General features: G+C 31.1%; 2 protein-coding genes across 2 annotated transcripts; both read left to right on the top strand.

The window, feature by feature from the left end:
* The first annotated feature begins 46,622 nt into the window (after window positions 1-46,622).
* Window positions 46,623-48,980, top strand: LOC135109476 (uncharacterized). Its single transcript, XM_064020855.1, has 2 exons — window positions 46,623-46,853; window positions 47,058-48,980. Exons 1-2 carry the CDS (start codon window positions 46,623-46,625, stop codon window positions 48,978-48,980), a joined length of 2,154 nt encoding a protein of 717 aa, XP_063876925.1.
* Window positions 48,981-49,013: 33 nt separating this feature from the next.
* On the top strand, window positions 49,014-122,829 carry LOC135109475 (uncharacterized). The gene is given in 3 exon segments (XM_064020854.1): window positions 49,014-49,702; window positions 49,704-50,092; window positions 122,384-122,829. Coding segments are annotated over 3 exon segments (1,524 nt in total).
* Window positions 122,830-144,179: the final 21,350 nt, after the last annotated feature.

Genomic DNA, 144,179 nt, shown 5'->3' with positions numbered 1-144,179 from the left:
TTTCTGGTAATATCATTTTTTTTTCCCACATAAAGCTAGTTTTGCATGGAATTTGGGGTTTTGGTAACTAAGAATGTGAAAAGCAACTCAAAACACAGGCATTTAATAAGGTTGTTCTATTTCTTAATTAAAAGTGTTATTCATGAGTTCCAGCATTTTGGTATGTAAGAAACTTTTCTTCTACACACATTTGGTAAGGTTTTTCTGTTTCAAAATTAAAAGTGATATTCATGAGTTTCAGCTTTTTGGTTTGTAAGAAACTTCTTTATGTACACGAGTTTTTGAGCTTTTTACCTTGTGGTTCTTGTCAAACTATAAAACACTCATACACGTTTCTCGTAATGTCCTTTTCTTCGCCAATATGAAGTGCTTTCCATCCATTTTTGCATTTTTTGTAGGTAACAAGCTCAAAAACACATAAAAATATATCTTTTTGGTAATGTTATTCTACTTTTTCATATTGGTTAGTTTACATCCGTTTTAGCGTTTTTCTACGTAAATCACTGAAAAGACACGTTTTCAGTAATATTATTGAAATTGCTGAAAAACGATTAAAAGACAGGTTTCTGGTAAAGTCGTGTAATTTCCCCATATAGGTGGATTTGCATACACTCCAGAAAAAAGCTAAAATTATTTTTTTATATACTGTTTTTTTTTTTTTTTTTACAAAATTTCCATTAATTTTGCCAGAATTTTACCATCTCGGTACCTATGAAGATGAATAACATAATTTTTTTTTTCTCTCTATAAAGAGTGTTATTTGTGGGTTTTAGCTTTTTGGTACTTAAGTAACTTAAAAACACTCATAATACACGATTTTCGTAATGTCCTTTTGTTATACATACATAAGGTTCTTTACATGTATTTAAGCGTTTTTATAGGTTACATGATCAAAAACACTCAAAATACATGTTTTTGGTAATGTTATTCTGTTTCTCCATAAAGGGTGTTTTGCATGCGTTTTAGCGATTTGGCATGTAAGGATTTAAAAACACTTAAAGGCAAGTTCTTCGTAAAAATTGGTTTTATTCCCATATAATGTGATTGTTCTGCTTTTTAGTACTTTGGTGCATATCACGCTCAAAAACACTAAAAAGACACTTTTTTGGAAATATTTTTTTTTCCCACATGAAGGTAGTTTTGCATGTAATTTGGCATTTTCGTAACTATGTATGTGAAAAACACAACTTTTTTCGTAATGTTCTTTTTTCCACATAAATTCCCTGAATTTTGGCAGAATTTTGGCATCTCGGTACCTATGAAGATGAATAAAAAAAATATAAAAAATCCCATTTTCTTATTTTTTTATTTATTATTTATTTATTTTTCTAAAGAGTGTTATTTGTGGGTTTTAGCTTTTTGGTACTGAAGGAGCTTAAAACTCACTCATAATACACATTTCTCGTAATGTTCTTTCGTTTCCCAAACATAAGGTTCTTTGCATGTATTTAAGCGTTTTTATAGATAACATGATCAAAAACACTCAAAATACATATATTTGGTAATGTAATTCTGTTTCTCCATGAAATGTATTTTGCATGCGTTTTAGCGTTTTGGTACGTAAGGAGCTCAAAAACACTTAAAGGCAAGTTTTTTGGTAAAATTTGGTTTTATTCTCATGTAATGTGATTGCCCTGGCTTTTAATGGTTTATTGCGTCCAAAAACACTGAAAAGACATGCAAAGCGTCCCATATGAGGAAATTAAAAACCTTACCAGAAATCTGTCTTTTGAGTGTTTTTCAGCATGTTAGGAACCAAAACGATAAATAATAAGGAACTCACTCTATGTGGGAATCTAAAAGAAAATTAGTAAAAACGTGTCTTTTTCAGTGTTTTACGTAGAAACACGTTAAAACTGATACAAACCAACTAATATCAAGAAGCAGAAAAACATTACCAAAAATGTATATTTTGAGTGTTTTTGAGCTTGTTACCTACAAAAAAACGGGAAAATGGATACAAAGCACTCTATATTGGGAAACAAAGGGACATTGCGAGAAAAGTGTATAATAAATGTTTTATAGTTAAAAAAAAACCACAAGGCAAAAAACGCAAAAAACTAGTGTATATGCTGAAACTCATGAATAACACTCTTAATTGAGAAACAGAGCAACTTTACTAAATGCGTGTCAAAAACACTAAAAAGCAAGTTCTTCGTAAAAGTTGGTTTTATTCCCACGTAATGTGATTGCCCTGCTTTTTAGTGTTTTATTGCCTAACACGCTTAAAAACACTCAAAGACACTTTCCTGGTAATGTCATTTTTTTCCCACATAAAGCTAGTTTCGCATGGAATTTGGGGTTTTGGTAACTAAGAATGTAAAAAAACACTTAAAATACACGCATTTAGTAAGGTTGTTCTGTTTCTTGATTACGAGTGTTATTCATGAGTTTCAGTATTTTGGTATTTTAGAAACTTCTCCATATAGTCGAGTTTTTGCGTTTTTTGCCTTGTGATTCTGGTGAAACTAGAAAACACTCATTATACATGTTTCTCGTTATGTCCTTTTTTTTTCCTTATATATATGCTTTGCATATATTTTCGCGTTTTTTTATGTAACAAGCTCAAGAAAACACAAAATATATTTTTTGGTAATGTTATTCTATTTCTTCATATTGGTTGGTTTGCATCCGTTTTAGCGTTTTTCTACGTAAAAGACACGTTTCCAGTAATTTTGTTTTGGATTTCCATATAGAGTGACTTTCATATTATTTATCGTTTTGGTGCCTAACATGCTTTTTGGTGCCTTTTGCCTCCCAATATAGAGTGCTTTCCATCTATTTTCGCGTTTTTTGTAGGTAACAATTTCAAAAACACTCAAAATATACATTTTTGGTAATGTTATTTTATTCCTTCATATTGGTTGGTTTGCATCCGTTTTAGCGTTTTTCTACGTAAAACACCGAAAAGACACGTTTTTAGTAATATTGTTTTGGATTCCCATATAGATTGACTTCCATGTTATTTATCGTGTTGGTTCCTAAGATGCTGTAAAACACTCATAAGACCGTTTTCTGGCAAAAACGTTTAATTTCCCCATATAGGTGGCTTTGCATGCATTTTAGGGGTTTGGTACATAATAGTCCGAAAAGAAAGCTAAATTTAACTTTTTTGATAATATTCTTATTTCACATAATTTCCTGAATTTTGCCCGAATTTTGGTATCTCGGTACCAGTGAAGATGAATAAGAAAGAAAAAAAATATCGTATTTTTTTTTTATTTATTTATTATTTTTCAATAAAGAGTGTTATTTGTGGCTTTTAGCTTTTTGGTAATTAATGAAGTTAAAAACACTCATAATACACGTTTCTCGTAATCTCCTTTCGTTTCCCAAAAATTGTGTTCTTTGCATGTATTTAAACGTTTTCATTGGTAACATAATCAAATACACTCAAAATATATGTTTTTGGTAAAATTATTCTGTTTCACCATAAAGAGTGTTTTGCAGGCGTTTTAATGTTTTGGTATATAAGGAGCTCAAAAACACTTAAAGGCAAGTTCTTGGTAAAAATTCGTTTTCCTGCAATGTAATGTGATTGCCCTCCTTTTTAGTGCTTTATTGCCTATCACGCTCAAAAACACTTAAAAGACATTTTTCTGGTAAAGTCTTTTTTTTTTCCCACAAATCTATTTTCCCATACAATTTGGGGTTTTGGTAACTTAGAATGTGAAAAGCACTCAAAATACACGCATTTATTAAGGTTGATCTGTTTCTCAATTAGGAGTGTTATACATGAGTTTTAGCATTTTTGTATCTAGGAAACCTCTCCATACACACGAGATTTTGCGTTTTTTGCCTTGTGGTTTTTTTGAACTATAAAACAATCATTATTCACTTTTCTTGCAATGTCCTTTTGTTTACCAATATAGAGTGCTTTGCATCAATTTTCGCGTTTTTTTTGTAGGTAATAAGCTCAAAAACACTCAAAATATACTTTTTTTCGTAACATTTTTCTATTCCTTGATATTGGTTGCTTTCCATCCTTTTTAGCGTTTTTCTACGTAAAACACTGAGAAGACACGTTTTCAGTAACTTTGGATTCCCATATATATATATGGATTCCCATATAGAGGTGAGTTCCTTATTATTTATCGTTTTGGTGCTTAACATGCTAAAAAAAACACTCAAAACACAGATTTCTGGTAAGGTCGTTAAATTTCTTCATATAGGAGGCTTTGCATGCGCTTTAGGGTTTGGTACATAACAGTTTGAAAAAAAAAGAAGCTGAAATTAACTTTTTTGATAATATTCTTTTATCATACGATTGCCCTGAATTTTCCCAGAATTTCGGCATCTCGGTACTATGAAGATAAATAACAAAAAAAAATAAAAAATTCCTATTTTTATGTTTTTTTTATTTTTTTATTTTCTAAATAAAGAAAGTTACTTGTGGGTTTTAGCTTTTTGGTACTGAAGGAACTTAAAAAACACTCATAATACACTTTTCTCGTAAAGCCCTTTTGTTTCCCAAACATAATGTTCTTTGCATGTATTTAAACGTTTTTATAGATATGATGATAAAACGCTCAAAATATATGTTTTTGGTAATGTTATTCTGTTTCTCCATAAAGTTTGTTTTGCATGCGTTTTAGCGGTTTGTTATATAAAGAGCTCAAAAACACTTAAAGGCAAGTTTTTTGGTATAAATTGGTGTTATTCCAATGTAATATGATTGCCGTGCTTTTTTGTGCTTTATTGCCTATCACGCTCAAAAACACTTAAAAGACACTTTTCTGCTAATGTCATTTTTTTCCTCACATAAAGGTGGTTTCGCATGCAATTTGGAGTTTTGATAACTAAGAATGTGAAAAGCTCCGAAAATACACGCATTTAGTAAGGTTGTTCTGTTTCTCAATTAAGAGTTTTATTCATGAGTTTCAGCATTTTGGTATCTAGGAACATTCTCCATATACACGAGTTTTTGTGTTTTTAGCCTTTTTGTTCGTTTGAACTATAAAAAAACTCATTATACACTTTTCTTGCAAAGTTCTTTTCTTTTCTTATATAGAGTGCTTTGCATCAATTTTCCCGTTTTTTATAGGTAACATGCTCAAAAGCACTCAAAATATACCTTTTTGGTAATGTTTTTCTATTTCTTGATATTGGTTGGTTTGCATCCGTTTCAGCGTTTTTCTACGTAAAACACTGAAAAGACAAGTTTTCAGGAATTTTGTTTTGGATTCTCATATAGAGTGAGTTCCTTATTATTTATCGTTTTGGTGCCTAACATGTTGAAAAACACTCAAAAAACAGATTTCTGGTAAGGTCGTTTATTTTCCTCATATAGGAGTCCTTGGATGCACTTTAGGGTTTGGTATATAACAGTCCGAAAAAAAAGCTAAAATTAACTTTTTTGATAATTTTCTTTTACCATATAATAGCCCTGAAATTTCCCAGAATTTTGGAATCTCAGTATCTATGAAGATAACAAAAAAAAAAAAAAATCCTATTTTTTTATTTTCTTACTTTTTTTTTTAAATAAAGAGTGTTATTTATGGGTTTTAACTTTTTGGTACTTAAGGAACTTAAAAACACTAATAATACACATTTCTCGTAATGTCATTTCGTTTGGCAAACATAAGGTTCTTTATATATATTTAAGCATTTTTATAGATAATATGATCTAAACCCTTAAAATATATGTTTTTGGTAATTTTATTCTGTTTCTCCATAAAAGGTGTTTTGCATGCGTTTTAACGTTTTGGTATGTAATGAGCTCAAAAACACTTAAAGGCAAGTTCTTAGTAAAAGTTGTTTTTATTCCCATGTAATATTATTACCCTGCTTTTTAGTGTTTTATTGCCTAACACGCTCAAAAACACTCAAAAAACACTTTTCTTGTAATATTATTATTTTTTTCTTACATAAAGCTAGTTTTGCATGAAATTTGTGGTTATGGTAACTAAGAATGTGAAAAAAAAAAACTCAAAACACAGGCATAGTGTAAGGTTGTTCTATTTCTTAATTAAAAATATTATTCATGAGTTCCAGCATTTTGGTATGTAAGAAACTTTTCTAATACACACATTTGGTAAGGTATTTCTGTTTCAAAATTAAAATTGTTATTCATGAGTTTCAGCTTTTTGGTATGTAAGAAACTTCTTTATTTTACACGAGTTTTTGAGTTTTTATCCTTCTGGTTCTTGTCAAACTATAAAACACTCATACACGTTTCTCGTAATGTCCTTTTCTTTGCCAATATAAAGTGGTTTCCATCCATTTTTGCATTTTTTGTAGGTAACAAGCTCAAAAACACATCAAAATATATCTTTTTGGTAATGTTATTCTATATCTTCATATTGGTTGGTCGCATCTCGATACCTAAAAGGATGAGTAACAAAAAAAAAAAATCCCAATTTTTTAATTTTTTTTTTGTTTATTATTTTTTTTCTAAATAAAGAGTGTTATTTGTGGGTTTTAGCTTTTAGGTATTGAAGGAACTTAAAAAACACTCATAATACACGTTTCTCGTAATGTTTTTTCTTTACCCAAACATAAGGTTCTTTGCATGTATTTAAGTGTTTTTATAGATAATATGATCAAAAACACTCAAAATACATGTAGTTGGTAATATTATTCTGTTTCTCCATAAAATGTATTTTGCAGGCGTTTTAGCGTTTTGGTATGTAAGGAGCTCAAAAACACTTAAAGGCAAGTTCTTGGTAAAATTTGGTTTTATTCCCATGTAATGTGATTGCCCTTCCTTTTAGTGGTTTATTGCGTAACACGCTCAAAAACACTCAAAAGACATGCAAGGCCTCGCATATGAGGAAATAAGAGACCTTACCAGAAATCTGTCTTTTGAGTGTTTTTCAGCATGTTAGGTAAAAAAACGATAAATAATAAGGAACTCTCTCTATGTGGAAATCCAAAAGAAAATTACTGAAAACTTGTCTTCTCAGTGTTTTACGTAAAAAAACGCTAAAACTGATGCAAACCAACCAATATCAAGAAGCAGAAAAACATTACCAAAAATATATATTTTGAGTGTTTTTGAGCTTGTTACATACAAAAAAAAAAAACACAAAATTGATACAAAACACTCTATATTGGGAAACAAAGGGACATTGCGAGAAAAGTGTATAATGAATGTTTTATAGTTAAAAAAAACCACAAGCCAAAAAACGCAAAAACTCGTGTATATGGAAAAGCATCCTAGATACTAAAATGCTGAAACTCATGAATAACACTCTTAATTGAGAAACAGAACAACCTTACTAAATGCGTGTCAAAAACACTAAAAGGCAAGTTTTTCGTAAAAGTTGGTTTTATTCCCATGTAATGTAATTGCCCTGCTTTTTAGTGCTTTATTGCCTAACATGCTCAAAAACACTCAAAGACACTTTTCTGGTAATGTCGTTTTTTTCCCACATAAAGTTAGTTTCGCATGGAATTTGGGGTTTTGGTAACTAAGAATGTAAAAAAAAACACTCAGAATACACGCATTTAGTAAGGTTGTTCTGTTTGTTGATTAAGAGTGTTATTCATGAGTTTCAGCATTTTGGTATCTTAGAAACTTCTCCACACAGACGAGTTTTTGCGTTGTTTGCCTTGTGATTCTGGTGAAACTATAAAACACTCATTATGCACGTTTTTCGTTATGTCCATTTTTCTTTCCTATTATACATTGCTTTGCATCCATTTTTGCGTTTTTTTTTATGTAACAAGCTCAAAAACACACAAAATATACTTTCCTGGTAATATTATTCTATTTTTTCATATTCGTTGGTTTGCATCCGTTTTAGCGTTTTTCTACGAGGAAATTAAACGACTTTACAAGAAAACTGTCTTTTGAGTGTTTTTCAGCATGTTAAGCACCAAAACGATAAATAATATGGAAGTCACTCTATATGGGAATCCAAAACAAAATTACTGAAAACGTGTCTTTTCAGTGTTTTACGTAAAAAACGTTAAAACTGATGGAAACAGACCAATATGAAGAAATAGAATAACATTACCAAAAAGATATATTTTAAGTATTTTTGAGCTTGTAACCGACAAAAAAAAAAAAAAACGCGAAAATAGATGCAAAGTACTCTATATTGGGAAACAAAAAGACATTACGAAAAACGTGTATAATGAGTATTTTATAGTTTCACAAGAACCACAAAGCAAAAACCGCAAAAACTAGTGTATATGAAGAAGTTTCTTAGATACCAAAATGCTGAAACTCCTGAATAACACTTTTAATTAAGAAACAGAATAACTTTACTAAATGCGTGTATTTTAAGTGTTTTTCACATTCTTAGTTACTAGAACACCAAATTGCATGCGAAACAAGCTTTATGTGGGAAAACAAATGATATAACCAGAAAAGTGTCTTTTGAGGGTTTTTGAGAGAGTTAGGCAATAAAGCACTAAAAAGGAGGGTAATCACATTACAACGGAATAAAACAAACTTTTACCAAGAACTTGCCTTTCAGTGTTTTTTTAACTCCTTATATACCAAAACGCTAAAACACATGCAAAACACCCTTTATGGAGAAACAGATTAACATTACCAAAAACATATATTTTGAGTGTTTTTGATCATGTTACTTCTAAAAACACAAATACATGCTAAGAACCCTATGTCTGGTAAACGAAAGGACATTATGAAAAACGTGTATTATTCGTGTTTTTAAGTTCCATAAATACCAAAAAGCTAAAACCTCTTCATAAAGAAAAAAATAAAGAAATAATAAAAAAATAGGATTTTTTTTTTTGTTATTCTTCTTCATAGGTACTGAGATGCCAAAATTCTGGCAAAATTCAGGGAAATTATGTGTAAAAAGAACATTATCAAAAATGTTAATTTTAGCTTTTTTTTCGGACTGTTATGTACCAAACCATGAAGTGCATGCAAACCCAATTATATGGAGAAATCAGACGACTTTACGAGAAACATATGTTTCTAGGGTTTTTGAGCATGTTAGTCACCAAAACAATAAATAATATTGAAGTCATTCTATGTGGTAATCCAAAACAAAATTACTTTAAACGTGTCTTTCTCGTGTTTTACGTAGAAAAACACTAAAACGGATGCAAGCCAACAAATATAAAGAAATAGAATAAGATTACCAAAAAGGTATATTTTGAGTGTTTTTTTAGCTTTTTTACTTACAAAAACAAAAAAAAAACGCGAAAATGGATGGAAAGCTCTTTCTATTGGTTAACAAAAGGACATTATGAGAAACGTGTATAATGAGTGTTTTATAGATTCTCAAGAATCACAAGACAAAAAACGCAAAAACTCGTATATATGGAGAAGTTTCTTAGATACCAAAATGGTGAAACTCCTGAATAACACTATCAATTGAGAAACAAAACAACCTTACCAAATTCGTGTATTTTGAGTGTTTTTCACATTCTTAGTTAGTTAGCATGATAGGCAATAAAGCACTAAAAAGCAGGGCAATCACATTACATGGGAATAAAATTAACTTTTACCAATTGTTTTTTCTAAGTGTTTTTGAGCTCCTTATATACCAAAACGCTAAAACGCATGTAAAACATCCTTTATTTAGAAACGGAATAACATTACCAAAAACATGTATTTTGAGTGTTTTTGATCATGTTACCTATAAAAACGCTTCAATACATGCAAAGAATCTTATGTTTGGGAAACGAAAGGACATTTCGAGAAACGTGTATTTTGAGTGTTTTTAAGTTCTTTAAGTACCAAAAAAGCTTAAACCCATAAATAACACTCTTTATAGAGGAAAAATAAATAAATAAATAAATAGAAAAATAGGATTTTTTTTTTTCATCTTCATAGGTACCGAGATGCTAAAATTCTGCCAAAAATTCAGGGAAATTGTGTGAAAAAAGAACATTATGAAAAAAGTTAATTTTAGCTTTTTTTTCGGACTGTTATGTACGAAACCCTAAAGTGCATGCAAAGCCACCTATATGGGGAAATTAAACAACCTTACCAGAAACCTGTCTTTTGTGATTTTTTTTTTTCAGCATGTTAGGCACCAAAACGATAAATAATATGGAAGTCACTAAATGTGGGAATCCATCACAAAATTAGTAAAAAAGTATCTTTTCAGTGTTTTACGTAGATAAACGCAAAATCGGATGCAAACCAACGAATATGGAGAAATAGAATAACATTACCAAAAAGGTATATTTTGAGTGTTTTTGAGCTTTTTACCTTCAAAAAACGCGAAAATGGATGGAAAGCACTCTATATTGGGATACACAAGGACATTACGAGAAACGTGTATAATGAGTGTTTTATAGTTTCACAACAGCCACAAGGCAAAAATCGCAAAACTCGGTGTATATGGAGAAGTTTCTTAGATACCAAAATGCTGACACTCAGAAATAATACTCTTAATTAAGAATACAGAACAACCTTACCAAATGCATGTATTTTGAGTGCTTTTCACATTCTTAGTTACCAAAACCAAAAATTGCATACAAAACTAGCTTTATGTGGGAAAAAATGACATTCCCAAGAAAGTGTTTTTTGAGTGTTTTTGAGCGTGATAGGCACTAAAGCTCTAAAAAGAAGGGCAATCACATTACATGGGAATAAAACCAACTTTTACGAAGAACCTTCCTTTACGTGTTTTTGAACTTCTTACATACCAAAACACTAAAACGCTTGCAAAACACCCTTTATGGAGAAACAGTATAACATTACCAGAAACATGTATTGTGAGTGTTTTTGATCATGTTACCTATAAAAATGCCTAAATACATGCAAAGAACCCTATGTTTGGAAAATGAAAGGATATTACGAAAATCGTGTATTATGAGTGTTTTTAAGTTCCTTAAGTACCAAAAAGCTAAAACCCACAAATAACTTTTTATTGAGAAAAAAAAATTGTTATTCATCTTCATAGGTACCGAGATGCCAAAATTCTGCCAAAATTCATGGAAATTTTGTAAAAAAAAATCATTATAAAAAATTAATTTTAGCTTTTTTCCGGAGTTATGTACAAACTCTGAAGTGCATGCGAATCCACCTATATGGGGAAATTACACGACTTTACCAGAAACCTGTGTTTTGAGTGTTTTTTCAGCAATCTGAACAATATTACTTAAAACGTGTCTTTTCAGTGATTTACATAGAAAAACGCTAAATCGGATGCAAACCAACCATTATGAAGAAATAGAATAACATTAACAAAAAGATATATTTTGTTGTGTTTTTGAGCTTGTTACCTACAAAAAATGCAAAAATGGATGGAAAGCCCTTTATATTGGCAAAGAAGAGGACATTACAAGAAACGTGTATGAGTGTTTTATATTTTGACAAGAACCACAAGGTAAAATACTCTAAAACTCGTGTACATAAAGAAGTTTCTTACATACCAAAAAGCTGAAACTCATCAATAACACTTTTAATTTTGAAACCGAGATACCTTACCAAATGTGTGTATTAGAAAAGTTTCTTACATACCAAAATGCTGAAACTCATGAATAACACTTTTAATTAGGAAATAGAACAAACTTACTAAACCCTGTGTTTTGAGTTTTTTTCACATTCTTAGTTACCAAAACCCCAAATTACATGCAAAACTAGCTTTATGTGGGAAAAAAAATGATATTACCAGAAAAGTGTATTTTGAGTGTTTTTGAGCGTGTTAGGCAATAAAGCACTAAAAAGCAGGGGAATCACATTACATGGGAATAATAACAACTTTTACCAAGAACTTGCCTTTAAGTGTTTTTGAGCTAATTACATACGAAAACGCTTAAACGCATGCAAAACACCTTTTATGGAGAAAAAGAATAAAATTACCAAAAACATATATTTTGAGTGTTTTTGATCATGTTATCTATAAAAACGCTTAAATACATGCAAAAAACCTTATGTTTAAGAAACGAAAGGACATTACGAGAAATGTGTATTATAAGTGTTTTTAAGTTCCTTAAGTACCAAAAAGCTAAAACCCACAAATAACACTCTTTATTTAGAAAAAAAAAAGTAATAAAATAAAAAAATAGGATTTTTTTTTTTTCTTATTCATCTTCATAGGTACCAAGATGCCAAAATTCTGGGAAAATTCAGGACTATTATATGTTAAAACAAAAATTATCAAAAAAGTAAATTTTAGCTTTTTTTCGGACTGTTATGTACCAAACTCTAAAGTGTATCCAAAGACTCCTATATGAGGAAATTAAACGAGCTTACCGGAAATCTGTTTTTTGAGTGTTTTTCAGCATGTTAAGCACCAAAACGATAAATAATAAGGAACTCACTCTATATGAGAATCCAAAACAAAAATACTGAAAAAGTGTTTTTTCTTTCTTTTACGTAGAAAAACGCTAAAACGGATGCAAACCTACCAATATTAAGAAATAAAAAAACAGAAATAAAAAAAACAAAAAGGTATATTTTGAGTGTTTTTGAGCTTGTTACCTACAAAAAACGCGAAAATTGATGCAAAGCACTCTATATTAAAAAACAAAAGGACTTTGGAAGAAAAGTGTATAATGAGTTTTTTATAGTTCAAAAGAACCAAAAGGCTAAAAACACAAAAACTCGTGTATATGAAGAAGGTTCCTAGATACCAAAATGCTGAAACTCATGAATAACACTCTTTATTGAGAAATAGAACAACCTTACTAAATGCGTGTATTTTGATTGCTTTTCACATTCTTAGTTACCAAAACCCCAAATTGCATCCAAAACCACCTTTATGTGAGAAAAAAAATGACATTACCAGAAAAGTGTCTTTTAAGTGTATTTGAGCCTAATAGGCAATAAAGCACTAAAAAGTACGGCAATCATATTACATTGGAATAACACCAATTTTTACGAAAAACTTGCGTTTAAGTGTTTTTGATGTCCTTATACACAAAACCGCTAAAACACATACAAAAACAAACTTTATGGAGAAACAGAACAACATTACCAAAAACATGTATTTTGAGTGTTTTTGATATTGTTATCTATAAAAACGCTTAATTACATGCAAAGAACATTATGTTTGGGAAACAAAAGGATATTACGAGAAACGTGTATTATGAGTGTTTTTTTTTTAATTCCTTAAGTACCAAAAAGCTAAAGCCCAGCAATAACAGTCTTTAATTAGAAAATAAAAAATAAAAATATAAAAAAAAAATTAGGATTTTTTTTTTTTGTTATTCATATTCATAGGTACTGAGATGCCAAAATTCTGGGAAAATTCAGGGCAATCATATGATAAAAGAGTATTATCAAAAAAGTTAATTTCCGGTTTTTTTTTTATTGGACTGTTATGTACCAAACCTTAAAGTGCATGCAAAGACTCCTATATGAGGAAATTAAACTACCTTACTAGAAATATGTGTTTTGTGTGTTTTTAGCATGTTAGGCACCAAAACGATAAATAATAAAGAACTCACTCTATATGAGAATCCAAAAAAAAGCTACTGAAAACGTGTCTTCTCAGTGTTTTACGTAGAAAAACTCTAAAACGGATGCAAAGCAACCAATATCAAGAAATAGAAAAACGTTACTAAAAAGGTATATTTTAAGTGTTTATGAGCATGTTACCTACAAAAAACGCGAAAATTGATGCAAAGCACTCTATATTGGGAAAGAAAAGGACATTGCAAGAAAAGTGTATAATGAGTGTTTTATAGTTCATAAGAACCGCGAGGCAAAAAACGCAAAATATCGTGTATATGGAGAGGTTTCCTAGATACAAAAATGCTAAAACTCATGTATAACACTCCTAATTGAGAAACAGAACAGCCCTAATAAATGCGTTTATTTTGATTGCTTTTCACATTCATATCAAAACCCAAAATTGCATGCGAAAATAGATTTATGGGGAAAAAAAAGACTTTACCAGAAAAGTGTCTTTTGAGTGTTTTTGAGCGTGATAGAAAATAAAGCAATAAAAAGGAGGGCAATCACATTACGTTGGAGGAAAACGAATTTTTACCAAGAATTTGCATTTATGTGTTTTTGATCTCCTTATATACCAAAACAGTAAAACGCATGCAAAACACTCTTTATGGTGAAACAGAATAACATTACCAAAAACATGTATTTTGAGTGTTTTTGATCATGTTACCAATAAAAACGCTTAAATAAATGCAAAGAACACTATTTTTGGGAAACGAAAGGAGATTACGAAAAACGAGTATTATGAGTGTTTTTAAGTTCATTAATTACCAAAAAGCTAAAAGCCACAAATAACACTCTTTATTGAGAAACAATAAATAAATAAAAAAATAAATAAATACAATATTTTTTTTCTTTCTTATTTATCTTCACAGGTACCGAAATGCCAAAATTCGGTCAAATTTTAGGAAATTATGTGAAATAAGAATATTATCAAAAAAGTTAAATTTAGCTTTTTTTTTTTTCGAACTGTTATGTACCAAACCCCTAAAGTGCATGCAAAGCCACATATATGGGGAAATTAAACGTCTTTGCCAAAAAAACGGTCTTATGAGTGTTTTTCAGCATGTTAGGAACCAACACGATAAATAACATGGAAGTCAATCTATATGGGAATCCAAAACAAAATTACTAAAAACGTGTCTTTTCGGTGTTTTACGTAGAAAAAAAGCAAAAAACGGATGCAAACCAACCAATATGAAGAAATGAAATAACATTACCAAAAAGGTATATTTTGGGCATTTTTGAAATTGTTACCTACAAAAAACACGAAAATAGATGGAAAGCACTCTATATTGGGAAGCAAAAGGACATTACGAGGAACGTGTATAATGAGTGTTTTATAGTTTCACAAGAACTACAAGGCAAAAAACGCAAAAACTTGTGTATATAGAGAAGTTTCTTACATTCCAAAATGCTGAAACTCTGGAACAACACTCTTAATTGAGAAACAGAACCATCTTACTTAATGCGTGTATTTTTTAGTGCTTTTCACATCCTTAGTTACCAAAACCCCAAATTACATGCGAAACCAGCTTTATGTGGGAAAAAATATGACATTACCAGAAAAATCTTTTGAGTATTTTTGAGCGTGTTAGGCAATAAAGCACTAAAAAGCAGGGCAATCACATTACATTGGAATAAAACCAATTTTTTAACAAGAACTTGCCTTTAAGTGTATTTGAGCTCGTTATATACCAAAACACTAAAATGCATGCAAAATTCACTTTATGGTGAAACAGAATAACATTACAAAAAACATGTATTTTGAGTGTTATTGATCATGTTACCAATAAAAACGCGTAAATACATACAAAGAACCCCATTTTTGGGAAATGAAAGGACATGACGAGAAACGTGTATTATGAGTGCTTTTAAATTCATTAAGTACGAAAAAGCTAAAACCCACAAATTACACTCTTTATTGAGAAAAAAAAAATACAATATTTTTTTTTCATTCTTATTCATCTTCACAGGTAACCAGGTGCCAAAATTGGGGAAAATTTCAGGAAATTATATGAAATAAGGACATTATCAAAAAAGTTAAATTTAGCTTTTTTTTCGGACTGTTATGTACCAAACCCCTAAAGTGCATGCAAAGCCACCTATATGGGGAAATTAAAAGTCTTTGCCAGAAAACTGTCTTATGAGTGTTTTTCAGCATGTTAGGAACCAACACGATAAAACCCAAGGAAGTCAATATATATGAGAATCCAAAACAAAATTCCTGAAAATGTGTCTTTTCGGTGTTTTACGTCGAAAACGCTAAAATGGATGCAAAACTACCAAAATGAAGAAATAGATTAACATTACCAAAATGGTATATTTTTTTTGTGTTTTTGAAATTGTTACCTACAAAAAACGCGAAAATGGATGGAAAGCACTCTATATTGGGAAGCAAAAGGCACCAACAAGCAAGTTAGGCACCAAAACGATAAATAATATGAAAGTCACTCTATATGGAAATCCAAAACAAAATTACTGGAAGCGTGTCTTTTAAAAGATTTACGTAGAAAAACGCTAAAACAGATGCAAACCAACTAATATAAATAAATAGAATAACATTACCAAAAAAGTATATTTTGTTTGTTTTTGAGCTTGTTACATAAAAAAAAACGCGAAAATGTATGCAAAGCACTCTATATAAGGAAAAAAAAGGACATAACGAGAAGCGAATATAATAAGTGTTTTATAGTTTAACCAGAATCACAAGGCAAAAAACGCAAAAACTCGACTGTATGGAGAAGTTTCTAAGATACCAAAATTCTGAAACTCATGAATAACACTCTTAATCAAGAAACAGAACAACCTCACTAAATGCGTATATTTTGAATGTTTTTTTACATTCTGTTACAAAAACCCCAAATTCCATGCAAAACTAGCTTTATGTGGGGAAAATATGACATTACCAGAAAAGTGTTTTTGAGTGTTTTTGAGCGTTTTAGGCAATAAAGCACTAAAAAGCAGGGCAATCATATTACATGGGAATAAAACCAACTTTTACAAGGAACTTGCCTTTTTTTTTTTTTGACACGCATTTAGTAAGGTTGTTCTGTTTCTCAATTAAGAGTGTTATTCACGAGTTTCTGCATTTTGTTATCTAGAAAACTTCTCCATATACACGAGTTTTTGCGTTTTTTGCCTTCTGTTTTTTTTTTTGAACTATAAAACATTCATTATACACTTTTCTTGCAATGTCTTTTTGATTCCCAATATAGAGTGCTTTGTATCAATTTTTGCATTTTTTTTTTTTGTAGGTAACAAGCTCAAAAACACTCAAAATATACATTTTTGGTAATGTTTTTCTGCTTCTTGATATTGGTTGGTTTGCATCAGTTTTAGCGTTTTTCTACGTAAAACACTGAGAAGACAGAATTTCAGCAATTTTCTTTTGGATTCCCACATAGAGTGAGTTCTTTATTATTTATCGTTTTGGTGCCTAACATGCTGAAAAACACTCAAAAGTCAGATTTCTGGTAAGGTCTTTAATTTCCTCATATGCGAGGCCTTGCATGTCTTTTGAGTGTTTTTAAACGTGTTACGCAATGAAGCACTAAAAGGAAGGGCAATCACATTACATAAGAATAAAACCAAATTTTACCAAGAACTTGCCTTTAAGTGTTTTTGAGCTCCTTACATACCAAAACTCTAAAATGCATGCAAAATACATTTTATGGAGAAACAGAATAATATTACCAAATACATATATTTTGAGTGTTTTTGATCATGATATCTATAAAAACGCTTAAACACATGCAAAGAACTTTATGTTTGGGAAACGAAAGGACATTACGAGAAACGTGTATTATGAGTGTTTTTTAAGTTCTTTCAGTACCTAAAAGCTAAAACCCACAAATAACACTCTTTATTTAGAAAAAAAAAATTAACAAAAAATTTTAAAAAATTGGATTTTTTATTTATTTATTTATTTATTTTTGTTATTTATCCTTATAGGTACCGAGATGCCAAAATTCTGCCAAATTTCAGGGAATTTATATGGAAAAAAGAACATTACCAAAAGAGTTATTTATAGCTTTTTTTTCGGATTCTTACGTACCAAACCCTAAAGTGCATGCAAAGCCACCTATATAGGGAAGTTAAACGACTTTACCAGAAACCTGTCTTTTCAGTGTTTTTCAGCATGTTAGGCACTAAAACGATAAATAATATGGAAGTCAGTCAATATGTGAATCCAAAAGAAAATTACTGAAAACGTGTCTTTTCAGTGTTTTACGTAGAAAAACGCTAAAGCGGATGCAAACCAACCTTTATGAAGAAATAGAATAACATTACCAAAAACATATATATTTTTAGTATTTTTGAGCTTGTTACCTACAAAAAAATACAAAAATGGATGTAAAGCACTCTATATTAGGAAACAAAACGACATTACGAGAAATGTGTATAATGAGTGTTTTATAGTTTTAAAAGAACCAAAAGGCAATAAACGCAAAAACTCGTGTATATAGAGAAATTTCTTACATAACAAAATGATGAAATGCATGAATAACACTTTTAATTGATAAACAGGACTACCTTACCAAATTGTGTATTTTGAGTGTTTTTCACATTCTTAGTTAAGAAAATGCCAAATTACATGCGAAACTACCTTCATGTGAGGAAAAAAAAATGACATTACCAAAAAAGTGTCTTTTTAGTGTTTTTTGAGCGTGATATGCAACAAAGCACTAAAAAGCAGAACAATCACATTACATGGGAATAAAACCAACTTTTACGAAGAATTTGCCTTTAAGTGTTTTTAACTCCTTACATACAGTATTGCTAAAACGCATGCAAAACACCCTTTATGGAGAAACAGAATAACATTACCAAAAACATGTATTTTGTGTGTTTTTGATCATGTAACCTATAAAAACGCTTAAATACATGTAAAGAACCCTATGTTTGTAAAACAAAAGGACATTACGAAAATCGTGTATTATGAGTGTTTTTAAGTTCCTTAAGTACCAAAAAGCTAAAACCCACAGATAACATTCTTTATATAGAGAAAAAAAAGTTTTTTTGTTATTCATCTTCATAGCTACCGAGATGCCAAAATTCTGGCAAAATTCATGGAAATATAAAAAAAATCATTATAAAATTAATTTTATCTTTTTTTCATGAGTTATGTACAAACACTGAAGTTTGTTACGAAAATGCAAAATTACATGCGAAACTGCCTTGATGTGGGGAAAAAAAATTACATTACCAAAAAAGTGTCTTTTTAGTGTTTTTGAGCGTGATATGCAACAAAGCACTAAAAAGCAGAACAATCACATTACATGGGAATAAAACCAACTTTTACGAAGAATTTGCCTTTAAGTGTTTTTTAACTCTTTTTAACATGTAAAGAACCCTATGTTTGTAAAACAAAAGGACATTACGAAAATCGTGTATTATGAGTGTTTTTAAGTTCCTTAAGTACCAAAAAAGCTTAAACCCTTAGATAACATTCTTTATATAGAGAAAAAAACTTTTTCTTGTTTTTTGTTATTCATCTTCATAGGTACCGAGATGCCAGAATTCTGGCAAAATCATGGAAATTTTATAAAAAAAAAATCTTTATAAAATTTTTTTTTTTTTATCTTTTTTCCGGAGTTATGGACTAACCTTGAAGTGCATGCAAATCAACCTATATGGGGAAATTACACCACTTTACCATAAACCTGTCTTTTGAGTGTTTTTCAGCAATTTCAAAAATATTACTAAAACGTGTCTTTTCAGTGATTTACGTAAAAAAACGCTAAAACGGATGTAAACCAACCAATATGAAGAAATAGAATAACATTACCAAAAAAATATATTTTGATGTGTTTTTGAGCTTGTTACCTACAAAAAATGCAAAAATGGATGGAAAGCACTTTATATTGGCAAAGAAAAGGACATTACGAGAAACGTGTATGAGTGCTTTATAGTTTGACAAGAACCACAAGGTAAAAAACTCAAAAACTCGTGTACATAAAGAAGTTTCTTACATACCAAAAAGCTGAAACTCATGAATAACACTTTTAATTTTGAAACAGAAATACGTTATGAAATGTGTGTATTAGAAAAGTTTCTTACATACCAAAATGCTGAAACTCATGAATAACACTTTTAATTAAGAAATAGACTAAACGTCTGTGTTTTGAGTTTTTTTTTACATTCTTAGTTACCAAAACCCCAAATTCCATGCAAAACTAGCTTTATGTGGGAAAACAAATAATATTACCAGAAAAGTGTCTTTTGAGTGTTTTTGAGCGTGTTAGGCAATAAAGCACTAAAATTCAGGGCAATCACATTTCATGGGAACAAAAACAACTTTTACCAAGATCTTGCCTTTAAGTTTTTTTGAGCTCATTACACACCAAAACGCTAAAACGCATGCAAAATACTTTTTATTGAGAGACAGAATGAAATTACCAAAAACATATTTTGAGTGTTTTTGATCATGTTATCAATAAAAACGCTTAAATACATGTAAAGAACCTTATGTTTGCAAAACGAAAGGACACTACAAGAAATGTGTATTATAGGTGCTTTTAAGTTCCTTAAGTACCAAAAAGCTAAAACCCACAAATAACACTTTTTATATAGAAATAAAAGTAAGAAAATAAAAAAAAAATAGGATTTTTTTTTTTTGTTATTCATGTTTATAGGTACCGAGATGCCAAAATTCTGGGAAAAGTCAGGGCTATTATATGATAAAAGAAAATTATCAAAAACGTTAATTTTAGTTTTTTTTTCGGACTGTTATATACCAAACCCTAAAGTGCATCCAAAGAGGAAATTAAACGACCTTAACAGAAATCTGTTTTCTGAGTGTTTTTTCAGCACAAAAAACGATAAATAGCACCGAAACGATAAATAATAAGGAACTCACTCTATATTTGAATCCAAAACAAAATTGCTGAAAACGTGTTTTTTCTGTGTTTTACGTAGAAAAACGCTAAAACGGATGAAAACCAACCAATATCAAGAAATAGAAAAACATTACTAAAAAGGTATATTTTGAATGTTTTTGAGCTTGTTACCTACAAAAAACGCGAAAATTGATGGAAAGCACTCTATATTAGAAAACAAAAGGACTTTGCAAGAAAAGTGTATAATGAGTTTTTTTTATAGTTCAAAAGAACCAAAAGCCAAAAAACACAAAATCTCGTGTATATGGAGAAAGTTCCTAGATACAAAAATACTGAAACTCTCTTAATTCAGAAACAGAACAACCTTACTAAATGCGTGTATTTTGAGTGCTTTTCACATTTTTAGTTACTAAAACCCCAAATTCCATGCGAAACAACCTTTATGTGAGAAAAAAATGACATTACCAGAAAAGTGTCTTTTAAGTGTTTTTGAGCGTGATAGGCAATAAAGCACTAAAAAGCAGGGTAATCATATTACATTGGAATAACACCAATTTATACCAAAAACTTGCCTTTAAGTGTTTTTGAGCTCCTTATATACCAAACCGCTAAGACGCATGCAAAACAAACTTTATGGAGAAACAGAATAACATTACGAAAAATATGTATTTTGAGTGTTTTTGATCATGTTATCTATAAAAACGCTTAAATACATGCAAAGAACCTTATGTTTGGGAAACGAAAGGACATTACGAGAAATATGTATTATGAGTGTTTTTAGTTCCTTAAGTACCGAAAAGCTAAAACCCACAAATAACACTCTTTATTTACAAAAAATAAATAAAAAAAAAACAAAAAAATAGGATTTTTTTTTTTGTTATTCATCATCATAGGTACCGAGATGATAATAAAAGAAAATTATAAAAAAATTTTTTTTTTTGCTTTTTTTTCGGACTGTTATATACCAAACCCTAAAGTGCATCCAAAGCCTCTTATATGAGGAAATTAAACGACCTTACCAGAAATCTGTCTATTGAGTGTTTTTCAGCATGTTAGGCACCAAAATGATAAATAATATGGAACTCACTTTATATGAGAATCCAAAACAAAATCACTGAAAACGTGATTTCCAGTGTTTTACGTAGAAAAACGTTAAAATGGATGCAAACCAACCAATATCAAGAAATAGAAAAAAAAAAAAACTAAAAAGGTATATTTTGAGTGTTTTTGAGCTTGTTACCTACAAAAAAAACGCTAAAATTGATACAAAGGACTCTATTTTGGGAAAGAAAGGGACATTGCGAGAAAAGTGTATAATGAGTGTATTATAGTTCAAAAGAACAACAAGGCAAAAAACACAAAAAACTCGTGTATATGGAGAAGTTTCCTAGATACCAAAATGCTGAAACTCATGTATAACACTCTTAATTGAGAAACAGAACAACTTTACTAAATGCGTGTATTTTGAGTGTTTTTCACATTCTTAGTTACCAAAATCACAAATTGCATGCGAAACCAGCTTTATGTGGGAAAAAAAAATGACATTACCAGAAAAGTGTCTTTTGAGTGTTTTTGAGCGTGATAGGCAATAAAGCACAAAAAAGCATGGGAATCACTTTACATGGCTATAAAATCATTTTTTTTACCAAGAACTTGCCTTTAAGTGTTTTGAGCTCCTTATATACCAAAACGCTAAAACGCCTGCAAAACACACTTTATGGAGAAAGAGAATAGCATTACCAAAAACATATATTTTGAGTGTTTTTGATCATGTTACCAATAAAAACGTTTAAATACATGCAAAGAACCCTATTTATGGGAAACGAAAGGACATTACGAGAAACGTGTATTATGAGTGTTTTTAAGATCACTATTTACCAAAAAGCTAGAAGCCACAAATAACACTCTTTATTGAGAAAAAATAAATAAATAAATACAATATTTTTTTCTTTATTTTTTCATCTTCACAGGTACCTAGATGCCAAAATTTGGGCAAAATTCAGGAAATTATGAGTCAATTATCAAAAAAGTTAATTTTAGCTTTTTTTTTTCGTACTGTTATGTACTAAACCCTAAAGTGCATGCAAAACCACTTATATGGGGAAATCAAACGTCTTTGCCAGAAAACTGTCTTATGAGTGTTTTTCAGCTTCTTAGGCACCATAACGGGAAATAATATACAAGTCACTCTATATGGGAATGTAAAACAAAATTACTGAAAACGTGTCTTTTCGGTGTTTTACGTAGAAAAACGCTAAAACGGATGCAAACCAACCAATAACAAGAAATAAAATAACATTACAAAAAAAGGTACATTTTGAGTGTTTTTGAGCTTGTTACCTACAAAAAACGCGAAAATGGATGCAAAGCACTCGCTATTGGGAAACAAAAGGACATTACAAGAAACGTGTGTAGTGAGTGTCTTATTACTTTTGAGCAAAAGAACTTGTGGTTCACAAGAACCACAACGCAAAAAAGGCAAAAACTCGTGTATATAAAGAATTTTCTTAGATACCAAAATGCTGAAACTCATGAATAACAATATTAATTGAGAAACAGAACAACCTTACCATATGCGTGTATTTTGAGTGTTTTTCACATTCTTAGTTAGCAAAACTCGAAATAGCACGCGAAACTATGTTGGAAAAAAAGTGACATTACCAGAAGTGTCTTTTGAGTGTTTTTGAGCGTGTTAGGCAATAAATCACAAAAAAAAAAAAAAAAAACAGGGCAATCACATTACATGGGAATAAAACCAACTTTTACCAAGAACTTGCCTTGAAGTGTTTTTGATCTCCTTAGAAACCAAAACGCTAAAACGCATGCAAAAAACTCCTTTATGGAGAAGGAGAATAACATTACTAAAAACATGTGTTTTAAGTGTTTTGATCATGTTACCTATAAAAACGCTTAAATACATGCAAAGAACCCTATGTTTGGGGAACGAAAGGACATTCCGAGAAACGTGCATTAGGACCATTTTTAAGTTCCTTAAGTACGTTAAAACCTTAAAACGTTAAAACCCACAAATAACACTCTTTAGAGCTTTAGTGCCTATCACGCTCAAAAACACTCAAAAAACACTTTCTTGGTAATGTCATTTTTTTCCCACATAAAGCTAGTTTTGTATGCAATTTTTGGTTTTGGTAACTAAGAATGTGAAAAGCACTCAAAATACATGCATTTGGTAACGTTGTTCTGTATTCTTAATTAAAAGTGTTATTTCTGAGTGTCAGCATTTTGGTATCTAAGAAACTTCTCCATATACACCGAGTTTTGCGATTTTTGCCTTGTGGCTGTTGTGAATCTATAAAACACTCATTATACACGTTTCTCGTAATGTCCTTTTGTATCCCAATATAGAGCGCTTTCCATACATTTTCGCGTTTTTTGAAGGTAAGAAGCTCAAAAACACTCAAAATATACCTTTTTGGTAATGTTATTGTATTTCTCCATATTCATTGGTTTCCATCCGATTTAGCGTTTATCTACGTAAAACACTGAAAAGATACTTTTTCAGTAATTTTGTGATGGATTCCCACATTTAGTGACTTCCATATTATTTATCGTTTTGGTGCCTAACATGCTGAAAAAAAAATCACAAAAGACAGGTTTCTGGTAAGGTCGTTTAATTTCCCCATATAGGTGGCTTTGCATGCACTTTAGGGTTTGGTACATAACAGTCCGAAAAAAAAGCTAAAATTAACTCTTTTCATAATGTTCTTTTTTCACACAATTTCCCTGAATTTTTGGCAGAATTTTAGCATCTCGGTACCTATGAAGATCAATAAAAAAAAATCCTATTTTTCTATTTATTTAATTTTTTTTCTCTATAAAGAGTGTTATTTAGGGGTTTTAGCTTTTTGGTACTTAAAGAACTTAAAAACACTCATAATACACGTTTCTCGAAATCTCCTTTCGTTTCCCAAACATAAGATTCTTTGCATGTATTTAAGCGTTTTTATAGGTAACATGATCAAAAACACTCAAAATACATGTTTTTGGTAATGTTATTCCGTTTCTAAATAAAGGATGTTTTACATGCGTTTTAGCGTTTTGGTATATAAGGAGCTCAAAAACACTTAGAAAAAACACTTGGTAAAAGTTGATTTTATTCCCATGTAATGTGATTGTCCTGCTTTTTAGTGCTTTATTGCCTATTATGCTAAAAAAAAAAAAAAAAAAACACTTAAAAGACACTTTTCTGGTAATGTCATTTTTTTCCCACATAAAGCTACTTTCACATAAAATTTTGGGTTTTGGTAACTAAGAATGTGAAAAACACTCAAAATACACGAATTTGGTAAGGTTGTTTTGTTTCTCAATTGATAGTGTTATTCAGGAGTTTCACCATTTTGGTATCTAAGAAACTTCTCCATATATACGAGTTTATGCGTTTTTTGTCTTGTGATTCTTGAGAATCTATAAAACACTCATTATACACGTTTCTCATAATGTCCTTTTGTTAACCAATAGAGAGAGCTTTCCATCCATTTTCGCGTTTTTTTTTTTTTTTTGTAAGTAAAAAAGCTAAAAAAAACACTCAAAATATACCTTTTTGGTAATCTTATTCTATTTCTTTATATTGGTTAGCTTGCATCCGTTTTAGCGTTTTTCTACGTAAAACACGAAAAAGACACGTTTAAAGTAATTTTGTTTTGGATTACCACATAGAATGACTTCAATATTATTTATTGTTTTGGTGACTAACATGCTGAAAAACACTAGAAACACATGTTTCTCGTAAAGTCGTCTGATTTCTCCATATAATTGGGTTTGCATGCACTTCATGGTTTGGTACATAACAGTCCGAAAAAAAAGCTAAAATTAACATTTTTGATAATGTTCTTTTTACACATAATTTCCCTGAATTTTGCCAGAATTTTGGCATCTCAGTACCTATGAAGAAGAATAACAAAAAAAAAATCCTATTTTTTTATTATTTCTTTATTTTTTTCTTTATAAAGAGGTTTTAGCTTTTTGGTACTTATGGAACTTAAAAACACGAATAATACACGTTTTTCATAATGTCCTTTCGTTTACCAGACATAGGGTTCTTAGCATGTATTTAAGTGTTTTTAGAAGTAACATGATCAAAAACACTCAAAATATATGTTTTTGGTAATGTTAATCTGTTTCTCCATAAAGGGTGTTTTGCATGTGTTTTAGCGTTTTGGTATATAAGGAGTTAAAAAACACTGAAAGGCAAGTTCTTGGTAAAAGTTGGTTTTATTCCGTTGTAATGTGATTGCCCTCCTTTTTAGTGCTTTATTGCCTAACTCTCTCAAAAACCCTCAAAAGACACTTTTCTGGTTATATAATTTTTTTTCCCACATAAAGCTTTTTTCGCATGCAATTTGGTGTTCTAGTAACTAAGAATGTGAAAAACACTCAAAATACACGCATTTAGTAAAGTTATTCTGTTTCTTAATTAAAAGCGTTATTCAGGAGTTTCAGCATTTTGGTATCTAAGAAACTTCTTCATATACACTAGTTTTTGCGTTTTTTGCTTTGTGGTTCTTGTGAAACTATAAAATACTCATTATACACGTTTTTCGTAATGTCTTTTTGTTTCCCAATATAGAGTGCTTTGCATCTATTTTCGCGGTTTTTTTTTTTTTGTCGGTTACAAGCTCAAAAATACTTAAAATATATCTTTTTGGTAATGTTATTCTATTTCTTCATATTGGTCTGTTTGCATCAATTTTAACGTTTTTTACGTAAAACACTGAAAAGACACGTTTTCAGTAATTTTGTTTTGGATTCCCATATAGAGTGACTTCCATATTATTTATCGTTTTGGTGCTTAACATGCTGAAAAACACTCAAAAGACAGTTTTCTTGTAAAGTCGTTTAATTTTATTCGTAGAAAAACGCTAAAACGGATGCAAACCAATGAATATGAAAAAGATAGAATAATATTACCAGAAAAGTATATTTTGTGTGTTTTTGAGCTTGTTACATAAAAAAAACGCAGAAATGGATGCAAAGCAATGTATATTAGGAAAAAAAAATGGACATAACAAAAACGTGCATAATGAGTGTTTTATAGTTTCACCAGAATCACAAGGCAAACAACGCAAAAACTCGTCTGTGTGGAGAAGTTTCTAAGATACCAAAATGCTGAAACTCATGAATAACACTCTTAATCAACAAACAGAACAACCTTACTAAATGCGTGTATTTTGAGTGTTTTTTTTTACATTCTTAGTTACCAAAACCCCAAATTCCATGCGAAACTAACTTTATGTGGGAAAAAAATGACATTACCAGAAAAGTGTCTTTGAGTGTTTGTGAGCATGTTAGGCAATAAAGCACTAAAAAGCAGGGCAATCACATTACATGGGAATAAAACCAACTTTTACGAAAAACTTGCCTTTTAGTGTTTTTGACACGCATTTAGTAAGGTTGTTCTGTTTCTCAATTAAGAGTGTTATTCATGAGTTTCAGCATTTTAGTATCTAGGAAGGTTTTCCATATACACGAGTTTTTGCGTTTTTTGGCTTGTGGTTTTTTTAACTATAAAACATTCATTATACACTTTTCTCGCAATGTCCCTTTGTTTCCCAATATAGAGTGTTTTGTATCATTTTTGTGTTATTTTTGTATGTAACAAACAACACTCAAAAACACTCAAAATATATATTTTTTGGTAATGTTTTTCTGCTTCTTGATATTGGTTGGTTTGCATCAGTTTTAGCGTTTTTCTACGTAAAACACTGAGAAGACAAGTTTTCAGTAATTTTCTTTTGGATTCCCACATAGAGAAAGTTCCTTATTATTTATCGTTTTGGTGCCTAACATGCTGAAAAACACTCAAAAGACAGATTTCTGGTAAGGTCTCTTATTTCCTCATATGCGAGGCCTTGCATGTCTTTTGAGTGTTTTTGAGCGTGTTATGCAATAAAGCACTAATAGGAAGGGCAATCACATTACATGGGAATAAAACCAAATTTCACCAAGAACATGCCTTCAAGTGTTTTTGAGCTCCTTACATACCAAAACGCTAAAACGCCTGCAAAATACGTTTTATGGAGAAACAGAATAATATTACCAAATACATGTATTTTTAGTATTTTTGATCATATTATCTATAAAAACACTTAAATACATGCAAAAAACCTTATGTTTGGGAAACGAAAGGACATTACGAGAAACGTGTATTATGAGTGTTTTTTAAGTTCCTTCAATACCTAAAAGCTAAAACCCACAAATAACACTCTTTATTTAGAAAAAAAATAATAAACAAAAAAAATAAAAAAAATGGGATTTTTTTTTTGTTACTCATCCTTATAGGTACCGAGATGCGAAAATTCTGCCAAATTACCAAGATTCATGGTATTTATGTGAAAAGAAGAACATTACCAAAAAAGTTAATTACAGCTTTTTTTTCGGATTGTTAAGTACCAAACCCTAAAGTGCATGCAAAGACACTTATATAGGGAACTTAAACGACTTTTTTCAGAAACCTGTCTTTTCAGTGTTTTTCAGCATGTTAGGCACCAACACGATAAATAATATGGAAGTCAGTCAATATGTGAATCCAAAACAAAATTACTGAAAACGTGTCTTTTCAGTGCTTTACGTAGAAAAACACTAAAGCGGATGCAAGCCAACCTATATGAAGAAATGGAATAACATTACTAAAAAGATATATTTTGAGTGTTTTTGAGCTTCTTACCTACAAAAAATGCAAAAATGGATGTAAAGCACTCTATATTAGGAAACAATAGGACTTTACGAGAAACGTGTATAATGAGTGTTTTATAGTTTTAAAACAACTACAAGGCAACAAACACAAAAACTCGTGTATATAGAGAAATTTCTTACATACCAAAATGATGAAATGCATGAATAACACTTTTAATCAATAAAGAGAACTACCTTACCATATTGTGTATTTTGAGTGTGAATTCTTAGTTCCGAAAATATCAAATTACATGCGAAACTACCTTCATGTGGGAAAAAAATGACATTTCCAAAAAACTGTATTTTTTAGTGTTTTTGAGCGTGATATGCAACAATGCCCTAAAAAGCAGAACAATCACATTACATGGGAATAAAACCAACTTGCCTTTAAGTGTTTTTTAACTCCTTACATACAAAATCTCTAAAACGTATGGAAAACACCCTTTATGGAGAAACAGAATAACATTACCAAAAACATGTATTTTGAGTGTTTTTGATCATGTAACCTATAAAAACGCTTAAATACATGTAAAGGACCCTATGTTTGTATAACAAAAGGACATTACGAAAATCGTGTATTATGAGTGTTTTTAAGTTACTTAAGTACCAAAAAGCTAAAACCCACAAATAACACTCTTTATAGATAGATTTTTTTTTTTGTTATTCATCTTCATAGTTACCGAAATGCCAAAATTCTGGCAAAATTCATGGAAATTTTGTAAATAAAAACAAAAAATTTTTTTTAGCTTTTTTCCGGAGTTATGTGGAAACCCTCAAGTGTATGCAAATCCACCAATATGGGGAAATTACAGGACTTTATCAGAAACCTGTCTTTTGAGTGTTTTTCAGCAATATCAACAATATTACTTAAAACGTGTCTTTTCAGTGATTTACGTAGAAAACCGCTAAAACGGATGTAAACCAACCAATATGAAGAAATAGAATAACATTACCAAAAAGATATATTTTGATGTGTTTTTGAGCTTGTTACCTACAAAAAATGAAAAAAATAGATGGAAAGCACTTTATATTGGCAAATAAAAGGGCATTACGAGAAACGTGTATGAGTGTTTTATAGTTTGACAAAAACCACAAGGTAAAAAGCTCAAAAACTCGTGTACATGAAGAAGTTTCTTACATACCAAAAAGCTGAAACTCATGAATAACACTTTTAATTTTGAAACAGAAATACCTTACCAAATGTGTGTAGAAGAAAAGTTTCTTACATACCAAAATGCTGGAACTCATGAATAACACTTTTAATTAAGAAATAGAACAACCTTATTAAATGCCTGTGTTTTGAGTTTTTTTCACATTCTTATTTACCAAAACCCCAAATTCCATGCAAAACTAGCTTTATGTGGGAAAAAAAATGATATTACCAGAAAAGTGTCTTTTGAGTGTTTTTGAGCGTGTTAGGCAATACAGCACTAAAAAGCAGGGGAATCACATTACATGGGAATAAAAACAACTTTTACCAAGAACTTGCCTTTAAGTGTTTTAGAGCTCATTACATACCAAAACGCTAAAACGCATGCAAAACACCTTTTATGTAGAAACAGAATAAAATTACCAAAAACATATATTTTGAGGGTTTTTTTTATCATGTTATCTATAAAAACGCTTAAATACATACAAAGAACCTTATGTTTGCGAAACGAAAGGACATTACGAGAAATGTGTATTATAAGTGTTTTTAAGTTCCTTAAGTACCAAAAAGTTAAAACCTACAAATAACACTTTATTTAGAAACAAAGTAAGAAAATAAAAAAATAGGATTTTTTTTTTGTTATTCATATACATAGGTACCGAGATGCCAAAATTCTGGAAAAACTCAGGGCTATTATATGATAAAAGAAAATTATTAAAAAAGTTATTTTTTTCTTTTTTTTGGGGCTGTTATATACCAAACCATAAAGTGCATCCAAAGACTCCTATATGAAGAAATTAAACGACCTTACCAGAAATCTGTTTTTTGAGTGTTTTTCAGCATATTAGGCACCAAAACGATAAATAATAAGGAACTCACTCTATATGAGAATCAAAAACAAAATTGCTCAAAACGTGTCTTTTCAGTGTTTTACGTAGAAAAACGCTAAAACGGATTGAAACCAACCAGTATCAAGAAATAGAAAAACATTACCAAAAAGGTATATTTTGAGTGTTTTTGAGCTTGTTACCTACAAAAAAACCGGGAAAATTGATGGAAAGCACTCTAAATTAGAAAACAAAAGGACTTTGCAAGAAAAGTGTATAATGAGTTTTTTTATTGTTCAAACAAATCAAAAGGCAAAAAACACAGAAACTCGTGGATATGGAGTAGGTTCCTAGATACCAAAATGCTGAAACTCATGAATAACACTCTTTATTGAGAAACAGAACAACCTTACTAAATGCGTGTATTTTGAGTGCTTTTCACATTCTTAGTTACCAAAAATCCCAAATTGCATGCAAAACCATCTTTATGTGAGAAAAAAATGACATTACGAGAAAAGTGTCTTTTAAGTGTTTTTGAGCGTGAGAGGAAATAAAGCACTAAAAAGCAGAGCAATCATATTACATTGGAATAACACCAATTTATACCAAAAACTTGCCTTTCAGTGTTTTTGAGCTCCTTATATAACAAACCGCTAAAACGCATGCAAAACAAACTTTATGGAGAAACAGAATAACATTACCAAAAACATGTATTTTGAGTGTTTTTGATCATGTTATCTATAAAAATGCTTAAATACCTGCAAAGAACATTATGTTTGGGAAACAAAAGGATATTACGAGAAACGTATATTATGGGTGTTTTTTTTTTAAGTTACTTAAGTACCAAAAAGTTAAAACCCACAAATAATACTCTTTATTTAGAAAAAAAAAAAAATGTTTTTTCCTTATTCATCTTCATAGTACCGAGATGACAAAATTTTGGGAAAATTCAGGGCAATCATATGATAATAGAATATTAATAAAAAAATTAATTTCAGCTTTTTTTTTCGGACTGTTATGTACCAAACCCTAAAGTGCATGCAAAGCCTCCTATATGAGGAAATTAAACGACCTGATGAGAAATCTGTGTTTTGAGTGTTTTTTTTTTCAGCATTTTACGCACCAAAACGATAAATAATGAGGAACTCACTGTATATAGGAATCCAAAACAAAGTGACTGAAAACGTGTCTTCTCAGTGTTTTACTTAGAAAAACGCTGAAACGGATGCAAAGCAAGCAATATCAAGAAATAGAAAAACGTTACTAAAAAGATATATTTTGAGTGTTTTTGAGCTTGTTACCTATAAAAAAACTCGAAAATTGATGCAAAGCACTCTATATTGGGAAACAAAAGGACATTGCAAGAAAAGTGTATAATGAGTGTTTTATAGTTCAAAAGAACGACAAGGTAAAAAACGCAAAATCTCGTGTATATGGAGAGGTTTCTTAGATACATAAATGCTAAACTCATGTATAACACTCCTAATTGAGAAACAGAACAACCTTAATAAATGCGTGTATTTTGAGTGCTTTTCACATTCTTAGTTACCAAAACCCGAAATTCAATGCGAAAATAGATTTGTGGGAAAAAAAAATGACTACCAGAAAAGTGTCTTTTGAGTATTTTGACCGTGATAGGCAATAAAGCACTAAAAAGGAGGGCAATCACATTACATTGGAGGAAAACAAATTTTTACCAAGAACTTGCCTTTAAGTGTTTTTGAGCTCCTTATATACCAAAACACTAAAAGGCATGCAAAACACTCTTTATGGTGAAAAAGAATAATATTACCAAAAACATGTATTTTGAGTGTTTTTGATCATGTTACCAATAAAAACGCTTAAATACATGCAAAGAACACTATTTTTTGGGGAAACAAAAGGAGATTACGAGAAATGTGTATTATGAGTGTTTTTAAGTTTATTAATTATCAAAAAGCTAAAATCCACAAATAATCTTTATTGAGAAACAATAAATAAAAAAAAAAAAAATTTTTTTCTTTCATATTCATCTTCACAGGTACCGAGATGCAAAAATTCGGGCAAAATTCAGGAAATTATGTGAAATAAGAACATTATAAAAAAAGTTAAATTTAGCTTTTTTTTCGGACTGTTATGTACCAAACCCCTAAAGTGCATGCAAAGCCACCTATATGGGGAAATTAAACGTCTTTGCCAGAAAACGGTCTTATGAGTGTTTTTCAGCATCTTAGGAACCAACACGATAAATAACATGGAAGTCAATCTATATGGGAATCCGAAACAAAATTACTGAAAACGTGTCTTTTCGGTGTTTTACGTAGAAAACGCTAAAAAGAATGCAAACCAACCAAAATGAAGAAATATAGAATAACATTACCAAAAAAGGTATATTTTGAGTGTTTTTGAAATTGTTACCTACAAAAAACGCGAAAATAGATGGAAAGCACTCTATATAGGGAAGCAAAAGGCACCAAAAAGCATGTTAGGTACCAAAACGATAAATAGTATGAAAGTCACTCTATATGAAAATCCAAAACAAAATTACTGGAAACATGTCTTTTAAAAAAAAATTACGTAAAAAACGCTAAAACGCATGCAAACTAACCAATATGAAGAAATAGAATAACATTACCAAAAAACTATATTTTGTGTGTTCTTGAGCTTGTTATATAAAAAAAGAAACGCGAATATGGATGCAAAGCACTCTATATAAGGAAAAGAAAGGACATAACGAGAAACGTGTATAATGAGTGTTTTATTGTCTCACTAGAATCACAAGGCAAAAAACGCAAAAACTCGACTGTATGGAGAAGTTTCTACAATACCAAAATAATGAAACTCATGAATAACACTCTTAATCAAGAAACCTTACTAAATGCGTGAATTTTGAGTGTTTTTTTACATTGTTAGTTATCAAAACCACAAATTCCATGCGAAACTAGCTTTATGTGGGAAAAAAATGACATTACCAGAAAAGTGTCTTTGAATGTTTTTGAGCGTGTTAGGCAATAAAGCACTAAAAAGCAGGGCAATCACAATATATGGGAATAAAACCAACTTTTACGAAGAACTTGCCTTTTAGTGTTTTTGACACGCATTTAGTAAGGTTGCTCTGTTTCTCAATTAAGAGTGTTATTCATGAGTTTCAGCATATACACGAGTTTTTGCTTTTTTTGCCTTGTGGTTTTTTTGAACTATAAAACATTCATTATACACTTTTCTCGCAACCCCTCCCTCGAATATAGAGTGCTTTGTATCAATTTTTTGAGCTTTTTTTTGTAGGTAACAAGCTCAAAAAAACTCAAAATATACATTTTTGGTAATGTTTTTCTGCTTCTTGATATTGGTTGGTTTGCATCAGTTTTAGCGTTTTTCTACGTAAAACACTGAGAAGACACATTTTCAGTAGTTTTCTTTTGGATTCCCACATAAAGTGAGTTCCATTTTTATTTATCGTTTTGGTGCCTAATATGCAGAAAAACACTCAAAAGACAGATTTCTGGTAAGGTCTTTAATTTCTTCATATGGGACACTTTGCATGTTTTTTTCAGTGATTTTGAGCGTGTAACGCAATAAAGCACTAAAAGTCAGGGCAATCTCATTACATGGGAATAAAACCAAATTTTACCAAGAACTTGCCTTTAAGTGTTTTTGAGCTCCTTACGTACCAAAACGCTAAAACGCATGCAAAATACATTTTATGGAGAAACAGAATTACATTACCAAATACATGTATTTTGAGTGTTTTTGATCATCTTATCTATAAAAACGCTTAAATACATGCAAATAACCTTATGTTTGGGAAACGAAAGAACATTACGAGAAACGTGTATTATGGGTGATTTTTAAGTTCCTTCAGTACCAAAAAGCTAAAACCCACAAATAACACTCTTTAGAAAAAAAATATATTATGCATAAAAAATAATAAAATGGGATTTTTTTTTTTTTTTTGTTATTCATCTTCATAGGTACCGAGATGCCAAAATTCTGCCAAAATTCAGGGAATTTATGTGGAAAAAAGAACATTATCATATAATTTAATTATAGCTTTTTTTCCGGATTGTTATGTACCAAACCCTAAACAGCATGCAAAGCCTCCTATATAGGGAAGTTAAACGACTTTACCAGAAACCTGTCTTTTCATTGTTTTTCAGCATGTTAGGCACCAAAACGATAAATCATTTAGAAGTCAGTCAATATATGAATCCAAAAGAAAATGACTGAAAACGTGTCTTTTCAGTGTTTTACGTAGAAAAACGCAAAAGCAGATACAAACCATCCTATATGAAGAAATAGAATAACATTACCAAAAAGATATATTTTGTGTGTTTTTGAGCTTGTTACCTACAAAAAAATGCAAAAAATGGATGTAAAGCACTCTATATTAGGAAACAAAAGGACATTACGAGAAAAGTGTATAATGAGTGTTTTATAGTTTTAAAACAACCACAAGGCAATAAACGCAAAAACTCGTGTATATAGGGAAATTTTTTACATACCAAAATGAATAAATGCATGAATAACACTTTTAATAGATAAACAGAATTACCTTACCAAATTGTGTATTTTCAGTGTTTTCCCATCGTTAGTTACGAAAATGCCAAATTACATGCGAAACTAGCTTCATGTGGGAAAAAAAAAATGATATTACTAGAAAAGTGTCTTTTGAGTGTTTTTCAGCGTGATATGGAACAAAGCACTAAAAATAAGAACGATCATATTACATGGGAATAAAACCAACTTTTACGAAGAATTTTTAACCCCTTATATACCAAACCGATAAAACGCATGGAAAACAAACTTTATGGAGAAACAGAATAACATATACCAAAAACATGTATTTTTAATGTTTTTGATCATGTTATCTTTAAAAACGCTTAAGTAATGTCCTTTTGGAAACAAAAGGACATTACGAGAAGCGTGTATTATGAGTGTTTTTTTTTAAGTTCCTTAAGTACCAAAAAGCTAAAACACACAAATAACACTGTTTATTTAAAAAATAAAAAAAATAAATAAATAAATAAATAAATAAAATAAATAGTTTTTTTTTGTCATTCATCTTCAAAGGTGCCAAATGCCAAAATTCCAGAAATGGAATGCCAGAGATGCCAAAATTCTGGGATAATTCCGGGCAATTATGTGATAAAAGAATATTATCAAAAAAGTTAATTTCAGCTTTTTTTTTTCGGACTGTTATATACCAAACCCTAAAGTGCATGCAAAATTAAACGACCTTACCAGAGATCTGTGTTTTTAGTATTTTTTAGCATGTTAGGCACAAAAACGATAAATAATAAGGAACTCACTCTATATGGGAATCCAAAACAAAGTTACTGAAAACGTGTCTTCTCAGTGTTTTACGTAGAAACACGTTAAAACGGATGGAAACCAACCAATATCAAGAAATAGAAAAACGTTACCAAAAAGGTATATTTTGAGTGTTTTTGAGCTTTTTACCTACAAAAAACGCGAAAATTGATGCAAAACACTCTATATTGGGAAAGAAAAGGACATTGCAAGAAAAGTGTATAATAAGTGTTTTATAGTTCAAAAAAACCACAAGGCAAAAAACGCAAAACTCGTGTATATGGAGAAGCTTCCTAAATACTAAAATGCTGAAACTCATGAATAACACTCTTAATTAAGAAACAGAACAACTTTACTAAATGCATGTCAAAAACACTAAAAGGCAAGTTCTTCGTAAAAGTTGGTTTTATTCCCATGTAATGTGATTGCCCTGCTTTTTAGTGCTTTATTGCCTAACACGCTCAAAAACACTCAAAGACACTTTTCTGGTAATGTCATTTTTTCCCACATAAAGTTAGTTTCGCATGGAATTTGGGGTTTTGCTAACTAAGAATGTAAAAAAAAATAGTCAAAATACACGCATTTAGTAAGGTTGTTCTGTTTCTTGATTAAGAGTGTTCCAGCATTTTGGTATCTTAGAAACTTCTCTACACAGACGAATTTTTGCGTTGTTTGCCTTGTGATTCAGGTGAAATTATAAAACACTCATTATACACGTTTCTCGTTATGTCCTTTTTTTTTCCTAATATACAGTGCTTTGCACCCATTTTTGCGTTTTTTTTATGTAACAAGCTCAAAAACACACAAAATATACTTTTCTGGTAATATTATTCTATTTTTTTCATATTGGTTGGTTTCCATCCGTTTTAGCGTTTTTCTACGTAAATCTTTTAAAAGACACGTTTTCAAAAATTATGTTTTGGATTTCCATATAGAGTGACTTTAATATTATCTATCGTTTTGGTGCGACAAAACACTCAAAATGCGTAAAAACACTCAAAAGACAGGTTTCTTGTAAAGACGTTAAATTTTCCCAAATAGGTAGCTTTGCATACACTTTATGGTTTGGTACATAACCAAAAAAAAAAGGTAAAATTAACTTTTTCGATAATGTTCTTTTTTCGACATAATTTCCCTGAATTTTGGCAGAATTTTGGCATCTTGGTACCTATTAACATGAATAACAAAAAAATAAAAATGCTATTTTTGTATTTTTTTAATTTTTTTTCTCTATAAAAAGTGTTATTTGTAGGTTTTAACGTTTTGGTACTTAAGCAACTTACGAGTAAAAACATTCATAATACACATTTCTCGTAATGTCCTTTCGTTTCCCAAATATAGGGATCTTTGCATGTATTTAAGCGTTTTTATAGGTAACATGATAAAAAACACTCAAAAACACTTGTTTTTCGTAATGTTATTCTGCTTCTCCATAAAGGAGTGTTTTGCATGCGTTTTAGCGATTTGCTATGTAAGGAGCTGAAAAACACTTCAAAGCAAGTTATTTGTAAAAGTTGGTTTTATTCCAATGTAATATGATTGCCCTGCTTTTTAGTGCTTTATTTCCTAACACGCTCAAAAACACTCAAAAGACACTTTTGGTAATGTCATTTTTTTCCCTCATAAAGCTAGTTTCGCATGCTATTTGAGGTTTTGATAAGAATGTGAAAAAACACTCAAAATACACGCATTTGGTAATGTTGTTCTGGTTCTGAATTAAGATTGTTATTCATAAGTTTCAGCATTTTGGTGTCTAGGAAACTTCTTTATATACACGATTTTATGCGCTTTTTGCCTTGTGGTTCTTGTGAACCACAAGTTCTTTTGCTCGAATATAAAAAGCCACTCATTATAGATGTTTCTCGTAATGTCCTTTTCTTTCCCAATAGGGAGTGCTTTGCATTCATTTTCGCGTTTTTTCTAGGTAACAAGCTCAAAAACACTCAAAATATACCTTTTTGGTAATGTTATTTTATTTCTTCATATTGGTTGGTTTGCATCCGTTTTAACGTTTTTCTACGTAAAACACCGAAAAAACACGTTTTCAGTAATTTTGTTTTCGATTCCCAAAGAATATTGCCAGAATTTTTGCATCTTAGTACCTATGAAGATGAATAACAAAAAAAAAGATATATTTTATTTATTTTTTTTTCTTTATAAAGAGCTTTATTTGTGGGTTTTAGCTTTTTTAGTACTTAAGGAACTTAAAAACACTCATAATACACGTTTGTCGCAATGTCCTTTCGATTCCCAAACATAGGGTTCTTTGCATATATTTAAGCGTTTTTATAAATAGCATGATCAAAAACACTCAAAATACATGTTTTCGGTAATGTTACTCTGTTTCTCCATAAAAGGGTGTTTTTGCATGCGTTTTAGCGTTTTGATATGTAAGGAGTTAAAAAAAAAAAAACCTTAAAGGCAAGTTCGTAAAAGTTGGTTTTATTCCCATGTAATATGATTGTTCTGCTTTTTAGTGCTTTGTTGCATATCACGCTCAAAAACACTCAAAAGACACTTTTTTGGTAATATCTATTTTTTTGCGTTTTTTGCCTTGTGGTTCGTATGAAACTATAAAACACTCATTGTACACGTTTCTCGTAATGTTCTTTTGTTTCCCAATATTGAGTACTTTCCATCCATTTTCGCATTTTTTCTAGGTAACAAGTTGAAAAACACTCAAAATATATCTTTTTGGTAAAGTTATTCTATTTCTTCATTTTGGTTGGTTTGCATCCGTTTTAGCGTTTTTCTTCGTAAATCACTGAAAAGACACGTTTTTAGTAATATTGTTGAAATTGCTGAAAAACACTCAAAAGACAGATTTCTGGTAAAGTCGTGTAATTTCCCCATATAGGTGGTTTTGTATGCACTTCTGGGTTTGGTACATAATTCCGGAAAAAAGCTATTTTTTTTATATGTCCTTTCATTTCACAGACATAGGGTTCTTTGCATGTATTTAAGCGTTTTTATAGGTAACATGATCAAAAACACTCAAAATACATGGTTTTGGTAATGTTATTCTGTTTCTCCATAAAGGGTGTTTTGCATGCGTTTTAGCGTTTTGGTATGTAAGGAGTTAAAAACATTTAAAGACAATTTCTTCATAAAAGTTAGTTTTATTCCTATGTAATGTGATTATTCTGCTTTTTAGTGCTTTTTTGCATATCACGCTCAAAAACACTCAAAAGACACTTTTCTGATAATGTCATTTTTTTCCCACTTAAAGTTAGTTTCGCATGTAATTTGTGATTTTCGTAACTAAGAATGTGAAAAAACACTCAAAATACATACATTTGGTAAGGTAGTTCTGTTTCTCAGTTAAAAGTGTTATTCAAGAGCTTTAGCATTTTGGTATGTAAGAAACTTCTCAATATACACGAGTTTTTGCGTTTTTTGTCTTCTGGTTCTTGTGAAACTATAAAACAATCATTATACACTTTTCTCTAAATGTCCTTTTGCTTCCCAATATAGAGTGCTTTTACATTCATTTTCGCGTTTTTTTGTAGGTAAAAAGCATTATAAACGTTTCTCGTAATGTCCTTTTCTTTCCCAATATAGAGAGATTTGCATCCATTTTCGCTCAAAACAAAAAATACCTTTTTGGTAATTTTATTTTATTTCATGATATTGGTTGATTTGGTTTCTTTTTAGCGTTTTTCTACGTAAAACACTGAAAAGAAACGTTTTCAGTAATTTTGTTTTGGATTCCCATACAGAGTGATTTCCATATTATTTATTGTTTTGGTGCCTAACATACTGAAAAACAGGCAAAAGACATGTTTCAGGTAAAGTCGTTTAATTTCCCCATATAGGTGGCTCTACATGCACTTTAGGGATTGGTACATAACGGTCTAAAAAAAAAGCTAAAATTATCTTTTATGATATTCTTTTTTCACATAATTTCCCTGAGTTTTGCCAGAATTTTGGCATCTCGATACCTATGAAGATCAATAACAAAAAAAAAAGAATGCTATTTTTTCATTTATTTATTTTTTCTCTATAAAGAGTATTATTTGTGGGTTTAAGCTTTTTGGTACTTAAGGAACGTAAAAACACTCATAATACTCGTTTCTCGTAATGTCCTTTTGTTTCCTAAAGATAAGGTTCTTTATATGTATTTAAGCGTTTTTATAGGTAACATGATCAAAAACACTCAAAATATACCTTTTTGGTAATGTTATTCTATTTCTTCATATTGGTTGGTTTCCATCCGTGTTGAGCGTTTTTCTACGTAAACACAGAAAAGACACGTTTTCAGTATTTTTTGGATTCCCATATAGAGTGACTTCCATGTTATTTATCGTTTTGATGCCTAACATGCTGAAAAACACTCAAAAGACAGGTTTCTTGTAAAGTCGTTTAATTTCCCTATATAGGTGGCTTTGCATACACTTTAGGGTTTGGTATATAACAGTCCGAAAAAAAGCTAAAATTAACCTCTTTCATAATATTCTTTTTTCACGTAATTTTCCTGAATTTTGCCAGAATTTTGGCATCTCGTTGCCTATGAAGATCAATAAAAAAAAATGTTATTTTTTAATTCATTTTAATTTATTATTTTTTTTCTGTATACAGAGTGTTATTTGTGGGTTTTAGCTTTTTGGTACTTAAGGAACTTATAAACACTCATAATACACATTCCTCGTAATGTCCTTTTATTCCCAAACATAGGGTTCTTTGCATGTATTTAAGCGTTTTTATTGGTAACAAGCTCAAAAACACTCAAAATACATGTTTTTGATAATGTTATTCTGTTTTTCCATACAGGTTGTTTTGCATTGGTTTTAGCGTTTTAGTATGTAAGTTGGTTATATTCCCATATAATGTGATTGCCCTGCTTTTTAATGCTTTATTGCCTAACACGCTGGAAAACACTAAAAAGACACTTTTCTAGTAATTTCATTTTTTTTTTTCCACAGTTTCGCATGTAATTTGGGGTTGGACCACTAAGAATGTGAAAAAAAAAACTCAAAATACACTCATTTCCTAAAATTGTTCTGTTTCTCAATTAAGAGTGTTATTCATGAGTTTCAGCATTTTGGTATCTAAGAAACTTCTCCATATATACGAGTTTTGCGTTTTTTGCCTTATGGTTCTTGAAAACTATTAATACATTCATTATACAATTTTCTTGTAATATCCTATTGTTTCCTAATATAGACTGCTTTGCATTCATTTTTGCGTTTTTTGTAGGTAACAAGCTCAAAAACACTCAACTTTTTTGTAATGTTATTCTATTTCTTCATATTGGTTGGTTTGCATCCGTTTTAGCGTTCTACGCTAAAACTGAAAAGACACGTTTTCAGTAATATTGTTGAAATTGCTGAAAACACCCAAAGACACGTTTCTTGTAAAGTCGTGTAATTTCCCCATATAGGTGGCTTTGCATGCACTTCCGGGTTTCGTACATAACCCCGGAAAAAGCTAAAATCATTTTTTTATGTTTTTTTCACATAATTTCCCTGAATTTTCTCAGAATTTTGGCATCTTGTTACCTATGAAGATGAATAACAAAAAAAATCTATTTTTTTATTATTTTTTTTCTCTATAAAGAGTTATTTGTGGGTTTTAGATTTTTGGTACTTAAGGAACTTAAAAATACTCATAATACACGATTTTCGTAATGTCCTTTCGTTTCACAAACATAGGGTTCTTTGCATGTATTTAAGCGATTTTATAGGTAACATGATCAAAAACAATCAAAATACATGTTTTTGGTAATGTTATTCTGTTTCTTCATAAAGGTTGTTTTGCATGCGTTTAGCGTTTTGGTATGTAAGGAGTTAAAAAACACTTAAAGGCAAGTTCTTCGTAAAATTTGGTTTTATTCCAATGTAATGTGATTGTTCTGCTTTTTAGTGTTTTGTTGCATATAACGCTCAAAAACACTCAAAAGACACTTTTCTGGTAATGTCATTTTTTTCCCCCATAAAAGTAGTTTTGCATGTAATTTGTGATTTTCGTAACTAAGAATGTGAAAAACACTCAAAATACACACATTTGGTAAGATAGTTCTGTTTTTTAATTAAAAGTGTTATTCATGAGTTTTAGCGTTTTGGTATGTAAGAAACTTCTCTATATACACGAGTTCTTGCGTTTTTTGGATTGTGGTTCTTGTGAAACTATATAACACTCATTATACACGTTTCTCGTAATGTCCTTTTGCTTCCCAATATAGAGTGCTTTCCATCCATTTGCGCGTTTTTTGTAGGTAAAAAACTAAAAAAAAATTTTGGTAATGTTATTCTATTTCTTCATATTTGTTGGTTTGCATCCATTTTAGCGTTTTTCTACGTAAAACACTGAAAAGACACGTTTTCAGTAATTTTGTTTTGGATTCACATATCGACTGACTTCCATATTATTTATCGTTTTGGTGCCTAACATGCTGGAAAACACTGAAAAGACAGGTTTCTGGTAAGGTCGTTTAACTTCCTTATATAGGTGGCATGGACTATAATTAACTTTTTTGATAATGTTCTTTTTTCCACATAAATTCCCTGAATTTTGGCAGAATTTTGGCATCTTGGTACCTATGAAAATCAATATAAAAAAAGTTTTTTTTCTATTTATTTTTTTTTTCTCTATAAAGAGTGTTATTTATGGGTAAGGTTGTTCTGTTTCTGAATTAAGAGTATTATTCATGAGTTTCATCATTTTGGTATCTAGGAAACTTTTCCATATACACGTGTTTTTGCGTTTTTTGCCTTGTTGTTCTTTTGAACTATAATACACTCACTTTTCTCGCAATGTCCCTCTGTTTCTCAATATAGAGTGCTTTGTATCAACTTTAGCATTTTTTTGTAGGTAACAAGCTCAAAAACACTTAAAATATACCTTTTTGGTAATGTTTTTTTTTCTATTTCTTGATATTGGTTGGTTTGCATCCATTTTAGCGTTTTTCTACGTAAAACACTGGGAAGACACGTTTTCAGTAATTTTGTTTTGGATTCCCATATAAAGTGAGTTCCTTATTTATTTATCTTTTTGGTGCCTAACATTCTGAAAAACACTCAAAAGACAGGTTTCTTTTAAGGTCGTTTAATTTCCTCATATAGGAGGCTTTGCATGCACTTTAGAGTTTGGTATATACCAGTCCGAAAAAAAAAAACTAAAATTAACTTTTTTGATAATTTTCTTTTATCATATAATAGCCCGGAATTTCCCCAGAATTTTGGCATCTCGGTATCTATGAAGATGATTAACAAAAAAAAAAAAATAAATAAATCCTATTTTTTTTTTTTTTTATTTAGTTTTTCTAAATAAAGAGAATTATTTGTGGGTTTTAGCTTTTTAATACTTAAGGAACTTAAAAACACTCATAATACATATTTCTCGTAATGTCCTTTCGTTTCCCAAACATAAGGTTCTTTGCATGTATTTAAATACATGTTTTTGGTAATGTTATTCTTTTTGTCCATAAAAGGTGTTTTGCATGCATTTTAGCGTTTTGGTATGTAATGAGCTCAAAAACACCTAAAAGCAAGTTTTTGGTAAAAGATGGTTTTATTCCCATGTAATGTGATTGCCCTACTTTTTAGTGGTTTACTGCCTAACACTCTCAAAAACACTCGAAAGACATTTTCTGGTAATATGATTTTTTTCCCACATGGAATTTGGGATTTTGGTAACTAAAAATGTGAAAAACACTCTAAATACAGGCATTTAGTAAGGTTGTTCTGTTTTTTAATTAAAAGTGTTATTCATGAGCTTCAGTATTTTGGTATGTAAGAAACTTCTGTAATACACACATTTGGTAAGGTAGTTCTGTTTCTCAATTAAAAGTGTTATTCATGAGTTTCAGCATTTTGGTATGTAAGAAACTTCTTTATGTACACGAGTTTTTGAGTTTTTTGCCTTGTGGTTCTTGTGAAACTATAAAACACTCATTATACACATTTCTTGTAATGCCTTTTTCTTTCCTAATATAGAGTGCGTTTCATCCATTTTCGAAATTTTTTGTTGGTAACAAGCTCAAAAACACATAGAAATATATCTTTTTGGTAATGTTATTCTATTTCTTCATATTGGTTGGTTTGCATCCGTTTTAGCGTTTTTCTACATAAATCACTGAAAAGACACGTTTTCAGTAATATTGTTGAAATTGCTGAAAAAAACACTCAAAAGACAGGTTTCTGGTAAATTCGAGTAATTTCTCCATATAGGTGGCTTTGCATGCACTTCAAGGTTTGGAACATAACTCCGGAAAAAAGTAAGATTATTTTTTTCATAATGATTTTTTTTTACAAAATTTCCCTGCATTTTTCCAGAATTTGGTATCTCGGTACCTATGAAGATGAATAATAATTTGTTTTTTCTCTATAAAGTATTATTTGTGAGTTTTAGCTTTTTGGTACTTAAGGAACTTAAAAACACTCATAATACATGATTTTCGTAATGTCCTTTTCTTATACAAACATGGGGTTCTTTACATGTATTTAAGCGTTTTTATAGGTAACATGATCAAAAACACTCAAAATACATATTTTTGGTAATGTTATTCTGTTTCTCCATAAAGGGTGTTTTTACATGCGTTTTAGCGTTTTGGTATGTAAGGGGTTAAAAAACACTTAAAGGCAAGTTCTTCGTAAAAGTTGGTTTTATTCCCAAGTAATTGTTCTGCTTTTTAGTGCTTTGTTGCATCACTCTCAAAAACACTCAAAAGACATTTTTCTGGTAATGTCATTTTTTTTCCTACATAAAGCTAGTTTCACATGTAATTTGGCAATTTTGTAACTATGAATGTGAAAAACACTCAAAATACACAATTTGGTAGGGTAGTTCTGTTTCTCGATTAAAAGTGTTTTTCATGCATTTCATAATTTTTGTATGTAAGAAACTTCTCTATATACACAAGTTTTTGCGTTTATTGCCTTGTGGTTCTTGTTAAACTATAAAACACTAATTATACACGTTTCTCGTAATGTTCTTTTGTTTCCTAATATAGAGTGTTTTCCATCCATTTTTGCATTTTTTGTAGGTAACAAGCATAAAAACACTCAAAATATATCTTTTTGGTAATGTTATTCTATTTCTTCACATTGGTTGGTTTGCATCTGTTTTAGCTTTTTTCTTCGTAAATCTCTGAAAAGACTCGTTTTCAGTAATTTTATTGAAATTAATTCTGGTACGGGTTTCTGGTAAAATTGTGTAATTTTCCTATATAGGTGGCTTTGCATACACCTTAGGGTTTGGTACATAACTCCGGAAAAAAGCAAAAATTATTATTTTTTTTTGATAATTTTTTTTCTTTACCTAATTTCCCTGAATTATGCCAGAATTTTGGCATCTCGGTACCTATGAAGATGAATAAAAAAAAAAAAAATTTGTATGCATTTATTTATTTTTTCTCTATAAAAAGTGTTATTTGTGTGTTTTAGCTTTTTGGTACTTAAGGAACCTAAAAACTCTCATAATACACAATTTTCAAAATATCCTTTCGTTCACAAACATAGGGTTATTTTGTTTTTCCATAAAGGGTGTTTTGCATGCGTTTTAGCGTTTTGTTATATAAGGAGTTAAAAACACTTAAAGGCATATTTTTGGTAAAAGTTGGTTTTATTCCCACGTAATGTGATTGTTCTGCTTTTTAGTGCTTTGTTGTATATCACGCTCTAAAACACTCACAAGACACTTTTCTGGTAATGTCATTTTTTTCCCACATAAAACTAATTTCACTTGTAATTTCGGATTTTCGTAACTAAGAATGTGAAAAACACTCAAAATACTCACATTTGGTAAGATAGTTCTGTTTCTCAATTAAAAGTCTTATTCATGAGTTTCAGCATTTTGGAATGTAAGAAACTTCTTTATATACACGAGTTTTTGCGTTTTTTTGCCTTGTGGTTCTTGTGAAACTATAAAACACTCATTATACACGTTTCTCGTAATGTCCTTTTGCTTCTCAATATAGAGTGCTTTCCATCCATTTTCGCGTTTTTTGTAGGTAACAATTTCAAAAACACTCAAAATATACCTTTTTGGTAATGTTATTCTATTTCTTCATTTTGGGTGGTTTGTATCCGTTTTAGCGTTATTGTACGTAAAACTCCGAAAAGACACGTTTTCAGTAATTGTGTGTTGGATTCCCATATAGACTGACTTCCTTGGGTTCTATCGTGTTGGTTCCTAACATGCTGAAAAACACTCATAAGACAGTTTTTTTTTGCATAGAGGTTTAATTTTTCCATATAGGTGGCTTTGCATGCACTTTAGGGGTTTGGTACATAACATTCCGAAAAAAAAGCTAAATCTAACTTTTTTTATAATGTTCTTATTTCATATAATTTCCTGAACTTTGACCGAATTTTGGCACCTCGTTACCTGTGAATATGAATAAGAATGAAAAAAAAATATCGTATTTTTTTTATTTCTTTATTTATTTTTTCTCAATAAAGAGTGTAATTTGTGGCTTTTAGCTTTTTCGTACTTAATGAACTTAAAAACACTCATAATACACTTTTCTCGTAATGTCCTTTCGTTTCCCAATAATAGGGTTGTTTGCATGTATTTTGCATGTGTATTTTGCATGCGTTTTAGTGTTTTGGTATATAAGGAGCTCAAAAACACTTATAAGCAAGTTCTTATTAAAAAATTGGTTTTATTCCAATGTAATGTCATTGCCCTGCTTTTTAGTGCTTTATTACCTAACACGCTCAAAAACACTCAACAGACATTTTTCTGGTAATGTTATGTTTTTCCCACATAAAGCTGGTTTCGCATGGAATTTGGGATTTTGGTAACTAAGTATGTGAAAAGCACTCAAAATACACACTTTTAGTAAGATTGTTCTGTTTCTGAATTAAGAGTGTTGTTCACGAGTTTCAGCATTTTGGTATCTAGGAAACTTCTTCATATACACTAGTTTTTGCATTTTTTGCCTTGTGGTTCTTTTGAACTATTAAACACTCATTATACACTTTTCTTGCAATGTCCTTTTCTTTCCCATTATAGAGTTCTTTGCATGAATTTTCGTGTTTTTTTTTATAGGTAACAAGCTCAAAAACACTCAAAATATACCTTTTTGGTAATGTTTTTCTATTTTTTTTATATTGGTTTGTTTGCATCCGTTTTAGCGTTTTTCTACGTAAAACACTGAGAAGACACGTTTTCAGTAATTTTTTTTTGAATTCCCATATAGAGTGTGTGGTAATTATTGTACATTGGCAACACTGATTGGCGTTACTGTTTTCACATTTGGTAGCACTGTGTATCGTCAGTCACAATGGTACCACAGGCCAGTGTAGACCCAGCTGTTTCCTTCTGTTAATGTGTGAGTTTGTGTGTGTTGTTTTGTCCTGTTATGTACTGTGTTCGTGTTGTGTTGCATGATTGTTTATATTGAGTTAATGTGTTGTGTAATTGTCGGTAGTTATTTTTGTCTGTATCTGTTACAGATATGAGAGCCTGGTATTTTGTTGAATAAAGCTTGGAGTTGCCACCAAGCGTTTCAGTCTCATTACAATTTATTCAACAAAATTCCCGTCATGGCTAAGTTGCTTAAGCCATGCCGACTGGACACGGATCCCAGCTCTCCCACGGCGGCCAAGGAGTGGAAACACTGGCACCGCACGTTTCAAAACTTCATTGAGGAGAGTGGAGAGGCCGCAACTAACAAGCTGAGGGCTCTAGTGAACTGTGTATCCCCGAGTGTGTATGAACTCATCGAAGACTGTGTTTCATATGAAAGTGCCGTTGCAAAACTGGAGAGTGTTTACGTCAAGTTACCAAACGAAATTTTTGCAAGGCATGTTTTGGCAACCCGATGACAGCAGTCGGGCGAATCCCTTGATTAATTTTTGAGGGAGCTACATAAACTAAGCAAGGACTGTAACTTCAAAGCAGTCACAGCTGAACAATATCGGGAGGAGCTGGTACGTGATGCGTTTATTAACGGTATTGCCTCTGCATTTATTCGTCAGCGCCTGCTAGAAAATAAGTCCTTGAATCTTGAGGCGGCATACAGTCAAGCCCGTACATTGGACCTTGCCCAGCGGAATGCTGATGCATACACGTCTTCCTTGCCTGTTCCTCATGCTGCTGCTTTAGTTCCAGGACAGCAGGAACTGCCCAGTGATGACCAACAACAGCAGTCAACGAAAGAAGGGGGAGAAAGAAGACCACCTGTGGACTTGACTGTCGCTGCTGCACACGTATCTAAGAAGAAATGCTATTTTTGTGGTAATGCATTCCACATTACAGGTAGGGCTAGTTGTCCTGCACGTTCTGTTACATGCAACAACTGTGGTAAAGCGGGTCATTTTGCCAAAGTCTGCAGATCCAAGGCTAAGGCTTATGATAGTACTACCGCCACACTGTATAATTCCACTCTGCTCACACTTGCTGCCACTTTTCCAAAGAATCTTTCACATGCAGCTATAGACATCACTGTCAATGGTCATTCATTGAAGGCACTAATCGACTCATGCAGTTCGGATAGCTTCATAAGTGAGAAAGTGGCACATAAATTAAAGCTGACAGAAGTTCCGGCAAGCAAGGAGATTTCAATGGCGTCAGCATCTTTAAATACTAGCTCCCCAGGGTATGTTACAGTAGACTTGGGTCATGTTGATCAAAATTACTCATGTGTTCAGCTAGGAGTCTTAAAGGATTTATGTTGTGATGTGATCTTGGGTCATGATTTTCAAAAACAACACAAGAGTGTAACTTTTCAGTATGGGGGAAATAAGCCAAGTTTAAGGGTAACTAGTAACTGTGCATTGGCAACAGCTGATATCGAGGAGCCTTCACTGTTTCCGAACTTGCCTCAACAATGTAAACCAATTGCAGTTAAATCCAGACACTATTGTAAAGATGACCAGTTATTTATAAATTACCAGATATCACGCTTGCTGTCTGAAGGCGTCATTGAGCCAAGCATATCCCCATGGAGAGCACAGGTCGTAGTTGTGAAAGATCCACTTGACAGGCACAAAAAGAGACTTTGTATTGATTATTCTCAAACCATCAACCAATACACAGAACTAGATGCATATCCTCTCCCGAGGATAGAGGACATGGTACATAATCTTGCAAAATACAAGGTGTTTTCTACGTTTGACTTGAAGAGTGCATACCACCAAATCAGCATTAAAGAGAGTGAGAGGAAGTATACTGCTTTTGAGGGTGCAGGAAAACTGTATCAGTTTTGTAGGGTTCCATTTGGTGTCACTAATGGAGTAGCTGTATTTCAGAGAGCTATGGATAAATTAGTTGAAGATGAGGATCTTAAAGATACTTTCCCATATCTCGATAATATTACTGTAGCTGGATCAACTCAGGATGAGCATGATGAAAATGTTAAGAAGTTCTTGGAGGTTGTTCGAAAACGGAAGCTCACCCTCAATGAATCTAAATCAGTTATGTCTGTGCCTATAATCAATGTTCTCGGGTATTGTGTTGGTGATAATGTCATAAAGCCTGATCCTGACAGATTACGTCCCCTTCAAGAATTACCACCTCCTACCAATATGAGGTCTTTGCGAAGAGTTCAAGGGTTGTTTGCATATTATGCTAAATGGATCCCTGGCTTCTCTGATAAAATCCAACCTTTGATAAACACGAAAACTTTTCCGCTGAGTGAATCAGCACTAACTGCCTTTAACTCCTTGAAAAAGCAGCTTATAGATGCTTCTCTAAGATCTGTGGATGAGAGCCTACCTTTTGTTGTGGAGTGTGATGCTTCGGAGGTCGCTATCTCAGCAGTCTTAAACCAGGGTGGCCGGCCAGTAGCTTTTATGTCAAGAACGCTTCAGGATAGTGAGCTGCATTATCCTGCTGTAGAAAAGGAGGCTACAGCTATTATTGAAGCAGTTCGCAAGTGGAGTCATTTCTTAGCTAGATGACATTTTACTCTGATTACTGATCAGCGCTCTGTGATGTTCATGTTAGACAACAGAAAGCGAACCAAGATAAAGAATAACAAGATACAAGAGTGGAGGCTGGAGCTGGCATCATTCAGTTATACAATACAATATCGTCCTGGGAAACAGAATGTTGCGCCAGATACCTTGACTCGTGCATACTGTTGTTCTGTTTCTTCAATGTCGAATCTCACTGACATCCATGAGAATCTTTGCCACCCTGGGGTAACTCGGCTTTTGCATTTTGTGCGGTCTAAGAACCTTCCCTTCTCAACAGATGATGTGAAAAAGGTGTGTGCTACTTGTAAGGTCTGTGCACAGCAAAAACCACAATTCCATTGTTCAGCACAAGGGGTCCTCATTAAAGCCACACAGCCGATGGAACGCCTTAGCATTGACTTCAAAGGACCTTTGCCTTCCACCACAAACAATAAGTACATACTTACAGTTGTTGACGAATACTCACGTTTTCCTTTTGCACTTCCTTGTCCAAATATGCATTCAAAAACAGTAATCAAATGTCTTGAGTCTATCTTCAGTCTTTGTGGAATGCCAAGTTTTATTCATTCAGATCAAGGTCCTTCTTTTATTTCTCAAGAACTGAAGCTGTACCTTTCTCAGAAAGGGGTAGCAACAAGCAAAACAACACCTTATCACCCAATGGGTAATGGCCAGGTTGAGAGGTACAACGGAATTATTTGGAAAGCTTGCATCTCATGGTTTGAGGAATCAACACTGGGAGATGGTGCTTCCTGAGGTTTTGCATTCAATAAGATCACTCTTATGTACTGCAACTAATGAGACCCCACATGAGCGTTTCTTCAGGTTTCAACGACGTTCTAGTTTTGGAAATGGATTACCATCATGGCTTTTGACCCCTGGACAAGTGTTATTGCGACGGCATGTTAGGTCTAGCAAACACGAACCATTAACTGATCAGGTAGAACTTGTTGATGTGAACCCAATGTATGCAAGTGTCGAATATCCAGATGGCCGCGAGTCAACCGTGTCTATCCGTGACTTAGCTCCAACTCCTGAGAGTCCGACGACTCCTGTGCACCAGGATGAAGCACAAGGAAATATAGAGACCCCAGGTTCACCCAAAACCCAAGGTGTACAACCCCATAATAATCATGATTCCCATTCACCCACTGGGCCCATTGAGTTAAGGAGGTCGACTCGTGTGTCGAAGCCCCCCGATCGTTACGGATGGAATTAAACCTGATATGTTCGGATATCTACCTGGAACATCATTTTGTTAATGTTGAATTTTTCTAGGAGGGGAGAATGTGGTAATAATTGTACATTGGCAACACTGATTGGCGTTACTGTTTTCACGTTTGGTAGCACTGTGTATCGTCAGTCACAATGGTACCACAGGCCAGTGTAGACCCAGCTGTTTCCTTCTGTTAATGTGTGAGTTTGTGTGTGTATTTATGTTGTTTTGTCCTGTTATGTACTGTGTTCGTGCTGTGTTGCATGATTGTTTATATTGAGTTAATGTGTTGTGTAATTGTCGGTAGTTATTTTTGTCTGTATCTGTTACAGATATGAGAGCCTGGTATTTTGTTGAATAAAGCTTGGAGTTGCCACCAAGCGTTTCAGTCTCCTTACAGAGTGAGTTCCTTATTATTTATTGTTTTGGTGCCTAACATGCTGAAGAACACTCAAAAGAGAGATTTCTGATCAGGTCGTTTAATTTCCTCATATAGGAGGCTTTGCATGCACTTTAGTGTTTGGTACATAAGTCCCCCCCAAAAAAGCTAAAATTAACTTTTTTGATAATATTTTTTTTTATCATATAATTGCGCTGAATTTTTACCAGAATTTTGGCATCTCGGTACCTATAAACATAAATAAAAAAAAAATCCTATTTTTTTTATTTTTTATTTATTTATTTATTTTTTTCTCAATGAAGAGTGTTATTTATGGGATTTACCTTTTTGGTACTTAAGGAACTTAAAAACACTCATAATACGCATTTCTTGTAATGTCCTTTCGTTTCCCAAACAAAAGGTTCTTTGCATGTATTTAAGCGTTTTTATAGATAACATGATCAAAAACACTCAAAATACTAGGTTTTGGTAATGTTATTCTGTTTCTCCATAAAGTTTGTTTTGAATGCGTTTTAGCAGTTTTGTGTATAAGGAGCTCAAAAACACTTATGGCAAGTTCTTGGTAAAAAATGATTTTATTCCAATGTAATGTGATTGCCCTGCTTTTGAGTGGTTTATTACCTATCACGCTGAAAAACACTCAAAAGACACTTTTCTGGTAATTTTTTTTTTTCCCACAAAGCTATTTTCGCATATAATTTGGGGTTTTTGGTAACTAAGAATGTGAAAAGCACTTAAAATCCACGCATTTAGTAAGGTTGTTCTGTTTCTCAATTAAGAGTGTTATTCATAAGTTTCAGCATTTTGGTATCTAGGAAATCTCTCCATATACACGAGTTTTTGCGTTGTTTGCTTTGTGGTTCTTTTGAACTATAAAACACTCATTATACACTTTTCTTGCAATGTCCTCTTGTTTCCCAATATAGAGTGCTTTGCATCAATTTTCGCGTTTTTGTAGGTAAAAAGATCAAAAACACTCAAAATATACCTTTTTGGAAACGTTTTTCTATTTCTTGATATTGGTTGGTTTGCATCCGTTTTAACGTTTTTCTACGTAAAACACTGAGAAGACCACGTTTTCTGTAACTTTGTTTTGGATTCCCATATAGAGTGAGTTCCTTATTATTTATCGTCTCGGTGCCTAACATGCTAAAAAACACACAAAACACAGATTTCTGGTAAGATCGTTTAATTTCCTCATAATGAAGGCTTTGCATGCACTTTAGGGTTTGGTACATAAGTCCGAACAAAAAAAGCTGAAATTAAATTTTTTGATAATATTCTTTTATCACATAATTGCCCTGAATTTTCCCAGAATTTTGGCATCTCGGTACCTATGAAAATGAATAAGAAAAAAAAAAATCATATTTATTTTATTTTTCTATTATTTATGTTTTAAATAAAGAGTGTTATTTGTGGGTTTTAGCTTTTTGGTACTAAAGGAACTTAAAAAAACACTCATAATACATGTTTCTCGTAATGTCCTTTCGTTTCCCAAATATAAGGTTCTTTGCATGTATTTAAGCGTTTTTATAAATAACATGATCAAAAACACTGAAAATACATGTATTTGGTAATGTTTTTCTGTTTCTCCATAAAATGTATTTTGCATGCATTTTTAGCGTTTTGGTATATAAGGAGCTCAAAAACACTTAAAGGCATGTTCTTGGTAAAATTTGGTGTTATTCCCATGTAATGTGATTGCCCTGGCTTTTAGTGCTTTATTTTCATAACACGCTCAAAAAACACTAAAAAAAACATGCAAAGCCTCCCATGTGAGGAAATTAAAGACCTTACCAGAAATCTGTCTTTTGAGTGTTTTTCAGCTTGTTAGGCACCAAAAAGATAAATAATAAGGAACTCACTCTATGTGGGAATCCAAAAAAAATACTGAAAATGTGTCTTCTCAGTGTTTTACGTAGAAAAACACTAAAATTAATGCAAACCAACCAATATCAAGAAGCAGAAAAACATTACCAAAAATGTATATTTTGAGTGTTTTTGAGCTTGTTACCTACAAAAAAAAAAACGCAAAAAATTTATACAAAGCACTCTATATTGGGAAACAAAGGGACATTGCGAGAAAAGTGTATAATGAATGTTTTATAGTTCAAAAAACACAACACAAAAAACGCAAAAACTCGTGTATATGGAGAAGTTTCCTAGATACCAAAATGCTGAAACTCATGAATAACACTCTTAATTGAGAAACAGAACAACCTTACTAAATGCGTGTCAAAAACACTAAAAGGCAAGTTCTTCGTAAAAGTTGGTTTTATTACCATGTAATGTGATTGCTCTGCTTTTTAGTGCTTTATTGCCTAACAGTCTCAAAAACACTCAGACACTTTTCTGGTAATGTCATTTTCCCATATAAAGCTAGTTTCGCATGGAATTTGGGATTCTGGTAACTAAGAATGTAAAAAAACACTCAAAATACACGCATTCAGTAAGGTTGCTCTGTTTCTTGATTAAGAAAGTTATTCATGAGTTTCAGCATTTTGGTATCTTGGAAACTTCTCCACACATACGATTTTTTGCGTTTTTTTTGCCTTGTGATTCTGGTGAAACTATAAAACACTCATTATACACGTTTTTCGTTATGTCCTTTTTTATCCTAATATACAGTGCTTTCCATACATTTTTGTGTTTTTTTTTTTTATGTAACAAGATCAAAAACACACAAAATATACTTTTCTGGTAATATTATTCTATTTTTTCATATTGGTTGGTTTGCATCCGTTTTAGCGTGTTTCTACGTAAATCTTTTAAAAGACACGTTTTCCATAGAGAGTGACTTTCATATTATCTATCGTTTTGGTACCTAACATGCGAAAAAACACTCAAAAGACAGGTTTCTTGTAAAGTCGTTAAATTTTCCCAAATAGGTGGCTTTGCATACACTTTATGGTTTGGTACATAACTCCGAAAAAAGGTAAAATTATCTTTTTCGATAATGTTCTTTTTTCCACATAATTTCCCTGAATTTTGGCAGAATTTTGGCATCTTGGTACCTATGAACATCAATAACAAAAAAATAAAAATGCTATTTTTTTTTCTCTATAAAGAGTGTTATTTGTAGGTTTTAACGTTTTGGTACTTAAGGAACTTAAAAACATTCATAATACACATTTCTCGTAATGTCCTTTCCTTTCCCAAATATAGGGATCTTTGCATGTATTTAAGTGTTTTTATAGGAAACATGATCAAAAACACTCAAAAACACTTGTTTTAAGGTAATGTTATTCTGCTTCTCCATAAAGGAGTGTTTTGCATGCGTTTTAGCGATTTGTTATGTAAGGAGCTGAAAAACACTTCAAGGCAAGTTCTTGGTAAAAGTTGGTTTTATTCCAATGTAATATGATTGCCCTGCTTTTTAGTGTTTTATTGCCTAACACGTTCAAAAACACTCAAAAGACACTTCTGGTAATATCAGGTTTTTTTTTCACACATAAAACTAGTTTTGCATGCTATTTGGGGTTTTCCTAACTAAGAATGTGAAAAAACACTCAAAATACACGCATTTGGTAATGTTGTTCTGTTTCTCAATTAAGATTGTTATTCATGAGTTTTAGCGTTTTGGTATATAAGAAACTTCTCTATATACACGAGTTTCTGCGTTTTTTGTCTTGTGGTTCTTGTGAAACTATAAAACAATCATTATACACGTTTCTCTAAATGTCCTTTTGCTTCCCAATATAGAGTGCTTTCCAAATATTTGCGCGTTTTTTGTAGGTAAAAAGCTCAAAAACACTTTTTGGTAATGTTATTCTATTTCTTCATATTTGTTGGTTTGCATCCGTTTTAGCGTTTTTCTACGTAAAACACTGAAAAGACACGTCTTCAGTAATTTTGTTTTGGATTCACATATTGACTGACTTCCATATTATTTATCGTTTTGGTGCCTAACATGCTGAAAAACATTGAAAAGACAGGTTTCTGGTAAAGTCGTTTAACTTCCTTATATAGGTGGCATGCACTTTAGAGTTTGGTACATAAAAATCCGAAAAAAGAGCTATAATTAACTTTTTTTGATAATGTTCTTTTTTCCAGATAAATTCCCTGAATTTTGGCAGAATATTGGCATCTTGGTACCAATGAAAATCAATATAAAAAAAAGCTATTTTTTTTATTTTTTTTCTCTATAAAGAGTGTTATTTGTGGGCTTTAACGTTTTGGTACTTAAGGAAGTTAAAAACGGTCCTAATACACGTTTCTCGTAATGTCCTTTCGTTTCCCAAACATAGGGTTCTTTGCATGTATTTAAGCGTTTTTGTAGGTAACATGATCAAAAACACTTAAAACACATGTTTTTAGTAATGTTATTCTGCATCTCCATAAAGGAGTTTTTTGCATGCGTTTTAGCGTTTTGGTTTGTAAGGAGGTCAAAAACACTTCAAGGCAAGTTCTTGGTAAAAGTTGGTTTTATTCCCATGTAATGTGATTGCCCTGTTTTTTTTTTTTTTTGTGATTTATTGTCTAACACGCTCAAAAACACTCAAAAGACACTTCTAGTAATGTCATTTTTTTTCCAACATAGTTTCGCGTGCTCTTTCGGGTTTTTCTAACTATGAATGTGAAAAACACTAAAAATACACGCATTTGGTAAGGTTGTTCTGTTTCTCAATTAATATTGTTATTCAAGAGTTTAAGCATTTTGGTATCCAAGAAACTTCTTTATATACACGAGTGTTTGCGTTTTTTGCCTTGTGGTTCTTGTGAACCACAAGTTCTTTTGCTCAAAAATAATAAAACACTCATTATACACGTTTCTCGTAATGTCCTTTTGTTTCCCAATAGAGAGTGCTTTGCATCCATTTTTGCGTTTTTTGTATGTAACAAGGTCAAAAACACTCAAAATGTACCTTTTTGGTAATGTTATTTTATTTCTTCCTATTGGTTGGTTTGCATCCGTTTTAGCGTTTTTCTACGTAAAACACCGAAAAGACACGTTTTCAGTAATTTGTATTAGATTCCCATATAGAGTGACTTGCATGTTATTTACCGTTAAGGTGCCTAACAAGTTGAAAAACACTCATAACACAGTTTTCTGGCAAAGACGTTTAATTTCCCCATACAGGTGGCTTTGCATGCACTTTAGGGTTTGGCACATAACAGTACGAAAAAAAAAAAGCTAAATTTAAATTTTTTGATAATGTTCTTATTTCACATAATTTCCTGAATTTTCCCCAAAATTTTTTATTTATTTATTTTTTTTCAATAAAGAGTGTTATTTGTGTTTTTTAGCTTTTTGATAAATAATGATCTTAAAAACACTCGTAATACACGTTTCTCGCAATGTCCTTTAATTTCCTGAAAATAGGGTTCTTTGCATGTATTTAAGCGTAACATGATCAAAAACACTCAAAATATATGTTTTTGGTAATGCTATTCTCTTTCTCCATAAAGTGTGTTTTGCATGCGTGTTAGCGTTTTGGTATATAAGGAGCTCAAAACACTTAAAGGCAAGTTCTTGGTAAAAATTGATTTTATTGCCATGTAAAGTGATTCCCATGCTTTCTTGTGCTTTATTGCCTATCAAGCTCAAAAACACTCAAAAGACACTTTTCTGATAATGTCATTTTTTTCCCACATAAAGCTAATTTCGCATGCAATTTGGGATTTTGGTAACTAAGAATGTGAAAAGCACTCAAAATACACGCATTTAGTAAAGTTGTTCTGTTTCTCAATTAAGAGTGTTATTCAGGAGTTTCAGCATTTTGGTATCTAGGAAACTTCTCCATATACACAAGTTTTTGCGTTTTTTGCCCTGTGGTTCTTTTAAACTATAAAACATTCATTATACACTTTTCTCGCAATGTCCCTTTGTTTTCCAATATAGAGTGCTTTGTATCAATTTTCGCGTTTTTTTTTTTTTAGGTAACAACCTCGAAAACACTCAAAATATACCTTTTTGGTAATGTTTTTCTACTTCTTGATATTTGTTGGTTTCCATCCGTTTTAGCTTTTTTCTACGTAAAACACTGAGAAGACACGTTTCCAGTAATTTTGTTTTGGTTTGCCATATAGAGTGAGTTCCATATTATTTATCGTTTTGGTGCCTAACATGCTGAAAAACACTCAAAACACAGATTTCTGGTAAGGTCGTTTAATTTCCTCATATGGGAGGCTTTGAGTACACTTTAGTGTTTGGTACATAACAGTCCGAAAAAAAGCTAATGTCATTTTTTCTCACATAAAGCTGGTTTCGCATGCAATTTGAGCTTTTGGTAACTAAGAATGTGAAAAGCTCTCAAAATACACGCATTTAGTAAGGTTGTTCTGTTTCTCAATTAGGAAGGTTATTCATGAGTTTAAGCATTTTGGTATCTAAGAAACCTCCATATCCGCAAGTTTTTGCGTTTTTTGCCTTTTGGTTCTTTTGAACTATAAAACACTCATTATATACTTTTCTTGCAATGTCCATTTATTTCCTAATATAGAGTGCTTTGCATCAATTTTTTGCGTTTTTTGTAGGTAATAAGCTCAAAAACACTCAAAATATACCTTTTTGGTAATTTTTTTTTTATTTTTTTATATTGGTTAGTTTGCATCCGTTTTAGCGTTTTTCTACGTAAAACACTGAGAAGACACGTTTTCAGTAGTTTTTTTCTTATATAAAAGTGATTCCCATATAAAGTGAGTTATTTATTTATCGTTTTGGTGCCTAAAATTCTGAAAAACACTCAAAAGACAGATTTATTTTAAGGTCGTTTAATTTCCATGCATGCACTTTAGGGTTTGGTACATAACAGTTCGGAAAAAAAAAAGCTGAAATTAACTTTTTTGATAATATTCTTTTATCACATAATTGCCCTAAATTTTCCCAGAATTTTGGCATCTCTGTACCTATGAATATGAATTACAAAAAAAAAAAAAAAAAAATCCTATTTATTTGATTTATTTTTATTTTTTTTTAATTTTCCGAATAAAGAGTGTTTTTTGTGGGTTTTAGCTTTTTGGTACTTAAGGAACTTAAAAAAACACTCATAATACACGTTTCGTGTAATGTCCTTTTGCTTCCCAAACATAATGTTCTTTGCATGTACTTTAGCGTTTTTATAGATAACATGATCAAAAAACACTGAAAATACATGTTTTTGGTAATGTTATTCTGTTTCTCCATAAAGTTTGTTTTGCATGCGTTTTAGCGGTTTGCTATATAAGGGGTTAAAAAACACTTAAAGGCAAATTCTTCGTAAAAATTGGTTTTATTCCCATGTAATGTGATCATCCTGCTTTTTAGTGTTTTGCATATCACGCTGAAAACCACTCAAAAGACACTTTTCTGGTAATGTCATTTTTTTTCCCAAATGATGGTAGTTTCGCATGTAATTTGGCATTTTCGTAACTAAGAATGTGAAAAACACTCAAAATACTCAATTTGGTAAGGTAGTTCTGTTAATCGATTAAAAGTGTTATTCATGTATTTATTCATTTTGGTATGTAAAAAATTTCTCTATATACACGAGTTTTTGCGTTTATTGCCTTGTGATTCTTTTAAAACTATAAAACACTCATTATAGACGTTTCTCGTAATGTCCTTTTGTTTCCTAATATAGAGTACTTTACATCGATTTTTTGCATTTTTTGTAGGTAACAAGCTCAAAAACATTCAAAATATATCTTTTTGGTTATGTTATTCTATTTCTTCATATAGGATGGTTTGTATCCGCTTTAGCGTTTTTCTACGTAAAACACTGAAAAGACACGTTTTCAGTAATTTTCTTTTGGATTCACATATTGACTGACTTCCATATTATTTATCGTTTTGGTGCCTAACATGCTGAAAAACACTGAAAAGACAGGTTTCTGGTAAAGTCCTTTAACTTCCTTATATAGGTGGCTTTGCATGCATTTTAGGGTTTAGTACATAACAATCCGAAAAAAAAGCTATAATTAACTTCTATGATAATATTCTTTTTTCCACATAAATTCCGTGAATTTTGGCAGAATTTTAGCATCTCGGTACCTATGAAGATGAATAACCCAAAAAAAAATTCCCATTTTTTTATTTATTTATTTTTCTAAAGAGTGTTATTTCTGGGTTTTAGCTTTTTCGTACTGAAGGAAATTAAAAATCACTCATAATACACGTTTCTCGTAATGTTCTTTCGTTTCCAAAAAAATAAGGTTCTTTACATGTATTTAAGTGTTTTTATACATAACATGATCAAAAACACTCAAAATACATGTATTTTGTAATGTTATTCTGTTTCTCCATAAAATGTATTTTGCATACGTTTTAGCGTTTTAGTACGTAAGGAGCTCAAAAACACTTAGAAGTAAGTTTTTGGTAAAATTTGGTTTTATTCCCATGTAATGTAATTGCCCTGGCATTTAGGGCTTTATTGCGTAACACGCTCACAAACACTTAAAAGACATGCAAAGCCTCCCATATGAGGAAATTAAAGACCTAACAAGAAATATGTCTTTTGAGTGTTTTTCAGCATATTAGGCACCAAAACGATAAATAATAAGAACTCACTCTATGTGGGAATCCAAAAGAAAATTAGTGAAAACGTGTCTTCTCAGTGTTTTACGTAGAAAAACGCTAAAACTGATACAAACCAACCAATATCAAGAAGCAGAATAACATTACCAAAAATGTATATTTTGAGTATTTTTGTGCTTGTTTCCTACAAAAAAAAAAACGCGAAAATTGATACAAAGCACTCTATATTGGGAAACAAAGGGACATTGCGAGAAAAATGTATAATGAATGTTTTATAGTTCAAAAACATCACAAGGCAAAAAACGCAAAAACTCGTGTACTCGTATATGCTGAAACTCTTGAATTGAGAAACAGAGCAACCTTACTAAATGCGTGTCAAAAACACTAAAAGGCAAGTTCTTCGTAAAAGTTGGTTTTATTCCCATGTAATGTGATTGCCCTGCTTTTTAGTGCTTTATTGCCTAACACGCTCAAAAACACTCAAAAACACTTTTCTGATAATGTCATTTTTTTCCTACATAAAGATAGTTTCGCATGGAATTTGGGGTTTTGGTAACTAAGAATGTAAAATAACACTCAAAATACACGCATTTAGTAAGGTTGTTCTGTTTCTTGATTAAGAGTGTTATTCATGAGTTTCAGTATTTTGGTATCTTAGAAACTTCTCCATATAGTCGAGTTTTTGCGTTTTTTGCCTTGTGATTCTGGTGGAACTATAAAACACTCATTATACACGTTTCTCGTTATGTCCATTTTTTTTTTTTACTTATATAGAGTGCTTTGCATATATTTTCGCATTTTTTTTATGTAACAAGCTCAAGAACACACAAAATATATGTTTTGGTAATGTTATTCTATTTCTTCATATTGGTTGGTTTGCATCTGTTTTAGCGTTTTTCTACGTAAATCTTTTAAAAGACACGTTTCCAGTAATATTGCTTTGGATTTCCATATAGAGTGACTTTTTATATTATTTATCGTTTTGGTGCCTAAAATGCTTTTTGGTGCCTTTCGCCTCTCAATATAGAGTGCTTTCCATCCATTTTCGCGTTTTTTGTAGGTAACAATATGAAAAACACTCAAAATATACCTTTTTGGTAATGTTATTCTATTTCTTCATTTTGGTTGGTTTGCATCCGTTTTAGCGTTTTCTACGTAAAACACCGAAAAGACGCGTTTTCAGTAATTTATTTTTGGATTCCCATATAGATTGACTTCCTTGTGTTTTATTGTGTTCGTTCCTAACATGCTGAAAAACCCTCATAAGTCAGTTTTCTGGCAAAGACGTTCAATTTCCCCATATAGGTGGCTTTGCATGCAATTTAGGGGTTTGGTACATAACAGTCCGAAAAAAAAGCTAAATGTAAGTTTTTTGATAATGTTCTTATTTTATATAATTTCCTGAACTTTGCCCGAATTTTGGCACCTCCTTACCTGTGAAGATAAATAAGAATGAAAAAAAAAATCGTATTTATTTATTTATTTTTTATTTTTTTCTCAATAAAGAGTGTAATTTGTGGCTTTTAGATTTTTCGTACTTAATGAACTTAAAAACACTCACAATACACGTTTCAGTAATGTCCTTTCGTTTCTCAAAAATAGGGTTCTTTGCATGTATTTAAGCGTTTTTATTGGTAACATGATCAAAAACACTCAAAATACATGTTTTTGGTAATGTTATTCTGTTTCACCCTAAAGTGTATTTTGCATGCATTTTAGTGTTTTCGTATATAAGGAGCTCAAATACACTTAAAGGCAAGTTCTTGTTAAAAATTGGTTTTATTTCAATGTAATGTGACTCCCCTGCTTTTTAGTTCTTTATTGCCTAACACGCTCAAAAACACTCAAAAGATATTTTCTGGTAATGTTATTTTTTTCCCACATAAAGCTGGTTTCGCATGCAATTTGGGGTTTTGGTAAGTAAGGATGTGAAAAGCACTCAAAATACACGCATTTAGTAAGATTGTTCTGTTTCTCAATTAAAAAGTGTTGTTCCAGAGTTTCAGCATTTTGGAATGTAAGAAACCTCTATATACACGAGTTTTTGCGTTTTTTGCCTTGTAGTTCTTGTGAAACTATAAAACATTCATTATACACGTTTCTCGTAATGTCCTTTTCCTTCCCAATATAGAGAGCTTTCCATCTATTTTCGCGTTTTTTGTAGGTAACAATTTCAAAAACACTCAAAATATACCATTTTGGTAATAATATTCTTTTTCTTCATATTGGTTGGTTTGCATCCGTTTTAGCATTTTTCTACGTAAAACACCGAAAAAACACGTTTTTAGTAATATTGTTTTGGATTCCCATATAGATTGACTTCCATGTTATTTATCGTGTTGGTTCATAAGATGCTGAAAAACTCTCATAAGACCATTTTCTGGCAAAGACGTTTAATTTCCCCATATAGGTGGCTTTGCATGCACTTTAGGGGATTGGTACATAATAGTCCGAAAAAAAAAAATCTAAACTTAACTTTTTTGATAATGTTCTTATTTCACATAATTTCCTGAATTTTGCCCGAATTTTGGCATCTCGGTACCTGTGAAGATGAATAAGAAAAAAAAATATCGTATTTTTTTATTTATTTATTGTTTCTCAATAAAGAGTGTTATTTGTGGCTTTTAGCTTTTTGGTTATTAATAAACTTAAAAAACACTCATAATACACGTTTCTCGTAATCTCCTTTCGTTTCCAAAAAATAGAGTTCTTTGCATGTATTTTAGCGTTTTCATTGGTAACATGATCAAAAACACTCAAAATATATGTTTTTGGTAATATTATTCTGTTTCACCATAAAGAGTGTTTTGCATGCGTTTTGCATGCGTTTTGTTTTGGTATATAAGGAGCTCAAAAAACACTTAAAGGCAAGTTCTTGGTAAAAATTCGTTTTCCTCCAATGTAATGTGATTGCCTTCCTTTTTAGTGCTTTATTGCCTATCACGCTCAAAAAGACACTTTTCTGGTAAAGCCATTTTTTTTTTCCCACAAATCTATTTTCGCATGCAATTTGGGGTTTTGGTAACTAAGAATGTGAAAAGCACTCAAAATACACGCATTTATTAAGGTTGTTCTGTTTCTAAATTAAGAATGTTATACATGAGTTTCAGCATTTTTGTATCTATGAAACCTCTCCATATACACGAGATTTTGCGTTTTTTGCCTTGTGTTTCTTTTGAAATATAAAACACTCATTATACACTTTTCTTGCAATGTCCTTTTTGTTTTTCAATATAGAGTGCTTTGCATCAATTTGCTTGTTTTTTGTAGGAAATAAGCTCAAAAACACTCAAAATATACCTCTTTAGTAACGTTTTTCTATTTCTTTATATTTGTTGCCTTGCATCCGTTTTAGCGTTTTTCTACGTAAAACACTGAGAAAACACGTTTTCAGTAACTTTGTTTTGGATCCCCATATAGAGGTGAGTTCCTTATTATTTATCGTTTTGGTGCTTTAAACATGCTAAAAAACACTCAAAACACAGATTTCTGGTAAGGTCGTTAAATTTCTTCATATACGAGGCTTTGCATGCACTTTAGGGTTTGGTACATAACAGTTCGAAAAAAAAAAGCTGAAATTAACTTTTTTTTATCATATTCTTTTTATCATACGATTGCCCTGAATTTTCCCAGAATTTTGACATCTCGGTACTATGAAGATGAATAAAAAAAAAAAATCCAATTTTTTATATATTTTTTTTTATTTTTTTTATTTTCTAAATAAAGAGTGTTATTTGTGGGTTTTAGCTTTTTGGTACTTAAAGAACTTAAAAAAAACACTCATAATACACGTTTCTCGTAATATCCTTTTTTTCCCAAACATAATGTTCTTTGCATGTATTTAAGCGTTTTTATAGATAACATGATCAAAAAACGCTCAAAACATATTTTTTTGGTAATGTTATTCTGTTTCTTCATAAAGTTTGTTTTCCATGCGTTTTAGCGGTTTGTTATATAAGGAGCTCAAAAACACTTACAGGCAAGTTTTTGGTATAAATTGCTGTTATTCTAATGTAATTTCATTGCCGTGCTTTTTAGTGCTTTGTTGCCTATCACGCTCAAAAACACTTAAAAGACACTTTTCTGGTAATGTCATTTTTTTCTCACATAAAGGTGGTTTCGCATGTAATTTGGGGTTTTGATAACTAAGAATGTGAAAAGCACGCAAAATACACGCATTTAGTAAGGTTGTTCTGTTTCTCAGTTAAGAGTGTTATTCATGAGTTTCAGCATTTTGGTATCTAGGAACATTCTCCATATACACGAGTTTTTGTGTTTTTTGCCTTTTGGTTCATTTGAACTATAAAAAACTCATTATACACTTTTCTTGCAAAGTCGTTTTGTTTTCTTATGTACAGTGCTTTGCATCAAGTTTCCCGTTTTTTTTGTAGGTAACAAGCACAAAAACACTCAAAATATACTTTTTTTGGTAATGTTTTTCTATTTTTTAATATTGGTTGGTTTGCATCCGTTTCAGCGTTTTTCTACGTAAAACACTGAAAAGACACGTTTTCAGCAATTTTGTTTTGGATTCTCATATAGGGTGAGTTCCTTATTATTTATCGTTTTGGTGCCTAACATGCTGAAAAACACAAAAAAACAGATTTCTGTTAAGGTCGTTTAATTTCCTCATATAGGAGTCTTTGGATGCACTTTAGGGTTTGGTATATAACAATCCGAAAAAAAAGCTAAAATTAACTTTTTTGATAATTTTCTTTTATCATATAATAGCCCTGAATTTTCCCAGAATTTTGGAATCTCGGTACCTATGAAGATGAATAACAAAAAAAAAAAAATCCTATTTTTTTATTTTCTTACTTATTTTTCTAAATAAAGAGTGTTATTTGTGGGTTTTATCTTTTTAGTCCTTAAGGAACTTAAAAACACTTATAATACATATTTTTCGTAATGTCCTTTCGTTTCGCAAACATAAGGTTCTTTATATGTATTTAAGCGTTTTTATAGATAACATGATCAAAACCCAAAAAATATATGTTTTTGGTAATTTTATTCTGTTTCTCCATAAAAGGTGTTTTGCATGCGTTTTAGCGTTTTGGTATGTAATGAGGTCAAAAACACTTGAAGGCAAGTTCTTGGTAAAAGTTTTTTTTATTCCCATATAATGTTATTACCCTGCTTTGTAGTGTTTTATTGCCTAACACGCTAAAAAGTCTCAAAAGACACTTTTCTGGTAATATCATTTATTTCCCACATAAAGCTAGCTTTGCATGGAATTTGGGAATTTCGTAACTAAGAATGTGAAAAAAACTCAAAACACAGGCATTAATAAGGTTTTTCTATTTCTTAATTAAAAGTGTTATTCATGAGTTTCAGCATTTTGGTAGGTAAGAAACTTTTCTAATACACACATTTGGTAAGGTATTTCTGTTTCAAAATTAAAAGTGTTATTCATGAGTTTCATCTTTTTGGTATGTAAGAAACTTCTTTATGTACACGAGTTTTTTAGTTTTTTACCTTGTGGTTCTTGTCAAACTATAAAACACTCATACACGTTTCTCGTAATGTCCTTTTCTTTGCCAATATAAAGTGCTTTCCATCCATTTTTTTCTTTTTTTGTAGGTAACAAGCTCAAAAACACATCAAAATATGTCTTTTTGGTAATGTTATTCTATTTCTTCTTATTGGTTGGTTTACATCCGTTTTAGCGTTTTTTTTAAGTAAATCACTGAAAAGACACGTTTTCAGTAATATTGTTGAAATTGCTGAAAAACACTCAAAAGACAGGTTTCTGGTAAAGTTGTGTAATTTCCCCATATAGGTGGATTTGCATGTACTTCAGGGTTTGTACATAACACCGGAAAAAGGCTATTATTTTTTTTTTTTTAGATTTTTTTTACAAAATTTCCATGAATTTTGCCAGAATTTTGGCATCTCGGTACCTATGAAGATGAATAACAAAAAAAAAGTTTTTTTTCTCTCTATAAAGAGTGTTATTTGTGGGTTTTAGCTTTTTGGTACTTAAGGAACTTAAAAACACTCATAATACACGGTTTTCGTAATGTCCTTTTGTTATACAAACATAGGGTTCTTTACATGTATTTAAGCGTTTTTATAGGTTACATGATAAACAAAACAAAATACATGTTTTTGGTAATGTTATTCTGTTTCTCCATAAAGTGTGTTTTGCATGCGTTTTAGCGATTTGGTATGTAAGGAGTTAAAAAACGCTTAAAGGCAAGTTCTTCGTAAAAGTTGGTTTTATTCCCATGTAATGTGATTGTTCTGCGCTTTAGTGCTTTGTTGCATATGACGCTCAAAAACAGTAAAAAGACACTTTTTTGGTAATGTCATTTTTTTTTCCACATAAAGGTAGTTTCGCATGTAATTTGGGATTTTCGTAACTAAAAATGTGAAAAACACTCAAAATACACACATTTGGTAAGGTAGTTCTGTTTCTCAATTAAAAGTGTTATTCATGCATTTTAGCATTTTGGTATGTAAGAAACTTCTCTATATACACGAATTTTTGCGTTTTTTGCCTTGTGGTTCGTGTGAAACTATAAAACACTCATTATACACGTTTTTCGTAATGTTCTTTTGTTTCCCAATATAGAGTGCTTTCCATCCATTTTCGCATTTTTTGTAGGTAACAAGCTGAAAAACACTCAAAATATATCTTTTTGGTAATGTTATTGTATTTCTTCATATTGGTTGGTTTGCATCCGTTTTAGCGTTTTTCTTCGTAAATCACTGAAAAGACACGTTTTCAGTAATATTGTTGAAATTGCTAGAAAAAACACTCAAAAGACAGATTTCTGGTAAAGTCGTGTAATTTCCCCATATAGGTGGCTTTGCATGCACTTCTTGGTTTGGTACATAATTCCGGAAAAAAGCTAAATTTTTTTTTTTATAATGTGTTTTTTACATAATTTCCCTGAATTTTGGGTTTTAGTTTTTGGTACTTAAGGAACTTAAAAACAATCATAATACACGATTTTCGTAATGTCCTTTTATTTCACAGACATAGGGTTCTTTGCATGTATTTAAGCGTTTTTTTAGGTAACATGATCAAAAACACTCAAAATAATGTAACAAAATAATATATAAATGTAATTTGGGATTTTCGTAACTAAGAATGTGAAAAACACTCAAAATTCACACATTTGGTAAGGTAGTTCTGTTTCTCAATTAAAAGTGTTATTCATGAGTTTTAGCATTTTGGTATGTAAGAAACTTCTCTATATACACGAGTTTTTGCGTTTTTTGTCTTGTGGTTCTTGTGAAACTATAAAACAATCATTATACACGTTTCTCTAAATGTCCTTTTTTCTTCCCAATATAGAGTGCTTTTACATCCATTTTCGCGTTTTTTTGTAGGTAAAAAGCCCCAAAACACGTTTTGGTAATGTTATTCTATTTCTTCATATTCGTTGCTTTGCATCCGTTTTAGCGTTTTTTCTACGTAAAACGCTAAAAAGACACGTTTTCAGTAATTTTGTTTCGGATTCACATATTGACTGAGTTCCATATTATTTATCGGTTTGGTGCCTAACATACTGAAAAACACTGAAAAGATAGGTTTCTGGTAAAGTCGTTTAATTTCCTCATATAGGTGGCTTTGCATGCACTTTAAGGTTTGGTAAATAACGATCCGAAAAAAAAGCTATAATTAACTTTTTTGATAATGTTCTTTTTTCCACATAAATTCCCTGAATTTTGGCAGAATTTTTTATTTTTTTTTATTTTTTTCTCTTTAAATAGTGTTATTTGTGGGTTTTAACGTTTTGGTACTTAAGGAACTTCAAAACAGTCATAATACACGTTTTTCGTAATGTCCTTTCGTTTCCCAAAGATAGGGTTCTTTGCATGTATTTAACTGTTTTTATAGGTAACATGATCAAAAACACTTAAAACACATGTTTTTTGTAATGTTTTTTCTGTTTCTCCATAAAGGAGTGTTTTGCAAGCGTTTTAGCGTTTTGGTATGTAAGGAGCTCAAAAACAAAACACATAATGGCAAGTTCTTGGTCCAAGTTGGTTTTATTCCCATGTAATGTGATTGCCCTGCTTTTTAGTTCTTTATTGCCAAACACGCTCAAAAACACTCAAAAGACACTTCCGGTAATGTCATTTTTTTCTCACATAAAGCTAGTTTCGCATGCTTTTTGGGATTTTGCTAACTAACAATGTGAAAAACAATGAAAATACACGCTTTTAGTAAGATTGTTCTGTTTCTCAATTAAGATTGTTATTCATGAGTTTCAGCATTTTGGTATCTAAGAAACTTCTTTATATACACAAGTTTTTGCGCTTTTTGCCTTGTGGTTCTTTTGAACCACAAGTTCTTTTCCTCGAAAATAATAAGACACTCATTATATACTTTTCTCGTAATGTCCTTTTCTTTCCCAATAGGGAGTGCTTTGCATCCATTTTCACATTTTTTGTAGGTAACCAGCTCAAAAATACTGAAAATATAGTTTTTTTGAAATGTTATTCTATTTTTTTTTTTTTCATATTGGTTGGTTTGCATCCGTTTTAGCGTTTTTCTACGTAAAACACCGAAAAGACACGTTTTCAGTAATTTTGTTTTGGATTCCCAGATAGAGTGACTTCCATGTTATTTATCGTTTTGGTGCCTAACAAGCTGAAAAACACTCATAAGACAGTTTTCTGGCAAAGACGTTTGATTTCCCCATATAGGTGGCTTTGCATGAACTTTATGGTTTGCTACATAACAGTCGAGAAAAAAAAAGCTAAAATTAACTTTTTTGATATTGTTCTTATTTTAGAAAATTTCATGAATTTTGCTTGAATTTTGGCACCTCGGTACCTGTGAAGATGAATAAGAAAGAAAAAAAATATCGTTTTTTTTATTTATTTTTTTTTTTTTCTCAATAGAGAGTTATTTGTGGCTTTTAGCTTTTTGGTACTTAATGAATTTAAAAATACTCATAATACACGTTTCTCGTAATGTCCTTTCGTTTCCCACAAATAGGGTTCTTAGCATGTATTTAAGCGTTTTTATTGGTAACATGATCAAAAACACTCAAAATACATGTTTTTGGTAATGTTATTCTGTTTCTCCATAAAGTGTGTTTTGTATGCGTTTTAGCGTTTTGGTATATAAGGAGCTCAAAAACGCTTAAAGGCAAGTTCTTGGTAAACTGGTTTTATTCCCATGTAATGTGATTGCCCTTCTTTTTAGTGTTTTACTGCCTATCACGCTCAAAAACACATAATAGACACTTTTCTGAAAATGTCGTTTTTTTTTTTTTACCACATAAAGCTGGTTTCGCAATGAATTTGGGTTTTGGGTAACTAAGAATGTGAAAAGCACGCATTTAGTAAGGTTTTTCTGTTTCTCAATTAAGAGTGTTATTCATGAGTTTCGGCATTTTGGTATCTAGGAAACTAGCTAGTTTCACATGTAATTTGTGATTTTCGTAACTAAGAATGTGAAAAACACTCAAAAACACATTTTGTAAGGTAATTCTGTTTCTCAATTAAAAGTGTTATTCATGAGTTTCATCATTTTTGTATCTAAGAAACTTCTCTAGGTACAGGAGTTTTTGCGTTTTTGCCTTTTGGTTCTTGTGGAACTATAAAACACTCATTATACACGTTTCTCAGAATGTCCTTTTGTTTTGCAATACTTTGCATCCATTTTTGCATTTTTTTTAGGTAACAAGCTCAAAAACATTCAAAATATACATTTTTGGTAATGTTATTCTATTTCTTCATATTGGTTGGTTTGCATCCTTTTTAGCATTTTTCTACGTAAAACACTGAAAAGGCACGTTTTCAGTAATTTTGTTTTGGATTCCCATATTGATTGACTCCCATGTTATTATCATTTTGGTGCCTAACATACTGAAAAACACTCAAAAGTAAGGTTTCTCGTAAAGTCGTTTAATATCCTCATGTAGGTGGCTTTGCATTCACTTAAGAGTTTGGTACATAACATTCCGAAAAAAAGCTAAAATTAAATTTTTTGATAATATTCTTTATCACATAATTGCCCAAAATTTTTCCAGAATTTTGGCATCTCGGTATCTATGAAGATGAATAACAAAAAAAAAAAAAAAAAAAAATTGCTGTTTTTTATATATTTATTTATTTTTTTACACATAAAGCTATATTCGCATGGAATTTCGTTTTTTTTTTTTTTAACTAAGAATGTGAAATAACACTCAAAATACACGCATTTAGTAAGATTGTTCAGTTTTTCTATTAAGAGTTTTATTCATGAGTTTAAGCATTTTGGTATCTAAGAAACTTCTCCATATATACGAGTTTTTGTGTTTTTTGCCTTTTGGATCTTGTGAAAGTATAAAACACTCATTATACACGTTTCTCGTAATGTCCTCTTGTTTCCAAATATAGAGTGCTTTGCATGCATTTTCGCGTTTTTTTGTAGGTAACAAGTTCAAGAACACTCAAAATATACGTTTTTCGGGATGTTTTTCTATTTCTTCGTATTCGTTGGTTTGCATCCGTTTTAGCGTTTTTCTACGTAAAACACTGAGAAGACATGTTTTCAGTAATTATATTTTGGATTCCCATATTGAGTTACTTCAATGGTATTTTGGTGCCTAACATGCTAAAAAAACACTCAAAAGACAGGTTTCTTGTAAAGTCGTTTAATTTCCATATATAGGTGGCTTTCCATGCACTTTAGGGTTTGGTACATAACAGTCCGAAAAAAATCTAGAATTAACTTTTTTGATAATGTTCTTTTTTCGCATAATTTCCCTGAATTTTGCCAGAATTTTGGCATCTTGGTACCTATGAAGATGAATAACAAAAAAAAAAAAAAAATTGCTATTTTTTTATTTATTTTTATTTTTTCTCTATAAAGTGTTATTTGTGGGTTTTAGTTTTTTGGTACTTAAGGAACTTAAAAACACTCATAATACACGTTTCTCATAATGTCCTTTTCTTTCCCAAATATAGGGTTCTTTGCATGTATTTAAGCGTTTTTATTGGTAACTTGATCAAAAACACTCAAAATACATGTTTTTTGTAATGTTTTTCTGTTTTTCCATAAAGGGTGTTTTGCATGCGTTTTAGCGTTTCAATATGTAAGGAGCTCAAAAACACTTAAAGGCAAGTTCTTGGTAAAATTTGGTTTTATTTCCATGTAATGTGATTGCCTGCTTTATAGTGCTTTATTGCCTAACACGCTCAAAAACACTCAAAAGACACTCTTCTGGTAATGTCAATTTTTTTTTTTCCACATAAAGCTATTTTCGCATGCAATTTGGGGTTTTGGTAATTAAGAATGTGAAAAACACTCAAAATACACACATTTGGTAAGGTTGTTCTGTATCTCAATTAAGAGTGTTATTCATGAGTTTCAGCGTTTTGGTAACTAAGAATCTCAAAAACATAATGCACGTTTCTCGTAATGTCGCTCTTTTTCTTCATATTGGGTGCTTTGCATGCATTTTGGCATTTTTTTCACGTAATAGCTGAAAAACAATGAAAATTTTTTTTGGTAATAAGAACATAAGAACATAAGAAATAAGTAAATCTGCAAGAAGAATCTGCTATTATTGACTCCATTATTTTACATTCAACAGAAGTTAAGCTGACAGGTTAGACGTTAAAGTTTTATCTCCTTTCTTAATGGTAGGTACTATATTCGCCTGCCTCCAAATTACCGATACCTCACATGACTAAAGGGATTTCCTAAGGACAGAAACTAACAGATTACTTATAACCTTTTTCCTTTCCTTAAATACTGTGGAAAATATTTCATCTGGTCCTGGTGACTTGAACTTTTCAACTTATGTATCTCCTGTTCCACTATCTCTTTTAGTTATGGTAATATCTGTCAGCTTCTCATCCTCTTCTATTCTAAATATATTCTCACTATTCAGCAAATCCTGCATGTTTTCCTGGGCAAAGACAATTAAAAAATACTCTCTCACAATTTTACTAATCTCCTCTCAACAACTAATCAGGTCTCATTCTGCTGTCTTTAAGGAACTATTGTTTCTCTATTCTTCGTCTTATATGCCTGATAAAATCCCTTGAGGTCCATCTTCGCTTGGCTGGCTACCTTTAATTCATAACTATTTTTAGCTTTCCGTGTTAAACTCCTGACTTTTCTAATTCTTCCCAATATAGAGTGCTTTCCATCCATTTGCGCGTTTTATGTATATAAAAAGCTCAAAAACACTTTTTGGTAATGTTATTCTATTTTTTCATATTTGTTGGATTGCATCCGTTTTAGCGTTTTTCTACGTAAAACATTGAAAAGACACGTTTTCAGTATTTTTTTATTTTTTTTTATTCACATATTGACTGACTTCCATATTATTTATCGTTTTGGTGCCTAACATCCTGAAAAACACTGAAAAGACAGCTTTCTGGTAAAGTTGTTTAACTTCCTTATATAGGTGGCATGCACTTTAGAGTTTGGTACATAAAAATCCGAAAAAGAGCTATAATTAACTTTTTTGTTAATGTTCTTTTTTCCACATAAATTCCCTGAATTTTGGCAGAATTTTGGCGTCTTGGTACCTATGAAAATCAATATAAGAAAAAAAGCCATTTTTATTTTATTTTTTTTCTCTCTACAGAGTGTTATTTGTGGGTTTTAACGTTTTGGTACTTAAGGAACATAAAAACATTCCTAATACACGTTTCTTGTAATGTCCTTTAGTTTCCCAAACATAGGGTTCTTTCCTTGTATTTAAGCGTTTTTTGTAGGTAACATGATCAAAAACACTTAAAACACATGTTTTTAGTAATGTTATTCTGCATCTCCATAAAGGATTTTTTGCATGCGTTTTAGCGTTTTGGTTTGTAAGGAAGTCAAAAACACTTCAAGGCAAGTTCTTAGTAAAAAGTTTCTTTTATTCCCATGTAATGTGATTGCCCTGTTTTTTTTGTGCTTGATTGTCTAACACGCTCAAAAACACTCAAAAGACACTTCTGGTAGTAATTTTTTTTCCAACATAGTTTCGCGTGCTATTTGGGGTTTTGCTAACTATGAATCTGAAAAAAAACACTCAAAATACACGCATTTGGTAAGATTGTCCTGTTTCTCGATTAATATTGTTATTCAAGAGTTTCAGCATTTTGGTATCTAAGAAACTTCTTTATGTACACTAGTTTTTGCGTTTTTTTGACTCAAAAATAATAAGACACTCATTATACACGTTTCTCGTAATGTCCTTTTGTTTCCCAATAGGGAGTGCTTTGCATCCATTTTCGCGTTTTTTGTAGGTAACAAGCTCAAAAACACCCAAAATGTACCTTTTTGGTAATGTTATTTTATTTCTTCTTATTGGTTGGTTTCCATCCGTTTTAGCGTTTTTCTACGTAAAACACCGAAAAGACATGTTTTCCTTTTATTTTGTTTTAGATTCCCATATAGAGTGAAATGCATGTTATTTACGGTTATAGTGCCTAAGAAGCTGAAAAACACTCATAAGACAGTTTTCTGGCAAAGACGTTTAATTTCCCCATATAGGTGGCTTTGCATGCACTTTAGGGTTTGGTACATAACAGTACGAAAAAAAAAAGCTAAAGTTAACTTTTTTAATAATTGACTAATAATTTCCAGAATTTTGCCCAAATTTTGGCATCTCGGTACCTGTGAAGATGAAAAAGAAAGAAAAAAAATATCGTATTTTTTTTTATTTATTTATTTTTTTCTCAATAAAGAGTGTTATTTGTGGCTTTTAGCTTTTTGGTTAATAATGATCTTAAAAACACTCGTAATACACGTTTCTCGCAATGTCCTTTCATTTCCCAAAAATAGGGTTCTTTGCATGTATTTAAGCGTTTTTATTGGTAACATGATCAAAAACACTCAAAATATATGTTTTTGGTAATGCTATTCTCTTTCTCCATAAAGTGTGTTTTGCATTCGTTTTAGCGTTTTGGTATATAAGGAGCTGAAAACACTTAAAGGCAAGTTCTTGGTAAAAATTTATTTTATTGCCAAGTAAAGTGATTCCCCTGCTTTTTATTGCTTTATTGCCTATCACGCTCAAAAACACTCAAAAGACACTTTTCTGGTAATGTCATATTTTTCCCACATGAAGCTGGTTTCGCATGCAATTTGGTATTTTGGTAACTAAGAATGTGAAAAGCAGTCAAAATACATGCATTTAGTAAAGTTGTTCTGTTTCTCAATTAAGAGTGTTATTCATGAGTTTCAGCATTTTGGTATATAGGAAACTTCTCCATATACACGAGTTTTGCGTTTTTTGCCTTGTGGCTCTTTTGAACTATAAAACATTCATTATACACTTTTCTCGCAATGTCCCTTTGTTTCCCAAGATAGAGTGCTTTGTATCATTTTTCGCGTTTTTTTGTAGGTAACAAGCTCAAAAACACTCAAAATATACCTTTTTGGTAATGTTTTTCTACTTCTTGATATTGATTGGTTTGCATCCGTTTTAGCGTTTTTCTACGTAAAAACACGTTTTCAGTAATTTTGTTTTGGTTTGCCATATAGAGTGAGCTCCTTATTATTTATCGTTTTGGTACCTAACATGCTGAAAACAGTCAAAACACAGATTTCTGGTAAGGTCGTTTGATTTCCTCATATGGGAGGCTTTGCATGCACTTTAGTGTTTGGTACATAACAGTCCGAAAAAAAGCTAATATCAACTTTTTTTGATAATATTCTCTTATCATATAATTGCCCTAATTTTTCCCAGAATTTTGGTATCTCGGTACTTATGAAGTTGAATAACAAAAAAAAAAAAGAAAATCCTTTTGTTTATTTATTTTATTTTTTTTCATTTTTTCTAAATAACGAGTGTTATTTCTGAGTTTTAGCTTTTTAGTAGTCAAAGAACTTAAAAACACTCATAATTCACGTTTCTCGTAATGTCCTTGTTTCCCAAACATAAGGTGCTTTGCATGTATTTAAGCGTTTCTATAGATAACATTATCAAAAACACTCAAAATACATGTTTTTGGTAATGTTATTCTGTTTCTCCATAAAGTTTGTTTTCCATGCGTTTTAGCGGTTTGGTATGTAAGGAGCTCAAAAACACATATTGGCAAAATCTTGGTAAAAGTTGGTTTTATTCCCATGTAATGTGATTCCCCTGCTTTTTAGTACTTCATTGCCTAACACGCTAAAAAACAATTAGGAGACACTTCTGGTAATGTCATTTTTTTTTCCCTCATAAAGCTACTTTCGCATGCTATTTTGGGTATTGCTAACTAGGAATATGAAAAACACCCAAAATACAGGTATTTGCTTAGGTTGTTCTGTTTCTCAATTAAGATTGTTATTCATGAGTTTCAGTGTTTTGGTATCTAAGAAACTTTTTTATATACAAGAGTTTTTGTGTTTTTCTACGTAAACCACTAAGAAGATACATTTTCAGTAATTTTGTTTTGGATTCCCATATAGAGTGAGTTCCTTATTATTTATCGTTTTGGTGCCTAACATGCTGAAAAACACTCAAAAGACAGATATCTGTTAAGTTCGTTTAATTTCCTCATATAGGAGGTTTTCCATGCACTTTAGCGTTTGGTACATAACAGTCCGAAAAAAAAGCTAAAATTAACTTTTTTGATAATATTATTTTGTTCATATAATTTTCCTGAATTTTCCCAGAATTTTGGCATCTCGGTACCTATGAAGATGGAAAAAAAATCAATTTTTTTTTCTAAATAAAGAGTGTTATTTGTGGGTTTCATCTTTTTGGTACTTAAGGAACTTAAAAAAACACTCATAATACACGTTTCTCATAATGTCCTTTTGTTTTCCAAACATAACGTTCTTTCCATGTATTTAAGCATTTTTATAGATAACATGATAAAAAAACACCCAAATTACATGTTTTTGGTAATGTTATTCTGTTTCTCCATAAAGTTTGTTTTGCATGCGTTTTAGCGGTTTGGTATATAAGGAGCTCAAAAACATTTAAAGGCAAGTTCTTGGTAAAAAATTGATTTTTTTCCAATGAAAATTGATTGCCCTGTTTTTTAGTGCTTTATTGCCTATCACACTCAAAAACACTCAAAAGACATTTTTCTGTAAATGTCATGTTTTCCCACTTAAATCTGGTTTCGCATGAAATTTGGGTTTTTGGTAACTAAGAATATGAAAAACACTCAAAATACATGAATTTGGTAAGGTTGTTCTGTTTCTCAATTAAATGTGTTATTCATGAGTTTCAGCATTTTGGTATCTAGGAAACTTCTCCATATACACGAGTTTTTGCGTTTTTTGCCTTGTTGTTCTTTTGAACTATAATACACTCATTATACACTTTTCTCGCAATGTCCCTTTGTATCCCAATATAGAGTGATTTCCATCAATTTTAGCGTTTATTTTTTTTTGTAGGTAACAAGCTCGAAAACACTCAAAATATACCTTTTTGGTAATGTTTTTTTCTATATCTTGATATTGGTTGGTTTGCACCCATTTTAGCGTTTTTCTACGTAAAACACTGGGAAGACACGTTTTCAATGATTTTGTTTTGGAATCCCATATAAAGTGAGTTCCTTATTATTTATCATTTTGGTGCCTAACATGCTGAAAAACACTCAAAAGACAGATTTCTGGTAAGATCGTTTAATTTCCTTTATATAAAAGGCTTTGCATGCAGTTTAGGTTTTGGTACATAACAGTCCGAAAAAAAAGCTAAAATCAACTTTTTTGATAATATTCTCTTATCATATAATTGTCTTGAATTTTCCCAGAATTTTGGCATTTCGGTACCTATGAAGATGAATAACAATAAAAAAAATAAATAAAATTCCGATTTTTTTATTTATTTATGTATTTATATATTTTTCTAAATAAAGAGTGGGTTTTAGGTTTTTGTTACTTCACAAACTTAAAAACACTCATAATATACATTTCTCGTAATGTCCTTTTGTTTCCCAAACATAAGGTTCTTTTCATGGATTTAAGCGATTTTATAGATAACATGATCAAAAACACTCAAAATACATGTTTTTGGTAATTTCATTTTGTATCTCCATAAAGTTTGTTTTGCATACGTTTTAGCGGTTTAGTATATAAGGAGCTCCAAAACACTCAAAGGCAAGTTCTTGATAAAAATTGGTTTTATTCAAATGTAATGTGATTGCCCTGCTTTTTAGTGCTTTATTGCCTATCAGACTCAAAAACACTCAAAAGATATTTTTCTCGTAATGTCATTTTTTTCACACAAAAATCTGGTTTCGCATGCAATTTGGGGTTTTGGTAACGAAGAATGTGAAAAGCTCTCAAAATACACGCATTTAGTAATGTTGTTCTGTTTCTCAATTAGGAATGTTATTCATTAGTTTAAGCATTTTGGTATCTAAGAAACTTCTCCATATCCGCAAGTTTTTCCGTTTTTTGCCTTTTGGTTCTTTTGAACTATAAAACACTCATTATATACTTTTCTTGCAATGTCCTTTTATTTCCTAATATAGAGTGCTTTGCATCAATTTTTTGCGTTTTTTGTAGTTAATAAGCTCAAAAACTCTCAAAATATACCTTTTTGGTAATGTTTTTTTATTTTTTTACATTGGTTAGTTTGCATCCGTTTTAGCGTTTTTGTACGTAAAACACTGAGAAGACACGTTTTCAGTAGATTTGTTTCCCATATAAAAGTGATTCCCATATAAAATGAGTTATTTATTTATCGTTTTGGTGCCTAAAATTCTGAAAAACACTCAAAAGACAGATTTCTTTTAAGGTCGTTTTAATTTCCTCATATAGGAGGCTTTGCATGCACTTTAGGGTTTGGTACATAACATTTTGAAAAAAAAAAAGCTGAAATTAACTTTTTTGATAATATTCTTTTATCACATAATTGCCCTGAATTTTCCCAGAATTTTGGCATCTCGGTACCTATGAATATGAATTACAAAAAAAAAAAAATCTTATTTATTTATTTATTTTTTATTTCTTTTTTATTTTCCAAATAAAGAGTGTTATTTGTGGGTTTTAGCTTTTTGGTACTTAAGGAACTTAAAAAAACACTCATAATACACGATTCTTGTAACGTCCGTTTGGTTCCCAAACATAATGTTCTTTGCATGTACTTTAGCGTTTAGATAACATGATCAAAAACACTCAAAATACATATTTTTGGTAATGTTATTCTGTTTCTCCATAAAGTATGTTTTGCATGCGTTTTAGCGGTTTGGTATATAAGGGGTTAAAAAACACTTAAAGGCAAATTCTTCGTAAAAGTTGGTTTTATTCCCATGTAATGTGATCGTCCTGCTTTTTAGTGCTTTTTTGCATATCACGCTGAAAAACACTCAAAAGACACTTTTCTGGTAATGTCATTATTTTTCCCAAATGATGGTAGTTTCGCATGTAATTTGGCATTTTCGTAACTAAGAATGTAAAAAACACTCAAAATACTCAATTTGGTAAGGTAGTTCTGTTTATCGATTAAAAGTGTTATTCATGCATTTTTTCATTTTGGTATGTAAAAAATTTCTCTATATACACGAGTTTTTGCGTTTATTGCCTTGTGATTCTTTTAAAACTATAAAACACTCATTATACACGTTTCTCGTAATGTCCTTTTGTTTCCTAATATAGAGTGCTTTACATCCATTTTTTTGCATTTTTTGTAGGTAACAAGCTCAAAAACATTCAAAATATATCTTTTTGATAATGTTATTCTATTTCTTCATATAGGATGGTTTGTATCCGCTTTAGCGTTTTTTCTACGTAAAACACTGAAAAGACACGTTTTCAGTAATTTTCTTTTGGATTCACATACTGACTGACTTCCATATTATTTATTGTTTTGGTGCCTAACATGCTGAAAAACACTGAAAAGACAGGTTTCTGGTACAGTCCTTTAACTTCCTTATATAGGTGGCTTTGCATGCATTTTAGGGTTTGGTACATAACAATCCGATAAAAAAGCTATAATTAACTTCTATGATAATATTCTTTTTCCACATAAATTCCGTGAATTTTGGCAGAATTTTAGAATCTCGGTACCTATGAAAATCCCATTTTTTTATTTATTTATTTTTCTAAAGAGTGTTATTTGTGGGTTTTAGCTTTTTGGTACTGAAGGAAATTAAAAATCACTCATAATACACGTTTCTCGTAATGTTCTTTCGTTTCACAAAAATAACGTTCTTTACATGTATTTAAGCGTTTTTATACATAACATGATCAAAAACACTCAAAATACATGTATTTTGTAATGTTATTCTGTTTCTCCATAAAATGTATTTTGCATGCGTTTTAGCGTTTTGGTATGTAACGAGCTCAAAAACACTTAAAGGTAAGTTCTTGGTAAAATTTGGTTTTATTCCCATGTAATGTGATTACCCTGGCTTTTAGAGCTTTATTGCGTAACACGCTCACAAACACTTAAAAGACATGCAAAGCCTCCCATATGAGGAAATTAAAGACCTTACAAGAAATATGTCTTTTGAGTGTTTTTTAGCATATTAGGCACCAAAACGATAAATAATAAGGAACTCACTCTATATGGGAATCCAAAAGAAAATTACTGAAAACGTGTCTTCTCAGTGTTTTACGTAGAAAAACACTAAAACTGATACAAACCAACCAATATCAAGAACCAGAATAACATTACCAAAAATGTATATTTTGAGTGTTTTTGTGCTTGTTTCCTACAAAAAAACGCGAAATTTGATACAAAGCACTCTATATTGGAAAAGAAAGGGATATTGCGAAAAAAGTGTATAATGAATGTTTAATAGTTCAAAAAAACCACAAGGCAAAAAACGCAAAAACTCGTGTATATGGAGAAGTTTCCTATATACCAAAATGCTGAAACTCATGAATAACACTCTTAATTGAGAAACAGAGCAACCTTACTAATTGCGTGTCAAAAACACTAAAAGACAAGTTCTTCGTAAAAGTTGGTTTTATTCCCATGTAATGTGATTGCCCTGCTTTTTAGTGCTTTATTCCCTAACAGGCTCAAGAACACTCAAAGACACTTTTCTGGTAATGTCATTTTTTTCCCGCATAAAGCTAGTTTCGCATGGAATTTGGGGTTTTGGTAACTAAGAATGTAAAAAAACACTCAAATTACACGCATTTAGTAAGGTTGTTCTGTTTCTTGATTAAGAGTGTTATTCATGAGTTTCAGTATTTTGGTATCTTAGAAACTTCTCCATACAGTCGAGTGTTTGCGTTTTTTGCCTTGTGATTTTGGTGAAACTATAAAACACTCATTATACACGTTTATTTTTATGTCCTCTTTTTTCTTATATAGAGTGTTTTGCATCCATTTTCGCGTTTTTTTTATGTAACAAGCTAAAAAACACACAAAATATACTTTTTGGGTAATGTTATTCTATTTCTTCATATTGATTGGTTTGCATCCGTTTTAGCGTTTTTCTACGTAAATCGTTTAAAAGACACATTTTCAGTAATTTCGTTTTGGATTTCCATATAGAGTGACTTTCATATTATTTATCGTTTTGGTGCCTAATATGCAGAAAAACACTCAAAAGACAGGTTTCTTGTAAAGTCGTTAAATTTTATCAGATAAGTGGCTTTGCATACACTTTATGGTTTGGAACATAACTCCGAAAAAAAAGGTAAGATTAACTTTTTCGATAATGTTTTTTCCACATAATTTTCCTGAATTTTGGCAGAATTTTGGCATCTTGGTACCTATGAACATGAATAACAAAAAAATAAAAATGCTATTTTTTTATTTATTATTTTTTCTTTATAAAGAGTGTTATTTGTAGGTTTTAACGTTTTGGTACTTAAGGAACTTAAAAACATTCATAAAACACATTTCTCGTAATGTCCTTTCCTTTCCCAATTATAGGGATCTTTGCATGTATTTAAGCGGTTTTATAGGTAACATGATAAAAAAACACTCAAAAACACTTGTTTTTGGTAATGTTATTCTGCTTCTGCATAAAGGAGTGTTTTGCATGCGTTTTAGCGATTTGGTATGCAAGGAGCTGAAAAACTCTTCAAGGCAAGTTCTTGGTAAAAGTTGGTTTTATTCCAGTGTAATATGATTGCCTTGCTTTTTAGTGCTTTATTGCCTAACACGCTCAAAAACACTCAAAAGACACTTCTGGTAATGTCATTTTTTTCCCACATAAAGCTACTTTCGCATGCTATTTGGGGTTTTGCTAAGAATGTGAGAAAAAACATTCAAAATACACGCATTTGGTAATGTTGTTCTGTTTCCCAATTAAGATTGTTATTCATGAGTTTCAGCATTTTGGTATCTAAGAAACTTCTTTATATACACGAATTTTTGTGTTTTTTGCCTTGTGGTTCTTGTGAACCACAAGTTCTTTTGCCCGAAAATAATGACACTCATTATACACGTTCCTCGTGATGTCCTATTCTCTCTCAATAAGGAGTGCTTTTCATCCATTTTCGCGTTTTTTGTAGGTAACAAGCTCAAAAATACTTAAAATATACCTTTTTGGTAATGTTATTCTATTTCTTCATATTGCTTGGTTTGCATCCGTTTTAGCGTTTTTCTAAAACACCGAAAAGACTCGTTTTCAGTAATTTTGTTTTCGAATCCCAAAGAATATTGCCAGAATTTTGGCATCTTAGTACCTATGAAGATGAATAATAAAAAAAAAAAATTATTTTATATATTTTTTTTTTTTTCTCTATAAAGAGTGTTATTTGTGGGTTTTAGCTTTTTTGGTACTTAAGGAACATAAAAACACTCATAATACACGTTTCTCTTAATGTCCTTTCGTTTCCCAAATATAAGGTTCTTTGCATGTATTTAAGCGTTTTTATAAATAACATGATCAAAAACACTCAAAATACATGTTTTTGGTAATGTTACTCTGTTTCTCCATAAAGGGTGTGTTCCATGCGTTTTAGCGTTTTGGTATGTAAGGAGTTAAAAAAAACACTTAAAGGCAAGTTCTTCGTAAAAGTTGGTTTTATTCCCATGTAATGTGATTGTTCTGCTTTTTAGTGCTTTGTTGCATATCACGCTCAAAAACACTCAGAAAACACTTTTCTGGTAATATCATTTTTTTCCCACATAAAGCTAGTTTCGCATGTAATTTGTGATTTTCGTAACTAAGAATGTGAAAAACACTCAAAAAACACACATTTGGTAAGGTAGTTCTGTTTCTCAATTAAAAGTGTTATTCATGCATTTCAGCATTTTGGTATGTAAGAAACTTCTCTATATACACGAGTTTTTTGCGTTTTTTGCCTTGTGGTTCATGTGAAACTATAAAACACTCATTATACACGTTTCTCGTAATGTTCTTTTGTTTCCCAATATAGAGTGCTTTCCATCCATTTTCGCATTTTTTGTAGGTAACAAGCTGAAAAACACTCAAAATATATCTTTTTGGTAATGTTATTCTATTTCTTCATATTGTTTGGTTTGCATCCGTTTTAGCGTTATTCTTCGTAAATCACTGAAGAGACACGTTTTCAGTAATATTGTTGAAATTGCTGAAAAAACACTCATAAGACAGGTTTCTGGTAAAGTAGAGTAATTTCTCCATATAGGTGGCTTTGCATGCACTTAAGGGTTTGGTACATAACTCCGGAAAAATGCTAAAATTATTTTTTATAATGATTTTTTTTTACAAAATTTCCCTAAACTTTTCCAGAATTTTGGTATCTCGGTACCTATGAAGATGAATAACAAATTTTTTTTTCTCTCTCTATAAAGTGTTATTTGTGAGTTTTAGCTTTTTGGTACTTAAGGAACTTAAAAACACTCATAATACATGATTTTCGTAATGTCCTTTTCTTATACAAACATAGGGTTCTTTACATGTATTTAAGCGTTTTTATAGGTAACATGATCAAAAACACTCAAAATACATATTTTTGGTAATGTTATTCTGTTTCTCCATAAAGGGTGTTTTACATGCGTTTTAGCGTTTTGGTATGTAAGGAGTTAAAAAACACTTAAAGGCAAGTTCTTCGTAAAAGTTGGTTTTATTCCCAAGTGATGTGATTGTTCTGCTTTTTAGTGCTTTGTTGCATATCACGCTCAAAAACACTGAAAAGACATTTTTCTGGTAATGTCATTTTTTTTCCCATATAAAGGTAGTTTCGCATGTAATTTGCCAATTTCGTAACTAAGAATGTGAAAAACACTCAAAATACACAATTTAAAGAACACTCAAAATATGCATTTTTGGTAATGTTATTCTATTTCTTCATTTTTGGTTGGTTTCCACCCGTTTTAGCATTTTCTACGTAAAACACCGAAAAGACACGTTTTCAGTAATTTTGTTTTGGATTCCCATATGGATTGACTTTCTTGGGTTTTATCGTGTTGGTTCCTAACATGCTGAAAAACAGCAAAAAAAAATAAGACAGTTTTCTGGCAAAGCCGTTTACTTTCCCCATATAGGTGGCTTTGCATGCACTTAAGGGGTTTGGTACATAACAGTCCGAAAAAAAAGCTAAATTTAACTTTTTTGATAATATTCTTATTTCATATAATTTCCTGAACTTTCCCCGAATTTTGGCACCTCGTTACCTGTGAAGATGAATAAGAATGAAAAAAATATCGTATTTTTTTTTATTTATTTATTTATTTTTTCAATAAAGAGTGTAATTTGTGGCTATTAGCTTTTTCGTACTTAATGAACTTTAAAACACTCATAATACACGTTTCTCGTAATGTCCTTTCATTTCCCAAAAATAGGGTTCTTTGCATGTATTTAAGCGTGTTTATTGGTAAAATGATAAAAAACAATCAAAATACATGTTTTTGGTAATGTTATTCTGTTTCACCATAAAGTGTATTTTTCATGCATTTTAGTGTTTTGGTATATAAGAAGCTCAAATACACTTAAAGGCAAGTTCTTGTTAAAAATTGGTTTTATTCCAATGTAATGTGATTGCCCTGCTTTTTAGTGCTTTATTGCCTAACACGCTCAAAAACACTCAAAAGACATTTTTCTGATAATGTCATTTTTTTCACACATAAAGCTGGTTTCGCATGTAATTTGGGGTTTTGTTAAGTAAGGACGTGAAAAACACTCAAAATACTCACATTTGGTAAAATATTTCTGTTTCTCAATTAAAATTCTTATTCATGAGTTTCAGCATTTTGGAATGTAAGAAACTTCTTTATATACATGAGTTTTTCCGGTTTTTGCCTTGTGGTTCTTGTGAAACTATAAAACACTCATTATACTCGTTTCTCGTAATGTCCATTTGCTTGCCAATATAGAGTGCTTTCCATCCATTTTCGCGTTTTTTGTAGGTAACAATTTCAAAAACTCAAAATATACCTTTTTGGTAATGTTATTCCATTTCTTCATTTTGGTTGGTTTGCATCCGTTTTAGCGTTTTCTACGTAAAACACCGAAAAGACACGTTTTCAGTAATTTTGTTTTGGATTCCCATATACTCGTAGATTGACTTTCTTCTGTTTTATCGTGTTGGTTCCTAACATGCTGAAAAACACTCATAAGACAGTTTTCTGGCAAAGACGTTTAATTTCCCCATATAGGTGGCTTTGCATGCACTGTAGGGGTTTGGTACATAACAGTCCGAAAAAAAAGCTAAATTTAACTTTTTTGATAATGTTCTTATTTCATATAATTTCCTGAACTTTGCCCGAATTTTGGCATCTCGTTACCTGCGAAGATGAATAAGAATGAAAACAAAATATCGTATTTTTTTATTTATTTTTTATTTTTTTCTCAATAAAGAGTGTAATTTGTGGCTATTAGCTTTTCGTACTTAATGAACTTAAAAACACTCATAATACACGTTTTTCGTAATGTCCTTTCATTTCCTAAAAATAGGGTTCTTTGCATGTATTTAAGCGTTTTTATTGGTTACATGATCAAAAACACTGAAAATACATGTTTTTGGTAATGTTATTGTTTCACCATAAAGTGTATTTTGCATGCATTTTAGTGTTTTGGTATATAAGGAGCTCAAATACACTTAAAGGCAAGTTCTTCTTAAAAATTGGTTTTATTCCAATGTAATGTGATTGCCCTGCTTTTTAGTGCTTTATTGCATAACACGCTCAAAAACACTCAGAAGACATTTTTTGGTAATGTTATTTTTTTTCCCACATAAAGCTAGGTAATTTCGCATGCAATTTGGGGTTTTGGTAACCAAGAATGTGAAAAGCACTCAAAATACACGCATTTTGTAAGATTGTTCTGTTTCTCAATTAAGAGTGTTTTTCCAGATTTTCAGCATTTTAGAATGTAAGAAACTTCTCTATATACACGAGTTTTTGTGTTTTTTGCCTTGTAGTTCTTGTGAAACTATAAAACAATCATTATACACGTTTCTCGTAATGTCCTTTTGCTTCCCAATATAGAGTGCTTTCCATCCATTTTCGCGTTTTTTATAGGTAAGAATTTCAAAAACACTCAAAATATACCTTTTTGGTAATATTATTTTATTTCGTCATATTGGTTGGTTTGCATTCGTTTTAGCGTTTTTCTACATAAAACACCGAAAAGAAACGTTTTTAGTAATTTTGTTTTGGATTCCCATATAGATTGACTTCCATGTTATTTATCGTGTTGGTTCCTAACATGCTGAAAAATACTCATAAGACCACATCTCGGTACCTGTGAAGATAAATAAAAAAGAAAAAAATTATTGTATTTTTTTTCATTTATTTATTGTTTCTCAATAAAGAGTGTTATTTGTGGCTTTTACCCTTTTGGTAATTAAGGACCTTAAAAACACTCATAATACACGTTTCTCGTAATCTCCATTCATTTCCCGAAAACAGTGTTCTTTGCATGTATTTAAGCGTTTTTATTGGTAAAATGATCAAAAACTCTCAAAATACATGTTTTTGGTAATGTTATTCTGTTTCACCATAAAGAGTGTTTTGCATGCGTTTTAGTGTTTTGGTATATAAAGAGCCCAAAAACACTTAAAGGCAAGTTCTTGGTAAAAAATGGTTTTATTCCAATGTAATGTGATTGTCCTGCTTTTGAGTGCTTTATTGCGTATCACGCTCAAAAACACTAAAAAGACACTTTTCTGGTAAAGTCTTTTTTTTTCCAACAAATCTATTTTCGCATGCAATTTGGATTTTGGTAACTAAGAATGTGAAAAGCACTCAAAAAACACGCATTTATTAAGGTTGTTCTGTTTCTTAATTAGGAGTGTTATACATGAGTTTTAGCATTTTGTATCTAGGAAACCTCTCCATATACACGAGATTTTGTGTTTTTTGCCTTGTGGTTCTTTTGAACTATAAAACACTCATTATACACTTTTCTTGCAATGTCCTTTTTTTTCCATATATAGAGTGCTTTGAATGAATTTTCGCGTTTTTTGTAGGTAACAAGCTCAAAACACTCAAAATATACCTTTTTAGTAAAGTTTTTCAATTTCTTGATATTGGTTGCTTTGCATCCGTTTTAGCGTTTTTTTTTTTTTTACGTAAAACACTGAAAAGACACGTTTTCAGTAACTTTGTTTTGGATTCCCATATAGAGTGAGTTCCTTATTTTTTATCGTTTTGGTGCCTAACATGCTAAGAAAAAACCCACTCAAAACACAGATTTCTTTTAAGGTCGTTTAATTTCCTCATATAGAAGGCTTTGCATGCACTTTAGGGTTTGGTACATAACAGTCCGAAAAAAAAGCTGAAATTAACTTTTTTGATAATATTCTTTTATCATATGATTGCCCTCAATTTTCCCAGAATTTTGGCATCTTGGTACCTATGAATATGAATAACAAAAAAAAAAAAAAAAATTCCTATTTTTTTTATTTATTTATTTTTTTTCTAAATAATGAGTGTTATTTGTGGGTTTTACCTTTTTGGTACTTAAGGAAATTAAAAATACACTCATAATACAAGTTTCTCGTAATGTCCTTTTGTTTCCCAAACATAATGTTCTTTGCATGTATTTACACGTTTTTATAGATAACATGATCAAAAACACTCAAAATACATGTTTTTGGTAATGTTATTTTGTTTTTGCATAAAATTTGTTTTGCATGCGTTTTAGCGGTTTGGTATATAATGAGCTCAAAAACAATTAAACGCAAGTTTTTGGTATAAATTGGTGTTATTCCAATGTAATATGATTGCCCTGCTTTTTAGTGCTTTATTGCATATCACGCTGAAAAACATTAAAAAGACACTTTTTGGTAATGTCATTTTTTTCCCACATGAAGGTAGTTTCGCATGTAATTTGGCATTTTCGTAACTAAGAATGTGAAAACACACAAAATACACAATTTGGTAAGGTATCGATTAAAAGTGTTATTCATGCATTTCATCATTTTGGTATGTAAGAAATTTCTCTATATACACGAGTTTTTGCGTTTATTTCCTTGTAGTTCTTTTAAAACTATAAAACACTCATTATACACGTTTCTCGTAATGTCCTTTTGTTTCCTAATATAAAGTGCTTTACATCCATTTTTGCATTTTTTTTGTAGGTAACAAGCTCAAAAACACTCGAAATGTATCTTTTTGGTAATGATATTATATTTGTTTATATAGGTTGGTTTGCATCCGCTTTAGCGTTTTTCTACGTAAAACACTGAAAAGACACGTTTTCAGTAATTTTCTTTTGGATTCACATATTGACTGACTTCCATATTATTTATCGTTTTGGTACCTAACATGCTGAAAAACACTGAAAAGACAGGTTTATGGTAAACTCGTTTAACTTTCCTATATAGGTGGCTTTGCATGCACTTTAGGGTTTGGTACATAACAATCCGGAAAAAAAGGTATAATTAACTTTTTTTGGTAATGTTCTTTTTTACACATAAATTCCCTGAATTTTGGCAGAATTTTGGCATCTCGGTACCTATAAGGATAAATAAATGTTTTTTTTATTATTTTTTTGTTTATTATTATTTTTTTAAATAAAGAGTTTTATTTGTGGGTTTTAGCTTTTAGGCACTGAAGGAACTTAAAAAAACACTCATAATACACGTTTCTCGTAATGTCCTTTCGTATCCCAAACATAAGGTTCTTTGCATGTATTTAAGCGTTTTTATAGATAACATGATCAAAAACACTCAAAATACATGTATTTGGTAATATATTCTGTTTCTCCATAATATGTATTTTGCATGCGTGTTAGCGTTTTGGTATGTAAGGAGCTGAAAAACACTTAAAGGTAAGTTCTTGGTAAAATTTGGTTTTATTTCCAGGTAATATGATTGCTCTGGCTTTTAGTGCTTTATTGCGTAACACGCTCAAAAATACTGAAAAGACATGCAAAGCCTCCCATATGAGGAAATTAAAGACCTTACCAGAAATCTGTCTTTTGAGTGTTTTTCAGCATGTTAAGCACCAAAACGATAAATAATAAGGAACTCACGCTATGTGGGAATCCAAAAGAAAATTACTGAAAACGTGTCTTCTCAGTGTTTTACGTAGAAAAACGCTAAAACTGATGCAAACCAACCAATATCAAGAAGCAGAAAAACATTACCAAAATTGTATATTTTGAGTGTTTTTGAGCTTGTTACCTACTAAAAAAACGCAAAAATTGATTCAAAGCACTCTATATTGGGAAACAAAGGGACATTGCAAGAAAAGTGTATAATGAATGTTTTATAGTTCAAAAAAACCACAAGGCAAAAAACGCATAAACTCGTGTATATGGAGAAGTTTCCTAGATATCAAAATGCTGAAACTCATGAATAACACTCTTAATTGAAAAACAGAACAACCTTACTAAATGCGTATCAAAAACACTAAAAAGCAAGTTCTTCGTAAAAGTTGGTTTTATTCCCATGTAATATGATTGCCCTGCTTTTTAGTGCTTTATTGCCTAAGACGCTCAAAAACACTCAAAGACACTTTTCTGGTAATGTCATTTTTTTCCCACATAAATCTAGTTTCGCATGGAATTTGGGGTTTTGATAACTAAGAATGTAAAAAAAAACTCAAAATACACGCATTTAGGTACTAAGACTCAAAAACACATGATTAGAACTTTATATGGAAAAATAACTCTACCGAAAACTTTTACTTAACCTTTTTTTTTCATATTGTTAAGTACCAAAAGACAAAATGCATTGGAAGCCCCCTTTATCAGGAAACGAAACGACATTATCATCAACGTGTGTTTTGAGTGTTTTTCAACGTGTTAGACACCAGAACACTAAAAAAAAACATAGAAAGCACTCTATAAAGGAATACAAAATAACAATACTAAAAATCTGTTTTAAAGGTTCTTATGTACAGAAACGCTAAAACTCAAGCAAAACACCCTTTATAGAGAAGCGAAATAAATATTTCGTTGATAAATTACATTCAGGACAGTTAGGGAATATCCTTACAGAAGAAAAAGATCGCAGAAGAATGATCCTAAATGGATGACTGAGGTTAAAACATTACATAGGGCGAAAGAGAAGTATATATGAGATTAAAGACAGGGGAAGTGGTTTTAAGGCCATAATATAATGAATTAGAAAAGTCAGGAGTTTAACAAGGAAAGCTTAAAATAGTTATGAATTAAAGGTAGCCAGCCAAGCGAAGATGGACCCCAAGGGATTTTATCAGGTATATAAGACGAAGAATAGAGAAACAATAGTTCCTTAAAGACAGCAGAATGGGACCTGCTTAGTCGTTGGGAGGAGATTAGTAAAATTGTGAACGAGTATTTTTTAACTGTCTTTACCCAGGAAAACATGCAGGATTTGCCGAATAGTGACAAGATATTTAGAGTAGAAGAAAATGAGAAGCTGACAGATATTACCATAACTAAAGAGATAGTGGAACAGGAGATAGATAAGCTGAAAAGTTCAAGTCACCAGGACCAGATGAAATATATTCCACAGTATTTAAGAATTGGAAAAAGGTTATAAGTAATCTGGATAACGTCATGGCCAAGCGGCAGGCGACAGAGTGTTGTAATAAACGGCTCTAAATCCGAGTGGGGTCAAGTAATTAGTGGGGTGACAAAGGGATTATTAGTATTAGGACCGATGTTGTTTGTAATATATGTCAATGACTTGGATATTGGAATTAGTAGTGTTGTTAGTAAATTTGCGGATGACACGAGAGTATGTAGATTAATTAGGTCAAATCGCCTTGCAGGCAGATTTGGATAGGATGAACGAATGGACAGACAGATGGCAAATGCATTTTAATATCAACAAATGCAAAGCACTTAGCGTAAGTAGAAGAAACCCACACAGTAGTTACACAATGAACAACAAAGTTCTGGTAGGTTCAGTGTTAGAAAAAGATTTGAGATTTAAAGTTAGCTCTGAACTCCGTCTAAGAAAGCAATGCAAAGAGGCCAGAAACAAAGCAAACAGTGTATTATGATTCATTTTCAGGAGTGCTAAAATTAAAACTACCGAAGTAATATTAAAGTTACATTTAGCGCTGGTCAGACTTCATCTAGACTACGCTGTCCTATTCTGGTCACCACATCACAGGAAGGATAAAGGTCTATTAGAATCACTTCAAAGGAGAATGACTAAAAGGATACAGGGGATGAGGAGTATTCCTTACGAAGCGAGATTCAAGCTGTTAAATTTACATTCTTTAGAGAGACGTAGGTTAAGAGTGGACCTGAGAGAAGTCTTTAAGTGGTATATGGGTTATAACAAGGGGAACATAAGGAAAATTCTTAGAATCTGTAACCATGATAGAACAAGAAAAATAGAACATCAAGTTTTCAGGCTTGAGCCTGAAGACTTGATGTTCAAAAAGGAAACAGGAAGGAATTGGTTTTCAAATACAGTAGTAGATGATTGGAATGGACTTAGTAATCAAGCTGTTAGTGCTGAGGCATTTGGCACTGTAAGAGAAAATTACACATTTATAGATGGGGATGATAGGTGGAAATACGTAGGCATATTTCATACAAGTACTGCCACGTGTAGGCCTGATGCCTTCTTGCATATTTACTTATTTCTTATCTTCTTATGTTCTTATTACCAAATGCGTGCATTTGCAGTATTTTCAGCTCTTCCGTGAAAAATAAAATGCCAAAATGCATGCAAAGCACCCTAAATGAGGAAAAAAAAGGGACATTACGAGAAACGTGCATTATAAGTGTTTTTGAGATTCTTAGATACCAAAACGCTGAAACTCATGAATAACACTCTTAATTGAGAAACAGAACAACCTTACCAAATGCGTTTATTTTGAGTGTTTTTCACATTTTTGGTTACCAAAACCCCAAATTGCATACGAAACTAGCTTTATGTGGAAAGAAAAAAAAAAAAAGACATTTCCAGAAAAGTGTCTTTTGAGTGTTTTTGAGCGTGTTAGGTAATAAAGCACTAAAAAGCAGGGCAATCACATTACATGGGAATAAAACCAACTTTTACCAAGAACTTGCCTTTAAGTGTTTTTCAGCTCCTAACATACCAAAACGCTAAAACGCATGCAAAACACCCTTTATGAAGGAACAGAATAACATTACCAAAAAAATGTATTTTGAGTGTTTTTTATCATGTTACCTATAAAAACTCTTAAATACCTGCAAAAAACCCTATGTTTGGGAAACGAGAAACGTGTATTATGAATGTTATTAAATTCCTTAAGCACCAAAAAGCTAAAACCCACAAATAACACTCTTTATAGAGAAACAAAAAAAAAAAAAGTAATTTTTTTTATTCTTCTTTCTAGGTACCGAGAAGCCAAAATTCTGGCAAAATTCAGGGAAATTATGTGGAAAAAAGAACATTATCAAAAAAGTTAATTTTAGCTTTTTTTCGGACACTTATGTATCAAAACCTAAATTGCATGCAAAGCCTCCTCTATAGGGAAATTAAACGACCTTACCGGAAACCTGTCTTTTGAGTGTTTTTCAGCATGTTAGGCACCAAAACAATAAATAATATGGAAGTCACTCTATATGGGAATCCAAAACAAAATCACTTAACACTTGTCTTTTCAGTGTTTTACGTAGAAACACGCAAAAACGGATGCAAACAAACCAATATGAAGAAATAGAATAACATTGCCAAAAAATGTATATTTTGAGTGTTTTTGAGCCTGTTACATACAAAAAACGGGAAAATGGATGCAAACCACTCTATATTGGGAAACAAAAGGACATTACGAGAAACCTGTATAATGAGTGTTTTATAGTTTCACAACAACCACAAGGCAAAAGTTTCTTAGATACCAAAATGCTGAAACTCATGAATAACACTCTTGATTGAGATACAGAACAACCTTACCAAATGCGTGTTTTTCACATTCTTAGTTACCAAAACACGAAATTGCATGCGAAACTAGGTTTATGTGGGGAAAAAATTATATTGCCAGAAAATGTCTTTTGAGTGTTTATGAGCGTGTTAGGCAATAAAGTACTTAAAAGAAGGGCGATCACATTACATGTGAATAAAACAAACTTTTACCAAGAACTTGCCGTTAAATATTTTTGAGCTCCTTACATACCAAAACGCTAAAACGAATGCAAAAAATCCTTTATGGAAAAACACAATAACATTACAAAAGACATGTATTTTCAGTGTTTTTGATTATGTTACCAATAAAAACGCTTAAATACATGCAAAGAATCCTATATTTGGGAAACGAAAGGACATTTCGAGAAACGTATATTATAAGTGTTTTTAAGTTACTTAAATACCAAAAAAGATAAAACCCACAACTAACACTCTTTATAAAGAAACAAAAATAAAATAAAATAAATAAATAAATAAATAAATGAAATAAATGAAAATAATATTTTTTTTTTTTATTCATCTTTATAGGTACTGAGATCCCAAATTTCTGTTAAAATTCAGGAAAATTATGTGGATAAAAGAATATTATCCAATATCCAAGAATATTAATCCTTAGTTAATTTTAGCTTTTTTTTTTCGGACTGTTATGTACGAAACCCTAAAGTGCATGCAAAGCCATCTATATGGGGAAATTAAACGACTTTACAAGAAAACTGTCTTTTGAGTGTTTTTTCAGCATGTTAGGCACCAAAACGATAAAAAATTATAAAAGTCACTCTATATTGGAATCCAAAACAAAATTACTGAAAACGTGTCTTTTCAGTGTTTTACGTAAAAAAATTGCTAAAACGGATGCAAACAGATCAATATGAAGAAATAGAATAACATTACCAAAAAGGTATATCTTAAGTGTTTTTGACCTTGTAACCAACAAAAAAAAACGCAAAAATGGATGCAAAGCACTCTATATTGGGGAACAAAAAGACAATACGAGAAACGTGTATAAAGAGTATTTTATAGTTTCACAAGAACCACGAACCAAAAAAACGCAAAAATTTGTGTATATGGAGAAGTTTCTTAGATACCAAAATGCCGAAACTCCTGAATAACACTCTTAATTAAGAAACAGAATAACATTACTAAATGCGTGCATTTTGAGTGTTTTTCACATTCTTAGTTACTAGAACCCCAAATTGCATGCAAAACTAGCTTTATGTGGGAAAAAAAATGACATTACCAGAAAAGTGTCTTTTGAGGGTTTTTGAGAGTTAGGCAATAAAGCACTAAAAAGGTGGGCAATCACATTACATGGGAATAAAACCAACTTTTACCAAGAATTTGTCTTTAAGTGTTTTTTAACTCCTTATATACCAAAACGCTAAAACACATGCTAAACACCCTTTATGGAGAAACAGATTAACATTACCAAAAACATGTATTTTTTTGATTCTCAAGAATCACAAGGCAAAAAACGCAAAAACTCATATATATGGAGAAGTTTCTTAGATACCAAAATGCTGAAACTCCTGAATAACGCTCTGAATTAAGAAACAGAACAACCTTAACAAATGCGTGTACTTTGAGTGTCTTTCACATTCTTAGTTACCAAAACCCCAAATTTTATGTAAAAGTATCTTTATGTGGGAAAAAAAAGGACATTACCAGAAAAATGTCTGTTTTTTTTTAGCATGTTAGGCAATAAACCACTAAAAATCAGGACAATCACATTACATAGTAATAAAACTTACTTTTACTAAGAACTTCCTTTTAAGTGTTTTTGAGCTCCTTATATACCAAAACGCTAAAACGAATGCAAAACACCCTTTATGGAGAAACAGAATAACATTACCAAAAACATGTATTTTGAGTGTTTTTGATCATGTTACCTATAAAAACTCTTAAATACATGCAAAGAACCTTATGTTTGGGAAATTAAAGGACATTTCGAGAAACATGTATTACGAGTGTTTTTAAGTTCTTTAAGTACCATTTAGCTAAAACCAATAAATAACACTGTTTATAGAAAAAATAAAATAAATAAAAGATAGGAATTTATTTATTTTTTTGTTATTCATCTTCATAGGTACCAAGATGGCAAATTTCTGGAAAAATTCAGGGAAATTATGTGAAAAAGAACATTATGAAAAAAGTTAATTTTAGCTTTTTTTTCGGGCTGTTATGTACCAAACCCTAAAGTGCATGCTTTATGGGGAAATTAAACGTCCTTACCAGAAACCTGTCTTTTGTGTTTTTTTTTTTTTGTTTCAGCATGTTGGGCACCAAAACGATAAATAATATGGAAGTCAGTCAATGTTGGAATCCATCACAAAATTACTGAAAAAGTGTCTTTTCAGTGTTTTACGTAGAAAAACGCTAAATCGAATGCAAACCAACGAATATGGAGAAATAGAATAACATTACCAAAAAAGTATATTTTGAGTGTTTTTGAGCTTACCTTCAAAAAACGCGAAAATGGATGGAAAGCACTCTATATTGGGATTCAAAAAGGACATTACGAGTGTTTTATAGTTTCACAACAGCCACAAGGCAAAAATCGCAAAAAACTCGGTGTATATGGAGAAGTTTCTTAGATACCAAAATGCTGAAACTCAAGAATTAAGAATACAGAACAACCATACCAAATGCATGTATTTTAAGTGCTTTTCACATTCTTAGTTACCAAAAAAAAAATTGCATGCGAAACTAGCTTTATGTGGGAAAAAAATGACATTACCAGAAAAGTGTCTTTTGAGTGTTTTTGAGCGTGATAGGCACTAAAGCACTAAAAAGGAGAGCAATCACATTATATGGGAATAAAACCAACTTTTACCAGGAACCTGCCTTTACGTGTTTTTGAGATTTTTACATACCAAAACGCTAAAACGTAATTATTAATTACGAAAATCATGTATTATGAGTGTTTTTAAGTTCCTTAAGTAACAAAAAAGCTAAAACCCACAAATAACTCTTTATAGAGAGAATTTTTTTTTTTTTTGTTATTCATCTTCATAGGTACCGAGATGCCAAAATTCTGGCAAAATTCATGGAAATTTTGTAAAAAAAAATCATTATAAAAAAAATAATTTTAGCTTTTTTCCGGAGTTATGTACAAACTCTGAAGTGCATGCAGATCCACCTATATGGGGAAATTACACGACTTTACCAGAAACCTATCTTTTGTGTGTTTTTCAGCAATTTCAACAATATTACTTAAAACGTGTCTTTTCAGTGATTTACGTAGAAAAACGCTAAAACGGATGCAAACCAACCAATATGAAGAAATAGAATAACATTACCAAAAAGATATATTTTGATGTGTTTTTGAGCTTGTTACCTACAAAAAATGCAAAAATGGATAGAAAGCACTTTATATTGGCAAAGAAGAGGACATTACGAGAAACGTGTATGAGTGTTTTATAGTTTGACAAGAACTACAAGGTAAAATACTAAAAAACTCGTGTACATAAAGAAGTTTCTTACATACCAAAAAGCTGAAACTCATGAACAACACTTTTAATTTTGAAACAGAAATACCTTACCAAATGTGTGTATTAGAAATGTTTCTTACATACCAAAATGCTGAAACTCATGAATAATACTTTTAATTAAGAAATAGAACAACCTTACTAAATGCCTGTGTTTTGAGTTTTTTTCACATTCTTAGTTACCAAAACCCCAAACTCCATGCAAAACTAGCTTTATGTGGGAAAAAAAATGACATTACCAGAAAATTATCTTTTGAGTGTTTTTGAGCTTGTAAGGCAATAAAGCACTAAAAAGCAGGACAATCATATTACATGGGAATAAAAACAACTTTTACCAAGAACTTGCCTTTAAGTGTTTTTGAACTCATTACATACCAAAACGCTAAAACGCATGCAAAACACCTTTTATGGAGAAACAGAATTAAATTACCAAAAACATATATTTTAAGTGTTTTTGATCATGTTATCTATAAAAACGCTTAAATACATGCAAAAAACCTTATGTTTGCGAAACGAAAGGACATTACGAGAAACGTGTATTATAAGTGTTTTTAAGTTCCTTAAGTACCAATAAGCTAAAACCCACAAATAACACTCTATATTTAGAAAAAAAAAAGTAAGAAAAAAAAAAAAAATAGGATTTTTTTTATTTGTTATTAATCTTCATAGGTACCCAGATGCCAAAATTCTGGGAAAATTCAGGGCTATTATATGATAAAACAAAAATTATCAAAAAAGTAAATTTTAGCTTTTTTTTCGGACTGTTATGTACCAAACCCTAAAGTGAATCCAAAGGCTCCTATATGCGGATATTAAACGACCTTACCAGAAATCTGTTTTTTGAGTGTTTTTCAGCATGTTAGGCACCAAAACGATTAATAATAAGGAACTCAATCTATATGAGAATCGAAAACAAAATTGCTGAAACGTGTTTTTTCTTCATTTTACATAGAAAAACGCTAACGTAACAATATCAAGAAATAGAAAAACATTACCAAAAAGGTATAATTTGAGTATTTTTGAGCTTGTTACCTACAAAAAACGCGAAAATTGATGCAAAGCACTCTATATTAGAAAACAAAAGGACTTTGCAAGAAAAGTGTATAATGAGTTTTTTTTTTTATAGTTCAAAAGAACCAAAAGGCAAAAACCACAAAAATTCGTGTATATGGAGAAGGTTCCTAAATACCAAAATGCTGAAACTCATGAATAACACTCTTAATTGAGAAACAGAACAACCTTACTAAATGCGTGTATTTTGGGTGCTTTTCACATTCTTAGTTACCAAAACTCCAAATTGCATGCGAAACCACCTTTATGTGAGGAAAAAATGACATTACCAGAAAAGTATCTTTTAAGTGTTTTTGAGCGTGATAGGCAATAAAGCACTAAAAAGCAGGGCAATCATATTACATTGGAATAACACCAATTTATACCAAAAACTTGCCTTTAAGTGTTTTTGAGCTCCTTATATACCAAACCGCTAAAACGCATACAAAACAAACTTTATGGAGAAACAGAATAACATTACAAAAAACATGTATTTTGAGTGTTTTTGATCATGTTATCTATAAAAACGCTTAAATACATGCAAAGAACATTATGTTTGGGAAACAAAAGGACATTACGAGAAACGTGTATTATGAGTGTTTTTTAAGTTCCTAAAGTACCAAAAAGCTAAAACCCACAAATAACACTCTTTATTTAGAAAATAAAAAATAAAAAAATAAAAAAATAGGAATTTTTTTTTTTTGTTATTCATATTCATAGTTACCGAGATGCCAAAATTCTGGGAAAATTCAGGGCAATCATATGATAAAAGAATATTATCAAAAAAGTTAATTTCAGCTTTTTTTTTTCGGACTGTTATGTACCAAACCTTAAAGTGCATGAGGAAATTAAACGACATTACCAGAAATATGTGTTTTGAGTTTTTTTTAGCATGTTAGGCACCAAAACGATAAATAATAAGGAACTCACTCTATATGGGAATCCAAAAAAAAGTTGCTGAAAACATGTCTTCTCAGTGTTTTACGTAGAAAAACGTTCAAACGGATGGAAACCAAGCATTATTAAGAAATAGAAAAACGTTACTAAAAAGGTATATTTTGAGTTTTTTTAAGCTTGTTACCTACAAAAAACGCGAAAATTGATGCAAAGCACTCTATATTGGGAAACAAAAGGACATTGCAAGAAAAGTGTATAATGAGTGTTTTATAGTTCAAAAGAACCACAAAGCAAGCAACGCAAAAACTCGTGTATATGAAGAGATTCCTTAGATACCAAAATGCTGAAACTCATGAATAACACTCTTAATTGAGAAACAGAACAACCTTACTAAATGCGTGTATTTTGAGTGCTTTTCACATTCTTAGTTACCAAAAACCCCAAATTACATGCAAAAATTGCTTTGTGGGGAAAAAAAAAAAGAATTTACCAGAAAAGTATCTTTTGAATGTTTTTCAACGTGATAGGTAATAAAGCACTCAAAAGCAGGACAATCACATTACATTGGAATAAAACCATTTTTTACCAAGAACTTGCCTTTAAGTGTTTTTGAGCTCCTTATATATAAAACTGCTAAAACGCATGCAAAACAAACTTTATGGAGAAACAGAATAACATTACCAAAACCTTGTATTTTGAGTGTTTATGATCATGTTATCTATAAAAAAAAGCTTAAATACATGCAAAGAACCTTATGTTTGGGAAACGAAAGGGCATTACGAGAAACGTGTATTATGATTACAAAAAACGCGAAAATGGATGCAAAGCACTTTATATTGGGAAACAAAAGGACATTACGAGAAACCTGTATAATGAGTGTTTTATAGTTTCACAACAACCACAAGGCAAAAGTTTCTCAGATACCAAAATGCTGAAACTCATGAATAACACTCTTGACTGAGATACAGAACAACCTTACCAAATGAGTGTATTTTGAGTGTTTTTCACATTCTTTGTCACGAAAACACGAAATTGCATGCCAAACTAGGTTTATTTGGGGAAAAAATTATATTGCCAGAAATTTTTTTTTCAGTGTTTATGAGCGTGTTAGGCAATAAAATACTTAAAAGAAGGGCAATCACATTACATGTGAATAAAAAAAAAATTTTACCAAGAACTTGCCGTTAATTATTTTTGAGCTCATTACATACCAAAACGCTAAAACGAATGCAAAAAATCCTTTATGGAGTAAAACAAAAACATTACAAAAAACATGTATCTTGAGTGTTTTTTGATCATGTTACCTATAAAAACGCTTAAATACATGCAAAGAATCTTTATGTTTGGGAAACGAAAGGACATTACGAGAAACATGTATTATAAGTGTTTTTAAGTTACTTAAATACCAAAAAGCTAAAACCCACAAATAACACTGTTTATGAAGAAACAAAAAAAAAATAAATAAATAAATAAAAATAAATAAATAAAAGAAAAGAAAATAATAATTTTTTTTTGTTATTTAACTTCAGAGGTACTGAGATGCCAAATTTCTGTTAAAATTCAGTGGAAATTATGTGGATAAAAGAACATTATCGAAAAAGTTAATTTTAGCTTTTTTTTCGGACTGTTATGTACCAAACCCTAAAGTGCATGCAAAGCCATCTATATGGGGAAATTAAACGACTTTACAAACCGTGTTTTGAGTGTTTTTCAGCATATTAGGCACCAAAACGATAAATAATATGGCAGTCACTCTATATGGGAATCCAAAACAAAATGACTGAAAACGTGTCTTTTCAGTGTTTTACGTAAAAAAACGCTAAAACGGATGCAAACAGACCAATATGAAGAAATAGAATAACATTACCAAAAAGTATATTTTAAGTATTTTTGAGCTTGTGACCAACAAAAAAAAATAACGTGAAAATGGATGCAAAGCACTCTATATTGGGAAATAAAAAGACATTACGAGAAACGTGTATAATGAGTATTTTATAGTTTCACAAGAACCACGAAGCAAAAAACGCAAAAACTAGTGTATATGGAGAAGTTTCTTAGATACCAAAATGCTGAAACTCCTGAATAACACTCTTAATTAAGAAACAGAATAACATTACTAAATGCGTGTATTTTGAGTGTTTTTCACATTCTTAGTTATTAGAACCCCAAATTGCATGCGAAACTAGCTTTATGTGGGAACAAAAATGACATTACCAGAAAAGTATCTTTTGAGGGTTTTTGAGAGAGTTAGGCAATGAAGCACTAAAAAGGAGGGCAATCACATTACATGGGAATAAAACCAACTTTTAAGTGTTTTTTAACTCCTTATATACGAAAACGCTAAAACACATGCAAAACACCCTTCATGGAGAAACAGATTAACATTTCCAAAAACATTTATTTTGAGTGTTTTTGATCATATTATCTTTAAAAACGCTTAAGTACATGTAAAGAACCCTATGTCTGGGAAACGAAAGGACATTATGAGAAACGTTTATTATGTGTGTTTTTAAGTTCCATAAGTACCAAAAAGCTAAAACCTCTTTATAGAGAAAAAAAATAAAGAAATAATAAAAAAATAGGATTTTTTTTATTCTTCTTCATAGGTACTGAGATGCCAAAATTCTGGAAAAATTCAGGGAAATTATGTGTAAAAAGAACATTATCGAACAAAGTTAATTTTAGCTTTTTTTTTCGGACTGTTATGTACCAAACCATGAAGTGAATGCAAAGCCAACTATATGGGGAAATTAAACGACTTGATGAGAAACCTGTGTTTCTAGTGTTTTTCAGCATGTTAGTCACCAAAACAATAAATAATATTGAAGTCATTCTATGTGGGAATCCAAAACAAAATTACTTTAAACGTGTCTTTTTCGTGTTTTACGTAGAAAAACAATCAATATGAAGAAATAGAATAAGATTACCAAAAAGGTATAATTTCAGTGTTTTTTTAGCTATTTACTTACAAAAAACACGAAAATGGATGCAAAGCTCTCTCTATTGGTTAACAAAAGGACATTATGAGAAACGTGTATAATGAGTGTTTTATAGATTCTCAAGAATGACAAGGCAAAAAACGCAAAAACTCATATATATGGAGAAGTTTCTTAGATACCAAAATGGTGAAACTCCTGAATAACACTCTAAATTGAGAAACAGAACAACCTTATCAAATGCGTGTATTTTGAGTGTTTTTCACATTCTTAGTTACCAAAACCCCAAATTTTATGTGAAAGTAGCTTTATGTGGGAAAAAAAGTGACATTACCAGAAAAGTGTCTTTTAAGTGTTTCTTTTTTTTTTTTTTTGCATGATAGGTAATAAAAGCACTAAAAAGCAGGGCAATCATATTACATGGGAATAAAACTAACTTTTATTAACAATTTGCCTTTAAGTCTTTTTGAGCTCCTTATGTATCAAAACGAATGCAAAACACCCTTTATGGAGAAAGAGAATAACATTACCAAAAACACGTATTTTGAGTGTTTTTGATCATGTTACCTATAAAAACTCTTAAATACATGCAAAATTAAATACATGGGAAATTAAAGGGCATTTCGAGAAACATGTATTACAAGTGTTTTTAAGTTCTTTAAGTACCATTTAGCTAAAACCCATAAATAACACTGTTTATAGAAAAAAAAATAAATAAATGAATAAAAAGATGGGAATTTATTTATTTTTTTTTTGTTATTCATCTTCATAGGTACCAAGATGCCAAAATTGTGGCAAAATTCAGGAAAATTATGTGAAAAAAGAAAACTATGAAAAAAATTTAATTTTAGCTTTTTTTCGGACTGTGATGTACCAAACCCTAAAGTGCATGCAAAGCCACCTATATGAGGAAATTAAACGACTTTACGAGAAACCTGTCTTTTGAGTGTTTTTCAGCATGTTAGGCACCAAAACGATAGATAATATGGAAGTCACTCAATATGGGAATCCATCAGAAAATTACTGAAAAGTGTCTTTTCAGTGTTTTACGTAGAAAAACGCTAAAACGGATGCAAACCAACGAATATGAAGAAATAGAATAACATTACCAAAAAAGGTATATTTTCAGTATTTTTGAGCTTCTTATCTACAAAAAACGCGAAAATGGATAGAAAGTACTCCATATTGCGATACAAAAGGACATTACGAAAAAATTGTATAATGTGTGTTTTATAGTTTCACAAGAACCACAAGGCAAAAAACGCAAAAACTCGTGTATATGGATAAGTTTCTTAGATATGAAAATGCTGAAACTGAGGAATAACACTCTTAATTGAGAATACAGAACAACCTTACGATATGCGTGTATTTTGAATGTTTTTCACATTATATACCATTACATTTTATAGGTAACATGATCAAAAACACTCAAAATACATGTTTTTGGTAATATTATTCTGTTTCTAAATAAAGGGTGTTTTGCATGCGTTTTAGCGTTTTGGTATATAAGGAGCTGAAAAACACTTAGAAAAAACACTTGGTAAAAGTTGATTTCATTCCCATGTAATGTGATTGCCCTGCTTTTTAGTGCTTTATCGCCTATCATGCAATCACACTGAAAAGACACTTTTCTGGTAATGTCATTTTTTTTTCCCACATAAAGCTACTTTCACATAAAATTTGGGGTTTTGGTAACTAAGAATGTGAAAAACACTAAAAATACACGCATTTAGTAAGGTTGTTCTGTTTCTCAATTAATAGTGTTATTCAGGAGTTTCACCATTTTGGTATCTAAGAAACTTCTCCATATATACGAGTTTTTGCGTTTTTTGCCTTGTGCTTCTTGAAAATCTATAAAACATTCATTATACACGTTTCTCGTAATGTCCTTTTGTTAACCAATATAGAGAGCTTTCCATCCATTTTCGCGTTTTTTTTTTTTTTTTGTTAAAAGCTCAAAAATACTCAAAATATACCTTTTTGGTAAACTTATTGTATTTTTTTCATGTTGGCTGGTTTGCATCCGTTTTAGCATTTTTCTACTTAAAACACGGAAAAGACACGTTTTCAGTAATTTGTTTTGGATTCCCAAATAGAATGAATTCCATATTATTAATTGTTTTGGTGACTAACATGCTTAAAAACACTAGAAACACAGGTTTCTCGTAAAGTCGTTTAATTTCCCCTTATAGTTGGCTTTGCATGCACTTTAGGGTTTTTTGCATAACAGTCCGAAAAAAAAAGCTGAAATTAACTTTTTTGATAATGTTCTTTTTTCATATAATTTCCCTGAATTTTGCCAGAATTTTCTGATCTCTGTACCTATGAAGAAGAATAGCAAAAAAAAAAAAATCCTATTTATTTATTTACTTTTTTCTTCTCTATAAAGAGGTTTTAGCTTTTTGGTACTTATGGAACTTAAAAACACTCATAATACACGTTTCTCCTAATGTCCTTTCGTTTCCCAGTCATAGGGTATTTTGAATTTATTAAAGCGTTATTAGAGATAACATGATCAAAAACTATCAAAATACATGTTTTTGGTAATGTTAATCTGTTTCTCCATAAAGGGTGTTTTGCATGCGTTTTAGCGTTTTGGTATATAAGGAGCTCAAAAACACTTAAAGGCAAGTTCTTGGTAAAAGATAGTTTTATTCCCATGTAATGTGATTGCCCTCCTTTTTAGTGCTTTATTGCCTAACACGCTCAAAAACACTCAGAAGACACTTTTCTGGTAATGTCAGTTTTTTACCACATAAATCTAGTTTTGCATGCAATTTGAGGTTTTGGTAACTAAGAATGTGAAAAACAGTCAAAATACACGCATATCATAAGGTTGTTCCGTATTCTCAATTAAGAGTGTTATTCCTCAGTTTCAGCATTTTGGTATCTAAGAAACTTATCCATATACACGAGTTTTTTCGTTTTTTGCCTTGTCGTTCTTGTGAAACTATAAAACACTCATTATGCAAGTTTCTCGTAATGTCCTTTTGTATCTCAATATAGAGTGCTTTCTATCCATTTTTGCGTTTTTTGTAGATAAGAAACTCAAAAACACTGAAAAATATACCTTTTTTGGTAATGTTATTCTGTTTCTTGATATTCGTTGGTTTGCATCCGTTTTAGCGTTTTTCTACGTAAAACACTGAAAAGACACTTTTTCAGTAATTTTGTGATGGATTCCCATAATGAGTGACTTCCATATTATATATCGTTTTGGTGCCTAACATGCTGAAAAACACTCAAAAGACAGGTTTCTCGTAAAGTCGTTTAATTTCCTCATATAGGTGGCTTTGCATGCACTTTAGGGTTTGGTACATAACAGTCCGAAAAAAAAAGCTAAAATTAAATTTTTTTCATAATTTTCTTTTTTCACATAATTTTCCTGAATTTTGCCAGAATTTTGGCATATTGGTACCTATGAAGATGAATAACAAAAAATAAATAAAATAAATTCCTATCTTTTTATTCATTTATTTATTTTTTTCTATAAACAATGTTATTTATGGGTTTTAGCTAAATGGTACTTAAAGAACTTAAAAATACTGGTAATACATGTTTCTCGAAATGCCCTTTAATTTCCCAAACATAAGGTTCTTTGCATGTATTTAAGAGTTTTTACAGGTAACATGATCAAAAACACTCAAAATACGTGTTTTTGGTAATGTTATTCTCTTTCTCCATAAAGGGTGTTTTGCATTCGTTTTAGCGTTTTGGAATATAAGGAGCTCAAAAACACTTAAAAGCAAGTTGTTAGTAAAAGTTAGTTTTATTCCCATGTAATGTGATTGCCCTGCTTTTTGGTGCTTTATTGCCTATCATGCTAAAAAAAAAAAAAAAAAAAAAATAATTTAAGACACTTTTCTGGTAATGTCATTTTTTTCCCCACATATAGCTACTTTCACATAAAATTTGGGGTTTTGGTAACTAAGAATGTGAAAAACACTCAAAATACACGCATTTGGTAAGGTTGTTCTGTTTTTTTTAAATTTAGAGTGTTATTCAGGAGTTTCAGCATTTTGGTATCTAAGAAACTTCTCCATATATATGAGTTTTTGCGTATTTTGCCTTGTGATTCTTGAGAATCTATAAAACACTCATTATACACGTTTCTCGTAATGTCCTTTTGTTAACCAATAGAGAAAGAGAAAAAACCATAAAAGACAGGTTTCTCGTAAAGTCGTTTAATTTCCCCATATAGTTGGCTTTGCATGTACTTCATGGTTTGGTACATAACAGTCCGAAAAAAAAACTAAAATTAACTTTTTCGATAATATTCTTTTTGCACATAATTTCCCTGAATTTTGCCAGTATTTTGGCAAAAATTCTGCCAGAATTTTGGCAAAAAAAAAATGAATCCTATTTTTTAATTATTTCTTTATTTTTTCTCTATAAAGAGGTTTTAGCTTTTTGGTACTTATGGAACTTAAAAACACATAATACACGTTTCTCATAATGTCCTTTCGTTTCCCAGACATAGGGTTCTTTGCATGTATTTAAGCGTTTTTAGAGGTAACATGATCAAAAACACTCAAAATAAATGTTTTTTGTAATGTTAATCTGTTTCTCCATAAAGGGTGTTTTGCATGTGTTTTAGCGTTTTGGTATATAAGGAGTTAAAAAACACTTAAAAGTTGGTTTTATTCCCATGTAATGTGATTGCCCTCCTTTTTAGTGCTTTATTGCCTAACTCTCTCAAAAACCCTCAAAAGATACTTTTCTGGTAATGTCATTTTTTTTCCCACATAAAGCTAGTTTCGCATGCAATTTGGGGTTCTAATAACTAAGAATGTGAAAAACACTCAAAATACACGCATTTAGTAATGTTATTCTGTTTCTTAATTAAGAGTGTTATTCAGGAGTTTCAGCATTTTGGTATCTAAGAAACTTCTCCATATACACTAGTTTTTGCGTTTTTTTGCTTCGTGGTTCTTGTGAAACTATAAAATACTCATTATACACGTTTCTCGTAATGTCTTTTTATTTCCCAATATAGAGTGCTTTGCATCCATTTTCACGTTTTTTTTTTTTTGTTGGTCACAAGCTCAAAAATACTTAAAATATACTTTTTTGGTAATGTTATTCGATTTCTTCATATTGGTCTGTTTGCATCCGTTTTAGCGTTTCTTTACGTAAAACACTGAAAAGACACGTTTTCAGTCATTTTGTTTTGGATTCCCATATAGAGTGACTGCCATATTATTTATCGTTTTGGTGCCTAATATGCTGAAAAACACCCAAAACACGGTTTGTAAAGTCATTTAATTTCCCCTTTGCATGCACTTTAGGGTTTGGTACATAACAGTCCGAAAAAAAAGCTAAAATTAACTTTTTCGATAATGTTCTTTTATCCACATAATTTCCACTGAATTTTAACAGAAATATGGCATCTCGGTACCTCTGAAGTTAAACAACAAAAAAAAAAATATTATTTTCTTTTCTTTTCTTTATTTATTTTTATTTATTGTTTTTTTTTTTTTTTTTGTTTCTTCATAAAGAGTGTTATTTGTGGGTTTTAGCTTTTTGGTATTTAAGTAACTTAAAAACACTTATAATACATGTTTCTCGTAATGTCCTTTCGTTTCCCAAACATAAGATTCTTTGCATGTATTTAAGCGTTTTTATAGGTAACATGATCAAAAACACTCAAGATACATGTTTTTTATAATGTTTTTGTTTTTCTCCATTAAGGATTTTTTGCATTCGTTTTAGCGTTTTGGTATGTAATGAGCTCAAAAATATTTAACGGCAAGTTCTTGGTAAAAGTTTTTTTGATTCACATGTAATGTGATTGCCCTTCTTTTAAGTAATTTATTGCCTAACACGCTCATAAACACTGAAAAAAAATTTTCTGGCAATATAATTTTTCCCCACATAAACCTAGTTTCGCATGCAATTTCGTGTTTTGGTGACAAAGAATCTGAAAACACTCAAAATACACGCATTTGGTAAGGTTGTTCTGTATCTCAATCAAGAGTGTTATTCATGAGTTTCAGGATTTTGGCATCTAAAAAACTTTTGCCTTGTGGTTGTTGTGAAACTATAAAACACTCATTATACAGGTTTCTCGTAATGTCCTTTTGTTTCCCAATATAGAGTGGTTTGTATCCATTTTCGCGTTTTTTGTAGGTAACAGGCTCAAAAACACTCAAAATATACCTTTTTGGCAATGTTATTCTATTTCTTCATATTGGTTTGTTTACATCCGTTTTAGCGTGTTTCTACGTAAAACACTGAAAAGACAAGTGTTAAGTGATTTTGTTTTGGATTCCCATATAGAGTGACTTCCATATTATTTATTGTTTTGGTGCCTAACATGCTGAAAAACACTCAAAAGACAGGTTTCTGGTAAAGTCGTCTAATTTCCTATAGAGGTGGCTTTGCAAACAATTTAGGTTTTGGTACATAACTGTCCGAAAATAAAGCTAAAATTAACTTTTTTTGATAATGTTTTTTTTTTCATATAATTTCCCTGAATTTTGCCAGAATTTTGGCATCTCGGTACCTATGAAGAAGAATAAGAAAAAAAAGGAAAATTCTTTTTTTTTTCTCTCTATAAAGAGTGTTATTTGTGGATTTTAGCTTTTTGGTGCTTAAGGAATTTAATAATATTCATAATACACTTTTCACGTAATGTCCTTTCGTTTCCCAAACATAGGGTTCTTTCCATGTATTTAAGCGTTTTTATAAGTAACATGATCAAAAACACTCAAAATACATGTTTTTGGTAATGTTATTCCGTTTCTTCATAAAGGGTGTTTTGCATGCGTTTTAGTGTGTTGGTATGTTAGGAGCTCAAAAACACTTAAAGGCATGTTCTTGGTAAAAGTTGGTTTTATTCCCATGTAATGTGATTGCCTTGCTTTTTAGTGCTTTATTGCCTAAAACGCTCAAAAACACTCAAAAGACATTTTTCTATAAATGTCTTTTTTTTTCTTTCCACATAAAGCTAGTTTCGTATGCAATTTGGGGTTTTGGTAACCAAGAATGTGAAAACAATCAAAATACACGCATTTGGTAAGGTTGTTCTGTTTCTGAATTAAGAGTGTTATTCATGAGTTTCAGGGTTTTGGTATCTAAGAATCTCAAAAACACATATAATGCACGTTTCTCATAATGTCCCTTTTTTTCCTCATTTAGGGTGCTTTGCATGCACCCTAAATTTACTAACAACACTACTAATTCCAATATCCAAGTCATTGACATATATTATAAACAACATCGGCCCTAATACTAATAATCCCTTTGTCACCTCACTAATTACTTGACCCCACTCGGATTTTGAGCCGTTTATTACAACACTCTGTCGCCTGCCGCTTGGCCATGACGTTATCCAGATTACTTATAACCTTTTTCCAATTCTTAAATACTGTGGAATATATTTCATCTGGTCCTGGTGACTTGAACTTTTCAGCTTATCTATCTCCTGTTCCACTGTCTCTTTAGTTTTGGTAATATCTGTCAGCTTCTCATTTTCTTCTACTCTAAATATCTTGTCACTATTCGGCAAATCGTGCATGTTTTCCTGGGCAAAGACAGTTAAAAAATACTCGTTCACAATTTTACTAATCTCCTCCCAACAACTAAGGAGGTCCCGTTCTGCTGTCTTTAAGGAACTATTGTTTCTCTATTCTTCGTCTTATATGCCTGATAAAATCCCTTGGGGTCCATCTTCGCTTGGCTGGCTACCTTTAATTCATAACTATTTTTAGCTTTCCTTGTTAAACTCCTGACTTTTCTAATTCATTATATTATGGCCTTAAAACCACTTTCCCTGTCTTTAATCTCATATATACTTCTCTTTCGGCCTATGTAATGTTTTAACCTCTGTCATCCATTTATGATCATTTTTCTGCGATCTTATTCTTGTGTAAGGGATATTCCCTAACTGTCCTGAATGTAATTTATCAACGAAATATTTATTTCGCTTCTCTATAAAGGGTGTTTTGCTTGAGTTTTAGCGTTTCTGTACATAAGAACCTTTAAAACACGTTTTTAGTAATGTTATTTTGTATTCCTTTATGGAGCGCTTTCCATGCTTTTCAGCGTTTTGGTGTCTAACACGTTGAAAAACACTCAAAAGACACGTTGATGAAAATGTCGTTTCGTTTCCCGATAAAGGGGGCTTCCAATGCATTTTGTCTTTTGGTACTTAACAATATGAAAAAAAAAGTTTAAGTAAAAGTTTTCGGTAGAGTTATTTTTCCATATTAAGTTCTAATCATGTGTTTTTGAGTCTGGGTACCTAAAAAGCTCAAAATCCCTCATAATACACTTTTCTCGTAATGTCCTTTCTTTTCTCCATGAAGGATGCTTTGCGTGTAATTTGGCACTTTTATACTTAACAAGCACAAAAACAATCAAAATACAAGTTTTTGGTAATGCTAATTTGTTTCTCCGTAAAGGTTGTTTTGCATGCTTTTCTGCGATTTCGGATGTAAGAAGGTGAAAAACACTCTAAAGATACTTTCTTGGTAATGTTATTTTATATTGCCAAATAGGGTGCTTTCAATGCTTTTTAGCATTTTGATTCCTAACACTCAAGTAAACACTCAAAGGACACGTTTCCTGTAATATAGTTTTGCTTCTTCATATAGGGATCTGCATGCATTATGATGTTTTGCTACATAATGTGAAAAACGCTCAAAATAAAGATTTTAGGTAATGTTGTTCTTTTTCTCTATATAGGGTGCTATTCATCCTTTTTAGCGTTTTGGTACTTAGGAAGCTTACTTAGGAAGCTCAGATACACAAATAAAACTTGTTTCTCCAAACGTCTTTCTATTTCACCATAAAGATTGCTTTGTATGTATTTTGACGTTTTGGTACATAAAAAGGAAAAAAAAACACAAAAACACGTTTTTGGTGATGTTCTGTTTCTCTATTAAGAGATATATAATATATTTAATTTTCATTCAGGCGGTTTAGTGTTTGGTACCTAAGAGACTCAAAACTCTGATAATACACGTTTCTCGTAATGTCCTATCGTTTCCTCATACAGGGTGCTTTAAATGCATTTTTAAGATGATGTACGTAACAGACTCAAAAAGACTCAAAATACACGTTTTTGGTAAGGTTTTTTTCTGTTTGGTAAGATTATTCGTGTTTGTTGCACGCGTTTTAGCGTTTTGGAACGTAAAAAGTTTAAAGCACTTAAAAGACATGCTTATTATTTTGCATTTCTATATAAGGTGCTTTCCATGCTATTTAGCGTTTTCGTGCCTAACACGCGGAAAAACACATAAAAACACATTTCTTACATTGTTGTTTATTTTTTTCGTATAGCGAGCAAGCATTATGGTGTTTTACTACCTGACGATGTGAAAAACATTCAAATTACACGATTTTGGTAATGTTTTTTTCTTTCTCCATTTTTGCGTTTTGGTACCTGAGAAGCTAAAAAAAAAAAAAAAAAAAACTCATAATACACGTTTTTTGTCATGTCCTTTCGTTTCCTCATATAGGCTGTTTTTGGTGCTTTGGTACCTAACAGGGTGTTTGCATGTATTTTGACATTTTAGTTCGTAAGAACCTAAAAAAACACTCTAAAGACACGTTTTAGTAAAGTTCTTTTGTATTCTCCTATGGGGTGATTTCGTTGCTTCTTACTGATTTGGTGCCTAACACGCCCAAAAAATAACAAAAGACAAGTTTGTAGTGATTTCGTTTCGTTTCTTCATATAGGTTGCTTTACATGCATGTTGGCGTTTTGGTAATTATCAATGTAAAAAAATACCCGTTTTTGGTAAGTTTGTTCTTTTTCTTAAGAGCACTATTGAAATACTGATTTGGTACTTAAGAAAGTAATAAAAAAAAAAAAAAAAAAAAAAAAAACGTTTCTCGTAATGTCCTTTTTATTTCCATATGCAGGGTGATTTGTTTGATGACAGGCGATTTTGTACATAATAAGCTCAAAAAAAAAAAAAACACAAAATACACGTTTTTGGTTAATGTATTCTGTTTCTCTATATATGGTATTTTCATACGTTTTTAAAGTCGTTTCATATATCTATATATGGGTCTTTGCATGAATTTTGGCTTTTTGGTAACTAACAATGTCATAACACTCAAAATGCACGTTTTTTTTTTTTTGGCAGTATTGTTCTGTTTCTCCATATAGAGTGTTTTCATGCGTTTTACCCTTTTGATACTAAGAAAATCAAAAACACTCATAATACACGTTTCTCGTAATGTCTTTTAATTTTTCCCATATAGGGTATTTCCGATTCATTTAGGAGTTTTTTTTACGTAACAATCTTACAAAAGACTCAAAATACTTGTTTTGTATGCGTTTTAGCGTTCTCGTATGTAAGGAGCTTAAAAACACTTAAAGGCCAGTTATTGGTAAAAGATGGTTTTATTCCCATGTAATGTGATTGCCCTGCTTTTTAGTGCCTTATTGCCTAACACGCTCAAAAAAAAACTCAAAAGACACTTTTCTGGTAATATTTTTTTTTTTCACACATAAAGCTAGTTTCGCATGCAATTTGGGGTTTTGGTAAGTAAGAATGTTAGAAAGATTCAAAATACACCCATTTGGTAAAGTTGTTCTTTTTCTCAATTGAGTGTTATTCATGAATTTCAGCATTTTGGTATAAAAGAAACATCTCCATATACACGTGTTTTTGCGTGTTTTGCCTTGTGGTTCTTGTGAAACTATAAAACACTCATTATACACGTTTCTCGTAATGTCCTTTTCTTTCCCAATATAGAGTGCTTTGCAACTATTTTCGCGTTTTCTGTAGGTAACAAGCTCAAAAACACTCAAAATATAACTTTTTAGTAATATTATTCTATTTCTTCATATTGGTTGGTTTGCATCCGTTTTAATGTTTTTCTAAGTAAAACACTAAAAAGACACGTTTTCAGTAATTTTGTTTTGGATTCCCATAAAGAGTGACTTCCATATTATTTATCGTTTTGGTGCCTAACTTGCTGAAGAACACTGAAAAGACAGGTATCTGGTAAAGTCGTTTAATTTCCTCATATAGGTGGCTTTGCATACACTTTAGGGTTTGGTACATAACAGTCCGAAAAAAAAAAGAAGAAGCTAGAATTAACTTTTTTCATAATATTATTTTTTTTCACATAATTTCCCTGAATTTTGCCAGAATTTTGGCATCTCGGTACCTATGAAGATAAATATCAAAAAAAAATCTTAGTTTTTATTTATTTATTTATTTTCTCTATAAAGAGTATTATTTGTGGGTTTTAACTCTTTTCGTACTTATGGAACTTAAATAAAATCATAATACACGTTTCTCGTAATGTCCTTTCGTTTCCCCAACATAGATTTCTTTGCATGTATTTAAGCGTTTTTATACGTAACAGATTAAAAACACTGAAAATTAATGTTTTTCGTAATGATATTTTGTTTCTCCATAAAGGGTGTTTTCCATGCATTTTAGTGTTTTGGTATGTAAGGATCTGAAAAACACTTAAAGACAAGTTCTTGGTAAATGATGGTTTTATTCCCATGTAATGTCATTGCCCTGCTTTTTTGTGCTTTATTGCCTAACACGCTCAAAAACACTCAAAAAACACTTTTTTTCTGGTAATGTCATTTATTTCCCAAATAAAGCTAGTTTCGCATGTAATTTCGGATTTTGGTAACAAAGAATGTGAAAAAAAACTCAAAATACACGCATTTGGTAAGGTTGTTCTGTTTCTCAATTAAGAGTGTTATTCATGAATTTCAGCGTTTTGGTATCTAAGAAACATCTCCATATACACGAGTTTTTTGCTTGTTTTTTCCTTGTGGTTCTTGTGAAACTATAAAACACATTATAAACGTTTCTCGTAATGTCCTTTTGTTTCCCAATATAGAGAGATTTGCATCCATTTTCGCTCAAAAACAAAAAATAATACCTTTTTTGGTAATATTATTCTATTTCATGATATTGGTTGATTTGCATTCGTTTTAGCGTTTTTCTACGTAAAACACTGAAAAAGCACGTTTTCAGTAATTTTGCTTTGGATTTCCATACAGAGTGACTTCCATATTATTTATTGTTTTGGTGCCTAACATACTGAAAAACAGGCAAAAGACAGGTTTCAGGTAAAGTCGTTTAATTTCCCCATATAGGTGGCTCTACATGCAGTTTAGTGTTTGGTACATAACAGTCGGAAAAAAAAGCTAAAATTAACTTTTTTGATTTTTTTTTTCACATAAATTCCCTGAATTTTGCCAGAATTTTGGCATCTCGGTACCTATGAAGATTAATAACAAAAAAAAATAAATGCTATTTTTTCATTTATATATTTATTTTTGGTACTTAAGGAACGTATAAACACTCATAATACTCGTTTCTCGTAATGTCCTTTTGTTTCCTAAAGATAAGGTTCTCTGCATGTATTTAAGCGTTTTTATAGGTAACATGATCAAAAACACTCAAAATATACCTTTTTCGTAATGCTATTCTATTTCTTCATATTGGTTGGTTTCCATCCGTTTTAGCGTTTTTCTACGTAAAACACAGAAAAGACACGTTTTCAGTAATTTTGTTTTGGATTCCCATATAGAGTGACTTCCATGTTATTTATCGTTTTGGTGCCTAACATGCTGAAAAAAACACTCAAAAGACAGGTTTCTTGTAAAGTCGTTTAATTTCCCCATATAGGTAGCTTTGCATACACTTTAGGGTTTGGTACATAACAGTCCGAAAAAAAAACTAAAATTAACCTTTTTCATAATATTCTTTTTTTCACGTAATTTTCCTGAATTTTGCCAGAATTTTGGCATCTTGGTACCTATGAAGATTAATTAAAAAATGCTATTTTTTTATTTATTTATTTATTTTTTCTCTATAAAGAGTGTTATTTGTGGGTTTTAGCTTTTTGGTACTTAAGGAACTTCTAAACACTCATAATACACATTCCTCGCAATGTCCTTTCATTCCCAAACATAGGGTTCTTTGCATGTATTTAGGCGTTTTTATTGGTAACAAGCCCAAAAACACTCAAAATACATGTTTTTGAGAATGTTATTCTGTTTTTCCATAAAGGGTGTTTTGCATGGGTTTTAGCGTTTTGGTATGTAAGGAGCTCAAAAAAACTTAAAGGCAAGTTCTTGGTAAAAGTTGGTTATATTCCCATGTAATGTGATTGCCCTGCTTTTTAGTGCTTTATTACCTAACACGCTGAAAATCACTAAAAAGACACTTTTCTAGTAATTTTTTTTCCACAGTTCCGCATGTAATTTGGGGTTGGACCACTAAGAATGTGAAAAAAACACTCAAAATACACTCATTTCCTAAGATTTTTCTGTTTCTCAATTAAGAGTATTATTCTTGAGTTTCAGCATTTTGGTATCTAAGAAACTTCTCCATATATACGAGTTTTTGCGTTTTTTGCCTTATGGTTCTTGAAAACTATTAAAACATTTATTATACAATTTTCTTGTAATATCCTTTTTTTTCCCAATACAGACTGCTTTGCATTCATTTTTACGTTTTTTGTAGGTAACAAGCTCAAAAACACTCAACTTTTTTGTAATGTTATTCTATTTCTTCATATTGGTTGGTTTGCATCCGTTTTAGGGTTCTACGCTAAAACTGAAAAGATACGTTTTCAGTAATATTGTTGAAATAGCTGAAAACAAAGACACGTTTCTTGTAAAGTCGTGTAATTTCCCTATATAGGTTGCTTTGCATGCACTTCCGTGTTTCGTACATAACTCCGGAAAAAGCTAAAAAAAAAATTTTCACATAATTTCCCTGAATTTTCTCAGAATTTTGGCATCTCGGTACCTATGAAGATGAATAACAAAAAAAAAAAAATCTATTTTTTTATTTTTTTTTCTCTATAAAGAGTGTTATTTGTGGGTTTTAGATTTTTGGTACATAAGGAACATAAACATACTGATAATACACGTTTTTCGTAATGTCCTTTCGTTTCACAAACATAGCGTTCTTTGCATGTATTTAAGCGATTTTATAGGTAACATGATAAAAAACACTCAAAATACATGTTTTTGGTAATGTTATTCTGTTTCTCCATAAAGGTTGTTTTGCATGTGTTTAGCTGTTTGGTATGTAAGGAGTTAAAAAACACTTAAAGGCAAGTTCTTCGTAAAATTTGGTTTTATTCAAATGTAATGTGATTGTTCTGCTTTTTAGTGTTTTGTTGCATAAAACGCTCAAAAACACTCAAAAGACACTTTTCTGGTAATGTCATTTTTTTCCCACATAAAGCTAGTTTCGCATGTAATTTGGGATTTTCGTAACTAAGAATGTGAAAAACACTCAAAATACACACATTTGGTAAGGTAGTTCTGTTTTTCAATTAAAAGTGTTATTCTTGAGTTTTAGCGTTTTGGTATGTAAGAAACTTCTCTATATACATGAATTTTTGCGTTTTTTGCCTTGTGGTTCTTGTGAAACTATAAAACACTCATTATACACGTTTCTCGTAACGTCTTTTGCTTCCCTATATAGAGTGCTTACCATCCATTTGCGCGTTTTTTGTAGGTAAAAAGCTCAAAACACTTTTTGGTAATGTTATTCTATTTCTTCATATTTGTTAGTTTGCATCCGTTTTAGCGTTTTTCTAAGTAAAACACTGAAAAGACATGTTTTCAGTAATTTTGTTTTGGATTCACATATTGACTGACTTTCATATTATTTATCGTTTTAGTGCCTAACATGCTGAAAAACACTGAAAATACAGGTTTCTGGTAAAGTCGTTTAACTTCCTTATATAGGTGGCATGCACTTTAGAGTTTGGTACATAAAAATCCGAAGAAGAGCTATAATTAACTTTTTTGATAATGATCTTTTTTCCACATAAATTCCCTGAATTTTGGCAGAATTTTGGCATCTTGGTACCTATGAAAATCAATATAAAAAAAGCTATTTTTTTATTTTTTATTTATTTATTTTTTCTCTATAAAGAGTGTTATTTGTGGGTTTTAACGTTTTGGTACTTAAGGAACTTAAAAATGGTCCTAATACACGTTTCTCGTAATGTCCTTTCGTTCCCCAAACATAGGGTTCTTTGTATGTATTTAAGCGTTTTTATAGGTAACATGATCAAAACACTTAAAACACATGTTTTTAGTAATGTTATTCTGTTTCTCCATAAAGGAGTTTTTTGCATGCGTTTTAGCGTTTTGGTTTCTAAGGAGGTCAAATACACTTCAAGGCAAGTTCTTGGTAAAAGTTGGTTTTATTCCCATGTAATGTGAACTAAGAATGTGAAAAACACTCAAAATACACGCATATGGTAATTTTGTTCTGTTTCTCAATTAATATTGTTATTCATGAGTTTCAGCATTTTGGTATCTAAGAAAATTCTTTATATACACGAGTTTTTGCCTTTTTTGCGTTTTGGTTCTTGTGAACCACAAGTTCTTTTGCTCAAAAATAATAAGACACTCACTACACACGTTTCTCGTAATGTCCTTTTGTTTCCCAATAGGGAGTGCTTTGCGTCCATTTTCGCGGTTTTTGTAGGTAACAAGCTCATAAACACTCAAAATGTACCGTTTTTGTAATGTTATTTTATTTCTTCTTATTGGTTGGTTTGCATCCGTTTTAGCGTTTTTCTACGTAAAACACCGAAAAGACACGTTTTCAGTAATTTTGCTTTACATTCCCATATAGAGTGACTTGCATATTATTTACCGTTATGGTGCCTAACAAGCTGAAAAACACTCATAAGACAGTTTTCTGGCAAAGACGTTTGATTTCCCCATATAAGTGGCTTTGCATGCACTTTAGGGTTTGGTACATAACAGTACGAAAAAAAAAGCTAAAATTAACTTTTTTGATAATTGACTCATAATTTCCTGAATTTTGCCCAAATTTTGGCATCTAGGTACCTGTGAAGATGAAAAAATAAAGAAAAAAATATCGTATTTATTTATTTATTTTTTCTCAATAAAGAGTGTTATTTGTGGCTTTTAGCTTTTTGGTAAATAGTGATCTTAAAAACACTCATAATACACGCATGTATTTAAGCGTTTTTATTGGTAACACGATCAAAAACACTCAAAATATATGTTTTTGGTAACGCTATTCTCTTTCTCCATAAAGTGTGTTTTGCAGGCGTTTTAGCGTTTTGGTATATAAGGAGCTCAAAACACTTAAAGGCAAGTTTTTGGTAAAAAATTATTTTATTGCCATGTAAAGTGATTCCCATGCTTTTTTGTGCTTTATTGCCTATCAAGCTCAAAAACACTCAAAAGGCACTTTTCTGGTAATGTCATTTTTTTTCCCACATAAAGCTGGTTTCGCATGCAATTTGGGATTTTGGTAACTAAGAATGTGAAAAGCACTCAAAATACACGCATTTAGTAAAGTTGTTCTGTTTCTCAGTTAAGAGTGTTTTACATGAGTTTCAGCATTTTGGTATCTAGGAAACTTCTCCATATACACGAGTTTTTGCGTTTTTTGCCTTGTTCTTTTGAACTATAATACACTCATTATACACTTTTCTCGCTATGTTCCTTTCTTTCCCAAAATAGAGTCCTTTGTATCAATTTTTGCGTTTTTTTTTTGTAGATAACAAGCTCAAAAACACTCAAAATATACCTTTTTAGTTGTTTTTTTCTATTTCTTGATATTGGTTGGTTTGCATCCATTTTAACGTTTTTCTACGTAAAACACTGGAAAGACACGTTTTCAGTAATTTTGTTTTGGATTCTCATATAAAGTGAGTTCCATATTATTTATCATTTTGGTGCCTAACATGCTGAAAAACACTCAAAAGACAGATTTCTGGTAAGGTCGTTTAATTTTCTCATATAAGAGGCTTTTTGCATGCACTTTAGGGTTTGGTATATAACAGTCCGAAAAAAAAGCAAAAAAAAAATTTTTTTATAATTTTCTTTTATCATATAATAGCCCGGAATTTTCCCAGAATTTTCGCATCTCGGTACCTATGAAGATGAATAACAAAAAAAAAAAAAATCCTATTTTTTTATTTTTTATATATTTATTTTTTTGTAAATAAAGAGTGTTATTTGTGGGTTTTAGCTTTTCGGTACTTAAGGAACTAAAAAACACTCATAATACATATTTCTCATAATGTCCTTTCGTTTCCCAAACATAACGTTCTTTGCATGTATTTAAGCGTTTTTATAGATAACATGATCAAAAACACTCAAAATACATATTTTTCGTAATGTTATTCTGTTTCTCCATAAGGTTTGTTTTGCATGCGTCTTAGCGGTTTGGTATATAAGGAGCTCAAAAACACTTAAAGGCAAGTTTTTGGTATAAATTGGTGTTATTCCAATGTAATATGATTACCCTGCTTTTTAGTGCATTATTGCCTATCACGCTCAAAAACACTTAAAAGACACATTTCTGGTAATGTCATTTTTTTTCTCACATAAAGGTTGTTTCGCATGCAATTTGGGGTTTTGGTAACTAAGAATGTGAAAAGCACTCAAAATACACGCATTTAGTAAGGTTGTTCTGTTTCTTAATTAAGAGAGTTTCAGCATTTTTGTATCTAGGAACCTTCTCCATATACACGAGTTTTTGTGTTTTTTGGCTTTTGGTTCTTTTGAACTATAAAAAAAAACTCATTATACACTTATCTTGCAAAGTCCTTTTGTTTTCTAATATAGAGTGCTTTGCATCAATTTTCGCGTTTTTTGTAGGTAACAAGCTCAAAAATATTCAAAATATTCCTTTTTGGTAATGTTTTTCTATTTCTTGATATTGGTTGGTTTTCATCCGTTTTAGCGTTTTTCTACGTAAAATACAGAAAAAACACGTTTTCAGCAATTTTATTTTGGATTCAAATATAGAGTGAGTTCCTTATTATTTATCGTTTTGGTGCTATTTATCGTTTTTTGTGCTGAAAAAACACTCAGAAAACAGATTACTGTTAAGGTCGTTTAATTTCCTCTTTGGATGCACTTTAGGGTTTGGTACATAACAGTCCGAAAAAAAAACTAAAATTAACGTTTTTGATAATTTTCTTTTATCATATAATAGCCCTGACTTTTCCCAGAATTTTGGCATCTCGGTACCTATGAACATGAATAACAAAAAAAAAAAAAAATCCTATTTTTTTATTTTCTTACTTTTTTTTCTAAATAAAAAGTGTTATTTGTGGGTTTTAGCTTTTTGGTACTTAAGGAACTTAAAAACACCTATAATACACATTTCTTGTAGTGTCCTTTCGTTTCGCAAACATAAGGTTCTTTGCATATATTTAAGCGTTTTTATAGATAACATGATCAAAAACACTCAAAATATATGTTTTTGGTAATTTCATTCTGTTTCTCAATAAAAAGTGTTTTCCATGCGTTTTAGCGTTTTGGTGTGTAATAAGCTCAAAAAAAAATTAAAGGTAAGATCTTGGTAAAAGTTGTTTTTGTTCCCATGAAATGTGATTGCCCTGATTTTTAGTGCTTTGTTGCCTAACACGCTCAAAAAACACTCAAAAGACACTTTTCTGGTAATATTATTTATTTTCCCACATAAAGCTAGTTTTGCATGGAATTTGGGGTTTGGTTAATAAAAATGTGAAAAAAAAACACAGACGTTTAGTCTATTTCTTAATTAAAAGTGTTATTCATGAGTTTCAGCATTTTGGTATGTAAGAAACTTTTCTAATACACACATTTCATAAGGTATTTCTGTTTCAAAATTAAAAGTGTTATTCATGAGTTTCAGCTTTTTGGTATGTAAGAAACTTCTTTATGTACACGAGTTTTTGAGCTTTTTACCTTGTGGTTCTTGTCAAACTATAAAACACTCATACACGTTTCTCGTAATGTCCTTTTCATTGCCAATATAAAGTGCTTTCCATCCATTTTTGCATTTTTTGTAAGTAACAAGCTCAAAAACACATCAAAATATATTTTTTTTGGTAATGTTATTCTATTTCTTCATATTGGTTGGTTTACATCCGTTTTAGCGTTTTTTTTACGTAAATCACTGAAAAGACACGTTTTCAGTAATATTTTTGAAATTGCTGAAAAACACTCAAAAGACAGGTTTCTGGTAAAGTCGTGTAATTTTCCCATATAGGTTGATTTGCATGTACTTCAAGGTTAGTACATAACTCCGGAAAAAAGAAAAAAAAAATCATTTTTATAATGATTTTTTTTTATAAAATTTCCATGAATTTTGCCAGAATTTTGTCATCTCGGTACCTATGAAGATGAATAACAAAAAAAAGTTTTTTTCTCTATATAAAGAATTTTATCTGAGGGTTTTAGCTTTTTTGGTACTAAAGGAACTTAAAAACACTCATAATACACGATTTTCGTAATGTCCTTTTGTTTTACAAACATAGGGTTCTTTACATGTATTTAAGCGTTTTTATAGGTTATATGATCCAAAACACTCAAAATACATTTTTTTTGTAATGTTATTCTTTTTCTCCATAAAGGGCGTTTTGCATGCGTTTTAGCGATTCTGTATGTAAGGAGTTAAAAACACTTAAAGGCAAATTCTTCGTAAAAGTTGGTTTTATTCCCATGTAATGTGATTGTTCTGCTTTTTAGTGCTTTGTTGCATATCACGCTCAAAAACACTAAAAAGACACTTTTTTGGTAATGTCATTTTTTTTCCCCACATCAAGGCAGTTTCGCATGTAATTTTGCATTTTCGTAACAAACTTCAAGGTTTGTACATAACTCAGGAAAAAAGATAAAATTATTTTTTATAATGATTTTTTTTTATAAAATTTCCATGAATTTTGCCAGAATTTTGGCATCTCGGTACCTATGAAGATAAATAACAAAATAACATTTTTTTTTCTCTATATAAAGAATGTTATCTGTGGGTTTTAGCTTTTTGGTACTTAAGGAACTTAAAAACACTCATAATACACGATTTTCGTAATGTCCTTTTGTTTTACAAACATAGGGTTCTTTACATGTATTTAAGCGTTTTTATAGGTTACATGATCAAAAACACACAAAATACATGTTTTTGGTAATGTTATTCTGTTTCTCCATAAAGGGCGTTTTGCATGCGTTTTAGAAATTCTCTATGTAAGGAGTTAAAAAACAGTTAAAGGCAAATTCTTCGTAAAAGTTGGTTTTATTCCCATGTAATGTGATTGCTCTGCTTTTTAGTGCTTTGTTGCATATCACGCTCAAAACACTAAAAAGACACTTTTTTGGTAATGTCATTTTTTTTTTCCTCACATGAAGGTAGTTTCGCATGTAATTTGGCATTTTCGTAACTAAGAATGTGAAAAACACTCAAAATACACAGTTTGGTAAGGTAGTCCTGTTTATCAATTAAAAGTGTTATTCATGCATTTCTTCATTTTGTTATGTAAGAAATTTCTCTATATACACGAGTTTTTGCGTTTATTGCCTTGTGGTTCTTTTAAAACTATAAAACACTCATTATACACGTTTTTCGTAATGTCCTTTTGTTTCCTAATATAGAGTGCTTTACATCCATTTTTGCATTTTTTTTGTAGGTAACAAGCTCAAAAATACTCAAAATATATGCTTTTGGTAATGTTATTCTATTTCTTCATAAAGGTTGGTTTGCATCCGCTTTAGCGTTTTTTCTACGTAAAACACTGAAAAGACACGTTTTCAGTAATTTTCTTTTGGATTCACATATTGACTGACTTCCATATTATTTATCGTTTTAGTGCCTAACATGCTGAAAAACACTGAAAAGACAGGTTTCTGGTAAAGTCATTTAACTTCCCTATATAGGTGGCTTTCCATGCACTTTAGGGTTTGGTACATAACAATCCGAAAAAAAAAAGCTATAAATAACTCTTTTGGTAATGCTCTTTTTTCCACATAAATTCTCTGAAATTTGGCAGAATTTTGGCATCTCGGTACCTATAAGGATAAATAACAAAATAAATAAATAAATAAATAAATAAAAATCCAATTTTTTTACTTTTTTGTTATTTTTTTTTTCTAAATAAAGAGTGTTATTTGTGGGTTTTAGCTTTTCGGTACTGAAAGAACTTAAAAAACACTCATAATACACGTTTCTCGTAATGTCCTTTCGTTTCCCAAACATAAAGTTCTTTGCATGTATTTAAGCGTTTTTATAGATATCATGATCAAAAACACTCAAAATACATGTATTTGGTAATATTATTCTGTTTCTCCATAAAATGTATTTTGCATGCATTTTAGAGTTTTGGTATGTAAGGAGCTCAAAAACACTTAAAGGCAAGTTCTTGGTAAAATTTGGTTTTATTCCCATGTAACGTGATTGCCCTTTCCTTTATTGCGTAACACGTTCAAAAACACTCAAAAGGCATGCAAGGCCTCGCATATGAGCAAATTAAAGACCTTACCAGAAATCTGTCTTTTGAGTGTTTTTCAGCATGTTAGGCACCAAAACGATAAATAATAAAGAACTCACTCTATGTGGGAATCCAAAAGAAAATTCCTGAAAACCTGTCTTCTCAGTGTTTTACGTAGAAAAACGCTAAAACTGATGCAAACCAACCATTAGAAAAAACATTACCAAAAATGTATATTTTGAGTGTTTTTGAGCTTGTTACCTACAAAAAAAATGCAAAAATTGATACAAAGCACTCTATATTGGGAAACATAGGGACATTGCAAGAAAAGTGTATAATGAATGTTTTATAGTTCAAAAAAACCACAAGGCAAAAAACGCAAAAACTCGTGTATATGGAGAAGTTTTCTAGATACCAAAATGCAGAAACTCGTGAATAACACTCTTAATTGAGAAACAGAACAACCTTACTAAATGCGTGTCAAAAACACTAAAAGGCAAGCTCTTCGTAAAAGTTGGTTTTATTCCCATGTAATATGATTGATCTGCTTTTTAGTGCTTTATTGCCTAACACGCTCAAAAACACTCAAAAACACTTTTTTGGTAATGTCATATTTTTCCCACATAAAGCTAGTTTTGCATGGAATTTGGGGTTTTGGTAACTAAGAATGTAAAAAAAAAACACTCAAAATATACGCATTTAGTGAGGTTGTTCTGTTTCTTGATTAAGAGTGTTATTCATGAGTTTCAGAATTTTGGTATCTTAGAAACTTCTCCATACAGTCGAGTTTTTGCGTTTTTTGCCTTGTGATTCTGGTGAAACTATAAAACACTCATTATATACGCTTCTCGTTATGTCCTTTTTTTTTCCTTATATAGAGTGCTTTGCATACATTTTCGCGTTTTTTTTTATGTAACAAGCTCAAAAACAAACAAAATATACTTTTTTGGTAATGTTATTCTATTTATTTATATTAGTTGGTTTGCATCTGTTTTAGCGTTTTTCTACGTAAATCTTTTAAAAGACACGTTTCCAGTAATTTTGTTTTGGATTTCCATATAGAGTGACTTTCATATTATTTATCGTTTTGGTGCCTAACTTGCTTTTTGGTGCCTTTTGCTTCCCAATATAGAGTGCTTTCCATCCATTTTCGCGTTTTTTGTAGGTAACAATTTCAAAAACACAAAAAAATATACCAATTTGATAATGTTATTTTATTTCTTCATTTTGGTAGTTTTGCATCCAATTTAGCGTTTTCGACGTAAAACACCGAAAAGACACGTTTTCAGTAATTTTGTTTTGGATTCTCATATACAGGTGTCTCAAAAAAATGTACTCACTCTTAGAATTATGAGAAAACCTTTATTTATGGACATAGAGTGAAATGAAATAGCATCGAATACATGAGACAAATGTGTTTGAAGAATCATGTTTGCAAATGTTCAAATTGATGACCATTATTGTCCAGACAACGCTGATAACGCGCACCAAGGGATTCGCAAACGTCGCGAAACATGTCATTAGGAATATCACGACATTGTCTTTCAATTTCTAATTTCAATGCATCAATTGTCCTTGGTTTGTTGGCATAAATGTTGTCTAAATGGTGTCCTGCAAATCCTCACGTAACAATTGAACGCCATGTAAACTTACCAGGAGTAACAGTGTGGTGAGGAATATCCGCATTGGGCATCATAGGACCTTTCTTTTTCAACGAAACTGTCAATGGTGAGAGCTACCTCAACTTGCTTCAGGAATTTGTTGGTCCACAAATTACAGAGATGTTTGGTGAAGACAGCGATATTCACTTTCAGCAAGATGGAGCACCTCCCCACTACCATCGCGATGTACGAGCTTACCTTGATGCAGTGTTTCCTGACACATGGATTGGACGAAGGGGCCCCATTGAATACCCTGCGCGTTCCCCAGACCTAACACCCATGGACTTTTTTTTATGGGGATACTTAAAAGACAACATTTATGCCAACAAACCAAGGACAATTGATGCATTGAAATTAGAAATTGAAAGACAATGTCGTGATATTCCTAATGACATGTTTCGCGACGTTTGCGAATCCCTTGGTGCGCGTTATCAGCGTTGTCTGGACAATAATGGTCATCAATTTGAACATTCGCAAACATGATTCTTCAAACACATTTGTCTCATGTATTCGATGCTATTTCATTTCACTCTATGTCCATAAATAAAGGTTTTCTCATAATTCTAAGAGTGAGTACATTTTTTTGAGACACCCTGTAGATTAACTTCCTTGGGTTTTATCGTGTTGGTTCCTAACATGCTGAAAAACACTCATAAGACAGTTTTCTGGCAAAGACTTTTAATTTCCCCATATAGGTGGCTTTGCATGCACTTTAGGGGTTTGGTGCATAAGAGTCCGAAAAAAAAAACTAAATTTAACTTTTTTGATAATGTCCTTATTTCATATAATATCCTGAAATTTTCCCGAATTTTGGCACCTCGTTACCTGTGAAGATGAATAAGAATGAAAAAAAAATATTGTATTTTTTTTTTCTCAATAAAGAGTGTAATTTGTGGCTTTTAGCTTTTTCGTACTTAATGAATTTAAAACCACTCATAATACACGTTTCTCGTCATGTCCTTTCATTTCCCAAAAATGGGGTTCTTTGCATGTATTTAAGCGTTTTTATTGGTAACATGATCAAAAACACTCAAAATACATGTTTTTGGTAATGTTATTCTGTTTCACCATAATGTGAATTTTGCATGCATTTTAGTGTTTTGGTATATAACGAGCTCAAATACACTTAAAGGCAAGTTCTTGTTAAAAATTGGTTTTATTCCAATGTAATGTGATTGCCCTGCTTTTTAGTGCTTTATTGCCTAACACGCTCAAAAACACTCAAAAGACATTTTTCTGGTAATGTCATTTTTTTTCCCACATAAATCTTTTTTCGCATGTAATTTGGGGTTTTGGTAACTAAGGATGTGAAAAGCACTCAAAATACACGCATTAAATAAGATGGTTCTGTTTCTCAATTAAAAGTGTTGTTCCAGAGTTTCAGCATTTTGGAATGTAGGAAACTTCTCTATATACACAAGTTTTTGCGTTTTTTGCCTTGTAGTTCTTGTGAAACTATAAAACACTCATTAAACACGTTCCTTGTAATGTCCTTTTGCTTCCCAATATAGAGTGCTTTCCATCCATTTTCGTGTTTTTTGTAGGTAACAATTTCAAAAATGCTCAAAATATACCTTTTTGGTAATGTTATTTCATTTCTTCATATTGGTTGGTTTGCATCCGTTTTAGCTTTTTTTTCTACGTAAAACACCGAAAAGACACGTTTTTAGTAATTTTGTTTTGGATTCCCATATACATTGACTTCCATGTTATTTATCGTGTTGGTTCCTAACCTGCTGAAAAACACTCATAAGACCGTTTTCTGGCAAAGACGTTTAATTTCCCCATATATGTGGCTTTGCATGCACTTTAGGGGTTTGCTACATAACAGTTCGAAAAAAAAAAAGCTAAATTTAACTTTTTTGATAATATTCTTATTTCACATAATTTCCTAAAATTTGCCCGAATTTTGGCATTTCGGTACCTGTGAAGATGAATAAGAAAGAAAAAAAATATTATATTTATTTAATTTTTTATTTATTTATTGTTTCTCAATAAAGAGTGTTATTTGTGGCTTTTAGCTTTTTGGTAATTAATGAACTTAAAAACACTCATAATACTCTTTTCTCGTAATCTCCTTTCGTTTCCTTAAAATAGTGTTCTTTGCATTTATTTAAGCGTTTTTATTGGTAACATGATCAAAAACACTCAAAATACATGTTTTTGGTAATGTTATTCTGTTTCACCATAAAGAGTATTTTGCATGCGTTTTAGTGCTTTATATTCTATCACGCTCAAAAACACTCAAAAGACACTTTTCTGGTAAAGTCTTTTTTTTTCCCATAAATCTATTTTCGCCTGCAATTTTGGGTTTTGATAAGAATGTGAAAAGCAATCAAAATACACGCATTTATTAGGGCTGTTCTGTTTCTCAATTAGGAGTGTTATACATGAGTTTTAGCATTTTTGTATCTAGGAAACTTCTCCATATACACGAGATTTTGCGTTTTTTGCCTCGCGGTTCTTATGAACTATAAAACACTCATTATACACTTTTTTTGCAATGTCCTTTTCTTTCCCAATATAGAGTGCTTTGCATCAATTTTCGCGTTTTTTGTAGGTAACATGCTCAAAAATTCTCAAAATATACCTTTTTAGTAGCGTTTTTCTATTTCTTGATATTGGTTGCTTTGCATCCGTTTTAGAGTTTTTCTACGAAAAACACTGAGAAGACACGTTTTCATCTTGTTACGTAGAAAAAAATGCCAAAAATGCATGGGAAGTACTCTATATGAGGGAAGAAGACAATACGAGAATCTTGTATTAATAGAGTTTTTGAGCTTCTCAGGTACCAAAACGCTAAAACGGCTAAATAGCACTCTTTATGGGAGAAGCAACACTACAGAAAACGTATATTTTGAATGTATTTCACATTGTTAGGTACCAGAACACCAAAATACATAGAAAGCATCCTATTTGGAGAAAGAAAACGGGATATTCAGAAATGTCTCTTTCGAGTGTTTGCGAGCATGCTAGGCACCGAAACACTAAAAAGCATGGAAAACACTCTATATAGGAAAACAAAAGAACATTACCAAAAAAGTCTCTTTCCAATGTTTTGAGCTATTTACGCATGAAAACGCAAAAATCCCACGTATCTCTGTATGGAAAACAAAATAAATACCAAAGAGAAGTATTTTGAGTGTTTTTGAGCATGTTACTTACAAAAAAGAACAAAATTCTTCAAACTACTTTAAATGTGGAAACGAAAAAAAAAAAACTACTAGAAACGTGTATAATGTGTTTTTGAGCATATTAGGTACCAAAATGTATGAATATCACCGTATATGAAAAAACAGGAAAAAAAAAAAATTATCAAAACGTGTATTTTACGTGTATTTCACTTTGTTAGTGTCTTGCGAGTGTTTTTGAGCTACTTACGTATCAAAACGCTAAAACGCATACAGAACACCTTTTATGTAGAAACAGAAAGACATAAAAAAAAACAAATGTTTTTATTTTTTTTCAGCTTGTTACGTAGAGAAACACCAAAAATGCTTCTAAAGTAGCCTGTATGGGGAAACAAAAAAACAAAACAAAAAAAGATTTACCAAAAACGTGTATTAGCAATGGTTTTGAGCTTCTTGGGTACCAAAACGCTAAAACGCATAAATAGCACTCAATATGGAGAAACAGTACAATTTTACCGAGAATGTGTATTTTGAGTGTGTTTCACTTTGGTAGGTACCAAAACGCCAAACTGAATGTTTGAACCTCCCATATAGGGAAGGGAAACGAGATTTTCAGAAACGTGTCTTTTTAGTATTTATGTATGTATTTAGTATTTAGTATGTTAGGTATTAAAACGGTAAAAGCATGGAAAGAACGCCATATGGGGTAAACATTATCAAAAGCATCTCTTTTCGGTGTTTTTGAGCTACTTACATACTAAAACGCTAAAATGCATGGAAAACACACTTTATGGGAAAACATCATAACTTTACCAAAAACGTGCAGTTTTTTTTTTTTAGAATCTTACATGGAAAAACGCAAAAGTGCATGCAAAGTTCCCTATATAGGGTAACGAAAGAACGTTACGTGAAACCTTTGTTATGGGTGGTCTTGAGCTTCTTATGTACCAAAACACTAAGACACATTAATTTAACCCATTGTGAGACATGTATAAGTTTTTTTTTTCTTCCATATTGTTCTTGTATACCTGTTTTCCTTTGGTCTCCTATGAAAATCTATTGTTTTCTCTTTAAGTATAACATTATATATGGAGAAACAATACAACTTTACCAAATACGTGTATTTTCAAAGTTTTTTTTTTTTTTACGTCGTTAGGTACCAACACGCCATAATGAACGCACTCCCCTAAATAGGAGAACAAAACGACATTACAAGAAACGTATCTTTTAAAATGTATTTCAGCATGTTAGACGAAAGAACGCTAAAAAAAACAAAAAAACATGGAAAGCAATATAATATAGAAAAACAAAACAGCAATACGAAAAGAAGTTTCATGTTAGGAACCAAAATGCTAAAAAAGCATGGAAAAAAATCCCCATATTGGAAAAGAAAACATTACAAAAAAAGGTGTCTTTTCAGTGTTTTTTTTTGAGCTTCTTACCAAAACACTAAAATGGATGTAAAAAAAACCTTAATGTAGAAACAGAATAACATTAGCCAAACAAGTATTTTGAGTGTTTTGAGCTTTTTACGTACAAAAGCGCCAAAATGCATGCAAAGTACCCTACATGGGGGAAACGAAAGAGATATGTATTACGAGTGTTTTTTTTTTTTTTTAGGCACCAAAACGCTAGAACGCATGAATAGCACTTTATATGGAGAAACATAACATTCTTACGAAAAAAAAACATGTGTTTTTGGTGTTTTGAGCTACTTAAAACAACATTAAGAAAAACATGAATTTGAAGTGTTTTTTGAACTTATTACGTATTAACATGCTAAAAAGAATTGGAAATAAACTTTATGGAAAAAAGCAGAATAACATTCCCAAAGACGACTATTTTAGAATGTTTTTTACTTTGTTACGTAAAACAAACTTTAAAATGCATTCAAAGTACGAAAAGACATTACGAGAAATGTGCATTATGAGTGTCTGAGGTTTTTTGCTACCAAAACGCAAAAACACGTTAATGTCACTACATTTGGAGAAATAGAACAACAATACCAAAAACGTCTAATTTTAGTGTTTTTTTTTACTTTGTTAGGTACTAAAACGCCGAAATGCATGTTAAGCCCATGGGAAAACAAAATGATATTACAAATAACGTATGTTTTGACTGTTTTTGAGCATGATGGGCGCCAAAACTGTAAAAATCTTTGAAAGCACGTTATATGGGAAAACAAAACATTACGAAAAACACATCTTTTGAGAGTTTTTGAACACTGAAACGCTAAAACGCATGCAAAACACAATTTAGGGATAAACAGGGTATCATTATCAAAAACAAGTATTGTTAAAGTCTTACATGCATACTTAGAGTCTTACAATACATACTAAATACCTCATATGGAAAAACGAAAGTACATTATTAGAGATGTGTATTATGAGAGTTTTGAGCTTCTTAGGTACCAAACCGCTAAATCCCATAAATAGCACTCTATATAGAAAACTAGAATAATATTACAAGAAAAAAAAGTGTATTGCTTGTACGAAAAAAAAAAAAATACTTACAAAGCACCTTAACACTACCAAGAACAAGTATTTTAACTATTTTGAGCTTGTTACCTAGGAAAAGGAAAGGATGCATGTAAACTACACTACATGCGGCAACGAAAAGATATCACGAGAAACGTATATTATGAATATTTTTGGGTTTCTTAGGTATCAAAACGATAAAATGATAGAGCTCTATATGGAGAAACAAAACAACATTATCAAAAACGTGTATTTTGAGTGTTTTTGACATTATTAGGTACCAAAACGCTTTCCATCCATTTTCGCGTTTTTTTTTTTTTTTTTTTTTTTTGTAAAAAGCTCAAAAATATTCAAAATATACCTTTTTGGTAAACTTATTGTATTTTTTTCATGTTGGCTGGTTTGCATCTGTTTTAGCATTTTTCTACTTAAAACACGGAAAAGACACGTTTTCAGTAATTTGTTTTGGATTCCCAAATAGAATGAATTCCATATTATTAATTGTTTTGGTGACTAACATGCTTAAAAACACTAGAAACACAGGTTTCTCGTAAAGTCGTTTAATTTCCCCATATAGTTGGCTTTGCATGCACTTTAGGGTTTTTTGCATAACAGTCCGAAAAAAAAGCTGAAATTAACTTTTTTGATAATGTTCTTTTTTCATATAATTTCCCTGAATTTTGCCAGAATTTTCTGATCTCTGTACCTATGAAGAAGAATAGCAAAAAAAAAAAAAATCCTATTTATTTATTTACTTTTTTCTTCTCTATAAAGAGGTTTTAGCTTTTTGGTACTTATGGAACTTAAAAACACTCATAATACACGTTTCTCCTAATGTCCTTTCGTTTCCCAGACATAGGGTATTTTGAATTTATTAAAGAGTTATTAGAGGTAACATGATCAAAAACTCTCAAAATACATGTTTTTGGTAATGTTAATCTGTTTCTCCATAAAGGGTGTTTTGCATGCGTTTTAGCGTTTTGGTATATAAGGAGCTCAAAAACACTTAAAGGCAAGTTCTTGGTAAAAGATAGTTTTATTCCCATGTAATGTGATTACCCTCCTTTTTAGTGCTTTATTGCCTAACACGCTCAAAAACACTCAGAAGACACTTTTCTGGTAATGTCAGTTTTTTACCACATAAATCTAGTTTTGCATGCAATTTGAGGTTTTGGTAACTAAGAATGTGAAAAACAGTCAAAATACACGCATATCGTAAGGTTGTTCCGTATTATCAATTAAGAGTGTTATTCCTAAGTTTCAGCATTTTGGTATCTAAGAAACTTATCCATATACACGAGTTTTTTCGTTTTTTGCCTTGTCGTTCTTGTGAAACTATAAAACACTCATTATGCAAGTTTCTCGTAATGTCCTTTTGTATCTCAATATAGAGTGCTTTCTATCCATTTTCGCGTTTTTTGTAGATAAGAAACTCAAAAACACTGAAAAATATACCTTTTTTGGTAATGTTATTCTGTTTCTTCATATTAGTTGGTTTGCATCCGTTTTAGCGTTTTTCTACGTAAAACACTGAAAAGACACTTTTTCAGTAATTTTGTGATGGATTCCCATATTGAGTGACTTCCATATTATATATCGTTTTGGTGCCTAACATGCTGAAAAACACTCAAAAGACAGGTTTCTCGTAAAGTCGTTTAATTTCCTCATATAGGTGGCTTTGCATGCACTTTAGGGTTTGGTACATAACAGTCCGAAAAAAAAAGCTAAAATTAATTTTTTTTCATAATTTTCTTTTTTCACATAATTTTCCTGAATTTTGCCAGAATTTTGGCATCTTGGTACCTATGAAGATGAATAACAAAAAAAAAATAATAAATTCCTATCTTTTTATTCATTTATTTATTTTTTTTCTATAAACAATGTTATTTATGGGTTTTAGCTAAATGGTACTTAAAGAACTTAAAAATACTGGTAATACATGTTTCTCGAAATGCCCTTTAATTTCCCAAACATAAGGTTCTTTGCATGTATTTAAGAGTTTTTACAGGTAACATGATCAAAACCACTCAAAATACGTGTTTTTGGTAATGTTATTCTCTTTCTCCATAAAGGGTGTTTTGCATTCGTTTTAGCGTTTTGGAATATATGGAGCTCAAAAACACTTAAAAGCAAGTTGTTAGTAAAAGTTAGTTTTATTCCTATGTAATGTGATTGCCCTGCTTTTTGGTGCTTTATTGCCTATCATGCTAAAAAAAAAAAAAAAAAAAAAAATTTAAAAGACTTTTCTGGTAATGTCATTTTTTTTCCCCACATATAGCTACTTTCACATAAAATTTGGGGTTTTGGTAACTAAGAATGTGAAAAACACTCAAAATACACGCATTTGGTAAGGTTGTTCTGTTTTTTTTTAATTTAGAGTGTTATTCAGGAGTTTCAGCATTTTGGTATCTAAGAAACTTCTCCATATATATGAGTTTTTGCGTTTTTTGCCTTGTGATTCTTTAGAATCTATAAAACACTCATTATACACGTTTCTCGTAATGTCCTTTTGTTAACCAATAGAGAAAGAGAAAAAACCATAAAAGACAGGTTTCTCGTAAAGTCGTTTAATTTCCCCATATAGTTGGCTTTGCATGTACTTCATGGTTTGGTACATAACAGTCCGAAAAAAAAAGCTAAAATTAACTTTTTCGATAATATTCTTTTTGCACATAATTTCCCTGAATTTTGCCAGAATTTTGGCATCTCAGTACCTATGAAGAGGAAGAACAAAAAAAAAAAAAGAATCCTATTTTTTAATTATTTCTATATTTTTTCTCTATAAAGAGGTTTTAGCTTTTTGGTACTTATGGAACTTAAAAACACATAATACACGTTTCTCATAATGTCCTTTCGTTTCCCAGACATAGGGTTCTTTGCATGTATTTAAGCGTTTTTAGAGGTAACATGATCAAAAACACTCAAAATAAATGTTTTTTGTAATGTTAATCTGTTTCTCCATAAAGGGTGTTTTGCATGTGTTTTAGCGTTTTGGTATATAAGGAGTTAAAAAACACTTAAAAGTTGGTTTTATTCCCATGTAATGTGATTGCCCTCCTTTTTAGTGCTTTATTGCCTAACTCTCTCAAAAACCCTCAAAAGATACTTTTCTGGTAATGTCATTTTTTTTCCCACATAAAGCTAGTTTCGCATGCAATTTGGGGTTCTAATAACTAAGAATGTGAAAAACACTCAAAATACACGCATTTAGTAATGTTATTCTGTTTCTTAATTAAGAGTGTTATTCAGGAGTTTCAGCATTTTGGTATCTAAGAAACTTCTCCATATACACTAGTTTTTGCGTTTTTTTGCTTCGTGGTTCTTGTGAAACTATAAAATACTCATTATACACGTTCCTCGTAATGTCTTTTTATTTCCCAATATAGAGTGCTTTGCATCCATTTTCACGTTTTTTTTTTTTGTTGGTCAAGCTCAAAAATACTTAAAATATACTTTTTTGGTAATGTTATTCTATTTCTTCATATTGGTCTGTTTGCATCCGTTTTAGCGTTTCTTTACGTAAAACACTGAAAAGACACGTTTTCAGTCATTTTGTTTTGGATTCCCATATAGAGTGACTGCCATATTATTTATCGTTTTGGTGCCTAATATGCTGAAAAACACTCAAAACACGGTTTGTAAAGTCATTTAATTTCCCCTTTGCATGCACTTTAGGGTTTGGTACATAACAGTCCGAAAAAAAAAGCTAAAATTAAATTTTTCGATAATGTTCTTTTATCCACATAATTTCCACTGAATTTTAACATAAATTTGGCATCTCGGTACCTCTGAAGTTAAATAACAAAAAAAAAATATTCTTTTCTTTTCTTTTATTTATTTATTTTTATTTATTGTTTTTTTTTTTTGTTTCTTCATAAAGAGTGTTATTTGTGGGTTTTAGCTTTTTGGTATTTAAGTAACTTAAAAACACTTATAATACATGTTTCTCGTAATGTCCTTTCGTTTCCCAAACATAGGATTCTTTGCATGTATTTAAGCGTTTTTATAGGTAACATGATCAAAAACACTCAAGATACATGTTTTTTATAATGTTTTTGTTTTTCTCCATTAAGGATTTTTTGCATTCGTTTTAGCGTTTTGGTATGTAATGAGCTCAAAAATATTTAACGGCAAGTTCTTGGTTAAAGTTTTTTTTATTCACATGTAATGTGATTGCCCTTCTTTTAAGTACTTTATTGCCTAACACGCTCATAAACACTGAAAAAATTTTTTCTGGCAATATGATTTTTCCCCACATAAACCTAGTTTCGCATGCAATTTCGTGTTTTGGTGACAAAGAATGTGAAAACACTCAAAATACACGCATTTGGTAAGGTTGTTCTGTATCTCAATCAAAAGTGTTATTCATGAGTTTCAGCATTTTGGCATCTAAGAAACTTTTGCCTTGTGGTTGTTGTGAAACTATAAAACACTCATTATACAGGTTTCTCGTAATGTCCTTTTGTTTCCCAATATAGAGTGGTTTGCATCCATTTTCGCGTTTTTTGTAGGTAACAGGCTCAAAAACACTCAAAATATACCTTTTTGGCAATGTTATTCTATTTCTTCATATTGGTTTGTTTGCATTCGTTTTAGCGTGTTTCTACGTAAAACACTGAAAAGACAAGTGTTAAGTGATTTTGTTTTGGATTCCCATATAGAGTGACTTCCATATTATTTATTGTTTTGGTGCCTAACATGCTGAAAAACACTCAAAAGACAGGTTTCTGGTAAAGTCGTTTAATTTCCTATAGAGGTGGCTTTGCATGCAATTTAGGTTTTGGTACATAACTGTCCGAAAATAAAGCTAAAATTAACTTTTTTTGATAATGTTCTTTTTTTTCATATAATTTCCCTGAATTTTGCCAGAATTTTGGCATCTCGGTACCTATGAAGAAGAATAAGAAAAAAAAGGAAAATTCTTTTTTTTTCTCTCTATAAAGAGTGTTATTTGTGGATTTTAGCTTTTTGGTGCTTAAGGAATTTAATAATATTCATAATACACTTTTCACGTAATGTCCTTTCGTTTCCCAAACATAGGGTTCTTTCCATGTATTTAAGCGTTTTTATAGGTAACATGATCAAAAACACTCAAAATACATGTTTTTGGTAATGTTATTCTGTTTCTTCATAAAGGGTGTTTTGCATGCGTTTTAGTGTGTTGGTATGTTAGGAGCTCAAAAACACTTAAAGGCATGTTCTTGGTAAAAGTTGGTTTTATTCCCATGTAATGTGATTGCCTTGCTTTTTAGTGCTTTATTGCCTAACACGCTCAAAAACACTCAAAAGACATTTTTCTGGAAATGTCTTTTTTTTTCTTCCCACATAAAGCTAGTTTCGTATGCAATTTGGGGTTTTGGTAACCAAGAATGTGAAAACAATCAAAATACACGCATTTGGTAAGGTTGTTCTGTTTCTGAATTAAGAGTGTTATTCATGAGTTTCAGGGTTTTGGTATCTAAGAATCTCAAAAACACATATAATGAACGTTTCTCATAATGTCCCTTTTTTTCCTCATTTAGGGTGCTTTGCATGCACCCTAAATTTACTAACAACACTACTAATTCCAATATCCAAGTCATTGACATATATTATAAACAACATCGGCCCTAATACTAATAATCCCTTTGTCACCCCACTAATTACTTGACCCCACTCGGATTTAGAGCCGTTTATTACAACACTCTGTCGCCTGCCGCTTGGCCATGACGTTATCCAGATTACTTATAACCTTTTTCCAGTTCTTAAATACTGTGGAATATATTTCATCTGGTCCTGGTGACTTGAACTTTTCAGCTTATCTATCTCCTGTTCCACTGTCTCTTTAGTTTTGGTAATATCTGTCAGCTTCTCATTTTCTTCTACTCTAAATATCTTGTCACTATTCGGCAAATCCTGCATGTTTTCCTGGGTAAAGACAGTTAAAAAATACTCGTTTACAATTTTACTAATCTCCTCCCAACAACTAAGCAGGTCCCATTCTGCTGTTTTTAAGGAACTATTGTTTCTCTATTCTTCGTCTTATATACCTGATAAAATCCCTTGGGGTCCATCTTCGCTTGGCTGGCTACCTTTAATTCATAACTATTTTAAGCTTTCCTTGTTAAACTCCTGACTTTTCTAATTCATTATATTATGGCCTTAAAACCACTTTCCCTGTCTTTAATCTCATATATACTTCTCTTTCGACCTATGTAATGTTTTAACCTCTGTCATCCATTTATGATCATTTTTCTGCGATCTTATTCTTGTGTAAGGGATATTCCCTAACTGTCCTGAATGTAATTTATCAACGAAATATTTATTTCGCTTCTCTATAAAGGGTGTTTTGCTTGAGTTTTAGCGTTTCTGTACATAAGAACCTTTAAAACACGTTTTTAGTAATGTTATTTTGTATTCCTTTATGGAGCGCTTTCCATGCTTTTCAGCGTTTTGGTGTCTAACACGTTGAAAAACACTCAAAAGACACGTTGATGAAAATGTCGTTTCGTTTCCCGATAAAGGGGGCTTCCAATGCATTTTGTCTAGTTTAAGTAAAAGTTTTCGGTAGAGTTATTTTTCCATATAAAGTTCTAATCATGTGTTTTTGAGTCTGGGTACCTAAAAAGCTCAAAATCCCTCATAATACACTTTTCTCGTAATGTCCTTTCTTTTCTCCATGAAGGATGCTTTGCGTGTAATTTGGCACTTTTATACTTAACAAGCACAAAAACAATCAAAATACAAGTTTTTGGTAATGCTAATTTGTTTCTCCGTAAAGGTTGTTTTGCATGCTTTTCTGCGATTTCGGATGTAAGAAGGTGAAAAACACTCTAAAGATACTTTCTTGGTAATGTTATTTTATATTGCCAAATAGGGTGCTTTCAATGCTTTTTAGCATTTTGATTCCTAACACTCAAAGGACACGTTTCCTGTAATATAGTTTTGCTTCTTCATATAGGGATCTGCATGCATTATGATGTTTTGCTACATAATGTGAAAAACGCTCAAAATAAAGATTTTAGGTAATGTTGTTCTTTTTCTCTATATAGGGTGCTACTCATCCTTTTTAGCGTTTTGGTACTTAGGAAGCTTACTTAGGAAGCTCAGATACACAAATAAAACTTGTTTCTCCAAACGTCTTTCCATTTCCCCATAAAGATTGCTTTGTATGTATTTTGACGTTTTGGTACATAAAAAGAAAAAAAAAAACACAAAAACACGTTTTTGGTGATGTTCTGTTTCTCTATTAAGAGATATATAATATATTTAATTTTCATTCAGGCGGTTTAGTGTTTGGTACCTAAGAGACTCAAAACTCTGATAATACACGTTTCTCGTAATGTCCTATCGTTTCCTCATACAGGGTGCTTTAAATGCATTTTTAAGATGATGTACGTAACAGACTCAAAAAGACTCAAAATACACGTTTTTGGTAAGGTTTTTTTCTGTTTGGTAAGATTATTCGTGTTTGTTGCACGCGTTTTAGCGTTTTGGAACGTAAAAAGTTTAAAACACTTAAAAGACATGCTTATTATTTTGCATTTCTATATAAGGTGCTTTCCATGCTATTTAGCGTTTTCGTGCCTAACACGCGGAAAAACACATAAAAACACATTTCTTACATTGTTGTTTATTTTTTTCGTATAGCGAGCAAGCATTATGGTGTTTTTGTCACACCTTGTCACACCTGACAATGTGAAAAACATTCAAATTACACGATTTTGGTAATGTTTTTTTCTTTCTCCATTTTTGCGTTTTGGTACCTGAGAAGCTAAAAAAAAAAAAAAAAAAACTCATAATACACGTTTTTTGTCATGTCCTTTCGTTTCCTCATATAGGCTATTTTTGGTGCTTTGGTACCTAACAGGGTGTTTGCATGTATTTTGACATTTTAGTTCGTAAGAACCTAAAAAAAACACTCTAAAGACACGTTTTAGTAAAGTTCTTTTGTATTCTCCTATGGGGTGATTTCGTTGCTTCTTACTGATTTGGTGCCTAACACGCCCAAAAAATAACAAAAGACAAGTTTGTAGTGATTTCGTTTCGTTTCTTCATATAGGTTGCTTTACATGCATGTTGGCGTTTTGGTAATTATCAATGTAAAAAAATACCCGTTTTTGGTAAGTTTGTTCTTTTTCTTCAGAGCACTATTGAAATACTGATTTGGTACTTAAGAAAGTAATAAAAAAAAAAAAAACAAAAAAAACAAACGTTTCTCGTAATGTCCTTTTTATTTCCATATGCAGGGTGATTTGTTTGATGACAGGCGATTTTGTACATAATAAGCTCAAAAAAAACAACAACACAAAATACACGTTTTTGGTTAATGTATTCTGTTTCTCTATATATGGTATTTTCATACGTTTTTAAAGTCGTTTCATATATCTATATATGGGTCTTTGCATGAATTTTGGCTTTTTGGTAACTAACAATGTCATAACACTCAAAATGCACGTTTTTTTTTTTTTTTGGCAGTATTGTTCTGATTCTCCATATAGAGTGTTTTCATGCGTTTTACCCTTTTGATACTAAGAAAATCAAAAACACTCATAATACACGTTTCTCGTAATGTCTTTTAATTTTTCCCATATAGGGTATTTCCGATTCATTTAGGCGTTTTTTTACGTAACAATCTTACAAAAGACTCAAAATACTTGTTTTGTATGCGTTTTAGCGTTCTCGTATGTAAGGAGCTTAAAAACACTTAAAGGCCAGTTATTGGTAAAAGATGGTTTTATTCCCATGTAATGTGATTGCCCTGCTTTTTAGTGCCTTATTGCCTAACACGCTCAAAAAAAACTCAAGACACTTTTCTGGTAATATTTTTTTTTTCACACATAAAGCTAGTTTCGCATGCAATTTGGGGTTTTGGTAAGTAAGAATGTTACAAAGATTCAAAATACACCCATTTGGTAAAGTTGTTCTTTTTCTCAATTGAGTGTTATTCATGAATTTCAGCATTTTGGTATAAAAGAAACATCTCCATATACACGTGTTTTTGCGTTTTTTGCCTTGTGGTTCTTGTGAAACTATGAAACACTCATTATACACGTTTCTCGTAATGTCCTTTTCTTTCCCAATATAGAGTGCTTTGCAACTATTTTCGCGTTTTCTGTAGGTAACAAGCTCAAAAACACTCAAAATATAACTAACTTTTTAGTAATATTATTCTATTTCTTCATATTGGTTGGTTTGCATCCGTTTTAATGTTTTTCTAAGTAAAACACTAAAAAGACACGTTTTCAGTAATTTTGTTTTGGATTCCCATAAAGAGTGACTTCCATATTATTTATCGTTTTGGTGCCTAACTTGCTGAAGAACACTGAAAAGACAGGTATCTGGTAAAGTCGTTTAATTTCCTCATATAGGTGGCTTTGCATACACTTTAGGGTTTGGTACATAACAGTCCGAAAAAAAAAAGAAGAAGCTAGAATTAACTTTTTTCATAATATTATTTTTTTTCACATAATTTCCCTGAATTTTGCCAGAATTTTGGCATCTCGGTACCTATGAAGATAAATATAAAAAAAAAATCTTAGTTTTTATTTATTTATTTATTTTCTCTATAAAGAGTATTATTTGTGGGTTTTAACTCTTTTCGTACTTATGGAACTTAAATAAAATCATAATACACGTTTCTCGTAATGTCCTTTCGTTTCCCAAACATAGATTTCTTTGCATGTATTTAAGCGTTTTTATACGTAACAGATTAAAAACACTGAAAATTAATGTTTTTCGTAATGATATTTTGTTTCTCCATAAAGGGTGTTTTGCATGCATTTTAGTGTTTTGGTATGTAAGGATCTGAAAAACACTTAAAGACAAGTTCTTGGTAAATGATGGTTTTATTCCCATGTAATGTCATTGCCCTGCTTTTTTGTGCTTTATTGCCTAACACGCTCAAAAACACTCAAAAAACACTTTTTTTTCTGGTAATGTCATTTATTTCCCAAATAAAGCTAGTTTCGCATGTAATTTCGGATTTTGGTAACTAAGAATGTGAAAAAAAACTCAAAATACACGCATTTGGTAAGGTTGTTCTGTTTCTCAATTAAGAGTGTTATTCATGAATTTCAGCGTTTTGGTATCTAAGAAACATCTCCATATACACGAGTTTTTTGCTTGTTTTTTCCTTGTGGTTCTTGTGAAACTATAAAACACATTATAAACGTTTCTCGTAATGTCCTTTTGTTTCCCAATATAGAGAGATTTGCATCCATTTTCGCTCAAAAACAAAAAATAATACCTTTTTTGGTAATATTATTCTATTTCATGATATTGGTTGATTTGCATTTTAGCGTTTTTTCTACGTAAAACAATGAAAAAGCACGTTTTCAGTAATTTTGCTTTGGATTTCCATACAGAGTGACTTCCATATTATTTATTGTTTTGGTGCCTAACATACTGAAAAACAGACAAAAGACAGGTTTTCAGGTTTAATTTCCCCATATAGGTGGCTCTACATGCAGTTTAGTGTTTGGTACATAACAGTCTGAAAAAAAAGCTAAAATTAACTTTTTTTGATTTTTTTTTTTCACATAAATTCCCTGAATTTTGCCAGAATTTTGGCATCTCGGTACCTATGAAGATTAATAACACAAAAAAAAAAATGCTATTTTTTCATTTATTTATTCATTTTAGGTAATTAAGGAACGTATAAACACTCATAATACTCGTTTCTCGTAATGTCCTTTTGTTTCCTAAAGATAAGGTTCTCTGCATGTATTTAAGCGTTTTTATAGGTAACATGATCAAAAACACTCAAAATATACCTTTTTCGTAATGCTATTCTATTTCTTCATATTGGTTGGTTTCCATCCGTTTTAGCGTTTTTTCTACGTAAAACACAGAAAAGACACGTTTTCAGTAATTTTGTTTTGGATTCCCATATAGAGTGACTTCCATGTTATTTATCGTTTTGGTGCCTAACATGCTGAAAAAAACACTCAAAAGACAGGTTTCTTGTAAAGTCGTTTAATTTCCCCATATAGGTAGCTTTGCATACACTTTAGGGTTTGGTACATAACAGTCCGAAAAAAAGCTAAAATTAACCTTTTTCATAATATTCTTTTCTCACGTAATTTTCCTGAATTTTGCCAGAATTTTGGCATCTTGGTACCTATGAAGATTAATTAAAAAAATGCTATTTTTTTATTTATTTATTTATTTTTTCTCTATAAAGAGTGTTATTTGTGGGTTTTAGCTTTTTGGTACTTAAGGAACTTCTAAACACTCATAATACACATTCCTCGCAATGTCCTTTCATTCCCAAACATAGGGTTCTTTGCATGTATTTAGGCGTTTTTATTGGTAACAAGCCCAAAAACACTCAAAATACATGTTTTTGAGAATGTTATTCTGTTTTTCCATAAAGGGTGTTTTGCATGGGTTTTAGCGTTTTGGTATGTAAGGAGCTCAAAAAAACTTAAAGGCAAGTTCTTGGTAAAAGTTGGTTATATTCCCATGTAATGTGATTGCCCTGCTTTTTAGTGCTTTATTACCTAACACGCTGAAAATCACTAAAAAGACACTTTTCTAGTAATTTTTTTTTCCACAGTTCCGCATGTAATTTGGGGTTGGACCACTAAGAATGTGAAAAAAACACTCAAAATACACTCATTTCCTAAGATTTTTCTGTTTCTCAATTAAGAGTATTATTCATGAGTTTCAGCATTTTGGTATCTAAGAAACTTCTCCATATATACGAGTTTTTGCGTTTTTTGCCTTATGGTTCTTGAAAACTATTAAAACATTTATTATACAATTTTCTTGTAATATCCTTTTTTTTCCCAATACAGACTGCTTTGCATTCATTTTTACGTTTTTTGTAGGTAACAAGCTCAAAAACACTCAACTTTTTTGTAATGTTATTCTATTTCTTCATATTGGTTGGTTTGCATCCGTTTTAGGGTTCTACGCTAAAACTGAAAAGATACGTTTTCAGTAATATTGTTGAAATAGCTGAAAACAAAGACACGTTTCTTGTAAAGTCGTGTAATTTCCCCATATAGGTTGCTTTGCATGCACTTCCGTGTTTCGTACATAACTCCGGAAAAAGCTAAAAAAAAATTTTCACATAATTTCCCTGAATTTTCTCAGAATTTTGGCATCTCGGTACCTATGAAGATGAATAACAAAAAAAAAAAAATCTATTTTTTTATTTTTTTTCTCTATAAAGAGTGTTATTTGAGGGTTTTAGATTTTTGGTACATAAGGAACTTAAACATACTGATAATACACGTTTTTCGTAATGTCCTTTCGTTTCACAAACATAGCGTTCTTTGCATGTATTTAAGCGATTTTATAGGTAACATGATAAAAAACACTCAAAATACATGTTTTTGGTAATGTTATTCTGTTTCTCCATAAAGGTTGTTTTGCATGTGTTTAGCGGTTTGGTATGTAAGGAGTTAAAAAACACTTAAAGGCAAGTTCTTCGTAAAATTTGGTTTTATTCAAATGTAATGTGATTGTTCTGCTTTTTAGTGTTTTGTTGCATAAAACGCTCAAAAACACTCAAAAGACACTTTTCTGGTAATGTCATTTTTTTCCCACATAAAGCTAGTTTCGCATGTAATTTGGGATTTTCGTAACTAAGAATGTGAAAAACACTCAAAATACACACATTTGGTAAGGTAGTTCTGTTTTTCAATTAAAAGTGTTATTCTTGAGTTTTAGCGTTTTGGTATGTAAGAAACTTCTCTATATACATGAATTTTTGCGTTTTTTGCCTTGTGGTTCTTGTGAAACTATAAAACACTCATTATACACGTTTCTCGTAACGTCTTTTGCTTCCCTATATAGAGTGCTTACCATCCATTTGCGCGTTTTTTGTAGGTAAAAAGCTCAAAACACTTTTTGGTAATGTTATTCTATTTCTTCATATTTGTTAGTTTGCATCCGTTTTAGCGTTTTTCTAAGTAAAACACTGAAAAGACATGTTTTCAGTAATTTTGTTTTGGATTCACATATTGACTGACTTCCATATTATTTATCGTTTTAGTGCCTAACATGCTGAAAAACACTGAAAATACAGGTTTCTGGTAAAGTCGTTTAACTTCCTTATATAGGTGGCATGCACTTTAGAGTTTGGTACATAAAAATCCGAAAAAGAGCTATAATTAACTTTTTTGATAATGATCTTTTTTCCACATAAATTCCCTGAATTTTGGCAGAATTTTGGCATCTTGGTACCTATGAAAATCAATATAAAAAAAGCTATTTTTTTATTTTTTTATTTATTTATTTTTTCTCTATAAAGAGTATTATTTGTGGGTTTTAACGTTTTGGTACTTAAGGAACTTAAAAATGGTCCTAATACACGTTTCTCGTAATGTCCTTTCGTTCCCCAAACATAGGGTTCTTTGTATGTATTTAAGCGTTTTTATAGGTAACATGATCAAAACACTTAAAACACATGTTTTTAGTAATGTTATTCTGTTTCTCCATAAAGGAGTTTTTTGCATGCGTTTTAGCGTTTTGGTTTCTAAGGAGGTCAAATACACTTCAAGGCAAGTTCTTGGTAAAAGTTGGTTATATTCCCATGTAATGTGATTGCCCTGTTTTTTTTTTTTTTTTGTGATTTATTGCCTAACACGCTCAAAAACACTCAAAAGACACTTCTGGTAATGTCATTTTTTTTTCCAACATAGTTTCGCGTGCTCTTTCGAGTTTTGCTAACTAAGAATGTGAAAAACACTCAAAATACACGCATATGGTAATTTTGTTGTTTCTCAATTAATATTGTTATTCATGAGTTTCAGCATTTTGGTATCTAAGAAAATTCTTTATATACACGAGTTTTTGCCTTTTTTGCGTTTTGGTTCTTGTGAACCACAAGTTCTTTTGCTCAAAAATAATAAGACACTCACTACACACGTTTCTCGTAATGTCCTTTTGTTTCCCAATAGGGAGTGCTTTGCATCCATTTTCGCGGTTTTTGTAGGTAACAAGCTCAAAAACACTCAAAATGTACCTTTTTTATAATGTTATTTTATTTCTTCTTATTGGTTGGTTTGCATCCGTTTTAGCGTTTTTCTACGTAAAACACCGAAAAGACACGTTTTCAGTAATTTTGTTTTACATTCCCATATAGAGTGACTTGCATATTATTTACCGTTATGGTGCCTAACAAGCTGAAAAACACTCATAAGACAGTTTTCTGGCAAAGACGTTTGATTTCCCCATATAAGTGGCTTTGCATGCACTTTAGGGTTTGGTACATAACAGTACGAAAAAAAAAGCTAAAATTAACTTTTTTGATAATTGACTCATAATTTCCTGAATTTTGCCCAAAATTTGGCATCTAGGTACCTGTGAAGATGAAAAAATAAAGAAAAAATATCGTATTTATTTATTTATTTTTTCTCAATAAAGAGTGTTATTTGTGGCTTTTAGCTTTTTGGTAAATAGTGATCTTAAAAACACTCATAATACACGTTTCTCGTAATGTCCTTTCGTTTCCCAAAAATAGGGTTCTTTGCATGTATTTAAGCGTTTTTATTGGTAACATGATCAAAAACACTCAAAATATATGTTTTTGGTAACGCTATTCTCTTTCTCCATAAAGTGTGTTTTGCAGGCGTTTTAGCGTTTTGGTATATAAGGAGCTCAAAACACTTAAAGGCAAGTTTTTGGTAAAAAAATTATTTTATTGCCATGTAAAGTGATTCCCATGCTTTTTTGTGCTTTATTGCCTATCAAGCTCAAAAACACTCAAAAGACACTTTTCTGGTAATGTCATTTTTTTTCCCACATAAAGCTGGTTTCGCATGCAATTTGGGATTTTGGTAACTAAGAATGTGAAAAGCACTCAAAATACACGCATTTAGTAAAGTTGTTCTGTTTCTCAGTTAAGAGTGTAATACATGAGTTTCAGCATTTTGGTATCTAGGAAACTTCTCCATATACACGAGTTTTTGCGTTTTTTGCCTTGTTCTTTTGAACTATAATACACTCATTATACACTTTTCTCGCAATGTCCCTTTCTTTCCCAAAATAGAGTCCTTTGTATCAATTTTTGCGTTTTTTTTTTGTAGGTAACAAGCTCAAAAACACTCAAAATATACCTTTTTAGTTGGTTTTTTTTCTATTTCTTGATATTGGTTGGTTTGCATCCATTTTAACGTTTTTCTACGTAAAACACTGGAAAGACACGTTTTCAGTAATTTTGTTTTGGATTCTCATATAAAATGAGTTCCATATTATTTATCATTTTGGTGCCTAACATGCTGAAAAACACTCAAAAGACAGATTTTTGGTAAGGTCGTTTAATTTCCTCATATAAGAGGCTTTTTGTATGCACTTTAGGGTTTGGTATATAACAGTCCGAAAAAAAAGCAAAAAAAAAACTTTTTTTATAATTTTCTTTTATCATATAATAGCCCGGAATTTTCCCAGAATTTTGGCATCTCGGTACCTATGAAGATGAATAACAAAAAAAAAAAAAATCCTATTTTTTTATTTTTTATTTATTTATTTTTTTGTAAATAAAGAGTGTTATTTGTGGGTTTTAGCTTTTCGGTACTTAAGGAACTAAAAAAACACTCATAATACATATTTCTCATAATGTCCTTTCGTTTCCCAAACATAAGGTTCTTTGCATGTATTTAAGCGTTTTTATAGATAACATGATCAAAAACACTCAAAATACATATTTTTCGTAATGTTATTCTGTTTCTCCATAAGGTTTGTTTTGCATGCGTCTTAGCGGTTTGGTATATAAGGAGCTCAAAAACACTTAAAGGCAAGTTTTTGGTATAAATTGGTGTTATTCCAATGTAATATGATTACCCTGCTTTTTAGTGCTTTATTGTCTATCACGCTCAAAAACACTTAAAAGACACATTTATGGTAATGTCATTTTTTTTCTTACATAAAGGTTGTTTCGCATGCAATTTGGGGTTTTGGTAACTAAGAATGTGAAAAGCACTCAAAATACACGCATTTAGTAAGGTTGTTCTGTTTCTCAATTAAGAGAGTTTCAGCATTTTTTTTATCTAGGAACCTTCTCCATATACACGAGTTTTTGTGTTTTTTGGCTTTTGGTTCTTTTGAACTATAAAAAAAACTCATTATACACTTATCTTGCAAAGTCCTTTTGTTTTCTAATATAGAGTGGTTTGCATCAATTTTCGCGTTTTTTGTAGGTAACAAGCTCAAAAACATTCAAAATATTCCTTTTTGGTAATGTTTTTCTATTTCTTGATATTGGTTGGTTTTCATCCGTTTTAGCGTTTTTCTA

This window comes from Scylla paramamosain, chromosome 19 (assembly GCF_035594125.1).
Source record: "Scylla paramamosain isolate STU-SP2022 chromosome 19, ASM3559412v1, whole genome shotgun sequence".
Classification (NCBI taxonomy): Eukaryota; Metazoa; Arthropoda; class Malacostraca; order Decapoda; family Portunidae; genus Scylla; species Scylla paramamosain.
Note: the sequence above shows the minus strand (reverse complement) of the source record. Positions and strands in the feature narration are given on the sequence as shown.

What these genes read in the sequence shown, in the direction of transcription:
- LOC135109476 (XM_064020855.1), top strand. Translation starts at nt 46,623, where the DNA reads ATGGCTAAGTTGCTTAAGCCATGCCGACTGGACACGGATCCCAGCTCT. An exon ending in CAAAACTGGAGAGTGTTTAC is followed by an intron (nt 46,854 to 47,057) that starts GTCAAGTTACCA and finishes TTTATTCGTCAG; the next exon opens with CGCCTGCTAGAAAATAAGTC.